Here is a 144,179-nt window from a genome sequence, read left to right on the forward strand (position 1 = left end):
CGTGGAAGGGATGCTGCCAGGAGAGAGCAAGGGAAAGAAAACCCTGGCTTCTCCCTTGCCCTCACCCTCTGCAATATCCCAGCAGTGCTTCCCTTGGACTGAACCCAGTGGAAACCCACCCCTCAGGGCCAGTCCCTGCAACCCAGAGCTGAGAGGCGAAGACGGGATAAGAGCAAGCAAACCCAGGACCAGCACAACCCAGCCGCCATGATCTGGCCTCTGCCTAGCCCTCTGCCTCCCCTCCAGCCTTCTGCTTGGGTTTCAGCCTGGGACTTTGTACTGTACTGGTGCCCTGTGCTTGGGGTGCAGGTTGTCACGTGCTGGTCCCTTCTTGTCATTCAGGTTTCAGCTCACAAGTCACTACCATCAAGAGGCCTCTCTTGACTCCCACGAGATAAATCTGCGCTCCCCTCACAGCTGCCCTGTCACTCCTTATCATATGTCCTTTTTAATTGTCTTTAGAGGTTTTGGCACTATGTGAAATTATTTTGTTCATTTATTTATTCAATGACTATTTGAATACCAATAAATGTCAGGAACTGGGATACAGCCATGAATAAAACACGTAAGAACCCCATCTTCATGGAGTTTACATTCTAGTGGAGGGAGACTGAAAATAAATGAAAGTCAGAAGACAGTACATGCTAAGGAGAAAAATAAGCAGGTAGGGGGATGTGCTGGCAATGGGGTTTGCTGTTTTAACAGGGATGCTCAGAGGAGGCATCACTGATAAGGTTATATTTGGAGAAAGACTGAAGTAGGTGAGGAAGTGAGTCACATAGACATCCAGGATAAGAGCATTCTGGGGACAGGGAATAGCCAGTGCAAAGGCTCTTAGTCTCAGCATGCTGACACCTGAGGGAGTGAGGGGAGGAGTTATAGGAAAGGTGGGGGCTACAGGACAGATTCTATAGGACCATCTGGGCCACTGTGAAGACTTTGGCTTTGGTGGGATTGGAGCAGAGGAGTGACATGATCTGACTTTGTTTAGCAGACTCTACCCGGCTGCTACTATGTTGGAAGAGACCATAGAGTGACAAAGATGGAAGTAGAAACCAGCTAGGAAGCTACTGAAAATAGTCAGGAGAAATGCTGGTGGCTTGTACCAAGGTGGTGATGGTGGAGGTGGTGAAATATGGTCAGATTCTGAATAGATGTTTAAAGCAGAGCCTTTAGGATTTGCTGATTTAGATATGGGTTATACAAGAAAGGGAGGAAACGAGGATGACTGCAGAGTTTTGGCCAGAGCAAATGAGAAAATTGAGTTTATTATAGTGAGAAAGACTGGGAGGGGAGCAGATTTGGGATAGGAAGACCAATAGCTCCTTTGGAACCTTGCAATAACCAATACCACTAATATATCATTCACAATGTGCTGGGCATTGTTCCAAGTAATTTATATCTAATGACTCAGTTAATCCTCTCGGAACTCTATGAATAGGTAGTAATATTCCTATTTTACATATGAGGTAACTGAGGGATTAAAGTTCCCAAGACCACAACGTTTTTAAGTGGCAGAGCCAAGATGTGGAACCAAGCAGTTTGGTTGCCAGGTTCATGCTGTTAGTAGCTGCGGCTGTGAGGTGGACATCCAGTGCAGAAATTGCCTAGGCAGTTGGATGTGTGAGCCTGGGCTTACGGGAGAGCTGGAGACTGGAGTTATTCATTTGGATACACTTAGGAACTGTGTTCATTTCCTAGGACTGCCATACCAAAGTACCACAAACTGGACTGCTTAAAATAGCAGAATTTATTCTCTCACAGTTCTAGAGGCTAGAAGTTCGAAAGCAAGGTGTCAAGCAGGGTCATGCTCCCTCCAAGACTCTGGACAGAACGCTTCCTTGCCTTGTCCTAGTTTCTGGTGGTGGCTGGTGAGCCTTGGGATTCTGCCCCTTGCTTGGCCAAGGATGAAGCTGGGCCTTCTGAGCCATGACCTGTAACCAGCAAAAGAGTGATTAAAGCTACCTTGGCTTACAGCTGCGTCACTGCGATCTCTGCTTCTGTCATCACAGGGCGTTCTCCCTTGTGTGTCTATCTTCACATCTTCTATCTTTTTGTGAGGACACGAGCAATAACAGATGAAGGGATCACCTTACTTAGTATGACCTCATCTTCACTAATTACATTCGCAACAATCCTATTTCCAAATAAGGTCACATTCTGAGGTGCCAGGAGTTAGGACTTCAACATAGCTTTTGGGGGACACCATTCAATCCATAACAGAAATAATTAGGGTATAGATGGCAATTCAAGCATGAATCTAGAGAAGACCACATCACTAGCCCATAAGGAGTGAGTAGAAAGGGGATCAAAGATCCAGCTCGGGGAATGCCATCCTGTAGAATTCAGCCGATGAGGAGAAACCAGCAAAGGGGACTGAAAAGGAGCAGTGAGGTGGGAGGCAATGTGAGGGTGTGTGGGGTCCTGGAAGCCAGGGGAGGAAAGTGTGCAAGGTGGGGGTGATCAGCTGAGTCCAACACAGCTGACAGATCAAGAAAGAGAAAGATGGGGAGATAGCCATTGGATTTGACAACTCAAAAGTCATTTGTGACCTTGACAAGCACCATTTCAATGGAGTAGACAGTATGAAAGCTTGATTGGTGTGTGCTTGAGGGAATGGGAGGACAGGATCTAGGGACAGCAAGTACAGAAAATTCTATTTATGTGTTCATGGTCTGTCTCTCCACTGTAGCATGGAAGAGCCACAAGAGCAAGGACCTTGGAGTCGTCTATTCATTTCGGTATCCCAGCGCCCAGCGCACTGTATGTGTTAAACCACACTTAATATTGTATTAGTCAGTATCTCCCTCAAATATGGGAGCCCACAATTTTCCAGTTTGTTCATATCAGCAAAGAATAGAGAGGAATGATAGAGCTGGGTCAGATTTCTCTGGTTCCTTCCTGCTCTAAAATTCTATGATTGTGTGACTTGTTCTATCAACCACTCTTGTATTAATACAGTAAGGAAATTAACGAGTTGTTTGTTGTTGTTTTGACAAGCAAGTGTTAAATGTAATGGCTGGAATAAATGTTCCATCATAAACTTCACAAACGTTTATTGAGTTTCTACAATGTGTTATGTGCTATGTATATTGTCCCATCGAAGAGATGTAGAAGCAGAGCCTGGGTTGGGGAAGGGTGGTCAGGAGAGGTGATGGAGGGCTTTCACTGGTACCGCTCCCCTGGAGGTCCAGGGTGTGCTGGTTGGTGCTACTGTGCTTGTAGCTGAGGAGGGAAGAGGCCCAGTGTGGCCTGAGTGCAAGGGGTGGCAGAGCTGCAGCTGCAGGAAACACAGAGCAGCATTCACCAAGGCATAAGCAACCCCTATCTGCTTCACCACTAAGCAGCCCCGCGTGGCTGCCCAGGACAGCTGTTCAGGCACTGCGAGGAGGGGAAGATGGGGTCCTCAGGTCCATCCTGCCACAGAGCAAACACTCGTTTCGCCACACCATTCAGGATGCGAGGCTTCTGCTGTGGGGAACAGCGACTTGGGTATTTGCTGCCTGATCTATTTTGGCTCTCATAAAGCCCTGTGAAGCAGGGCAGGGTTAGGTCTTGAGTTCCAAGGCCAAGAGAGGATTCTGAGCATTATCAGACCTGCGGGAGAGGGGCAGAGCCAGGACCAGAACCTGGAGGTCCTTACTCCAAGTGTCTGCCCTAGGAATAAGGGAAAGAGTTTGGATTCTGTAGCCTGTTCCTGGATTAAATAATCTTCACTTGATCACTGCCCTCCCCCACTTCCGTTCTGAAACAAGGTACGTCAGTTTCCTCGTCTGTAAAACGGAGAAAATGTCCCCCTTATGGGGGTCCTTGCAGGATCAAGGACATAATGTGAGTCAAAGAACTTTTAAGATATAAAGCGCTAAACTACCAGGTCAGGCTTCCTCTTGCAATTATAGATTAGGCTCTCCTACGCATCTGACCTGGCCCCTTGTTCCACTTTCCATTCATTTTCTCCGTCCCTCCCCTTTCAGCAAAGAGGAAGTGAGAGAGGAAGGGAGCACGCGCGTCTCACCCCTGGGTTAAGCCTGGCTCTGGGTTATCCGCAGGCTGTGCCGCCCCTTTTGTGCAGAGGTGCCGTCTGCCCAGAACTACATTTCCCAGCAACCCTTTCGCGGCTCCAGCGGCGGCGGGAGCGAGGCGCATGCGTCAAATGCCGCCCCGCCTCATCTGGGGGCTGCCCCCCCGAACCGGTTGCGCCTCGCGGAGCTAAAGGGTCCGGGCGCTGCAGCCACGGTGCTCGTCTCACTGCTCCGCCTGGGCTTAGCGGGCTTAGGTGTGCCTTAGCTCTGGTCAGTGCCATGATCCGGCAGGAGCTCTCCACATCCTACCAGGAGGTACAAGGCAGTGGGGGGTGGGAACAAAGTTTCCTGCGAGGCGGAGGAGCGGAGTCCCGGGGGTCGGGCTGGGAGAGTCGCGGGGGGCGTCGGGAAGTGCTGCGTAGGAGCGGGTGATTGCGTCGGGATGGGGTCCCCGAATGCGGAGGAGCGGCGGAGCAGGAAGGAAGCGGGGCGCCCAGCCTCCTCCGGATGCTGCGGTCGCTTGGCCGGGGGATGGGGCGAGGGCCCCGGAGCCGCGACCCATAACCAGCAGGTGAATGATTAAAGCCTCGCCGGACCCAGGGAACAGCGTGGCCAGCGGGCGGGACGCCGCGTGGCCTCCAGGATCCCGGTGTTGTTTGCAACAAGTGGAAGCGCCTGCGTCCTCCTCCCAGCTGTAGCGGATGCGTGTGGAGCCTCCAGCCCTCCCAGCCCCGGGCCTCCTGGCCGCTGCAGCTGTTAATGACAGGGATAATTATCACATCTTGTTTTGGTGGCCGCCTGTCTTTGAAAATGTGCTTTCACGGACATAGCTGCTTCTGGCCCCACTCCATCGTTCTCTCCAGTCTCACCTCCTCCCACGACTTTATCACTTAACAGTTCTTTGTCTCTTTCTTGTCTGGCCTGAGTTACAGGCTGAGGTTCCAGCGTTTCTCGCAAACCAGCTCTTCCTCCTGACTCTTACTGCAACCTGTGAACTGCTCTCCTCCTTCTCCTCAGGCCCCGAAGCTCGGTCGTCCCTGGTCATCTTCCTAGCTTGTGCCTCCACTGTGCCCCCCTCACTTGCCGAGTGCGGGCAGTTCCACATTCTCCGTCTGGTGTGTGTCCCGGTGGCTGCTCTGACCACCTGAGTGTGAAGCTGTTACCATCTCTCCCTTTGGTCTCTCCCCACACTATGCAGATTCCTTCTGAGGCCCTGCAGATTCCTTCTGAGGCCCTGCCTTGATCCCAGAGCATTCCTTCCCCACCCCGTCCATACATCCGATGTTGCCCTTGGTTTACCCAGAACAGTCCACACTTCTCAGCAAGCTCGGTGACCTGTAACCCGCAGAAATGGCCACACTTAGAAGCTCGCTGTTAAGCAGTGTACTCTGGCTTTCCGGCCTCTATGCCTGTGCTCACACAATTTCTTCTTTACCCCCCTCAAGCTCCATTGGTTAATATCCCCCCACTCAAAGGAGGAATCTCCAATTCCACATGCTCCATGGAGACGGACTTCCCAGACCAATGTAGCCTTCGGCCTGTCCTCATGTGAACTTGCTGCTGTCTTGATCAATATTGATCAACACTGACATACGTGTCCCTCTTTGTCAGGGACACTGTGTGGAGTATACAGAGCAGGTGGCTTAGCCCCACAGTAGGAAGTGAAGCTGAGTTGAAGTCAGATGAGATTTACCTAACGCTTACTATTTGTTAGTGTAGGATCTGGGTTAGAACCTGACTTTGGGACTTTTGACATTTCTCCTACTGTCTCCCCTACTCCGTCTGTTTCCTTCATCCAAAAGGAGCCTGAGGGATTTTAACCAGTGCTGTGGATTCTGTGGCCCCTAGATTCTGTGCCCTAGACAATGGGGGAATCCTGGGGAATGAGTTGTGTCTTTCCCTGACTCTGAAAGTTGTCAGATTTATAGGGAGGAGAGTATAGCAGGTGAATACTGGGACTTTGAAGTAAAAAAGCCCATGTTCCTATTCCGGCTCTGCCTCTGGCCATTTGTGTGATTTTTGTCAAGTCCTTTATTTAACTTCTTTGAGCCTCAGTTTCTTCATCTGCAAAATGAAAGTGATGATAGCCCCTTCCTCCTGTGGTTGTGAGGATTGGATGAGTTAGTGTGTGCAAAGTGCATAGCTCAGTGCCTGGCAGGTGAAGGATAACTCTTGTTAACAGGGATTGTGCAGCTCCTACTTGTAGGGAGCTTTGGGGTCCCTGGTTTACAGGACCATGTCCCTCACTATGCACGTGTAGCCTGCAGTATGTCCCCCTAGCAGGTCTCCTAAAACGTTTATTAAAATATAGGCAGTTATCCTGCTTGCAGGGCCAACGCCAAAGGTGGAGTCAGTTGCTAATTGGGGGCACCCATGGGGTGCAAGGCCTTGACAGTAATCCTCCCCTTTCTTCAGTGGCCCATCTGGAAGTCCCTGCCTTGCCTTCTTCAGAAGAGGGAGCCTGTTCAGAGAGTGGCCTGCATCTTTCCTTTCCAGATCATTCTGAAAGTGGGCCTAGGTTAGAGGGCGGTTTCTTTGCTGAATGGAGACTGGCTTCAGGGGCTGGGGCAGGCCATGAAGCGGGCTCTTCACAGCTGCAGGAAGTCAGAAGGGGAACTGGGTGAAGAGAGTTGTCACCTGGGTTAGGCTGAACCCGGGTGAGGCTTGGATCAGAGAACTTGGGGCCTTCCTGGGATTAACATCCTCCTTTCCCTTGGGCCAGCGAGAGCTCCGGGGGCCTCCTGATCTGTGCTCCTAGGGGCCTGGCTCTCATGGTGCCTTTTCAGCCTCCCAGCCCTCTCCCACTCATTGGTTTTCTTTTATTTTGGGATTGGAGGGCTTTAAGCTGGGGTGTTTACCTGATGCTAAGGGTGTGAAGAGGGAGCTGTAACAATAATACCATGTTTCCCCGAAAATAAGATTGGGTCTGTGGGGACAGAGCCCCAGAAAGTAGTTTACAGGCTCTCAGCCTCACGTGGAAAGTTGCTTGGCTCGGGTAGTAGATGGTTGTCGGCTGTGGCTAGTTGGCCGTCAGCTGTAGCCAGTTAGCCAATTAGCCGCTAATATAACTGCTGTGGCTACGGAGGAGAGCCGAGGAGCAGAGTGGAGGAGAGTGGGGGAGAGTCGTCGGTCGGTTGGCAGAGAAACGGACAGCAAGTCGCACGTCCGGTGGGCCCAGCCTCCAGTGAGACCATAGCGGTATGACTCCCCTACCTATGGCTCCGTGGGTGTTCCTTTTTGGCCTCACCATATCCTGCGTTCTTGTGTGGGGAGCGGGAGCAGAGACCCCGCAGGCCGCCCCGCACGACAAGTGGCGCAGCGAGCAGGGTCTCCCACACCACAGGGTCTTATATTAAGTTGTGCTCCAAAAGACGCATTAGGGCTTGTGTTCAGGGGATGTCCTGAAAAATCATGCTAGGGCTTATTTTCCAGTTAGGTCTTATTTTTGGGGAAACACGGTAAATGCATCAGAGCTTTGTTTAACTCGAGTCTCCTAGGGATGAATTTTTAATGACAATGTCTTGAGACCTTAGGCATTTACACTGTGGGTCTAAGAAAATATTTGGGAAAATTCTCACTCCCCATTCACCCCAATTCAGTGAAAGCTCCCCCTCTAACTGGGGTGCTGACCTCGCTTACTCTCCTCCTTAGTGCCACAGAGACTTGCTGGTTATTGTTGTAACCTTTTTGCGCCCCTACCCTCCTCAGTGGCATCATTTCCCCCATTTGACAGGTGAGAACACTGATGGGGTGAGGTTGCTGCCAGGCTGCTAATTAGCATCTGTCCCTGAAATGGGCGCCTCTCCCTTTTTTCTGCCGTTTGCAGCCCGAGTCAGTGAACTTTAGTCAGAGTCCGGGAGACCTCTGACGGCAGCTTCTCACTCAGCAGACTCTAAGCTGCATTTCCTTCTCCTTTGGGAAGTGGTTAAGATCATGGGCTTTGGAACTAGGCCAACTTGGATTTGATTCCTGGCTCTATGGCCATGGAAAATGTTGTGTGTGGAATTGTGCCTCCCACCTCCACACAAAGATAGGTTGAAGTCCTAACCCCCAGTCCCTCAGAATGTGACCTTATTTGGAAATAGGGTCATTGCAGGTGTAATTAATTAAGATTAAGTTATACTGGAGTCAGGTGGGCCCAAATCCAGTATGAGTGGTGTCCTTAGAAGAAGAAGACCAAGTGAAGAAAGAGAGATGCCATGTGAAGATGGAGACAGAGAGTGGAGATCAGATGCATCCATACACCAAGGAACATCAAGGTTGCCGCCATTGCCAGAAGCTGGGAGAGAACATTGGGAAAGAGTCTCCCTCACAGCCCTCAGAAGGAACCAGCCCTGCCAGCACCTTGGTTTCAGATTTCTAGCCTCCAGAACTGGGAGGGAATAAATTTTTGTTGTAAGCCACCCAGTCTGTGGTGCTTTGCTATGGCAGCTCTAGGAAAAGAATATATGGGAAGTTACTTGAGTTTTCTGAGCTTCAGTGTAGAATTGGCATAACATACCCTATATCATGTGATTAGTGCGTGTGTGTGTGTGTGTGACAATTACGTGGGAAGCAGCTTCTGCTTTCTTATTCTAGTCTGGAAAGCAGGGCGGATGTAGCTGACCTGTTTGCCCTCTTTGTTTCTCCCTTTAGCTGAGTGAGGAGTTGGACCAGGTCGTTGAGAACTCAGATCAGGCGGACGAGCGGGACAAGGGGGCAGTCAGAGCCCAGGGCTCGGGAGTCTTACCAGGTAAGTGGGTTCAGTGCTGGGGCTGGAAGAGTGGGGAAAATGGTGTGTGTTGTTGCCGCAGCTGGAGGCCAGGTGCCTCGCCAGCTGGGTGGCTGTGGGACAGGAGATGCCTTGTGCCTTAGTGTCAGATCTCAGGCATTGCCCTAGTTTTAAAGCTATACATATTTAACCAGCCTTGGGACAGAAGATGTGTCCAGGCCGGTATTGGCTCTTTTCTGTACTTCAGTTTGAGCCCGTTCCTGGGGCCAGGTCATTGGATACAATAGCAAAGGCTTTGGGTCTCTGCTCTTGCGTTAGTTTTTCCCTAGGAAGCTGGTAGCACTTGGGCTCTAATATCTGGGTCACTTCCCAGAGCCTCTGGAAGGGAATCTAATAGGCTCCACCACCTACCCAGCTGCACTTGGGAGTCATTCTTTTTACCTTCCTTCCCTTCTTCACCTTTTTCTCTGCCCCTCCCTTGTGCTGGCCGCCTTTTGTTTCGGGCCTCATTCCTTCCCACTGTAGGACGGAGTCCTCTGTCTGGGGTTCTCTTCCCTCCATCGCCTAGTTCACGCGTGATCATTCTTCAACTCACTGTTTTCCTCCCCAGCCTTCTCTCACCTCCCGCCTGGATCACTTCCCACCCTCCAACACTGTCACACGTGGCCTGCACACCTCTCCCTTGTAGCTGTTGCTGGTGGAATGGTGTATCTGTGTGTCTGATTAATGTCTGTCTATTCTAGAATGTAAGCTCCATTAGGGTAGAGACCAGTCTGTTTTGCTCACCACCTTAGCCCTGGCCATGCAATAACGATTTGTTGAATGAATGAATGACTGAATGGAGCCCCAGCTAGACTCCAGCTTCTTGAGTGGACTCAGGAAGGTGGGATTCTGCTCCTCTTGATTCCTATATTTGTGGGGAAGGGGAATGGGACAGGAAATTTTGTGATTGTGCCCAGTCCTTAGAGAAGACTTTATAAAAGGAAGGAGGCTAGAAAGACAGCTTACATTTACTGACTGCGTCCTCGGGGCCAGGCTTTGTCATGCCCGTTGCCCCATTTGGAACAACCCTGTGAGGTGGTCGTCCTCATATTTACAGATGAGGCTGAGCCTCCCTGAGGCTCAGGGAGGTTAAGTAAAGTGTGGGAAGATCACGTGGCTGGTAAACAGACTGGATCAAGCTCTGTCTGACCCCAAACTGTCAGTGGTTTTTTAAAACTAAGCATCCTTTTATTAAAGCCCAATGTGTAAAAGTAGTAGCATCCCCCATCGCCCGACTCCAGACACTGCATCTAAGGTCCTAATGTTCCAGGGAGTATAGTTTAAAAACCTTGTGTATTGGTTTCTATGTTCCCATAACAAATCACCACAAACATAGGGGCTTAAAACAACACAAATTTATTATAGTTATGGAGGTCAGAAGTCCGAAGGGTCTCACTGGGCTAAAATTAAGGTGTGGGCAAGCCTGAATCCCTTTCTGGAGGCTCTAGGGGTTATCCGTGTTAGTGCCTTTCTTAGCTTCTATTTTTTTTTTTTTTTTTTTAAAGATTTTATTGGGGAAGGGGAACAGGACTTTATTGGGGAACAGTGTGTACTTCCAGGCCTTTTTTTCCAAGTCAAGTTGTCCTTTCAATCTTAGTTGTGGAGGGTGCCATTCAGTTTCAAGTTGTCCTTTCAGTCTTAGTTGTGGAGGGCACAGCTCAGCTCCAGGTCCAGTTGCAGTTGCTAGTTGCAGGGGCGCAGCCCACCATCCCTTACGGGAATCGAACCGGCAGCCTTGTGGTTGAGAGGACGCGCTCCAACCAACTGAGCCATCCGGGAACTCAGCGGCAGCTCAGCTCAAGGTGCTGTGTTCAATTTTAGTTGCAGGGAGCGCTGCCCACCATCCCTTGTGGGAGTCAAGGAATCGAACTGGCAACCTTGTGGTTGAGAGGACGCACTCCAACCAACTGAGCCATCTGGGAGGCAGCTCAGCTCAAGGTGCCGTGTTTAATCTTAGTTGCCGGGGGCGGAGCCCACCATCCTTTGCAGGACTCGAGGAGTTGAACTGGCAACCTTGTGGTTGAGAGCCCACTGGCCCATGTGGGAATTGAACTGGCAGCCTTCGGCATTAGGAGCATGGAGCTCTAACCGCCTGAGCCACTGGGCCGGCCTCTTTCCCAGCTTCTAGAGGCTGCCCTACTTCTTTGGCTCCTGGCCCTTCTTCCATCTTCACACTGGCAGTTGCTGTGCGAGTCTTTCTCACATCTCATCATTTGGAGACTGACTTCTGCCTCCCTCTTCCATGTTTGAAGAGCCCTGGCGATTACAGTGGGCCCACCCAGATAACCTGAGATAATGTCCCTGTTCTAAGGTCAGGTGATGAGCAACTTGAATCTCAGCTTCTGCCTTCATTTCTCTTTGCCGTGTAACTTGACATATTTAGTTTCCAAGCATGAGCACCTGGCCATCTTTGGTGGGCCATTGTTCTGCCTGTTGTACCTGCGCTACCTGCCTCCTTGCCCCCAATTAGAAGAGGATAGATGGAGGCAGCAGGAAGAGGAAGGGCAGACTTGGAAAGAGGACATTTCCTTTTATAGCTAAATACACAAATGACTGATAAGCACACAGAAAGATGCTCAACAATGTTAATCATCAGGGAAATGCAAATGTAAACCACGATGAGATACTACTTCACACCTCCTAAGGTGGCTACACTCAATAAAGACCGACCATAACAAGTTTTGGTGAGGATGTCAAGAAATTAGAACCCACGTGTAATGCTGGTGGGAATGTAAAATGGTGCAGCTGCTATGGAAAGAGTCTGGCAGGTCCTCAAAAGGGTAAATATAGATGTACTATGACCCAGCAGTTTCAATCCTAGAGAAATGAAAACTTACGTCCACTCAAAAACTTGTATGTTCATAGCAGCATTATTCATAATAGCCAAATGATAGAAACTATCCAGATGTCCATGAACTGATGAATGGATAAATAAAATGGTATATTAATATAGTGGAATATTACTTGGTGGTAAAAAAGGAATGAAGAATTGATACATGCTACAATATGGATAAATCTAGAAAATATGAAAGAAGTCAGAAACAAAAGGCCACGTTATATGATTCTATTTTTATGTGAAATGTCCAGAATAGACAAATCCATAGAGATAGAAAGTAGATTATTGGTGGCAGGGAGTAGGGGGAAGGAATAGTGACTGCAGATGTGTGTGGAATTTCTTTTTGGGTCATGAAAATGTTCTCCAGTTAGATGAGAGTGGTAATGGTTGCACACCTTGTGAATATACTAAAAGCTACTAAATATATTCACTTTAAAAGGGTAAATGTTATGGTATGTAAATTATATCTCAAAAAACCAAATCACTGGGCGGCTGGTTAGCTCAGTTGGTTGAAGTGCGGTGCTCTTAACAACAAGGTTGCCAGTTCAATCCCCGCCTGGGCCACTGAGCTGTGCCCTCCACAACTAGATTGAAACTACTACTTGGCTTGGAGCTGATGGGTCCTGGAAAAACACACTTAAAAAAAAATCACTGAAAAAGAAAAACAGAGACAAAGAATTCATTCCTTCTTTACATTCAGAATGCATGTTGGCTTAGAGCACTCTTCACCGTAGGGTTTTGCAGGGTTCATAATAGACAGCCAGTTCCCCTTCCTCTGAACCGAGGACGCAGGATGTTTTCAGAAAGTGAGTTGCTTGTCACAGATCCTCTTAATGGCTTGATTTACATGCTGAGGCAAGTGTGCGTTTTTGAAGCACTTCTGTTGTAAATTTTACAAAATGCGTAAATTACCTTTCCCAAGAAAATCTTATGCATCATTCTTGTCTTTCTACTAGTACCTCGAGTTTGTCTTCATATAAAGGATATGTACTTTTAAAATACATTCATCCAGCTTGCCATAAAAAAAGCCAGTGTTTGGTGTTTCTGACTGCAGAGTGCATGGAACATTTTGTCAAATATCCCGCACCTTTTTTTTTTTTTTTTTAAAGGGTGAAACATAATAGTGTCTAGTTTCAGAATTCGAGTGACACAGCACATGTGAGTGATAAATAGCTTTACAGTTTTTATTTACATGCCAATTTGTGGATCTAGAAAAGGCCTATAATGGAGTTCAGCGTGGTTTTGTGAGTGACACAGAGGAGGAGACTCTTGGCCACGGTTCCCATGAGAGTAATTTGTCCAAGTACCTCTGCCAAACAAATCCAAGTGATGCAATTGTCTTATGACCGTTTTGTGTCTAAGATTCTTAGAATTCTTCAAGAACATGTAGGGAGAGATCTATCTCTTTCCCTAATCAAAGGTACGTACCATGATGGTAGAGCATTTCAAATCATGTTTATCTGCCTTATGATACAGTGGACGCTGCCCACACATGCCGGTCATTGTTCACCTTCAGTATATGGTTCAGCTTGGATGTAATATGCAGTTTGCCTTAAAAATGCCCAGACTTCTGTTTGTTAGGAAGGTACATTCCTTCAATCAGATTTTCTTTTATCGTCCTTACTGACTAGAATCCTAGGTAGTAACGTCTGTCATGTAGGGAAAGCATTGACTAGGAGTCAAGACTCCAGGATGCGTTCTGATTGTGCCAGTCACTGCATCACTGAATGAGGAACGGGGTTGGACCAGCTCTTAAAAATTCTGTTCAGATGTCATGCGCCCAGTCAGTCATTTCAGAGTTCCTTCAGTTTTGCCTTGGGATCTGTTCCAACTCCATTAGAATGTAGCAACCTGGTACCTGTTGCCACTGCAGTTACGAGCAGCTGATGACCATGAATGTGCCATGTTTGGAAGTGAAACTGTGGTCCCACATGGACCATGGAAGCTGGGAGTGCCTTCCAAGCAAAACAGCAGTGGTTCGGTCCCTGTGCTCAGACTACCATACTTTGGGACCTGTGGCCCTGCCACTCAGCTACCTGTGACTGGTCAGGGATTCCCTGAGCTAAGGGAAGCCATCTGTGGACTGGGCATGAAGGAGGACAGTGTCTTGTGATGTGTCTAATGAGCCTTCCTGTACAGGACACTTTCTGGAAGAAGGTCTGAATGCAAAGCTCATGGAAAGGCACTTAGTAAAGTGGAGCAGGGTCGTGAGAGAAACGGAGGGAAGGCAGAGACCACAGCCACGAGAAAGCAGAAACCGACACAGTCCCCGATAACAATGAGAAGCAGCCAGAAGTAGAGTCAGACAAAAGAAGGTGAAAAAGAATTGTTTTCATTCCGTTTGGAGAGCTGCTATGTACCCTGCTGGCTCAGCTCTCAGATGCCCCGGGGGGTTCCTTAGGGCTTCCTGCTTCCTCACTTGTCTTGGTAGCTGTGCAGTAAACATCCGTGGCCTACAGTAACCTGGTCCGAAAGGCCTCAAGGAGCCTCACAGACACTTGAAGAATTTACACTCCTGTGTAAAGTCAAAACTTTCTCAAGTATTTTGCCAGAAATAACAAGGCACACCACTTGGTTTATAGTTTTGCATGCTTGAAATGTACTTGTCTTCTCTGACAAATGGAGGGTAGCTAGTTAGCCTTGCAAGACTGAGTTCATCTATTATTTGGATTATTCATTTAACAGTCGGAAACACTACATGCCTGCTCTGTGAAGGACACTGTTCTGCCCCACCTCCATTTTACCTTCAGCATATATTTTTTTCTAATTCATTAAATTAAGAGATTGGAGTGCATGGTCTTCATTTGTGATATCTTCATCGAGGTCTTCATTTTTGTGTGGTGTAGAGGGTACATTCTATTTCTTCAGTAATAGTCACTGAGCAGGCATTCTGTAGTGGAATGCATTTGGCAACATTCTATCATATGCTTCTCTCAGACACCGTATAAAATGGAAATGATTATTTCCTTTTTACATGAAGAAAGGGAGACTTGGGAGCACATGGTCTGGGTCACAGAGTAGTTAGCAGAGCTGGAGCCCAAATCTCTCTGACTCTAAAGCTCGTGCTCTTAACCACTGGGCTAGATAATCTGGTCTTTCAGTTCAGAACATAAATGAGTCATGAACACCCCATTATTTCTTCCTCAGTTGCTCCTGGTGCTTTTGGCGCTGTGCCGTGTGAGCTCTTACGCAAAGTTGTTGCTGCTCTCTGCCTTCTCCTCACACTCCCCATTCTTTCCTCTGAGCAAAGGACGCCTCACATTTTACATCCTGACATCCTTCTGAATTGTAGCGGGTGGAGCACAGACCATCAGCCCTCTCGCCGTATCTCCCTGACGCACCTACATAGCACAGAGCTTCGCACGTAGAGTTGGTGCTGGATGCACGTTTGTAGAAGAAGAGGATGAATGACTTCCTTATCTCTACCAGCCTAGGACACTTTGATAGTTCTGTGCTGGGCCTGCTTATGTGCTTTCAAATACAATAAAACGAAACATTTTGCAAATACTCATAACTTTGTTTTTAAAGTCCATTTAAAAAAGAAGTTTTTTGGGGTAACATTTGTTAATAACATCCTATAAGTTTCAGGTGTACAACTTCGTAGTATGACATCTGCATATTCTATTGTGTGTCTGCCTCCTGAAATCTAGTCTCCTTCTGTCACCATGTATTTGACCCCCTTTATCTTCTTGGTCTTCCCCTCACTCCCCTGCCCCTCTGGTAACCACCATATTGTTGTCTGTGTCTATGAGTTTCTGTTTTTGTTTGTTTTATGTTTCCTTTCTGTTTTATATCCCATGTATGACTGAAATCATAAGGTTCTTGTCCTTTTCCTTCTGACCTTTTTCACTTAGCATAATACTCTTAAGATCCATCCATGTTGTTGCAAATGGCAATATTTCATCTTCCGTATGGCTGAGTAGTATTACATTGTATATTTGTGCCATATCTTCTTTATCCAATCATCCATGGAAGGACACTTAAGCTGTTTCCATGTTTTGGCTGTTGTAATAGTGCTGCAGTGAGCCAAGGGCGGCGGGTGGGAGGGGCGGTGGTGGTGGTGGTGGTGGTGGTGGTGGTGGTGGTGCGTATATCTTTTCAAATTAGTGTTTTTCATTTCTTCAGTTAAATACTTAGAAGGGGAATTGCTGAGTTATATGGTAGTTTTATTTTTAACTTTTTGAGGAATTTTCATACTCTTCTCCGTAGTGGCTGCCCCAATTTGCTATCCCCCCAACACTTGTTTGTTGATTTATTGATGATAGCCATTCTAACAGGTGTGAGGTGGTATCTCATTGTGGTTTTAATTTGCACTTTTCTGATGTTGAGTATCTTTTCATGTGTTTGTTGGCCATTTGTATGTCCTCTTTGGAGAAATATCTATTTAGGTCCTCTGCCCATTTTTAAATTGGATTGTTTGTCTTTTTGATGTTAAGCTCTGTGAATTCCTTATATGTTTTGGATATTAACCCCTTATCGGATATATCATTGGCAATTATCTTCTTCCATTCAGTAGGTCGTCTTTTCATTTTGGTGATAGTTTCCTGTGCTGTGCAAAACCTTTTTATTTTGATGTAATCCCATTTGTTTATTTTCCCTTTTGTTTCCGTGGCCCAAGGAGACATATCCAAAAGAATACTACTAAGAGCAGTGTCAAAGAGTTTACTGCCTATGTTTTCTTCTAGGAGTTTTATTGTTTTGGGTCTTACATTTAAATCTTTAATCCATTTTGAGTTTACTCTTGTATACGGTATAAGAAAGTGGTCTCATTTCATTTTTTTTGCACGTATCGGTCCAATTTTGCCAATACCACTCGCAGAAGGACTATTTACTCCATTGGATAGTCTTATCTCCTTTGTCATAGATTAATTGACCATATTGGTGTGGATTTATTTCTGGGCTGTCTATTCTGTTCCGTTCATCTATGTGTCTGTTTTTATGCCAGTACCATGCTGTTTTGATTATTGTAGCCTTGTAGTATAGTTTGATATCTGGTAGTATGATACCTCCAACTTTGTTCTTCTTTCTCAAGAGTGCTTTGGCTACTTGGGGTCTTTTGTGGTTCCAGAAAAATTTTAGGATTATGTTGTTCTAGTTCTGTGAAAAATGCCATTGGTATTTTGATAGGGATTGCATTGAATCTGTAGATAGCTTTGGGTAGTATGGACTTTCTTTAAATTTAATTTTATTAAAAAGCTTTTTTTAAAATTGGGGAATATTGGGGAACCGTGTGTTTTTCCAGGACCCATCAGCTCAAAGTCAGGTCGTTGTTTTCAATCTATTTGTGGAGGGTGCAGCTCACTGGCCCATGTGGGAATTGAACCGGCGACCTTGGTGTTATGAGCATTGCTTTCTAACCAACTGAGCCAACTGGCCACCCTCGTATGAACATTTTAATGATGTTAATTCCTCCTATCCATGAGCATGGCATATGCTTCCATTGGTTCCTATCTTCAATTTCTTCAGTGTCTTAAAATTTTCAGAGTACAGATCTTTTACTTTGGTTAAATTTATTCCTAGGTATTTTGGGTTTTCTTTTTGATGCAATTGTAAATGGGATTGTTTTCTTGATTTCTCTATCTGATAGTTCATTATTGGTGTATAAAAATGCAACTGATTTCTGAATATTAGTTTTTGTATCCTACTTTACTGAATTCATTTGTCAATTCTAGTTGATTTTTGGTGGACTTTTTAGGGTTCTCTCTCAATAGTATCATGTCATCTACAAATAATGAAGTTTTACTTCTTCCTTTCCATTTTGGATGCCTTTTATTTTTCTTGTCTTGTGGATGTGGCTGGGACTTCCAATACTATGTTGAATAAAAGTGGTGAAAGTGGACATCCTTGTCTTGTTCCTGATCTTAAAGGAAAAGCTTTCAGCTTTTGACTGTTGAGTATGATGTTAGCTTTCGGTTTTTCATGTATTGCCTTTATTAAGTTGAGATATGTTCCCTGTGTCTGCACTTTGCTGAGAGTTTTTATTATAAATAGATTTTGGATTTTGACAAATGTTTTTTCTGCATCTACTGATATCATATGACTCATATTCTTCTTTTTGTTTATGTGGTGTATCATGTTAATTGATTTGAAGGTAATGAACCAACCTTGTATTACAGGAATAAATCCCTCTTAATCATTTGATCTTTTAAAATTTATTGCTGAATTCAATTTGCTAATATATTGTTGAAGATTTTTGTATCTATGTTCAACAGGGATATTGGCCTATAATTTTCTGTTTTTCTAGTGTCTTTGTTTGGTGTTGGTACCAGGGTAACGGTGGCTTCATAAAATGAATTTGGGAGGTTTCCCTCTTTACTTTCTTTGGAGTAGTTTGAGAAGGATAGGTGTTCATTCTTATTTGAATGTTTGGTAAAATTCACCTGTGAAGCCATATGGTCCAGAACTTTTGTTTGTTGGTAGTTTTTTGATTACTAATGTGATTTCGTTAGCAGTTATTGGTCTGTTCAGTTTTTCTATTTCTTCCTGATTCAGTCATGGAAGATGTTTCTAAGAATTTATCCATTTCTTTTAGGTTGTCCAGTTTGTTGGCATATAATTGTTTGTAGTCTCTTACGATCTTTTGTATTTCTTTGGTGTCATTTGTCACTTTTCTTTCTGATTTTATTTATTTGGGTCCTCTCTTGTTTTTTCTTGAGGAGTCTGGCTAAAGGTTTATCAATTTAATTTTTCAAAGAACCAGCTCTTGGTTTCATTGATCTTTTCCATTTTTTTTAAGACTCTTATTTTTTATTTCTGAGCTTTATTATTTCCTTCTGCTCTGTTCTTTTCCTAATTTCTTTAGGTGTAAGGTTAGATTGTTTGAGATTTTTCTTGTTTCTTGAGGTATGCCTGTATTGCTTTGATTTTCCGTCTTAGAACTGCTTTGACTGTGGCCCATATATTTTGAGTCATTGTGGTTTTTTGTGTTTTTTTTTTTTTTTTCATTTTCATTTGTCTCAAGGTATGTTTTGATTCTTCCTTGATCTTGTTGTTAACCCAGTCACTGTTTCAGAGCATGTTTTTTAGCTTCCAGGTGTTTGTGTGTATTTCAGTTTTCTTCTATCTATAATTGATTTCTAGTTTCATGCCATTGTGATCAGATAAGATGATTGATATGATTTCAGTCTTCTTTAATTTGAGACTTTTTTTTTTTGGCCTAACGTGTGGTCTATTCTGTAAAATGTTCATGTGCATTTGAAAAGAATGTATATTCTGGTACTGTTGGGTGAAATGCACTAAAACTATCAAATCCATCTGGTCTACTGTGTTATTTAAGGCCACTGTTTACTTGTTGATTTTCTGTCAGGACGATCTATCCATTGATGACAAGGGGTGTTAAGGTCTCCTACTGTGACTGTGTTATTGTCAGTATCTCTCTTTATGTCCATCAATATTTGCTTTATATATTAAAGTGCTCCTATGTTGGGTGCATAAATGTTTATAAGGGTTATATACTCTTATTGGATTGGTCTCGTTATCATTATGAAAAATGCCCTTTGTCTCTTGTTATAGTCCTTGTTTTAAAGTCTGTTTTGTGTGATATAAGTATTGCTACCCCAGCTTGTTTTTTTGTTTTTTTTTCATTTCTGTTTGCACAAAATATATTTTCCATCCCTTTAGTTTCAGTCTGTGTGTCTTTCGATCTCTTGTAGGCAGCATATGTACGAGTCTTGTTTTTTTGTGTTTCTTTTTTTGTCTATTCAGCCACTCTGTCTTTTGATTGGAGCATTTAGCACATTTACACTTAAAGTAATTATTGATTGATATGTAATTACTGATTGGTATGCAGTTATTGCAAGTTAATTGTTTTCTGATTGTTTTGTAGTTTTCTGTTCCTTATTCTGTTGCTTTGTTCATTTGTAATTTGATGACTTTCTACAGCTTTGTGTTTGGATTTCTTTTTCTCTATTTCTTGTATATCTGTTGTAGGCTTTTGGTTTAATGTGCTTCTTATATACCAAGCTATGTTTATAGCAATCTATTTTAAGATGATGGTTACTTAAGTTTGGACATATTCTAAAATCAGTACAATTTTTTACTCACCCCTCCATGTTTGTTTTTGTCATTATTTCTTACTTTTGTTTGTGTTTATACCTTATTGTTGTAATTACATATGATGTTCCTACTTTCGTCTTTTAACCTTTGTACTAGCTTTATAGTTGGTGATCCATTGCTTTTACTAAGTGTTTGCCTTTGTCAATGAGAATTTTTTTTCTTATAGTTTCTTATTCATGTTCTTGATCTTTTCTTCTTAAACAAGTCGTTTCAACATTTCTTGTAATACTGGTTTAGGGTTGATGAACTCCTTTAGCTTTTTCTTGTCTGGGAAACTCTATCTTTCCTTTGATTCTAAATGATAGCCTTACTGGGTAGAGTAATCTTGGTTGTAGGTCTTTATCTTTCATCACTTTGAATATTTTGTGCCATTCCCTCTGGCCTGCAGAGTTTCTGTTGAGAAATCAGCTGATAGTTTTAAGGGAGCTCCCTTGTATGTGACTGTTTTTCTCTTGTTACTTTTAAGATCCTCTCTTTGTCTTTAATTTTTGGCATTTTATGATGTTCTTCATGTGGATCCTCTTTAGGTTTATCTTGTTTGGGACTCTCTGTATTTCCTGGACTTGTTTGTCAGTTCCCTTCACCATGTCAGGGAAGCTTTCAGTCATTATTTCTTCAAACAGGTTTTCAAGTCCTTGCTCTCGCTCTTCTCCTTCTGGTGCCCCTATGATACAAATGTTGGTGGCTTGATGTCCCAGAGGTCCCTTAAATTATCCTCATTTTTAAAAATTCTTTTTTCTTTTTGCTGTTCTGTTGGGTGTTTTCCGCTACCTTCTCTTCCAAATCGATGATTTGATCCTCAGCTTCATCTAACCTGTTGATACCCTCTAATGTATTCTTCATTTCAGTTATTGTATTTTCATTTCTGACTGGTTCTGTTTTGTGTTTTCTCTTTGTTGAAGTTCTTACTGTGTTCATCTGATCTAACCCTTACATTCATTGAGCATCCTTATAAATAGTGTTTTGAACACTGTGTCTGGTAGATTGCTTGTGTCTATTTTGTTTAGTTCTTTTTCTGGAGTTCTTTCATTTGGGGCATGTTTGTCTCCTCATTTTGTCTGCTTGTACTGGGCCTGGGCCACTTAGCAAGAGCTATAAAGCATGCTGAGGCCAGCTGCTGCTTGTTTGGGGTTTGTGGACCTTTGAGAAGTTTTGAGAAAGTCCACAGTGCAAGCTCAGGCAGTCCCCTGGTGTATGGAAGAGCTGCTGGAAAAGGCTTGGGCTGGGTGCGTGATTTGGGTGGGACAGGGTTTCTGGGAATCATCAGGGTGGCGCGATCAGTGTTAGCTAGAATAATGGAGAGCACAAATCTGGCGTCCTCTCGGCTGTGTGGGGGGACGACTCAACAAAGGATCAATGGAGGCTGCCAGCAGTACTATCCCTGGAGAGATCTGCCCTGACCCCTGCCCCTCCAGCCCTCGCCCTGAAGCTCGTCAACTTGGTTTCTCCCCTGCACTGGAGCACAGATTGTGTGAGGTTCTGAGCAAGTGAGTCTGTGCATGGCCCCCTAAGAGGTGTGCCTAGGTCTCCAGCAGCCTTCTGTCTCACTCAGACACAACCCCGTAACACAAGTTATGGGGACTCCTCTTCTTGGCACTGGTGCTCCGGACTGTGGACCTGGTGTGGGGCTGGGCCCCTCCCTCCTCAGGAGGACCGCTGCAGCTGAGATATCCCTCCTGTTTCTTAATCACCACACTGTGGGTGTGGGATCTGCCTGGCCCTCCTACCGGTCTCAATGTGGCTTCTTTTTCCTTAGTTATAGGACTTCGTTCATCTAGTCTTCAAGTGGTTCTCAATGATAGTTTTCTGTAATTTAGTTGTAATTTTGATGTGGTCGTGGGAGAAGATGAGCACAGTGTTTACCTACATCACCATCTAGACCGGAAGTTCTCCTGCTTGTTACCTTTTTTATCTTTAAATCTATTTTGTCTAAGTACGCATGCACCAGATTTTCTCTGGATTCCATTTGCTGAAGTATCGTCTTCTACCCCTTTGCTTTGAGCCTATGTTTGTCTTTGGAGCTGAGCTGAGCTCTCCTGCAGGCAGCATATAATGTTGGGTCTTAATTTTTAATCTATCCAGCTACTCTGCCTTTTAATTGGTGAGTTCAGCTCATTTATATCCAGGGTGATTATTGATATGTGAGAACTTACTGCAGCCATTTTATCTTTTGTTCTCTGGTTGCTCTGTACCTCCGTTGTTTCTTTTCCCTTGCAATTTTGTCTGCTATTTTAGTTTGGGTGTTTTCTATGATTATTTTTCTCTGTTTCCTCTTTTTTTTTTTTTTTTTTAATGTTTGTGTTTTAGCTCTGGGTTTTTATTTTGTGGTTACCATTAGGTTTGTGTTTATGTCTCATGCATACAATAGTCTTTTTTTTTCTGATTGCCCTTATCTTCATTCACCTGTACCCATTCAGTCCTTTTCCTCCTTCCCTTTTATGGTTTTATCATCACAAATTATCCCTTTTTATGTTGTACATTCATTACCAAATTGCTGTTATAGTTATTTTTAATGCCCTTTTCACCCTTTAATCTTTGTTATAAGTGTTTATTAGCCTATTCTGAAGTAGATTCGCAGTTTCTTGCTTCTGTCGATTATTTTACTCAAAATTTTGTGCACTTTTGACTCTTTGTTTCCAGTAGAACGCCTTTAAACACTACTTGTAATGCAGATCTTGTGGTGGCAAATTCTCTCAGGTTTTGTTTGTCTGGGAAAGCCTTTATTTCTCCTGCATGTCTATAGGATAACTGCTGCATATATTATCCTTGGTTGATGGTTCATCTCTTTCAATATTTTGAATAGTTCCTTCCACTTTCTCCTGTCTTGTAACATTTCTACTGTGAAATCTGGTGATAATCGAATGGGGTTTCTTTTGTAGGTTACAGTCTTTTTTACTGGCTGCCTTGAGAATTCTTTGTCATTGATTTTTGACAGTTTGAATAAAATATGTTTTGGAGAAGGTCTTTTTTGCATTGAGTTAATTAGATTATTATTTTTAGCTTCCTGTGTTCTACAGTCCAGTTCTTTTCATAGGCTTTGGAAGTTCTCATCGATTATTTCTCTGAGTAGACTCTCTGTTCCCTTCTCCTTCTCTTCTTCTGATTTACCTTAGGTTGCTCTTTCTAATGTAGTTAGATAGTTCTCATAGAGTTTTCTTCATTTTTTTAATCTCTTAGTTCTCTTCCTCCTCCTGGGTCACTTTTAGGTTTCTGTCTTTGAGTTCACCAATTCTCTTTCATCTGGACTGCTCCATTTCCAGTATTGTCCGATGCATTCCTCATCTCATTTATTGAGTTCTTAAGCACTAGAATTTCTGTCTGGTTCTTTATTATATTTTCAGTCTCTTTGGTAAAGTACTCCTTTTGTTCATTAATTTTATTTTTGAGTTACTTGAACTGCCTTTCTGAGTTTTCTTGTATATTGTTGGGTTTCTTTATAGCTACAATCTTGAATTCTCTGTCATTTATATGGGTCGTCATGACTTTTGAGTTTGGTTTCTGGACTCTTCATTTTGTTTCTGTGCTCCCAAGTTACCTTGGTTGTTCATGGTATTTGCTGGCTTGTTTCTCTGTCTGCATATTTGAGGTAGTGATTTCTTTTCTTGTGTAGATACTGTTTTGCATTCGACAATTCAGCAGGTTGATAGGATGCTTTCTTTTGTTTCCCAGTAGTTGGTGCTATAGCACATGTTTTTGTTTGTTTTTTTATCTGCACTATTTGTGATTCTGGGAACATGGTGAAGTGGTGTCGTTTCAGTTAAGGAAAGTGCTATGTGCCCATTGGGATGGTGGGCGTCTTCTCTGTGACCAGCTTGCCTCATTTATGGGACACCACCACTGTATTGGGGGAATGTTGTGGGTGGTGGAGAAATGGTGTGGTGAGCTCCTACCGCTACCTCCTTCCTCTGTGTTTTTGGCTTTACTGGGCTCTGCCAGGGCCTATGGGGTAGTGGAGGCAGGTTTGAACATCTTACAGCTCTGCTTCCCTGCCAGTAATGGCTGTCAACGCTGCTATTTTGTTTAAAGCTTCCCAGCCACCTCTACCCAATTCTGCTGCAATGTGGAGGGGGGGAAGGGAGATACCTTCTCTGGGAGGGAAACCACTTCTGCCCCTCTATGCTGTAGGCTGTTGTTAGGGTTGCAGCCTGACCCCCATCCCCCACCCCCTGCTACCACGCTTTCTGGAGCCGTGGTGGGTGCCGACCTGCATTCTGCAGCACCATCCCTGTCCTTGCCCCTTCCTTCTCCCGTTGGTTCTTGTTCTGCTGTGCCCACCTTCAGACATCCCCATATGTGGATCTTTCAGGTGTGTTTGTGTGTCAAGCAGAGGATCCTTTGTTGAGTTGTAATTGTCCAACTTGTAAATTCAATGGGAGAAACTGGAGTCTTCTTACTCTGCCATGATGCTGACATCACTAAAGTCCATTTTTTATAGAGAACATATAGCTGGGTCTGTTTTTAATCCAGGCTGACAGTCTCTGCCTTTTAATTGGAGTGTTTGGTCCATTTACATTTAATGTAGTTATTGATGTGGTTGGATTGCGTTCTACCATTTTACTGTTTTCTGTTTATCTTGTGTGTTTTTTTGTTTCTCTGTTCTCCTTTCCTGCAAGTTATAAACCTTGTAGTATTGTTGTATGTTTTTGATGTAGACATTCTTAAATTTAAAAAGTACATATAAATAGCTTTTTATATTTAACCACCTATTTAACATGTCCAGTGATCTTTATTTCTTTCTATACATTTGAGAGTTACCATCTCGTGTCATTTCCCTTTACCTTTCAGTTTTCTTTAGAATGCATTGTAGTGCGGGTCTGTTAGTGATGAATTCTCTCAGCTTTTGTTTTTGAATCTATTTTTATTTCACCTTCATTTTTGAAAGTTAGTTTTGCTAGAATTCTTAAATTCTGTGTAGACAGAATTCTTTTTCTTTCAGCACCTTAAAGATGTTTTGTTTTCTTTTGGCCTCCATTATTTCTGATCAGAAGTTACCTATAATTAGATATAATATCCTATATGTAATGTGTCTTTTTTTCCCTGGCTGCTTTCAAGATTTTTCTCTTATCCTTTCATTGGCAGCTTGATTATGATTTGCCTAGGAGTGGTTTTTTTATTTTTATTTATTTATCCTGCTTGGCATGTATTGAGCTTCTTGGATCTGCAAATTGATGTTTTCTCCTCCAGTTTTGGAAAGTTTGGGCCATTATTTTTAAAAATATTTTTGTGACCCGTTTTCTTTCTTCAGTTACATGTTATTAGACTGCTAGATATTGTCCCATGGTTTTCTGTGCTCTGTTCATTTTTTTTTCCAGTCTTTTTTTTTCAGATTAAATAATTTGTATTCATTTAACTTCAACTATACTGACTTTTTTCCTGCTATCTTTTGCTGTTAGGACTATACAGTGAATTTTTCATTTCATTCAATTTATTTTTCAGCTTTAGAATTTCCATTTGGTTTGTTTTTATAGTTTCCATTTCCCTTCTGTTTATTCTTCATCTATATATTTTCCTTCCAGTCCTTAAAGTGCTGTAAAGTTCCTGTCTGCTGATTGTAGCGTCTGGGTCATCTTGGCATTGGTTTCTATAGACTACATTTTTTTCTTTAGCATGGGTCGTATTTTCTTCTTCTTTCCCTGTCTAGTGATTTTTGACTGAACACGAGACATTATAAATGAAATACTATAGAGGTTCTGGATTCTGTTATGGTCCTCTGCAGAAATTTTGTCTTAGCAGGTAATTAACGTGGCAAGACTCAAATTCCCAACTCTCATGTTCCCTGCATAGCAGAAGCTGAAGCCTCCACTTAGTTCTTTGCGTCCACCTGCCGCTTTTTTGCTGCCCGCCCTGGGTCTCCAGCCAAGAATTTGAATATATTCTATTTGCAGATTTGGGGGTTCACCCCCTTTGTCTCCCTCCCTTTCAGGGTTTCCTCCTAACTTTCTGACTGTTCTACCAGCTCTGAACTCTACCCACTGTTACCCTGAATGATGCCTTATCAAGATTGGTGAATGTCTTCAGGCAGAAAACTACAAATTTACAAGTCTCACCAGACACAGTCGTTTTCTTTCAAGAATAGACAGTCTTTCAGTTTCTGCTTGATTTTGACCATTCTCTAGTATCTTCAAATGATAATTTTGTCCAAATTTTATCATTGTTATCTGTAGAAAGCTGGTGTCACCAAGCTACTCCTTCACCTCTGGAAGCCAGAAGCCAAGCACCTGTCATTTTAGCTTCCGTTCAAACTCCCCTTCATCTTCATCCTTGTGAGCAGTTTCTGTGGAGGAAATGGAGAGCCAGTTTCAGCTGTAGAGATGGCACTGTGGTGGTGTCTCAGTCAGCTTGGGCTGCCATAACAAAGGACCACAGACTGGGTGACTTAAACAACAGAACCTTTTTCTCAGTTCTGGAGTCTGGAAGTCCAAGATCAAGGTGTTGGCAAGTTTGATTTTCCCTGAGGCTCCTCTCCTTGCCTTGCAGATGGCTACCTTCTCTATGTGTCCTCGTGTGGCCTTTTTTCTGTGTGCATGCATTCCTGGTATCTCTTCCTCTTCTAATAAGGACTCTAGTACTATTGGAATAGGGTCTCACCTATACGAACTCATTTAACTTTAATTACATCCTTAAACACTCTGTCTCCAAATACAGTCACATTGGGGGTAAGGGCTTTAACACATGAATTTTGGGGAATGGGGACAATTCAGTTCATAAGAGAATAATTGAGACTTGGGATGGTTTGAGAGCGGGCAGGAGAGGCAGAGCTGCGTTGTAGGGATGGCATCAGGACATATTTAATCAGTCGTTTAGTCATTCACCATCTAAGTGCAGAATGCCTATTCTATTCCAGGCACAGCATGAAAGGCTGGGGGTTCAGTATGGACAAGACTAGTCCTGGTTCCCACCCTCATGGAGCTCATAGCTTCGGGGGATCAAAAGACATGTAGACAGTGACATTGCAGCGTGATGCTAGGGGATGGATAGGTGCCCTGGGAGCCCTGAGGAAGGGGTGCCCACATAAAGTTTTGGGGTGAGGGAGGCTTCCTTGAGGAAATGCCTCTCTGTACTGATGAGTTAGGAGCCAGCTGTGGAAGAAAAGTGTTCAGACTAGGCATAGGGAATGTGAATGTGAGGGGCTGCAGGGTGGAGGGCAGGACCAGAAGGTCGTTTAGCACAGCTGCAGCTGGGGACCTGGGAAGGAGAGTGGTTAGGGGTAAGGCCAGGCTGGGACCAGCTCCGTTGTTCGATTGTAACTGTCTATCTCTCTAGAGAGGAGACACCGTAAAGACAATGGCCGCGTCTCCTTCAGCTTGGGGTCCCCTTCCTGGCAGAGTAGGTGCACAGTGAATGTTGATAGGAGCTGTGTGTTACGATTTGTGCTTGGGGGCTGAGGTGGGACGTCAGATGTGGGTGAGCTTGCCTCCCTGGTAAAGCAGGTAAGGGGCCTGGAGGCTGCCGACCTCCCGCAGCCACACCTGCCCCTGCTCTCTGGGTCATGTGTGTTGTCCTTCAGTCCTAGACAGCGAGTCCGCCTCCAGCAGCATCCGCTTCAGCAAGGCCTGCCTGAAGAACGTCTTCTCGGTCCTGCTTATTTTCATCTACCTGCTGCTCATGGCCGTCGCCGTCTTCCTGGTCTACCAAACCATCATGGACTTTCGTGAGAAACTCAAGCACCCCGTCATGTCGGTGTCTTACAAGGAGGTGGATCGCTATGATGCCCCAGGTAGAGCCTGTCCAGACGGGCATCAGGACCCAGGTCTGGGGCATCACTGCAAATACTGCCTGAGCTGCCCCTGCACTCCCAGCCCCGTGCCAGGCACCGTGGGCAGGGGGAGCAGTGTGAGCATGTTCTGGGTGTGGGGTGCACACCAGAGAGCGGCCATGGGCACCCAGTAAACTGTGTCCTGTGCTGAGAGAGAGGGGGACAGCCTGGAGTGGTCACTGCAGAGCTGGGTGGGCGAGGAGCGCTTTGCACAGAGGGAAGCTGTGCGGTGGGCTTTTTCTGGGAGGAGGCTCAGCGGGAGCAGAGGTGAGTGTTGGGCGGCTGAGGGTTTCTCTGGAGAGGCTGAGTCGAGCCTGGCGGGAGCAGAGGCCGGTGAGGAGAAGTGGGAGGCAGGGCCGTCCAGAGGAGGGAGCGGCCCTGCCTGGAGAGGGGGCTCGCAGGCCACATCCTCCATCCTTCTCCTGTCCCAGTGGGGAGTTATCTCTGCTCCAGCGCTGGCGTGGGCTGTCTGTCCCTGGGCTCCGTGCGCGTGGGTACGGATGGGAGGTGTGAGCTCAGTGGGCTCTGCCTGCAGGGTGCTCCTGAGTGACCCGCCGTGGCCTGCTCACAGGGCAGAGCCAGTCCTAGGTTCCCTCTGCCTGGGGCTTCTTGAAAGTGTCCTGGTCACGGCTCCTTGGCCTGTCTTGTGTTTGTCCCTGAGTGTGTGTGTCTGCCTTGGTCTCTTTATCCCTGGGTCTTACTGTTTCTGGTTTCTCGGTCTCTGAGCTCTGCCTGGGTCTGCTGTGCTGTTCCCAGTGTTTTCGGGAACAGTGACCGTCAGTAGAGCCGTGAAGAGGAGCCTCGGCCGGGGTGAGGGGGGAACTGTTGGGAGGCCACCTGCACACCTGGAGCTCCAGGCAGAGCGGGAGACGAGACACGAAATGAGATCTGGGAGTCCCACAGCTCGGGGCCTCCCGGGGAACCTGCAGGTGGGTGCCAGGCTGGGGCACTGGCTCTGTCATGGAGGCCCCCAGAGTGTGCGCTCAGGTTCTGCTGCAGGCCGGGGAGGGGCTTGTGAGGAGAGGAGGGCTGTTCCCCCCATTAGAGTAGGGCTTTCTGAGGGCAAAGGTGTGCCCCCCCCACCCTCCGTAACCCTTTTCTTCCTCTTCTGCAGTCACCCAAGGGGTTCCAAACTTAGGTTGTTGGTGGGTGTGACAAAATGTATGTGACATGATTTTAGGGGTGTGCTCTGACACTCACTTCCTGTTTGTGCCCCCCAGGTATTGCCCTGTACCCCGGTCAGGCCCAGTTGCTCAGCTGTAAGCACCATTACGAAGTCATCCCCCCACTGAGGAGCCCTGGCCAGCCCGGAGACTTGAATTGCACCACCCAGAGGATCAACTACACGGACCCTTTCTCCAATCAGACCCTGGTAACTCATCTCTGGGTCTGGGCAGCGTGCTGTGCCAGCCCTGCACCCAGGGCCTGTCTGTTCCTGCCAGCCGGCCTCTCCTGCACCCAAACACGAGGCTGTCCTAAGGGGAGTCGTGGCCATGGCTGGCTCTTCTGCACTCAGGGAGGGCAGGGAGGCCTTCAGCCCCTCAGGGCGACCCTCAGGGATGGCCTACAGTGCGGTAAGGTCCTGTCCTTCATAGAAGGAAGAAGGGCTCAGGGTCGGGCCAGTGTGACGTAGAAAAGGGGGTCCCATACCTGACTACTCGAAGGAACTGCCAGGGTACTTTTTGAAAATGCAGATTTTCCCAGGTTCCATGTGGGGCTGACTGAATGGTCATTCCAGGGGATGGGGCCTGAGAATCCACATTTTGAAATAAATCTGCCCGTGTACAGAAGGAGTGCTGGTCTGGGGCCCGGCCCTGGCCCTGCTGTCACACGCAGCGACCCAGCTCAGCTGGGGCGGAGCAGCGCCTGCACCGGCTATGAGGCAGCGAAGGAACTTTGTAGTTTTTTGCTTCTTCCCTTTTGCATCCCATATCCTTGTTTCAGAAAGGAGTAAACAGGGCTGAACAAAGTTTTCCAGGTCGGAGAGGAAGGAAAGGCTTTCTAGGCAGCCGAACTCGGCACCCAGCCTTAAACGGATGAAATATAGCGTGTTGTGTTTGTGTCTCTGAGCAGTTACAGTAGTTGCGTGTTTCTGGAGGGTCGGGTGCCCCCAGAAGAGCCGCAGGAGGTGACGTTGAGGACAGAAGTACTAGCCAGATGAGAAAAATGCCCCATTGTGCTACAGAGTGGGACCTAGGAGTGGGTCTTAGCATGAATTTTGTAAATATTCTAGGCTTCCTCCTGAAATCCTGCTGAAATGATTCCCACTCCTGCAAAGAAGAGAATAAAATTAAATAGCGGACGTGCAAACCAGGAAAGGCTGTCATCAGTTGAGCAGAAATTTCAAGGAACTAGTGTGAAATATAAATTGCAAATTGGGTCAGATTGATGGAGCAGACAAATCAGAGAAAACCCGTCCCCTAAAACAGAAGCCGGCGAGGAGTGCCGTGCAGAAGTGAAAGCTTTGTTTTCCACTCCCAGCTCCAGATCAGCATGTTCAAAGAGCATGGCTGGCCATAGGGCAGCTGCCAGGATGATAATTAGGGGACGCCTGTTGGCTGGGCCTCCGTGCCCTTTGTCCTCCGACAGCAGGCAGAGCTGTTGGGGTCGGTGTTTGCTCCTGGGCATGAGGCCCTGGGGCCATTCTCTGCATAAGCTAAGGGGAGGTTACTGCTTGGGCATTGGGGCAGCAGAGAAAGGAAGTATAACTTGAGACTGGACCTCCACAGAGGAAGGGGGAGAGAACTACTGGGAAGGGATCCCTTCCACAGATAGAAATAGGCGGAGTGTGCGGCCACTAGTGTTCCCTGCCCACGGCCACGGAGTCCTTACAGGGTGAGTTGTTAGGGAACCACTTGGGAAGCAACCCACGCCCCAGACCCATCCTGGTCAACCTAATCCTTCATCCGGAAATAAGACTCAGAATTAAGGGTCACTAGACATTTACGTGAAACCAACAACATGAAAGGACCAGGAGGAGCAGAATGGACTCCAGAATAGGGAAACGGAAGCTAATTTAAATGAAAAGGAAAATGATTTTTAAAAATTTTAGTGAAGAGCTAGCTGTACAGTAGAAACACATTCCCAGCTCTCTGTTCCCTGTGTATCCCGTGTGGGCTCCCGTGGCACAGCGGGACCCGGTGTGTGCTTCCGTGGCACAGCCAGCGCGGGGCCCCTCGGCTCCCCGATGGAGGAGGACGCTTACTAGGGGTCCTTGTGTTTATTCCCAAACCCGTGTATGCCAGCTGTACTTGTTATTTTAGCTCTGTAATTTAACTACATATTGTAAAAACCCATGGAATCAGGGCACCAAAGAGGAGTTGTGTCCGTGAAACGAAGTTGAATGCAGTTCCTGCCTCCAGCTCTGGGTGACAGTTAGCCTTCTCCAATTCTAAATGTGGCTCTTAGCTAAGAGGGATCTGGTACTCCCTATGTCCCGGGTCCCCACCCCAAAGCAGCCTGTGGCTGGGGTGGAGGGCTGAGGAGAACAGAGAAGCGCAGGACTCCCGCAGGGAGAAGGAGAAATGAGAGGCACAGCCACGGCTTGGGCCGTGCGCTGCCTGAGACGTCCTGCCGCAGCTTGGAGGGAACACCTGGTTAGAGACTTGTGTGTCCTCGCTGGCGCCTGGCCTCGTCCACGGGGAGGGTCTGCCCTGGGCCTCTCTGGTCATATCTGGAGTGGACATAAGAAACATGCCCGCCCTGGGTCAGAGCTTTGGGCACCCACTTGCCGCTGCAGCAGTGGGGGAGCGGCTTTGGGCTGGACAGGCTTGGACCTGGCAGTTGGCTCATCCTTCGCCTACCCCACCTTTTCGTTTGCAGTGAGATGTCTTCAGAAATGTGTAGGCTGCCCGTTGTTTGTGTCCTGTCGAGGCCATGTGAAAGTGACCCAGCCAAGGGTCTCATCTGGTCCTACTTTGTCAGTTTTCAGATTCTCATTTATTCCCTCCCTCCCTGCCTCCCTTTAGTCTAGTTAATGTTTACCAAATGCTTTGCTCTGGCCCAATTAGGGCCACCACCTTCTTAGTCTGCAGGACCTGTGTTTGTTTCCTCACCACCTGCCACATTTCCAGTGTCCGTATGTTAAGTGGATGCCTCATTTTTCCGTTGTTGTTACCACGGCACTTCAGTTCCAGGAAACAATTGTGTAATGGTCAGAGAGTAGGCCAAGCTACTGTGCAAAAACACACCCCTAACAAATACGGTGGTGAGACCAGACAGACTTCTGTCCTTTCTCTGGGGACGGTCTGGGCGTGCTGCCTCGTAGGGTGGTCAACGATGGCTTCTGTCTGTCACTCCGCTGTCCCCTGGGCGGTGTCCTGGTCCTCGTGGCCAGCACATATGTACGCGACCGCTCCCAGGCGGTGAGAGGTGGAGGGCAAGTGGCTCCCTGCACGGACTTGCCACCGAGTTGCATGAGTCACTGCATATTCCAGGAACTTCATCACAAGGTCTTGTCTGAGGCCGAAGTGAGGGTCCAGCAGGGCCACTGTCTTCTGCTGAAACCCGGGATTGTGGAAGCGGTTCTGGTTGTGCAGGAGGAAGTGGGCAAAGGAGACTGGGGGCTGTTGGCATTTTTTGCTGCCACTTACTGTGGCACAGAAAGGTGGAGAAGAAGCAAGACAGAGATCCTTTGGGAAAATGCCGCAGTAACCAGAAGTGGAGTGGAATATTAACACGTCAGTCAAAAAGGCATTTCAAGTGCAAAGGGTTAAAAGGGATGTTTAAGATGGATGAGAGGTTCGGCTCTACTTCTCTCCACTAAGATATAACAGTCGGAGAGCTTTATGTGCAGAACAGCATACCAGTTGTGTATTTTAGGCAAAACCTGTTAGAAATGAAAAATACCATCCCCTTAGGGTGTGGCGAACACCTCGCAAACTCCCAGATCAGACAGGAAGTAGTAAGGGTCACAGTTGAACAGCACAGTAAGTGTAGAGTGAGTGTGTGTGTGTGTGTCACACTTGGTGCCTGACGGAGGACTCTTTTCAGATAGTGGTAAAGCATTTGTAAAAGTTAATGATGTAAAGATATTTTTTCCCAAATTATCAATCCAGTATCATCAAAATCCCAGTTGACTTTTCCATGAAACTTCAGCTAGTTTTAAAGTACATTTAGAAGCGCACATGTATAAAAGTAAAACCCCCCACCCAGGTTTGAGGCTGGGAGGAGTGACGTGGAGGGGACCTGCCCAGTCAATGTCAGAATGGGATAAACCCACAGCGCTCAAACTTGCATCCATAGTGTGGGGAGTGGGAGTTAGAGCCCTGTTTCATACCATACACAAAACAGAGCCAAATTAAAAAGGTTAGGAAAAGGTTAGAAAGGTTAGAAAAAGCTGCTATAAAGAAATGTAGAATACTCATATAATTTTGGTTTTCCCTAGCAGGCAAAACCGAGAAGCCATAAAAAAAAGAAAAGACAGATTTCACTACACCAAATTAAGAGCTTCATAAAACAAATGCCATTAGAAACAGTTAATGGGAAAGTGACTGACTGTAAGACACTGTTTGTACATATAACAGACATAAGTTAATATCCTTTCTCAATAAAAGAGCTTCTGTAGTGCCCAGCCAATGAAAGAGGGGACAGGGGACAGGTTGTACTCAGCTCGGTCCGGGTGGGGGCAGGTGGGCTCCGGTTCCCGAGCAGGAGGGTGTGGTTCGGGGTCCCCTGGCCCCGGGTGGGCAGGACTGCGGGCTTTCCATCGGCGCCTCCAGGCCCACCCCGAAGTGTCTGTGTGCCCCAGGGTCAGGAGCGCCCGCACAGCCCTCCCACGGCTGAGATGTGGCCTTTGTGTCTCCGCAGAAATCCGCCCTGATCGTGCGGGGGCCCCGGGAAGTGAAGAAGCGGGAGCTGGTCTTCCTGCAGTTCCGTCTGAACGAGAGCAGTGAGGACTTCAGCGCCATCGATTACCTCCTCTTCTCCTCTTTCCAGGAGTTCCTGCACAGGTGGCCGTTCACACTTCCCGGCGGGCTTGGAGACACACTTTATTCCAGCCTTGCACATCGCTAGGCGGGGGCCTGGGGTGGAGGCAGGGAGGCCGACAGCCCCGCGAGGGCCCCTCAGAGCTGCTGAAGTCCAGAGCTCCCGAGGAGCCGGGGGCACGTCCACTGCCAGGCGCAGGGGGGCAAGGCCCGGGTGGAGGGAGGCGCCATCCTCCCATTGGGGGCTTCAGGGAGCAGGCTGCTACTTTGAGGGGGTGGCCACTCCCCTCCATTTGGAAGCCAAGAAGCAGAGCTTGGAGGGGCGGCACGGGGTGGGCAGCCGCCTGCTGGTGCCGGCAAAGAAGCGGCTAAAGTGGGGCGGGAGCTTGAGTCTGGCGCAGGGTGAATCCTGCTGTCGGGCCTGATGAGCTCGGACCTTTCCTCCCTGTCCTCTCAGCCCAGACAGGGTGGGCTTCATGCAGGCCTGTGAGAGCGCGTATTCCAGCTGGAAGTTCTCCGGGGGCTTCCGCACCTGGGTCAAGATGTCCCTGGTGGAGACGAAGGAGGAAGACGGGCGGGAAGCAGTGGAGTTCCGGCAGGAGGTAGGCTGAGCGCGTCTGCCCAGCGCGGCTGGCGACTCAACCCTTGAGTCGGGGGTGGCCTTGCGCCGAGTCTCAAGGGTGATAGACCTTCGCCAGGATGAGAAGGGCTCATGCCAGGAGTTCACTGTGCTTCTGTAGGCAGTGCACGTGCCAGCCCTCCCTCCCTGGCCCGGCCTGTCCTCGCGGAGCACACGGTTGGGGCAGGGACCCCTGTGCTGTGTGAGTGGGCGCTTGCCCAGCTGCGCGGAGCGCCGGCGCCCGTGTTCTCAGCCCTGCGCGTGCCCCCGGCTCTCTGAGAGGCTGGCGGCTGCATGGAAGATGGATTATTTGCAGGGAGGAGAGACCAGATAGAGTGGGTGTGATCCACTGGGACACAGAAGTACAATACTGGCTTGCTTTTTGTGTTTTTAAAAATCTCATCCTTTTTCCATTTTGGAATGTTTTAGAATGAATGTAACATTAGAACAGTGGTAGTAATGTTACATCACTTCTAAAGTTATAAATACGTTGGGTGCCTCCTCAGAATATTTTACTAATGGGAAGTGTGATCCAAAAGCTTTCAGCTCTTTGGCCTGGAGCTAGGACAGGCCAGGAGTCTCTAGCTGTGATCCTGGTGAGAGAGGGAATGGACCTTGGAAACAGGCGTGGCAGGGAGGTTGGAGGCATGGCACAGCTGGTCACCTCAGCAGGGCTGCTTGTCAGGCACCACGGAAAGCAAGGCCGCACCCCTGCCTTGCAGCTCACATTGCAGCACTGCCTCTGCCTCCTGCCCGAATCCACACTCAGAGCCAGGCCACCTTGTGTGTCAGTGGCTGGGAGCCTGCAGAGGCAGCGAGCAGGTGGGTCTGTGCTGTGACCCTCTGCCTCTCCTTGGAGCTGTTCCATTTGGGGCGGACTCCACAGAGTGGCTTCAGGAAAGGGCTGGGTTGGAGTAGGAAGACCCACTCCAACCGATGGGGCCATCACTGGCCAGAAGCCATGTGTGTGTCTAGGTCTGTCGCTTCCCAGCCCCGGCTCCTAGCACTCCCCGGATCGCAGGGCTTTGGGGAGGGCGTAGAGACACTTGTCTTCAAGAGGACAGGCTTTTTTCCTGCCTTAGGAGGTGACAGCCCCAACAATAGGTCCCTAAAATATTTCTATTTTGTAAGATAACTGTCATCTCCTGAATTTTTACTTCCCAGTTTTCTCCAAGAACACTAAGCTGTTTCTTGCCCTGGCCCTAGAGCACCTGAGAAAGGTGCTACCCTGGCCCACCCTGGCTCTCCTGTTGGTCCTAACTGATCTGAAGCCACAGGGGCCAAAACCCCAGTGAACCTACACATTTTAGAATGTTTCATGTGCTTTTTATTATAGTCTCCGTTGCAAGTCTTGGCAGGGACACGAACTCATGAACAATATTTTACATGTTTTCATATTGTGTTTTAAAGTTGAAGATACTTTCATATATATTATTGCTTCACGTGCCCCTCACCACGCCTCAGTGAGGTGTAGGCATTTTGTTCCCATTTTATGCGTGGCAAAGCGGAGGCTCAGTTCACACGATGGACCCTACACTCCGGGCTAGGCCTGGCCTCTGGAAACTGTCTGCTCTCTGTGACACATGCAGCCCCTTTAGCACTTGGAAACAGGCCTTCCCGGGCATGCCTTCTACCTGTTTACAGGGACCGCTCAGCCAGGGGATCCCTGAAGCTGCACTTTGTCCCTATAGACACGGAGGGTTGAAATACTCAGCTCTTAAGATCAAGTATTTTGAAATTTGTTTTTTTTATGGCTTTTAATTGTGAGACTTACAGTACTTGAAATATGGTTTACTCGGTGACAATCCAAAACACCTACGTGCATACCAGATCCTATATCTGTTTCCCCAGAGAACTGTGGACAGCCAGGGGAGGCCTGGGCTCTGGTCCCACTTTCAGGGTGTCGTGTATGAGAGTCTGGGCTCTCCCTCTCCAAGAGGCAGAGAGGAGAGCCAAGGGCTGAGCTTCCCCCCCTGCACGCTCCTTCCCGTGGCCCCGGCCAGGTGACACTTTCTCTCCTCTGTTCCTAGACGAGTGTGGTTAACTACATTGACCAGAGGCCAGCTGCTGAAAAAAGGGCTCAGTTGTTTTTTGTGGTCTTTGAATGGAAAGATCCTTTTATCCAGAAAGTCCAAGATGTGAGTATTATTGAACATGTGAGCGCAAACTCCCAGCGCAAGGCATTTGGGCTCATCCTTGCAGGCTGAGCACAAATCAGTTTGTCACTTGTGTGAAATTCACGTCCTGTATCACTTGTGTTTAACTGATCTGGTCTTCGTCACCAGACTGTGGCCCTGTGAAGGTGGGGACTGTGTCTTGTGTTCTCCATCATTTATTTGATGTCTCCCGAGTACTTAGTACAGAGCTGCTGCTTCATAATATTGATTGAACTGAGCAGAAAGTACTAAGCTAATATCTAGGTCACTGCTGTTGGAAGCCGTTCTTTTTTAATGTTTCTGGGATAAGAACTTACGATTGTGGGAAGTCAGAGCAGAACAGTGCACATAAAACATTAACAGTATCAATTAATGCCAGGTTCTCAGACTCACAGTCTGGAAGGGGAGGAATAATGAGACAGCTTTGCTAAAGCAGCATTCATGAGACACCGTCCACCACGGCCAGTCCCAGATCTGACACCGATTGGCATGTAGGTCATCACAAAATGTCCTGACGTGGTCATGGCTTGGGGGAAGACATTTCATAGCTGAGACTTAAATAGGAGAGTCTTTGTGACTCGAAACTGGGACTTAACAGTGTTTACCATGATGGGGAACTCAGGAAATTGGCGATAGGATGTTGGCCTTGAAGAGTTTAACGTTTAATGAGGCAGCCCTCTGTGGCTGTCATGTGACTAACTCCAGACAGTAAGTAACTGCCAAGGAGACGGTGGGATAACTAGCTCTGCGAAAGTGGCGAGTGTTTTGCCTAGTGGGCAGAGAAAGCTCTGAGGAGCCCTGTAGGTAGGAGGAAAGCATTGCGGGCAGGGAGTCAGAGGGCAGAGCTTGGAGGCAGGCGCCCATGAGAGAGTGTGGAGGAACCGTCATTGGGGGGGGGTGGGAGGAGAAGTCTGAAGCACTGTGACATGGGAAGAAAACAAGGAACTGCCCTTCTGGATTGGGTATAACGTGGAGGAAAATGATCTCTAAGCGAGGTCACTTAGGGATCAGGCCAAAAGTTTGTCAAGTTCAGTACTGAATATCTTATTTGTTCACAGCTTTTTTAAAAAAACAAGTTTTCCTTTCAGAATCACTTTATTGTAGGGAGGGCTTTGTATTTTTCTCCTCAGACTGAACTATGGACATTAAAGTACGAATGAAATATATTGAGTTAGGACAATATTAGAATGCAGGTGTTTTTCTTGTCACCTCAGTGACATTAGTATGACCTAAGAATCAAAACTGAAGCCAACCAATAAAACTTGCATTTGTTTCTGTTTTGCAGATAATCACAGCCAATCCTTGGAACACAATCGCTCTTCTCTGTGGGGCCTTCTTGGCATTATTTAAAGCAGCCGAGTTTGCCAAACTGAGTGTGAAATGGATGATCAAAATTAGGAAGCGGTACCTTAAAAAAAGAGGTCATGCAACGAACCACATAAGCTGAAGTCGCCTTGCGGCGTTCGCAGAACTGCCCGTGTTAATGGAAGTTCTTATCACTTCCGCTTTGATAAACTGAGCTCCCAGTCATCTGTACTCACCCGAAGCAACGGGCCTGCTGGGAGGAACAGCCTACTGCAGCAGATCAATGGATAACCTGAAAGTTATTTAAGTACTTAAGTTATTGAACACTTTTTGAATATGACATACGCATAGGGTTTGTGGAAGAGGGAGTTAGATATGTATCTGGTTTTCTGAAGGTTTGTAGAAGCTGCCTTTCTTCTTCTTTGGTTTGGTGTGTAGTTCAGCTCTAACAGGATAATTAAGGCTCCGCTGTTTACCTTAGGTTTTTTTCCCCCTGAGGTTTTTAAAGTGGACGGAAGAGGGTGTGAGTATCCAGATGTGTGGGTCATGCTTTGGAAACTGCTTGTGCACCAAAAAAGGTAAAAACCCTTATGTTTCTGGCATCACCTGTCCAGCCTGACAAGCTCTCTCATTTGTTAAATGTTAAATGAGACTTTTTAAGCTACTAGAAATAAGTAATTAGATTTCCTGTGGACTGACTAGCCACCTACCTGTCTGGTTAGAGTATTTGCTGATGCAGGTATGTGAGTTTAGTGATTAACATGCAAAAGCACTAGTACGTATGTACATAATAGGTGCCTACTCATTGTATTGTGATGATTTCATTAACAGGTCAATAAATTTAGGTTAATACAAAGGATAATCAGTGTGCCAATATAAATGTCTGCTAAATCAATAGGTACAGGTACACTTTCGTTAGTGACCTCCAGGTAAAAGCCAGCATGAGCCTGGACTCCAAGATGGTTGGATTTGGACCCCTGAGGTAAGCCCTGACTGCATCCAGGGAAGGGCAGGGTGGGCGTGGCAGTTGATGGCGGATGGTCAGGAAAAGTGACAGATCAAGCCCCATGAATGAGCTGTGTTAACAGAACCACCCATCCAAGAAAGGGGCACTCGCAGTATGACCCTCCAGCTTTCAGCCTTGCCTCTGACAGATGAGTGTCATCTGGGTATTTTTTACACGGTAGCCATAGGCTGATTTAAGGTTAGGAAATTGTTTCCAGAGTTTTAAATTATTTATATGCCCTTTGCATCCAAAGAGGACTTGGTAGCATTTCCTGAATTTTGTAACCTGCCTTTAGGTAATTGAAAGAGAAAAAATCAAATGTATGAGTGGGCCTTTTTAAATCTAACTTAGCAGCAAGGAAACTTGTGTAAAGGAATATTCCCAGCTACTTTTCTGTGAGAGGAGCAGCAAATTCAAACTTTAGCTTACGTTAGGTCTCATCTCAATACAGTCTTGCTGTAAGGCACCTGAAAGGCAAGCATAGAAACTTATAATAACAGTACTGAAAATGGGTGTGCATTTGAGATCTCTAAGGCTGACACACCACTTTAAATATTTAAATTATCTAATAAAATTTGCTCCAATGAACATCCTAAAACCGCATTTTCTGTATTGTGGGAAGTTGAGAGACCTCCTAGTTATGCTTTAGAGTAAGTAGGTAATTAGGAAGTGAGCATTTTTAGATCAGAGGGGAAATAAAACCTAACAACTATTAGCTGCAGTCTGCCAAATGTTCTCTGGCCGCTCTTCAGTAAAAGACATATATGCCTAAACCGTCCACAAAACCGACTTCAGACCTAACTTTCCCTTTCTGAAAAGCAGGGGCTTGCGTGCGTTCTGTTGATCAGCTTCCTCCCTGTCCCCCCCTCCCTCCCACCCCGCTGCTATCAGCAGTGCCCGCTGGCCTTGGGTTGGTGTGGAGGGTCAGGGAAGAACAGCTTGATCTGGATGGCTGAGGTCAGGGGACTACTTGAGAGAACACTGTAAAATACGGGCCATGTGCTGAGGTCCTGGGGCTGCAGTAAACAAGGAGTTGCTTTTATAGTGACCTAGGACGTGTGCAGAACCCATGTTAGAGGTTTTCATGGGTGTGAAAGGGCCAATACAGGCATTAGTAGTTGAAAACTTTGTCTGACTTTGCTACAATCTCCCTGCCCCCCCCCCCGAAAAAAAACTGCTTTTATTGTAGATTTTGAGATTTATCTTCCTGAGTCTTAATTAAAACTAACATTTAAAGTGAGTTAAACCCATCCTCTGAACATGAAGGAGGCTCGGTTCACACGATGGACCCTACACTCCGGGCTAGGCCATCCTTTATCATTATAAAATGCCATCCTAGAACTTTATGCAAATATTTTGTAAAACAGATATACTTCGGTAAATGGCTGGAGCCCTCAATTTTTTAGTTAGACTGTATCCTTCAACTTGCCTTCAAGTTTTCTGTTTATGTGTGTATATATATGTATCTGTGTATGTGTATAAAGCGGGGCAGCTTCTTCTGGATGCCTAAACTTAGAGCTGAAACGAGCAGAGATGACATAAGGCAAAATACAAACATAGACTTTATTAAATGCTGCTCAATCCCCCAGTGAAGATCTTCTATTACAAAACAGTTCTCCACACAACTGCAAGTTAAGAGCTTGGAATGGTACTCTGATAACAAAAGATGTGAGAAATACTTGACCAAGTAAAAACATACAAGACTTCTCTATAGTCAATTTTCTCAGAACTCTACAGAGGAAGCCGACTGCATTTCCTTTAAATAAAGCCAGGCAGTGACTGAGCACCCTGCGTCACCACAGTGCTGGCTCGCGGGGCTCAAAGGCTCGAAGCCTCCATCCCAGGGTCAGGAGGGACAGGAGGGAGGGCAGGGTGTGCGCCTGGAAGGGCTGCTTCCCGAGGAAGCGGAGGAATGGCTGAGGCAGGCTGAGTGGTCACCAGCGCTGCCTCCACTCTGGGGACTTGCAGGGGAAGGGGGACAGTCATGAAAATTTGGTTTACTTTCCCAGCTTTTATTTATATTTTGTGCTTTAAAAAGCCTGGAGATTTAAGTTTTTGCTCAAATTCCAGAGTAGTAATACCTCTAATGAAAGAAGGCTTAGGGTAGGTGATTCCCTCCATCCTATTTCTGGGAGAGACAGGAAAGGGAAAGGATTATACCTTAGTTTTATTTCAGGAAATACTCTCTTTCCTAGGATGTAACTAAGGTCTGCAGCAATGTGAAAAGCACATTATAAAAGGGAAAAATATACAGAGCAGACTATATCTATGTGCAACACAATCAAAAAAAAGAATTCAAGTCATAATTCTTAACCACTCCCATAATTATATCACTCATATTATAGATGATAAAGTTCATTCATTTCTGTGAAACTTCAGAAGTGACACAATAAATCAATGATTAGACAAAGGTTACAATATACTGTGGCCATGGAATAGCACAGGGCTATGTTTAGTCCATATATTTTTTCATTTATAGTTGCCAGAAAAAAATTGGCCTTTTAATTATACTGATGAGGTTTCACAATTTTTACATATTTCAAAAAAGTGTACAAAACTGCCTATCCAACAGAGGTGGCAGACTTTTCTTTATTCATCACTTGTATTGCTTAGAATACTGTGCATGTTGTAAGCACTGTTCTGCTTTTCTAGAGCTTTCTTTAGCTTTAGCTCCTCTAATTTTTTCCATAATTCTTCACGCTCCAATTCCTTCTTTTTCTCTCTGTAGATAAAACAAAATGTTTTGAATCAGAAATTTTTCAGAGCCTAAAGAACGCATTGTTCACCCATATTTCATTTAAGTCTCTCTACTAAAGTGAGGCCAGTTATCTGGAGCACCTAATTACTCCTCGTCACCCTCTCCTAAGTCTAATTACTACCTCAGTGCCTCTCCTGGACCAATCAGAAATTACTGCTTTCCCTCTTCTACATGGTATCACTAACACCACCATGACCACTAGATCCTTGGTGCTTTTTATGGTTGACAAAGTATTTTTTAATTTAAAAAATTTTCTTTTCAATTACCATTGACCTACAATATATTAGTTTCAGGTGTACAACATAGTGATTGCACATTTATGTAACTTATAAAGTGATCACCCCGTAAGTCTAGCACCTATCTGGCACCATACATAATTACTACAATATTACTGAATATATTCCTCATGCTGTCCTTTACATCCCTGTGACTGTTTTTATAACTGGCAATTTGCATTTCTTAATCCCTCCCCCTTTTTTAGTCCCCCAACCCCTCTCCCATCTGGCAATCATCAGTTGGTTTCTGTTTTGTTTGTTTTTTAGATTCCACATATAAGAAAAATCGTATGGTGTTTGTCTTTTTCTGACTTATTTCACTTAGCATAATACCCTCTAGGTCCATCCATACTGTCGCAAAAGGTAAGATTCCCTTCTTTCTTATGGCTGAGTAATATTCCATTGTATATATGTACCACTACTTTATCCATTCATCTATTGATGGACACTAGGTTGCTTCCATGTCTTGGCTATTGTACATAATGCTACAATGAACATAGGGGTGCATAGTATCTTTTTAAATTAACGTTTGGGATTTCTTCAGATATCCAGAAGTGGAATTGCCAGGTCATATGGTATTCTAGTTTTAATTTTTTGAGGAACCTCCATACAGTTTTCCAGTGTGCCTGCACCAATTTGCAATCCAACAAGTGCACAAGGGTTCCCTTTTCTCCACATCCTCGCCAACACTCATTGTTTGTTGATTTATTGATGATAGCCATTCTGACAGGTATGAGGTGGTACCTCATTGTGGCTTTAATTTGTATTTCCCTGATGATCAGTGATGTTGAGTATCTTTTCATGTGTTTGTTGGCCGTCTGTTATGTCCTCTTTGGAGAAACGTCTATTCAGGTCCTCTGCCCATTTTTTAATTGGATTTTTTTGGTGTTAAGTTGTATGAGTTCCTTATGTATTTTGAAAATTAACCCTTATTAGATGTATCACTGGCAAATATCCCATTCAGTAGGCTGTCTTTTTGTTTTGGTGATGGTTTCCTTTGCTGTGCAAAAACTTTTTAGTTTGACGTGATCCCACTTGCTTATTTTTCCTTTTGTTTTCCTGGCCCAAGGAGACAAATATCAAAAAAAAAATACTACTAACTGCAATATCAAAGAGTTTACTCCCTGTTTTCTTCTAGGAGTTTTATGGTTTTGGGTCTTACATTTAAATCTTTAATCAATTTTGAGTTTACTCTTGTATATGGTATAAGAAAGTGGTCTAGTTTCATTTTTTTGCACGTTATCTGTCCAGTTTTTGCCAATCACTTATAGAAGAGACTGTGTTTACCCCACTGTATATTCTTACCTCCTTTGTCATAGAGTAACTGACCATATACATGTGGGTTTATTTCTGGGCTGTCTATTCTGTTCCACTAATTTACATTTTTAAGCAAGTACCATGCTGTTTTGATTACTATAGCCTTTGAAATATAGTTTGATATCAGTTAGCATAATACCTCCAACTTTGTTGTTCTTTCTCAAGAGTGCTTTGGCTATTTGGGGTCTTATGTGGTTCCATACAAATTTTAGGATTATGTGTTCTAGTTCCGTGAAAAATGCCATTGGTATTTTGATAGGGATTGCATTGAATCTGTAGCTAGCGTTGGGTAGAAAGGACATTTTCATGATGTTAATTCTTCCTATCCATGAGCATGGCATATGTTTCCATTTATCTGTACCTTCAATTTCTTCAGCATCTTATAATTTTCAGAGTCCACATCTTTTACATTGGTTAAATTTATTCCTAGATATTTTTTTGATGCAATTGTAAATGGGATTGTTTTCTTGATTTCTTTGATAGTTCACTATTTGTGTATAAAAATGCAACCAATTTCTGAATAATAATTTTTGTATCCTACTTTACTGAATTCATTTATCAGTTCTAATAGTTTTTTGGTGGAATCTTTAAGGTTCTCTATATAGTATCTTGTCATCTGCAAACAATGAGAGTTTTTCTTCCTTTCCAATTTGGATGCCTTTTATTTTTTCTTTTACTTGTCTGGCTAGTACTTAAATACTATTTTGGCTAAAAGTGGTGAAAAGTGGACATCTCTTGTTTCGGATCTTAAAGGCTTTAGCTTTTCACCAGAGTATGAGGTTAGCTGTGGGTTTGTCATATATAGTCTTTATTATGTTGAGATATGTTCCCTGTATCTGCACTTTGCTGAGAATTTTTATCATAAATGAATGTTGGATTTTGTCAACATTCTTTTTCTGCATCTGTCAATAAGATTTTTATCGTTCATTTTGTTTATATGGTGTATACCATGTTAACCGATTTCTAGATATTGAACCAGCCTTGCATCCCAGGAATAAATCCCACTTGATCATGGTATATGATCTTTTAAATTTATTTCTGAATTTTGTTTGCTAATATTTTGTTGAGGATTTTTTGTATTTAGGTTCATGAGGGATATTGGCTTATAATATTTTTTAATTTTTTTTGTAATGTCTTTGTCTGGTGGTGTTATCAGGATAATGGTGGCTTCATAAAATGAATTTGGGAGCCTTCCCACTTCTTTTTTTTGGAGTACTTTGAAAAATATAGGTGTTAATTTTTATTTGAATGTTTGGTTAAAATTCACCTGTGTAGCCATCTGGTCCAGAACTTTTGTTTGTTGTAAGTTTTTTGATTACTGATATGATTTTGTTAGTACTTATTGGTCTGTTCAGTTTTTTTACTTCTTCCTTTTTTTACTTCTTGGAAGTTGTTTCTAAGAATTTATCTATTTCTTCCAGGTTGTCCAATTTGTTGGCATATAATTGTTTGTAGTATTCTCTTATGAGCCTGTGTATTTCTGGGGTGTCAGTTGTCACTTTTCTTTCATTTGTAATTTTACTTATTTGGGCCTTCTCTCTTTTCTTGATGAGTCTGGCTAAAGGTTTATTATAAATTTTATTTAATTTTTCAAAGAACCAGCTCTTGGTTTCATTGATCTTTTCTTTAAAGACTTAGTTTGTTTTATTTCTGCTCTGATCTTTATTATTTCCTTCTCACTTTTCCAGTTCCTTTTGTTGTAAGGTTAGATTGTTTGAGATTTTTCTTGTTTTTTGAGTTAGGCCTGTATTGCTGTCAATTTCCATCTTAGAACTGTTTTGGCTGTGTCCCATAGATGCTGGGTCATTGTGTTTTCACTTTCATTTGACTCAAGGTATCTTTTGGTTTCCTCCCTGATCTCAGTGTCAACCCCGTCATTGTGTAGTAGCATGTTTTTAGCCTTTGTGTGTTTGTATGTTTTTTAGTTTTCTTCTGGTATTTTTTGATTTGTGGTTTCATGCCATTGTGGTATGATTTCAATTTCTAACTTATTGAGACTTAGTTTTTGGCCTAACATGTGGTCTATCCTTGAAAATGTTTCATGTACACTTGAAGAATGTATGTTCTGGTGCCTCTGGGTGAAATGCTCTAAAAATATCAATTAAATCTGTCATTTAAGGCCACAGTTTCCTTGTTGATTTGCTGTCTGATGTACCCATTGATGTCGACGGGGCGTTAAAATCCCAACCAGGACGGCATTACTGTCGTTATCTCCCTTTATGTCCATCAACATGCGCTTTATACACAGAGGGAGCTAAAAAACGTACACACATGTTAAGAAAGGAAGAACTATTAAGATTGTAATATTCAATATATACCAATAACAAAAGATGAATACACGTCACTTTTGACTTCTGCAATTACAAGAGGTGCTCAAAGTGGTTACCATCAGTGTAATTATAATAGTTTTTTCCTTTCTTAAAATGTGGATACATTTTTTGGCACCCTCTGTATTTAGCTGCTCCTACATTGGGTGTGTAGATGTTTAAAAGAGTTGTGTCCTCTTTTTGGATTGATTCCTTTATCATTATAAAATGCCATTCTTTGTCTCATTACAGACCTTGTTTTAATATCTAGTTTGTCAAAGTATTGCTACCCCCGTTTTCTTTTTGTTTCTATTTGCATGAAATATCTTTTCCATCACTTTACTTTCAGTCTGTGTGTGTTTTGATCTGAAATGGGTCTCCTATAAAGCAGCATTTTGCAGTCTTTTTTCTATCCATTCAGCTACCCTATGTTTTTTGGAGCATTTAGTTCATTTACATTTAATGATTGATAGGTATGCTTAGTTATTTCCATTTTATTGTTTTCTAATTGTTTTTATAGTTCTTCTCTGTTCCTTATTCTCTTGCTCGCTTCTCTTTGTATGTTGATGACTTTCTATAGTGTTGTTTGGATTCCTTTCTCTTTATTTCTTATGTATCTCTTGTAGATTTTTGGTTTGTGGTTACCATGTGCTTCTTATATACCAAGCTACGTTTATAGCAGTGTATTTTACGTTGATGGTCACTGAAGTTCAAACATACTCTAAAATCACTACAATTTTTACTCACCCTCTCCACGTTTATCATTTTTTTACTTCTTTTCTGTGGATATTTGTTGTTGTAATTACATATGCTCTTTTAACCGTTGTACTAACTTTATATTTGGTTGATCCACTGCTTTTACTGTTTGCCTTTGTCAGGGAAAAATTTTTCTTTTCTATATTTTCTTACTCATATTTTTGATATTTTTAAGTCCCTTTAACAGTTCCTGTAATACTGCTTTAGTGTTGATGAATTGCTTTAGCTTTTTCTTGTCTGGGAAACTATCTTTCCATTGATTCTAAATGATAGCCTTGCTGGGTAATATTGGTTGTACATCTTTGCCTCATCACTTTGAATATTTTGTGCCATTACTTTCTGGCATGAAGTTTCGGTTGAGAAATTAGCTGCCAGTCTTAGGGGAGCACCCTTGTACATAACTAACTGCATTTCTTTTGCTACTTTAAAGATTCTTTGTCTTTAACCTGGTATTTGGTGTTTTAATCATGATGTGCCTTCGTTTGGTCCCTGGGTTCATCTTGTTCGGGATTCTCTGAGCTTCCTGGACTTGTATGTCTATTTCCTTTGCCAGGTTAAGGAAGTTTCCCATCATTCTTTTCTTCATGTAGGTTTTCAATTCCTTGTTCTCGCTCTTCTCCCACTGGTACCCCTATGACACGAACGTAATGTTATGTTGGTACACTTGATGATGTCCCAGAGGTCCATTCAACTATCCTTATTTTTTCGATTCTTTTTGCTGTTCAGATTGGGTGTTTTCTGCTACTTTGCTTCCAGATTGCTTATTTGATCCTCTGCTTCATCTAATCTGTTGTTGATTCCCTCTAATATATTCTTTATTTCAGTTATAGTCTTCATTTCTGACTGATTTTAATTTTCATTTTTTTCCCCTCTTTGTTGAAATCCTCAGTGAATTCATCTATTCTTTCCTAAGTTTACTGAGCATCCTTATTACCAGTGTTTCGAACTCTGCATCTGGTAGCTTGCTTGCCTCCTTTCATTTGAGACAGGTTTCTTTGTGTCCTCATTTTGGTTGACTCCTGTGTGTCTCTCTGTGTTAGGTAGGTCTGCTATGTCTTGGCACGGTGACCTTATATAGTAGTTGTCCTGTAGGGCACAGTCTCCCTGGTCACCTGAGATGGGTGCCCCTTGTGTGGGTTGTGTGTCCTCCTGTTGTAGTTGAGCTTTGACTGCTGTTGGCAAGTCAGTGAGTGGGTTTTAATCCTCAGGCTGGCTGGTTGGCCATGACTACAGCAGATAAGCTGTAGTGTGGGGGCTGACCCCACAGACTAGGAGTCACTTTCACATGGCTCAGGTCCAGCTGAGTCCATCCTTTGGATGTGTCTTGTGGAGCTGGCTGGATGGTGCTCTAGTGTGGTCTGAAGCGGGCCACTAGGTGTGTTGGTTCTGGAGCCTCTTTGGAGGGGCTCTGGTACAGGCTAATGTTGGCTGCTATTTGGAGCTACAAAGTGATCTGTTGTTGATTGCTGCTTGTGCTGGGCTTGGAGGCACTTGGAAAAGGCTATGCTGGGAACTGAGGCTGGATACTAGTAGTGCCGGGTTTGGGACTCTTTGACAGGAGTTACAATACAAGTTAAGACTGGTTGTTCATTGTGCCAGGCTTGGCATCATTTAGCAAGAGCAGAACAGCACACTGAGGTCAGCCACTGCTTGTTAGGAGTTTGTTTACCTTTGAGAAATTTTAGGAAAATTCTAAGCACAAGCCAAGGCACGCAGCTTGTGTGAAAAGCTGTTGGCGGTAAGTCCCATGGGCTGGAATTAGTCAGGTGAGTAGAACAATGTCGCACCGGCCAGTGCTTCCCCCCTCAGACAGAGTGAGCTGCCTTGCCCTGAAGCTAGTCAATTCACTTCCACCTTGTGTGTCCCTGGTGCTCTGCACACTAGAGCCCAGAGTGCGTGAGTTGGTGAGTGAGCGAGTCCATGTGCAGGCCCATCAAGAGGATCTCCTGGGACTCCAGCAGCCCGCTGCTTCTCACAGCCGGATGCTATGGGGGCTCCTCTTCCTGGCGTGGGGCTGGGACCTGCCCATTGTGTGTCTGCACCCCTCCTCCTACCAGTCTTCTTGTGGCTTCTTTATAGCCTTAGTTATAGGACTTCTGTTTAGTTGGTCGTCAGGTGGTTCTTGATGGTTCTGTAATTTTGATGTGGTCGTGAGTGGTGAGCAGTGTTGCCCTACCTACTCCACCATCTTGACCAGAGTCTTGATAAAGTACTTCTATGTTCACTTTCTCACATACACCTCTTGTAGTTGCTAGAATAGTCACAATTTCTCTTTTACAGCTGGAAGGACTGGCCATGAGTTCAGTCTGGAGCCATTCCGGGTGGAATCCAAATACTTTGGTACCCTATTTCTAGCCACTAACCAGTCTGTACCTTACTATGTCTTGCCTCTTACATGTCAAATGAAAACTTCTGAGTTTGGGGTTTTTTGGTTTTTTTTAAGAGATGATTCAAACTTTAAATATTTTATATATTGTTTCAACTGCTTCATTTCAATTTTAAGGAAAACATTTCTGAATACGTTAGACTAAACTATTCTATATAGCTATAAGAATATGTAAAAAAACCATGGGCTTATAATTCTGCAATTACACACGATTTAAGGGGATTAAGGTGCTGAGTTATACAGACAGTAAGATATACTGATTATTCTTAGTCATGTAAAGCATACATTTTTTTTCAAATACAAGTTTCATATGACCCTAATCATCTTTTCTTTCCATTTGTTCTCGGGTTCAAACTACATACCTAATTTACATTCCTGCCTGGAAAGTACTATTTAAAAGAAATAATGCATTGAGTTAGTTATTGGTGGACTCAAATGGCCTTAAAGAATTATCCTTTCTCTACTTGCCACAAGAAAACCATTAGAAGGAACTTTTTCAAAATATATAGGCTTTTCCAAACAGAATAGGTAATGTACTTATTAGAAGTAAATGGTAGCTGTTATCCTCAAATGACGTGTGGGCTCAGGTACAGCAGTTACTGCCCACTTTAAGTTTGAAATAGATGAGAAGTGATTTTTAGATTATTTACAAAATAGAAGTAATCACTAAGTCAAGTTTCTAAATGCTGATGTGTGCTGTCATTTATTCTCTAAAGTATATATTGCAAGGAACGAAATATTAACAGTATTGAGCCAGAGGCATATCATTATGTGAGTTCCCTCTTCCCAAAAGGAAACTATGCTAACTTTAAAAATACCACCTTGTTAAAATGTGCAGCTTAGAAACAAACTTGTGCAAGGAACATCTGTGAGCAAGTAAAACTCACTGTGGAAGCCCATGTGGACAAAAAATGATTTTCGTACAAAATCAAATTGTATAAAATAGTATTTAAAATTTAGCGTAAATTGTATTTTACAATGCAGATGCTACCAGAATGATGAAGTCTAAGGCTCAGAATGAGATCAGCAGAGAGGACTTATGATCCATAGGAAAATCATTATAGAGACTTTCGAATCGTAGTGCTTAATGTAACCAACTTCTTAAACATTTTAACTTAGAGAAGATGCCTTATTATACTGACTCACATTCAACCTATAAATTTTAGATAACTTTGTAATTAAAAATATCAAATACCTTTGTCTTTCAGCTTTGTATGAGCTAGTAAGGTCATCGAAAAGCTTGCCATTCATTTCCATTAGGGTTTTCAGTACATTGTAGACCAGTGCTATAATGGTCCTAAAACGAAAATAAGCCAGTGCTGGGTTACTGATGCTACTAACAGACAGGAAATGTAACACTATCATCTAAAATGGGTTAAATGTTGGCTGATTCACTTAATCCATTTTAGAGATGATAAACTGAAATGCAAGAAGTTTAGTAATTTGCTCCAGGTCACACAGCCAGTGGTGGTAGAGTTGGTCTGATCCAAAATTCATGTCCTTCCCATGCTCAGATTTAACTCATTAAAAACGTTACCGTCACATCTGCTCTAGAATCTCAAACACCGAGTAACAGCAGCAATAAAAGAAAATGAAAAAGATCCAACTACCGTAACTTGTAAGCAGAAAAGTAGAAAGCAGGATTAGTATGTCGCAGAAGTTAGAATATATGCAATCTAAATATCACTGATAGAACCTTAAGCACTTCAGCTTCTCCCTGGCATAGTACTATCTGTAAAGGTGAGACTGTTACTGGCAGCAGGTCAACCCAACTTGGCATTTACAGTCGTTTGTGCATCCTCCACAGATGTTGGGTCGGTCTCCCCAACAGGGTCTGACCACTCACTGGTGCAGAACGTCACACCAGATAGTCTTACCTTCAGAGGGATTTATAATTTTAAATTGAAATTAAGAACATACAGACAAATTTATAACTTTACAAAGTGCAGAATAGAATAAAACTGTGATGTTAGCCTTGGAATAAGTTCCAAATATGTATAGGTTTCACGTATGAGTTAGGAGATCAAATGACAAAAAGGTTAAAAGAGCAAATGACAAAAAGGTTAAAAAAACAAACAAAAACCACAAGGAAAACACAACACAAAAGACACTTACGGATTCCAGTGTTCTTTGGAGATTTTGTATAAACTACCAAACATAATTGGCAGAATTTTATCAATATTCTCCTCAATCAAACTAAGAATATATTCATTATTCCAGAAGTACAATGCCCTTTCTGCAACCTAAAAAAGACATTTATAAATATGAAAACTAAAAGAGAAAAGAAATAATAATATAAAATAAAAATGGCTTCACTGAAAACATCATACCTGAAAATGAGAACTGGATACACACTTGGATATCTGCTTAAAAAGGGGCTCTTCAATTTTTTTGAACTGAGTTGGTTCAATGACATCTAAGATTTCTTCAATTTCTCCTAAAAACATCACCTAGGTTAAAAAAATTTTCTTTTAAGAAACATGAAAATTATATGATGTTAATATAGAAAAAAATGAGAAGGTTAATCTACAAATTACACATTGGACAAAAATGGTCTTGATAGCCATTCTACCAAATCTCTCTAATCCCCATAGAACAGCTCCTGCTCGGTAGCAGGGACAATAGAATCATGGTTTATAGCTGAGATTCAGAGTTCTAATAAAATGCACTATTTTTGTTGAACAAAACCCACCTCTTTCTGACTGCATGTTTTTGGCCAAAATTTTAGCAATCCTCTGATTACCTGCAAAAAAGAAAAGTTTAGCATGAATTAAGCAATGAAGCTGGTTAATCCCAGGAAATTTTTAATTGTTGTTATACCAATATTCATTATGAAGTAGATCCGTGTTATTTAATACCTAAGTACATCCCCAGACTTTCTGATCAGCTTTAAAGTGCCTTTGTACCAGATACTGTTGTAGATGCTAGGACACATTGAACAGAATGGATGGGGTCCCTGATTTTCACGAAACAGGGAGACCGATGTAAGTGATCAATTACACAAATAAATAAAATAATTTCAGTAGTAGTAAGTGCTACTACTAAGAAAATAAAGGAAAATATTATAATGACTGGTAAGGTGAGGGAGGTAGGTTATTTTATGGAGAAACTAAGGGACAGATAATTCCTGTTATTTAAACCATTATGAAGCACCAAAAAAAAAAAAAAAAAAAAAAGCCAGAAAGCCTCCCCATTTCAAAGCTAGCACAATTTTGATAACATTACAACAAAACAAGGAACCATGAATTTAAGTGAACATAGTTGTAAAAATTTGTATTAAACTGAATGTAACAGTATATTAACAGAACAATACTACCTGCCTAATTTTAACTTATTCCAGAAATTCCAGGATGGTTCAACTCATAGGTTGAGAGGGGGGGAAAACTGTATCTCAAAAGATTTTTAAGTTATTTGATATTTTGACTGACTTAGTAAGCTAGAACTAAAACGTATCAGAAACCACCAGCAATCATATAATGGTTTCTTAGAAATAGGCTGTAAAACTATCTGGGCCTGGTGCTTTTGTGGAAATAGATCTCTGACAGACTTTTAGGTTATTTTATAGTTATTGGTCTCATCCAATAACACTCTCCCCAATTTTATTTTGAATGAAGAACACTCATTCAAAATTAAATTGGGGAGAATACTGTTCTCCCCAATCCAGTAAGATGAAAAGGATTTGATGGATAATTTTGGAAAGGAATATCACAATTATACTTATTTGTCTAAATATACAGTAATTATACATTTTTATAATTTTAAAATAACACATACCATAAGAACACTTAAATATTAGTGAATAGGAAAAATTATTAAAATGAGTGGGAAAATTCAATATATGGTCCGATAAAATACATAAAAATCAATGCTTTTATAAAACTATCAATAATAATCAGATGAAAATAAGAAAAAGAATGCCTTTCATAACAAGAACTAATGTACATAAAACAAAATTTGCAAGAAATGTTTAAGATTTATATGAAGAAAATGGTAAAACTTTCGTGAATATCATGAAATACTACAAATAGGTGAGATTCAATATTGTACAGATACTATTTCTTCTATGCTTTATAAATTTAATAATTTTAACGAAATGTCAATTATTTTCTGAAATTAGAAACGTTTATCTTAAAATCCATAAATGTAAGCAGATAGCCAAATTTTTTTTGAGTGGGGAGGAGAATTAATGGAATGGAACTTATACTACTGATATCAGCAATTAAAACAAGATGGTATTACCATGGAAACTGACAGAAAAGATATATGAAATAGGAATATCTAGACAGAATCATGTATATATGAGGTTTAATGTATGACAAAGGTGACATTTCAGTTCCATGGGAAACAGATGAATTAGTCAATTTAAGTGGTGGTAGTTGGACTGGTGGCTCACCATTTAGAAAGAATGTAGCTCCTTTGGTAGGCAGACTCCTAAAATAATCTCCCATGATCTTTAGTTCCTGAATTTACACTCTTGTGTAATCCCTCCCTTAAGTGTGAGCGGGCTTAGTGACTTGGTTCTAACCAATAGAATGTGGTTAAAGGGACAGAATGTCACTTCCAGAGTAGGTTACAAAAGACGATGACTTTCATCTTACTAGTAGAGTCTAAAGCCTTCTTGTCTTGTAAGCATTGATAAAGCAGGCTGCTGTGTTGGAGAGGCCCACATGACAAGGAACTGAGGGTGGCCTCTGGCCAACAGCCAGCTAGGAACTGAGGCCCTCAGTCCAACAGCACTTGAGGAACTGAATTCTACCACAGCCACGTGAGCTTAGAAGTAGTTCCTTCCTCATCTGAACCGTTAGGTGAGACCTCAGCCCTGGACAACACCTCGATTGCAGCCTTGTAGGAAACCCTAAAGCAGAGGACATAGCCAAATCATGCTGGGCTTCCTGATTCACAGAAACTTTGAGATAATAGATATTGGTTGTTTTAAGCCACTAAATTTTGTGATAATTTGTTATTCAGGAATAGAAAACTAATATAGTTCCTTACCCTTGTCACACACAAATTTTGATTTCAAATAGTGTGCGTCGAATGGTAGCCCTTAAGAGGTATGTCTATATCCTAACCTCTAGAATCTATGAACATGACTTATTTGGAAAGTGGATCTTTACAGATAAAATTAAGCATGTCAAGATGATATCATCCTGGGTTATCAGGGTGGGACCTAAATCCAACGACAAGTGTCCTTATAAGAGACACACAGGAGACAGAAGAGGAGGCAGCAATGTGAGATTGGAGCGATGCAGCCACAAGCCAAGAACACCTGGAGACACCAGAAACTGGAAGAGGCAAGGAACGGAATCTCCCCTAGAGCATCTGGAGGGAGTGCAGCCCTGCTGACACCTTGATTTTGGACTTCTGGCCTTCAGAACTGTGAGAGAATAAATTTCTGTTACTTAAGCCACCAGGTTTGTGGTAATTGGTCATGGCAGCCCTAGGAAACAATTATAGATGGAATAAAATTTTTACAGGTAAAAACACTAAATCCATAAAACAACCAGAATATGATCTAGAATAGTTTTATAATCTCAAGGTAGATGTTTCTTAGCATGACAGCAAGGCCAGAAGCTATAATGACAAATAGATTCTACTACATAAATTTTTTTTTAATTCTTTAAGGCAGAAATTAAAAATTATATATTAAAAATTAAAATTAAAATTCCAAATGGATAAAAAAATTTGTAAAATAGGAAAAGGATTAAAAGGCAAAGGACACAGAAATATAAATAATCAATAACCACATAAAAGGGTGGCTCAATCCCTGTAATAAAAAAAAGCCAATTAAAATATTTCATACCCATTATGGAGTAGCAAAAATTTTTCAACTTAATATTCTGCATTGGCTTGGGTGAGGGAAAACAGGCACCTTTATACTCTGGATTAGAATATTGTTCAAACTTTTTGGAAGGCAACGTGGAATATGTTTAAATTTCCATGCACTCTTTGGCCCAGCAACATGATTTTAATTATTTGGTTTAAAAAAATTTGTATGCAGTAACTTTTTTTTTTTGGTGTACAGTTCTGAGGGGTTTTATACACACAAATTTTTTTGTAACCAATACCACAAACAGGACACAGGACAATTCAAACACCCTAAAACATCCCTTCACCAGCAATGTTTGTTAACAATGAAAGTTCAATAATTAAAGTGCCCATTAATGGAGGATTGATTAAATATGTTAGGGTAATCCACATAATGGAATCGGATGCTACCAATGAAAAAATGAAGCAGACTTATATGGAAAAATATCCACACTATATTGAGAGGAAAAAAACACCTGGTCAGCACTGTCTCACCATTTACTTAACCTACACATAAATGTACATATAGAAAAAGTTTTTAGAAATATATTCACCAATTTATATGGTTATTTCTAGGGGACAAGATTTCAAGAAACTTCCTTCACGTTGTGCTTTATGATTTGTATTGTGTGAACCAAATTAACACATTACTTTCATAAATAAAAGTAGCAATAAAGTAACATTTTAGAAAATAATTTCAATACAAGATGTAGGTACATAAAAATGTAATAAACTAGCCAAAGCTCTGACTTATTTAAAATTTGTAGGAAGCTTTCATATGAATGCCAGGTTTCTAGGAAATGAGTATTAAGGCTCAGACCCAAGTAACATGGCCATAATTTTGGTGCTGGAATGGCCTGTGGTAAAAACTACAAGGTCTTTTTCATCTACAGATCTTTATGAATTGAAAAATAGTTTTCTTTGTCACTTGGACATTAACCTTACTATCTCCTCATCCTTCTCCTAATTCCATTAACCTAACTCCCCTAAGCCCGGTGTCTGGCCATCATCCCTCTCCCTAGTCTTCTCTTTAAAAAAAAAATCACTCATCTTCCCTATCTGATAACCCCATATTAATTTAACATATTTAAATTATATCTGTTTACTACTGACCAAGCATGAACCATGACTCCCTATGTTATAGGTTTTCTTTGTCTCAACTCCAGTGAAAGTTATGGATTCCTATTAAGTTTAATCCACTTTAGAGATTTATGTGGTTACATGTAAATATTGTGCTGATAATTCTGATTGGTCTTTAAAAACTGTATTTACCTGTTTCCAGAATGAACTGCAAGTCTAAAAAGTCTAAAAACTCAAACTATCAGGGAGTGGAAAAAACGTATTTTATTCCTTTACACAAAGGTCAAATTACAGGGAGAATACTTAGTACATAAGTTTTCCAAGTGCCCTTAGGTGTGTCCTCAGAATGTTTATAATATAAAGAAAACTTATAGTTTAAATCCTTCAAACTCTTTGCTATTCTTCAAGAAGTCTTAAGTTTACATATTTAGATTTAGGATACCTAGAAAGCACTCTCAAAATACTTAGTTCACCAAGGTTAAAGTTTTGTTTTCAATGCTTTCATACTTTTCTATTTCTCCCTACCTTTTGTTTTTCTTGAATCTTCAATTTTCATTAATATTTTTATTTTCTCCTGAATCTTCTTATGATAGTCAAAGAGTAAACAGAGTTCAAATACTGAATTGCTATTCTGATTCATAAAGGAAACAACCTTTATTCCAAGATTAAATTACCAAAGGCAAGGAGATGTTTTCAATCCCTGTCATGCGGTTTATCATGCATAAGAGGGAAAATCCTATTTTTAAAGACAAAACTCAATGGAATAATTTTGAGACTTCCACAGTATGCTTTAATTTTAAAAGGTGAATGAAGATTGAAAGATTATCAGTGAAGATAATATGTATTATTATTTCACTGCAGCATTTGATCCTGTCACCACACATCTCAACTACTATATGTTAGTATTAATCTATATTTAAGTTATTCGAGACACATAACTCATGAGAACTTACCCTCCCCCAATCCTGTTCTTTGAATGCAGATTCACCTCACATTTCTTCTAAATCAGGGGTGTCCAAACTGCGGCCCACAATCCATTTTTTATTGGCCCGCAGCAAATTCCAAAAATATATTTAGTTTACTTAAATAAACCAGGTGAGGCAATACGTACTTCACCTCGAGTGAGTGGTCCGGCTGTTTGTGTATTTTATCGCATATGGCCCTTAGTGAAAAACGTTGAAAAAGTTTGGACACCCTTGCTCTAAATGATTAAAGTACATTAGTACTAATGTTTGGTAATTCTATAGTGATACATAACAGTATAAACAAAAGTACAATGAAATACTACAATGTAGACCAAAAGCATAAAAATAAATAGAACACTTACTGGTTCTGTTAGTGTTGTATCTTTCTCCAGGAACTGTACAACACAGTAGGCTAGCTAAAATGCAAGGGACAGTTTATAAATATCAGTGAGTGAAATGACATTTAGTGATGCAGGATTTTTATGTTTAACAAGAATGACTACCTCATTTTGATAAATTTTACTCTAGTTTAATCTCAATATACATAAAATATACTCACAATTGTGTGACTTTTTAACCTTGAAAGTAACTTATAGTTCAAAAAAGATGTTCTTTTTCCAGTAGTAACTTCTGTATATAAAGTTAACTGAAATAGGACTAGAGCTAACATTTTACTTTTTCAGCATGTTTCTACATTTTTGCCTTGCTGATATGTATTATTCTCTAAACATTAATAGAGACTTAACATGCTTCTCTAATTAGGTTATCACAGCTAAATGGAACATCCTACAGATTTGTGGGACTGAACATGACGTAGTTAATTAGGTCAAGGCTTGGACTATAAAAGAACTTGATATTATCTTTCCTATATCTACAGTTAATATGCATTGAGCTCATTTAATAACATTAAATATAATACTTTTACATTATAATAAAAATTTGCTTTGGGCAACTTACAAAGTAAATTCCATAATTATACTTAAAATTGCCACCTCAGTATTTCTCAGTTTCTCTGCCTTTATATCAGTCTTTGAAACAATCATTTGAAAATTTTCTGAAACTTACCTGAGCATGAAACAAAGCTAATCCTTTTGCAGTATGCATAGGAATAAGAACCTTCATTAGAAATTGTTTATGTTCTGCTTTCAGTGGCAATGCAAAGCCATTGATAATACTGGAGGGAAAAAAAGGCAGGGGGAAGGGTTAAGTAGTTACTATTATACTTTTAAAATAAAGTTATTATATCCACGAGTACACACGGAACATGCTCTGCTTCAATTATGGTGGTGAGTTACTTACTCATCTTCAAACTACTTTAGACAGGTTATTACTATAAAGTCTTTCCTCTAAGTTATTCAATGATCCCCAAAGAAAACTAAGACTGCCAGTTAATTTCCCGGTAAGCAATTTCTATATTCGTCTTTCCATAAAAGCCTATATTTCTATATTTGTTTTTCTATGAAAGCTTATCACTTTATTTATGCATTGTTGCTTTTATTTTTCCTCCCCAAAGCCACAGGAGAGTAAATCACAATACTGTTAAGAATTGTCAATATTTTCTGAAGAGAATGGGTAGTTTCTCTTACTTTATTGAAGGATCTGAAATTAAGAAGTAGTTCTCTTTGTAATCATTCTCTAAATATTAATAGAGGAGACTGAAATCATTTTCTAATATGAATAGAGGGGTCTAAACTTCTCTCAAGTTAATATTGCTATGTGGTGAATAAGGAAGGCAAAATGTTTATGTAAACTAAAATCAAAGGCTGTAGATTCTTCTCTAACGAACAGATGGATTAAGAATGGTCTATGAAGCTCTGAACAAGAATTCTTGTAACTTCATCAAAGATTCACTATAGCTTATTTCATTTCTTCCCAATCAGATTCTATAAATTTGTGAGGCAGCCTGCCAAGATCAGGCATAAAACATGCTACAGCTTCAAAAGCAGTAAGCCTATTCTGAAACAGAAGTCTTAGAATGGCAGTACTTTAATATGCTACCCCCCTAAAAAGCTGTAAGAATTCAGTTGAGAAATGATGTTTTGTGTCCTATTTTAAACTTTAAAATATGAAATAATTTCTCCAACCATAGCTAAGATTTTAATACATAAAACAAAGTTACTTAATTTATTTTCTTTTAATGAGAATAATTTAATCTTTTTTCAATTTTTAAATTATTTTTTTCAGTTATTGTTGACATTCAGTATTATTTATATTAGTTTCAGGTGTACAGCATAGTGGTTCGACATTTATATAATTTAGTATCCACCTGGCACTATACATAGTTATTGCAACATTATTGATTATATTCTCTATGCTGTACTTTATATCCCCATGACTATTTTGGAACTACCAATTTGTATTTCTTAATCCCTTCACCTTTTTCACCCAACTCCCAAACCTCCTTCCCCTATAGCAACCATCAGTTTGTTCTCTGTGTCTGTCTATGAATGTTTGTGTTTTATTTGTTCATTTGTTCTTTAGATTCCACATATCTAAGTGAAATCACATAGTATTTGTCTTTCTCTGTCTGTCTTATTTCACTTAGCATAACACCCTCTTATCTAGGTCCATCCATGTTGTTGCAAATGGTTAAGATTTCATTCTTTTTCTTGCCAAGCAAAGTTACTTAATTCTTAAAAAGAACAAAAAAACTGACCTACCTTCCTAATATTTCAAGGAGCTCAGCAACACCATTGAAATGTTCTGTTTCATATATAAACCTGAATTTAAAATAGATACAATGAAAAATTAAACATCAGAAAACTAAACTGGGCAGGAAGGTAAAGAAATCAACACAAAGAACAACTATAAGAATAGCATAAGCATGCTGTAAGAATTCTTTGTAAACTATTTTACCCCAAATCAGTTACTTCTTAGTAATCTTATAAAAGGTCTATTTCCTTCTATACCAGATGCTTCAGAATGTTTCCTATTTAAACATACACTTTTGCTAAAATGTGCTATATGTTAAGATAACAGAATTTCACCTGGAATATTTTATTTTACCTAAAAATTTATGAGCAAGATGGGTTTTGTCAAGGGAATACTTTTCAAAATAGGAAACAACTATTCATAGGAAAATCCAAGAGAAAAGGATCCATATGCAATAAAGCCACTTTTATTCAGAATTTCTTTAAATCTAAACTATACAGGCGGCCTAATTTTCCAAGATTAGGATCACCAAGCAGGGAGTCAAACTCAAAAGACTACAGGACAGGGAAGTTTTCAGAGGCTGAGGTGGATTTAGGAGAGGATGACAGAACCTGAGGAAGATGCTCTCTCTAGAGGAGGCAGGGGCTATTACTCATCTCTAATTGTTACAATGTGGAAATGCTAGCCTAATTTTCTCAGATCTTCAATGAAAACAAACAAACGAAACTTGAAGTGTGGGTATTAAAATGAAACCTAATTTGAAGCAACTACTTAATAAACTATCATTTATAAAATAGTCAAAAATAGGCCCCCTATAAATTTAAGTAGCTTTGTCAGAAAATCAAATGAAAGTACTTCCAAGTATTTATACAGAAATGTTTCAAACAAAAAGCTCAAAGAAATAGATAACTAGACAAATTCTCCTTTTCACAAGTCTTAAACATGAATAACATTGGTAGTATTACCTATTAAAAACTCTTCATTACCATTATCTACTTAGATGAAAGAAAAGTAGACTACAAATGTCTAAAACGTCAGATGCAATTAAATGATGTCTACAAAATAGGCTAAAAACGACTAGTTAAATTTATAGATGTCAGATATTAAAAATTAAAGGAACTGGAATAAAAAGAAAATATGAAAGGAAAGAAAGTGCTATATGTGAATATATGACCAATTTACCTGAGGAAAATGTTGTTAATTTGTTTTCTGATGAATGCTCTTAATCCAAGAAATTTCCCATAAATTCGATGCAGAACAGTCTTCAGAAAGTCACGTTCTCTGGGATCTTCACTATCAAAAAGCTCCAGGAGCTTTAAAAAAAATCTGAGAAATTACTTTTTAAAAATAATTGAGCTAAAACTTCACTTTAATATTGATTTTAAGATAACCCATGAAATCTCTAAAAAAAATTTTTAATTCTGCCTTAGATTGATTTTATTATTGCTAAATTGTGAAGCTAAAGAAAAGCTTAGGGATATTCCTTTACTTATTTCAAAAAATGACAATAAATAATATAAACACTTCAAAAAGTTGTTTTTTTTTGCCTTGCCACTCATTTTAAAATTCTGTCCTACTCTTGACTACTAAACATGGCCCATAACTCTAGAATATTGAAATTTGAGAGATTTTTTAATGCTTTCTGATAGTCAAAATTAAATGTAAAACCTTAAACTTGTAGATTGCAAGTTACTAAATAAATGAAGTTTAAAACAATACATGTGCAAATGCGTATTTCCAATTTACTAGAAAGATTTATACAAACCAAGGCTGCTTTTTTGTGATTTTACAATAAAAAATTCAGTCACCATGCCAACGGCTCAAAAATTAATATTTAGGGCCGGCCCGGTGGCTCAGGTGGTTAGAGCTCCATGCTCCTAACTCCGAAGGCTGCCAGTTCAATTCCCACATGGGCCAGTGGGCTCTCAACTACAAGGTGGCGAGTTCAATTCCTCGAGCCCTGCAAGGGATGGTGGGCTCTGCCCCCTGCAACTAAGATTGAACATGGCATCTTGAGCTGAGCTGCCTTCCAGATGGCTCAGTTGGTTGGAGCGCGGGCTCTCAACCACAAGGTTGCCTGTTTGATTCCTCGACTTCCCCAGGGGATGGTGGGCTGTGCCCCCTGCAACTAGCAACGGCAACTGGACCTGGAGCTGAGCTGTGCCCTCCACAACTAAGACTGAAAGGACAACAACTTGACTTGGAAAAAAGTCCTGGAAGTACACACTGTTCCCCAATAAAGTCCTGTTCCCCTTCCCCAATAAAATCTTTAAAAAAAAAAAAATTAATATTTAGTTAACAGGATAAACTACTGGCAGATACATGCTAATAAGGTGGAAATCATTCTTGAAGTAACACTGAAATAAAAGATGAGACCACAGATTTTGATTTAAAGTCAGCTTAGCAAATGGAGAAAAAATTTTCAACCAGTTCAAATTGGCCAAATTAGCCTTTTCCTCTACCTCTACAGAACTCTTCAGCAAAGGCAGGATAAAGAGATCTTTGAAAAATTTAAAGTCAAAACCTCAAATTTCTATTTTAAAATGGTAAAGAAACTGAGGATTACTGTAGGATTACTGTATTTTAAAACAAAACATTGGAGTTTCTTAGGAAGAATAAAATATCTCAATAGAATATAATTCCAGATGAAGTCATCTAGGAATTTTATGTTCTGTACTTTGGTACTGATAATTACAGTCAAGAGGGCAAGCTCTGAACCTCATCCAAAGTTCTTTTTCCATTCTGTCTTGAATTACATGTAATTGTTTACATGTGTATCTCTTCTACTAGAGTGGATATTTTTTGAGACTAGTGATGACTTCAGTCATATTTATGTCCCCCTAAACAAGTGTCTTGCTTTTAGTTTGCGTTCTCTGTGAGGTTATGAAAGTACTGTGTGAAGCTGCAGTAAAATCGTCCATGGAACATGAGAATCTGCCGAATAAATTCAGTTCAAATTATTCTAGTTAAAAATGACTAAACTACTCACTTAAGACACTCATATCCATCCACGTGTCTGACGTTAGGTTTACTTGGAAGACAGGCTTTCAAGTTAATAAAAGGGGCCCTTAATTAAGGTCATCCTCTCTAATTCAAGAACAAATAAAATTTAATACAAGTTGATCCTCAGGGAAAAAATTTAGAGAATAGTTATTAGCTAAGTATCAAATCTATTTAAAGAAATCTATTCTGAAATATTGTAACCTAAATAAAATACTCTATTTAGATATATAATATTAACATAATGAAACAAAACTAGTACTCAGGAAACTATTTCTTATTCTGTCTCTGATACTTTTATCTAACTGCTTTTAAGGGTAATACCTGTAAGCCTGTCTCTTCAACAATAAAATTAGAAGAGTTGAAACCAATTATTCTTTTTTTTCTAAGAGAAGGTCAGAGAGTAGTTTAAATCCTGATTGTGCCATGTACTAGCTGTGTGATTTTGGACATAGTCTAGCTCTTTACATAAGGACAGTGCCTGGCACATAAAAAGCACTCAATAATTCTTAGCTTCCTTCTTTCTTCTGAAATCCTTTGATTTTGAATATTACCTGAAACTATACAGTTGTTTTCTTCTCTTGGAAAAAATGAATGTCCAAATTTATACCTTACATTTTTCTCTTGTATTTCTAAGCCTTAAAACTTACCAGCTAATCAAATAATTTCAACATAGAAAAGTTGAGAATTCCTATACATACTATTAAAACAATACACTAAAAATACCTCAGAGAAGTGATCCGTGAAAGCAGTCATACAGACTGCTAAAAAAAGTTATTGGACCTTGGCTTCTCAGCTAACTCAGGAATTTAGAGTAGAAGGTGGAAAAGGGCCCCATCCTACCAATTTGCTTCTTGTTTCCCCTCAAATCCATCAGCTGAAACACCTCAAGCTTCAGACCGAGAAAGCACTAGAATTGTTCCCCCCAACCTATTATCCTAAATACAATTTAATGGGCATTACTAGAGTTCCTTAATATACTGTATTCCTTCTGTAGCACACAAGAACTATAGAAGGAAATATATATTCATTTGCAATTATCAAAATAGCATAGTTCCATTTAATCTGCTTTTTACTTGTGATTGAAATGTACATTTTACTAACACTTAATATTCCTTCATTGTTTATGAAGAGCTACTTGTTCTTGAGAATGTTCTTCGTTTATCAACACATTCACAGGAACCAGTGAGAATACTTTATGAGGTCAAGGATAGTTACAAACGACCAATAATGAACTCCAAATATGTGGAACTCATGTCTGCAGAATCTTTCTTTATAGGGGACACAGTATATATGACAGAGTAGGGAAGGTCCTTGTACTAATTTTAATCCTGGCCCTCAGCACTGGGTTCATCACTACCTGTTCACCTACCTTCTACCTTTCTTTAAAATGCAAATAACTAGAAGAGAGCATCAAATTCCTAATGAGACCTTACATACTGATAAGCATCTCAAAAGAGAAAATGGACCTAGAAAGATTTGATCTACTTCACAATTCAGTCCATGGCAAGCCAATTCCAGATATTTAAAATGAGGCTTTTAAAGTTAGTTAAAAAGATTTTGAAAATAAAAATGAACACATTCTGAGAAATTAATTTTGAGTATATAGGTTCCAAAAATAACAGCTAATGACCAATTTATAAAAAGAAGGAAGGTATCACATATGTTTAACTCTATTTCCTTTTCTTAAAGAGCTCCTTTTATCTGTGGTGTAGATTCCTAGGGTGGGAAGGAAAGGGGAAGGGAATTGATACTTGATAACAGGAAAGGAGCCTAAAGCCTAAACTCCTAACAATGATTCCATTGCCATTTTTTCCCTCTGTCATTTCAGTCACAATGCTTAAAACAATGCTTGATCAAATTCAAGATCAAAGGCTTAAAATTTTAAAAAAGTTTACCCAAAGATTGAAAGTCATACCAAATTTTCTCAGATATTGCAGAAAGGCTTGCTTTTCTGGTCCTTATAAAATAACCGAGAAGCCAGGACTGGATTGGATAATTTGATTGACTTCATGAGAATCTCACCCTTGATTAAAAATACTCTTGTATTCTCAAAGCTACTTCACATTTATCCTAATTGTCTGGCAAGAATACTAAGTGCTGTTAAATTGAAACAAACCATTTAAATTTGAAAGACTATTTTAATCACAAGTTAAGAAATCAGTGCTAAGATAAATATTAAGAAAAGTTAAGGGGCCGGCCCAATGGCTCAGGCAATTGGAGCTCCGTGCTCCTAACGCCAAAGGCTGCCAGTTCGATTCCCACACGGGCCAGTGGGTTCTCAACCACAAGGTTGCGGGTTCGACTCCTGGACTCCCGCAAGGGATGGTGGGCTGCGCCCCCTGCAACTAACAATGGCAACTGGACCTGGAGCTGAGCTGCGCCCTCCACAACTACAATTGAAAGGACAACAGCTTGACTGGGAAAAAATCCTGGAAGTACACACTGTTCCCCAATAAAGTCCTGTTCCCCTGCCCCAATAAAATCTTAAAAAAAAAAAAAAAAAGTAAGACCTAAGAATTCCTTACCTGTTGTACAAATTTCTGATCAATGTATCGCTTTGCAATACTAGGCTGGAAATCAGGGCTCTCCAAAAATCTTAAGAAGAATTCATACACCAACTATGAAAGAAAATAAAATGAAAGCTAAGATGATGCTTATAAAATGTTACCCTAAATTATCATGTCATACCAAAAACAACTCCCTTACCAACTTAGGGAGATTTCACATCTAATTTATAAAATGTGATGAGTTGGTAACAGTGTTTTTAAAAAGCTAAATACATATTTACAATTTGGTCTCTTACAATTTGGTAAATTTGGGGATTGATTTATTGCATTGAATTGTTGAAAATGTTAAATTACAAGAACTAGAAAATAAAGACAGTGTCTATAAAATATATAATTAAGATGACTATTTTGTAGTCCATATTCACTGGGAACATGCTCTCTCTCCAGCAGACTACCAAACTACCTCAATTTAATGGCCAGAGTTTGTTAAATACAAGGCCAGAAACCTCCAGACAAGCGTAAGCTGAATTGCAAGGGGCAGTGTATCAATAACAATAAAAATAGAAAAACTTCAAATCTTTATATAAAATTACAGTTGGGAAATAAAAATTAAATCAAAACCAGCATACCTTATCCACACTTGGGAAATAATGAACCGAATTATGTAAGTACAGGGCTCAGGAAGGAATGTCTGTGCACCACCGCAAATACACTAGAAGCCACAGCAGGCCTTCTATTTAAAAAGTGCCAAGCATCTTAAAAGTATTAACAAATGTTCACTTGCTACCACAAATCAGAATTAAAAGTAATAATCCAATTCAGTATCTCTCCATTACACCTACATTTATCTTTCAAGGAGAAAAGCAAATACACACAAGTTTTTTTGGCTTGTTTTGTAACAGCTATGAAAGGCAGGAGGATAGCCCAAAATGTGCCTTAATTTATTAGCTATTAAACAACATATCAATCTGGCACCCTAAAAATAAAAAAGGAGCATTAGATCCCAAAGTAAAAATAGTCATTCAGTAAACACTGAGGGGGCCAGTTAGGCCACATATAGAAGAGACAAAGGAAAAAAGACTGCTAAGCTAAATTTACAGACCTCACAACACACACAAAAAAGCATTACCAGATCTGGGTGCTATCATTCACCACAAAGTAACACATTTTTACTACTATGCATTCAATAATATTCTAAAGCAAACAATTTTGGGATCTGAGTAAATATTCAGAGGAGGCATCTTTGCCCAACTATGCAAAAGGAGTGATGCCTATCTGGTCTAATTATTATCTAACTTTTAATATTAAGTATGAATTAAGGATATAACGGGCCGGCCCAGTGGCTCAGGTGGTTAGAGGGCCGATCTCCTAATGCCAAAGGCCGCTGGCTCAATTCCCATGTGAGCCAGTGGGCTGCGCCCTCTACAGCTAAGATTGTGAACAACAGCTCTCCCTCGAGCTGAGCTGCCATGAGCAGCCGGAGGTTGGCGTGAGCTGCCGTGGGCTACTGTGTTCCGCCACGAGTGGCCGGCAGCCAGCTGCTGTGAGCAGCCGATGAGCAGCTGTGAACGGCAGATCCACGACTGGCGACCGACTGCCTCAGTTGGGGAAGCGCAAGGCTCATAACACCAGCATGGGCCAGGGAGCTGTGTCCTACACAACTAGACTGAGAAACAACCGCTTGAACCAGAGTGGGGGGGGGGGGTAGAAAAAAAGGGGGAGGGGGAAAGAATAGAAGCTGATATTAATTTTTATTTATAAATAATTTTCTAATCAACTATATAATTTGCTTTGGGGTACACACATGTAAAAAGATACAGAAATTATCAGAGTGCTCTGAAGCGTTTACGCACAGTCTCATGGACTGCCATACAGTTTCACTGGCACAACTTGCCCAGTCAGTGCCTGTTTTCATGTCCCAAACGGGGATACTGTCACACTGTGGTAAATAAAAAATGTATGTACTTGGTCTTCATCCCTGGTTATTGGCACAGAGCTCTTAAAACCCCTGGAATTTCAAGCATGGTAAGGGGTGAGAGGAGCATCTTTTGTTATTCATAGTAAGCCCCTTTCAACAATACCTAAGCTTATGCTAATGAAGTGACTCCAGGAGGATGAAAACTGGTTATCATAGGGACCAACCATGTGATTAGAGGGTTGGAACTTTTAGCCTCAGGCCCCCATCCTCCGCTGAAGGCAGAGGAGCTGGAGATTGAGCTCAGTCACAAAGAAAAAGAATGGAAAAGGTATATATCATGCAAATAAACGGATAAACAAAATGGTATAGTCATACAATGGAATCTTATTCAGCCATTAAAAGGAATGAAGTACTGATACATGCTACAATATTGATAAACCTTGAAAATATTATGCTAAGTGAAAGAACCCAGACATAAAAGGCTATATATTATTATATGATTCCATTTATATTAAGTACCCAGAACAGGTAAATCCATAGAGAAAGTAGACTGGTAGTTGTCAGGAGCTGTGGGGATGGGAGAATAGGAAGTGACTGCTAAGGGGGTTTCCATTTGGGTGATGAAAACAGTTCTGGAACTAGACAGTGGTGCGGGTTGCACAGCACTGTAAATGTACTTAATGCCACTCAACAGTACACTTTAAAATGGTTTAAATGGTAAATGTTAAGTGTATTTTATCACAATAAAAAAAGTGAAAAATTATTTTGGGAAAAGAAAATAATATAAACTTATTAAAAGTCAAATACTTTAAATAGACACAGAATAAAAAAGAAAACTAAATATAACCACCCCCCCCAAAAAAAAACCCCAAAAAAACCACTCGGCTCTAAATGAGAACCATGATTTCAGCACAATATCATAAATGTAAAAACTGTCGATACGTAATTATGTTCCATACTTGTATGTGAGGCCACGAGGCCTCAAGCGTGGGTTCATCCTCTTCTGGATCAAAATCGGGATTATCACTTGGAGGAAGAGTACGGAAGATGTTAGCACTGATCTGTAATGAAAAATAAATTTAGATTTATGTTCTCCGTTGTGTAATTGAGTTCAACAACGCAAAATGAAGTATTTTAAAGATAACTTTACTTAAGAAAAAAGTTAAGTTGTGGCTATAAGCTTAGTTCAAAACTTATAAACCTCTTCAAGACATGAAGAAGGCAAGCATTTGGTTTTTTCTCTTTTCTCTATCCCATAACGCTGACTTCTTCAGATGCAAAGCTACTGAAAATTACAGATTACCTCTGGATTCCTCTTCCTTAAATTACAAGTTGTTCTTTACAAGTTTTGCTTTAAAAAAAGGGGAGGGGAGCAGAGGGAGTTTGGGGAGGAAAAGCATACACAGTTCCTAACTCTACCTATCCCTAATTTGATTCATCTTTCCATAGTTCCCCCCATATTCTAACCCCAGCCATTTACTTACCTTACAACCCAAAACAGTTTGGTAAAATATTTCCATTCTTATACATACATACCACACTAAGAAAGGGGAGGGACGGGTAGTACTACTATTACAGACATAGTTTATAATACCCCATGATGATTTAATTTACTGTATTTCATCTACTCGGAGCCTTTTTTTTTTTTTTAATTAGTCTCTGTAAGGAGGATGTGCTTTGAGACTCTTCGTTTTAGATTCAATGACATACAGTATTTATAATTTCATGTTTCACAGTCTCAGTACCAACGTAAATTACATATCCTTTATCTCTAGCAAAGGATAGATTATGGTCCCAACTCACAATTCTTTTACGAATGATGAACAGACTGACAGACCAAATGGTTTAGTAAACATTTAAGGCCATACTATTGAAGGGTTGGTCATTTGAGAGAAACTATTTGAGGAATGGAGGATGAAACAAGGGGTATTTGGTGGTACAAGTAAATTTCCAACTGTTCTTACGAAGTGGCATCTATGGTAGGCCAAATAACTGCTAACAGTCAATTACTATAACCATAAGACTAGAAAATAATAATGTAGAACTCAAAGCCAGTACAGGAGGGCAGAATCAATAGCTTGATAGATATCAATTTCACAAAGAGGGGCAAAAAGTCATAGACAGAACTATATAAAAGTAAATATATCCCACAAGAGGGCATAATTTGCGCCTTTGAGATCATATTAATGTTGGAAGTAAAACAAAAAGTTAATCTTGTAGCCACCAATAAAATTAACTGTATATAACAAATATACTGAAGAGCTTCAAAGAACTAAATGGGTGAGTTGACTTCACTCTTATCTATAAATTGAGTATCCAGAAGTTTAAAAAAAAAAAAAAAAGACGAAATACACACCTTTTTACTTGGGAAAAGAAACTAAATCCCAGAATTTATTAGCATATAGCAAATTACAGAATAATTTGACTCAATAATTTGAGTACTTTCAATATTTAAGTAAACAACTTTATAAAATATCTTTCCCGGGACTTTCAAAATTCCTGTATACAAGCCATTTGAAATCGTAAAGTGGATGGATATATGCTTTTTCTCCCTGAATATTTCTAAATGATAAACACAAAACAAGGAATCTATCAATATTCAATATTTATATTCTGAAACTGTCACTTTTTAGTACCTATAGGAGTTTAAGAAGCCAATTTCAGTTTCATTAATGTTCTCTCTATACCTAATCTTTAAAAATATTTTAAGGCTTTTATTTTCATTTTTCAAAAAACCCATCAACATTTTCAAAGTCCTTTTAATAGGTCTTCTAATACAATGTTATGGGGAAAAAAATCAACTAGTACATTAGGACGAAATTTCACTTTCCTACACATTTTTCTCTTCCCCCAGAACATATATTTGGCATGGGGAAGGAAATGAAGGCAACTACAGGTTATACTTGCTATACCCTTCTATACCCTGGTAACATTTAGGCTTAAATTATGTACTCAGTGACTCTCAAATTATTCTAATTTAATTTTTTGTATTTTGCTAGTATGCACCAACATACAAAAAATCACAAATCCTGAACAGATTTCTACTGTCTGATGGAGAATTAGGTTGAATTATTAAACAGTATCCTAAATAATCTTACTTCAATAAAGTTGGCGGTAATTTATTTTACACATCAGGTACTTCAAACATTAATTTATATTATTTAACTTCTTAAAGGTCCTGAGTTTTGATTAAAATTCAAGTGTTACAGAGTCTACAAATATGAAGATTAAAATGTCCTAAATAAGTGCCTCCCTTACCAACCACTGAAATGTGGAAAGCCCCATAGTTTTTCATTGGTCTTCTCTTCCCCTTTAGATGTTCTCTCTCAGTGAGTATTCAAACCCATGGCATTAATTATCTATCAATCTGTATAATCTTGAGCCTACATGTTCTCCTAAACTCAAGATCTGCACTATCCAATATGGCAGCCACCAGCCACTGTGGCTACTGAATTTCCAAACTATTATAAGCAATGACAGCATCACTGGACTGAATGAATAAGCTTTCAAATGCACTATTTTAAAAAACATTCTTTTGAGTACATTAATTATTGCATTTATTAAAACCAGTCTTGTTAATTCATAATTATACCTCAGATCTTACTTGAATTTATATAAATCTGAGGAACGTAAGTTTGGAGGCTTACCATTTTTACTATATCAGAATACGCTGATTCAACAATTACACCACGATTAGTTGAAACATACTCAACCAGTTCATTCAGTGTTGCTCTTTTAATTTCTTTGCTCTTCAAGTCTGAAACAGAGTCCATGAAATCAAACAGTACACAACACTGCTGCAATTTCTGACAGAAAAGCTCTTGTTGTTCATTTGAAGTGGCATCTATAAATAAAAACAAAGAAAAACTTAGAAATAACCTACTCAGAAGTGACCTTATATGCTTATTAATTTTGTAGAAGCTATTCGCATGCATAAAACTTCTCAAAAATCTAGTGAGAAATTTACCTGTCTAATCCCATCATCCATGCCAGAAACTGGGACTTACACTGGACGCTCCCTCCTCTCTCACTACCCACAATCTGTTTCTTTAACTCGTCTGGAGTCTATCCTTTTCTGATCATTCCCACTGTCATTTTAATGACTCTCGTCATCTCTTATCTAGACTATAGCAATGACATCCTAACTGCCCCTCTTGCCTGGTGCCATAACCACTACAACTCCTAATTTATCCTCTAAACTACCTTAAAAGCTTACATTTTGCTAAAATGAGAATCAATCTGATCATACTCAGTAATTTTCAATGATACTCCAAAAATTATAGAACGAAGCTCAGACTCCTCAGGATTGTATATAAAATGCAGCTGCCTACTGTCAAGAGGCATCTCTTGACACTTTCCAGCAGGCACCTTCACTCTGGTTAATATACTCCTTGCAATTTCCTGAAGATTTCACATTGTTTCCTCTGCCTGAAATGCCCTTTTCCCACATTTATTAAATTTCAGCATAAGATATTCCCCTCTGAGAAGCTTTCTCTACGGCACTGAAGTGACATTGGTTGATTAATCAATCTACTTTTACCCAAACGTATCTTAGGTGCGTATCTCTATTTTAGTATTTATTGTGCTATATGGCAATTATATTTTACATGGGTAACACTCCTAGAAAATGAAACCCCTAAAGATAGGAAACGTGTTCTCTCTCTCTCTCTCTCTCCCCTCTCTCCCCTTCCCACCTCCCATCCCAATCCTGCATCTAGCACAGCATCTAGAACATAATAAGCATTCACTAAATGTTTAGTTTTTACCTTCTACTTATTACAAAAATGTGGGCACATTATAGTGATTTGATTCTAACAAACATATTGAATCCTTTTGTTTCCAACATTCAAAAAATAAAATTGCATTTCTGAACTTTCAAATCTATAAACAAGGACCTTCAATTAGATCATTTAAGTTTGTTGAACTATTGAGATTAAATTTTTAAAAATCATGCATTTCAGTACTGATATTTAGCTTATAATTTACAAAAGTATTCCTCCAATAAAAACTAATACCTACTTTATATAAAGACAGAGGCAGAAATCTTCATAAAAATGATAACCTAACCAAGGATGCCTATGCTTTTTCAATTCTCGGGGGCAGGAAGCTAGTGAAATTACTTTGAAATTATATTCAAGCTGTCCTTAAAATGCTGATTTAAATTAGGTACGGCTAAAAGGCAGCAGGTCAGATATCCTAAAAACACATTTTGATTGGTCACTTTTCCTCAATAATTTGAAAGTTTTTACAATAAAACAAATGTGGATATATTAATATTGTAAATAACGACAAAATTCACATGAATTTTGAAGTAAAAATGTAAAGATTCTAAAAAAATTTGAATTTGCTGCAGCCCATCTGTGGCTGTGCCAATAGAAATGTCTCCTATGGTATCACCACACGTACAAAGAACATGCATAACACTTTCTGATCCAGAATCAATGATGGCTCTCTGCTTCATGAAGGCCGAGGTCTACAATCCTAAAATGGCATCAGAGTCCACGTAATATTAATAGAGTACATGGCATTTTTGATGGTCATTTCGAAAATATTTTTGATTTAGTACCATCTTTAACGAAACTGTTCTGAAATGGGAACATTTTTAGGTATCCTTAACAACAACAACAATAAAACATTACATTTCCGGTGATTTTTAATGCCAAGTAATATGTTAAACAGTTACGTTTACCCCAGAGCTAAAGCTCATTCTATTGGGGGTGAGAATAAAGCACCATCTGGTATACACACTGCGTAGAACCCTACCAGTCATATATTCACTATCCTTGTTCATCCCCAAATGATCATGAGTCATTCTAAGCAGAATCTGCTCGTTCTCTGAGAAGTCAGTTGTATCCTGAATGGTCTTTTTCTTAAATCCTCTAAGGCTTTTCCCCTCTTAAAGTTAAAACAGTGATATGCATTCAATTTCAATTAATAAATGATGTCCACTTAATACTGGTATTTAGTCAATTTCAATTAATGTCTGCTTAATATTGATACTTAGTTTTAAAAACTAGAAGATGGATACCTTCTCCAGAACTATATCCCAGCATTACCTAATGTTTGGGTGGGGTAGGTCACATCTGGATCTTCTAAAACATTAGAAATATTAAGAAAGCACTTAACATTTCAACTCCTCTGGTGCTGAATTAAAATAGAAGTTTCCAATCCTCAATTATTTTTAGGTATCAGGGAATAGAAAAATCTTTTTCTACCTAACCCTTCCTGTAAGTGCATGTTCTATTGAGCAGTCTTGCTGTGCGATGTAATAAATTATAATACTACTGCTAACATTAGTGCTTCCTTCATGCCAAATACAATTCTAAATGTTTCATTTGTGTTCATTTAACTTTCAAAACAATCCTTTGAGGTTAGTTCTGCAAGTTAGAGATGATTTACTGCATTCAAGAGATTAAAGCAGGATGGGAAAGCAAGATTCAAAACAAAATGATAATGCTATCAGGCAATAAACAAATGTAAAAGGTACTGCCATTTACCATATATGCGGACTATTCTCTACATAATCTGGAAGTAAAAAGAATTTGAGAGTGCTTACAAGATTAAATCTAAACAGAACAATTAAAAATAAAATCATAATTAAAAGCAAAGTGGTAAGATATTAAAAGGTATTTGACTACTATATTTTAAGCACTTTCATTGTGCTGTTTCTTGGCAGCTAAGGTCAAACAATTGTGGAAGAATAGACCAGACTGTAAAAGGTTAAATGAGCGAAGAGAGGAAGCTAAGCTACTGTGATCTATCATTGGTTGGCTTACTTCTAGGTTCAAGAAATGCAACATTTTTATAAAGGCCGTTCTAGTAAGAAAAGACGGCGATGATGGTTTTCATCATGAAAAGGTTATGAAACATTTTGTTTGCACTTGTGTTAGTATGTCCCAACACTTAGGCACCTTTCTGAAACATCAGTTACACTGAATTTTCTCATTTGAAAAAAAGAAAAACAGTGACAGTATCTATACTGGCCACTTTATACTTCAGTTTCTCCACTTACAAGAATGCTTGCAAATGAAGTCTGTTATGCTCAGTGTTTCAGCGTGGCAATGTCTCACGTTTAGGCAGTAATGTCACATATTATTGTTTTCACTCGCTATTTTTACTGGGCTAAAGCTGATTATCCACTTGCCATTTTTAATGTGGATAATGTCCATTCTGATTGCTATGGTGATAATTTCTTACACTGAGATTCTCCCTGTAATATGAGCTGATATTTTCTATCAGAATTTCACTTAGAGGTTTAAAAATAAAACTCCTTCTGGAAACACACAAGTTCAAAGGAAAAATTCAGAACACCTTATAGTATTACATCCTACAGTAACTGGTATGGTGGACAGTGTAACTGTTTTGCATTATGCCCAAGTACAACACAGCACTTGTTTGCTCCGTCACCTAGAAATTAATTACCATGAGAGACCCAAAATTTTTGAAGCAGTTTAACCCAGGTCTTCTTGAAATAACATGTTTCTATTTCAACTGGGTATTAATTTCTTCCAAAATGTGTAAATGTATTCAGGAGCAAATAAAGAATGCATATTTAAATCCTAGCGACTGCCATTTAAATGAAGAGGAAAATCCATTCCTACACATAAACCTTTTAGTATATTTTGACCTCCCTAAGTATTTACCTGGGAGCAATTCAGACCACTATTATAGTATTACTATAATGTATCATATTCAACAATTTTACATGCCTTAAGTCTTTATGCTGCCTCAAGGAAACCTGATTACAACTTAAAAATATTATAAAGTAATCTGAAATACCAATTTATATTCATCTCTTAACATCAGAGCTAAGGACTTACTAAAAGTGCTCTTCTAAAAATACTATTAAATTTCCAATATTAACAGCATGAAAAATTACGAAAGATACAAGAAAACTGTAAAATCAAGGCATTACTTAAAAAACAGATGTGCCTTGCCTTGCAAAATACACAGTTTAAATATGACTGGAAGATGAGTTTTTTAAACCTATCTTCCTGTCTTCCATGCTATTATGACTGACATTTGATCCCACTAAAAAATCCTCCCCAGTGTAGAAATCCCTGCAGGGTCTTAGGCAGGAGGAGAACCAAGACAACTCTAGAGAAGGAAGGCATTTCATCTTTGAAGAATTATTACTTTTGAACTCACAAAAGCCCTGCTAGGTCATCCCCACTTATCTCTAGACTCCAGTTTGTTTTTTCAATACCCAACTTGAAGATGTATCTGACTTTCACTTTAAGAAATACTGCTCTGGAGAACTGTTTCTCAAAGTGCACCATTGCTGGGTATACATCGTTTTAGTGGGTCACAACCAGAATTTTAAAAAATATATAAAGCAATGTGTTGCACGTAACAGTATTAGTTCATAAAACTGTATACGAGTACGGAGTTGTAAAGTAAAATGTGTTTCTTACTACAGTTCGCAGTCAAAGAAAGTTTGAAAGCCATTGCTCCACAATATGTACAGTACTTTAAGATCCCACACTACATAGCATGCCCAAGATCACAAAGCAAATCTGCAAAGAAACTGAGATTTAAATCACCTAGAATGCAAGAATAAGTACAAGACTACTGTCTTTGAAATATCAACTGTTCCTTTAATAGCTATATTCTAAATCCTTACCCACAGATTCACAATGCGTATTAGTTAAAAACGTCAAATTTGTTTATCTCCTCCTTTTCACTCTAAAATAAGAGTAAACAAACAAACAAAATATAAACCCACAGTAACAAAGAGAATAGAAGAATGGGCCTTTTGGCAACAGACTTCAACAAATTTCTGGAAAACTCAAAACCCATGAAGAAGTGGTTAAGTGATAAAACCAAAACAGAGCAAGTCACATCTAGAATAAACAGAGGGGGAATTACAGACAAGGTTCCTACAGAACTCCAGATGAGAAAAGCCACAAAACAGAGGATGGGATTAAGACATGAGCGAAAATAGGGGATTATATAAATCTAAGCACTAAACAGTCTTCTACCCCACTCCAAAAGACAGTCAAGCATTCATGCTCCAGGCAAAAAAAAAAAGAAAAAAAGCAAGAAAAAAAGAAGGTTCTTACCTGAAGAAACTGAACAGTCCCTGATTCATACATTCTAGCTTTTACCTAGTTCCCTGCCCAATTACTTGAAGCAAAAGTAGTCAATAAACCCCATCTAACTTCTAACATGGTTTTTTTGTTCACTCATACATATTAATAGGAAATGAAGGTTCACCAGACATTCAAGGAAAGCCTGTAACAAGAAAGAAAACTAAACAAACAGAAAAAAAACATTTCAAACAAAGGGATAATTTAGCATAACACTGTAAAATTTCAGATGCCCAAGAGAAAAGACTAAAAGCTTTCAGATTTAAAAAAAAAAAAAAGTCACTCATGAAAGAACCAGAGGCAGGTATCTATCAGATTTCTTATCAGCAAGATTGATGCCAGAAGATAATGGGGCTGTGCTATGAGAATTCTAATGCCAATCTAGAACTCTGTAACTAGCCAACAACTATCAATAAAGCATTAAGTGTTCAATAAGGGCATTTTCAGACATGTAAATACAGTACTTGGAAAACTTAGCACCCTCACAACCTTACTTAGGAAATTATCTGAAGAGATAATGCAGCAAAAAAGGGGAAAAGAGAAAGGAATGCAATCCAGGAATAGGGAAATCTAGTCAGAAAAGCAATAAAGGCCTAGACAGTACCAAAGCCCCCAGGAGAGTGGTCTCTAGAGGAGGAGGAGCAGGGTATCTTATATGGAGATCTGGAGGGAAAAAACTGAGTATGTTAAAGGTACAAGAAAAGAAAGAGAGACCCAATTAGAACCTCCAGGAAATATTAAACAAAACAGAAAAACAACTATATAAGGAATTCTAATAATATTATGTAGCCTATAGTCACAAAATATAAATCTTGTTCGCTGACTTTCAACTTCTAGAATTTATAACTTACAGGAAACTTAATTTTGGCTATAGAAAATGTTACTAACCTTAAAAATGTAACATAGATGACTAAAGTTTAGGGTGAAAGGAGGAAGGAGAAAGTGGAGGGCACTACTTTTTCAACTTCATTTCCCATTAATCCCCCTTTTTACGTACCATGTTCCCTTTATACTGATACTTAAAGTTCCCTGAATGGTCTGTTTGCACAAGTGCTGGTTGGACCGTACTCTCCCATTATTCTTCTTCATTTTCCTCAGAAGTAAAGACAATGCCCCCATCCAAACACTTACCAATGAGAAAAAACAGGCCAAAGTCTACCAAGACCGTTAAACACCACTATATCTCGTTATGATAGAGAATCAGGACATGTTCGCCTAATACTATTAAATATACACAAAACTTCCCTTGTTCTCAATCCATACTGATCAAGTGTAGTCGTTTTAAAATTTGTCCACAAATTATTTGACATTCCTGTCTTCCAAAGGTACAGTTTATTCTCCTCCTGTGAATGTGCGCTGGACTTAGTGACTTGCTTCTAGGGAACAGAGTATTGCGGAAGCGATGCTATGTCACTTCCAAGTCTAGGTCATAACAGTGAGGCTCCGTGACTTCCAAGGCTGATTCTTCCTGAAAAGATCCAGGGTCACAGAGCCCTCAAGGGTCACAGAATAACAGAATAAACTATTTGAGAAAAATACCTGTGTAATTGAGTACACACAGCCTGATTGATTATACTGATTCATTTGCTATTAGCAAACTTTGTAAGATTTTTTTTAAGTAAATTAGAATCTTTAGGAAAATACTGTAAGGAAGTTTTACATTGTACTCTCTGGTGTCAGCTTATGAAACCTATTTAGGAAGATTGTATCATTAAATTATTAAATCTTTCAGGTGGCCAGTTAGCTCAGTTGGTTAGAGCGCGGTGCTCTTAACAACAAGGTTGTCGTTTCGATCCCGCATGGGCAACTGTGAGCTGTGCCCTCCACAACCAGATTGAAAAAACAAAACAAAAACTACTTGACTTGGAGCTGATGGGTCTTGGAAAAACACACTTAAATAAATAAAAGTTAAAAACAAGCAAACAAGCAAAAAGAAATTTTTAAGTGTCCCAAGACGCATGATGTTCATGATGAATTTTCAACGACTGAGTCTATTCCTCTGCCTCATATACTCAGATACCTGGTTTCTTTTTGTCATACACAATACAAATATAAATTAACCAAACTCGTCACACAGTTGTACATGCTAATTTACTAATTTAGGATGAGAAATTATTCCCCTACGTACTATATTAGAATATCCTAATTATGTGTTCTGAAAGCAGACCTACAAGAGAAGGCAAATCAGAATCTGAATGATGTTTGCTGTATTAATTTTCTATTGCTTAGTAAAAAATTATTCCAAATTTAGTGGCTTAAAACAACAGTAATTATTATCCATCACAGTTTCTTTGGGTCAGATTCAAACAGGGCACAGCAGGAACAACTTATCTCTTCTCCATGATGTCTAAGGCCTCGGCTAGAAAGCGAGGGGATGGAATCTAGTGACGGCTAAATCACTCATGCGTCTGACAGTTGATTCTAGCTTCTGGCTAAAGGACTAGCTGGGGCTAGTGCCAGAACCCCTACATGCGACCTCTCCATGCGGCCTGAGCTTCCTTATAACGTGGTGACTAAGTCCCAGGGGCAAGTAATTTGAGAGTTCTAACAAAAGACAAGCATGACTTTTATGAAGAAAATTATAAAACTTTTATAAAATATATGAAAGATATAAACAACACAGATATACCGTATTCATGGATGAGAAGACTCAATGTCTTCCCCAATGAATCTATATAGGAAATGCAATTTGAACTACAACATGGTGTTTCAATCAAGCAACAGGGTGTTTCGTTGGAACTTGAACAGCTGCTCTTAAAATTCATCTGGAAAAATAAAGAGCCAAGAATATCCAAGATGATTTTTAAGATGATGAGGAAGGGAAGAGTCATCTTACCACAGATGGTAATTAACGCTACATGGTGTTGTGAAGGTATAGACAAAAAGACCAGTGGGGGGAAAAAACAGGCACCTACAAATATGCTAGTGTACATATACAGAATGACATCATATGATAGAGTTGGTATTTAAAAAAAAAAAGTCAGTAGGGCATTTTAAAAATTCAATAAATTATGTTAGGACTACTGGCTATTCATATGAAAAAAATTAGATCCCTCCCTCACACCATTTATGAAAATTAATTCTAAGATAACTAAAACACTAAACGTGAATAGGAAAATTGTAACACATTTAGAGTTTTATAATCAATTCTGGATTGGTGTCCAGAATGTACAAAAGAACATCTACAAATCAATAAGAAAAAGGCAAATAAATCTACAGAAGAAAAGGGCACATGAAACATAAATGACCAATAAGCATATGAAAAAGAAATTCAACCACACTGGTAAGCAGAAAAATGTAAATATGTATAAACTGTATATATGAATTTATGTATAAAATGCCATACATCATGCCATACCCACTGGATAAGGATGACACAAAGTGTGGGCAAGAATTCTGCTAGCCCTCCCACTGTAAACTACCAAAAACTAGACAAAATATATGAAATAACTGTTTTCAGATGTTGGAAAACAGGCAATATGGGACTCTGATCCCCGAGAGAAAGGAAGCAGAGTGAGCCCCAAATCACACTAGCTTTCTGTTAGCACTTTCCAGATTGCAGCACAGGGAGAAGCCTCAAAATAGCAAGCAGCCTTACTGAGCTAAATAGAGTAGAGATCAGGGCTACTGAGGTGCCTGAAATTTACATGAGGAAGTACTAGAGAGAACTATACAGAGAAGGAATTTTCTATTTTTCTATTTACAATGAAGCGATGATATAACTTTTCTCTTTTATTCTATTTTCATAGCAAATTATTTTTGAATGTAAAACCAGACTTGGATTTCTGGCACAAGTACCACAAAACCATGATGTATCGTCCTATTTATAAGATGCTAAATTCTATTTGCTTATATTTTGTATAAGATTTTTGCATCTGTGTTCATAAGGGATATTGGTCTCTAATTGTTTTTTTCTTGTAATGTCCTTGTCAGGGTTTTTCATTAAGATTCAATTAAATAGATAAGGTTTACTCAGATTTTTGTTCCTTCTTGTGTCAGTTTCAGAAAGCTGTTTAAGAGATTTTCTCAGTTCCTCTAAGTTTTCAAATTGATTGGCATGATTATACACCTAAAAGCTATGAATTCCTAGATAAGACTGAAGTACTTATTATTACTACAAAAGGAGCTAAAATTTTAGTCCACAGGGAGATCAGCTTCTAGAAAGACAAGGTAAGGAGCTCCACAGATCTGCTCCTCTGTAAAACTGATGAAAATTATTTTTTTATATTTTTAAGTTTTTATTGGGGAATACTGGGGAATAGTGTATTTTTCTAGGACCCATCAGCTCCAAGTCAAGTCGTTGTTTTCAATCTAGCTGTGGAGGGCGCAACTCACTGGCCAATGTGGGAATCGAACCGGTGACCTTGGTGTTATGAGCACTGCACTCTAACCACTGAGCAAACCGGCCGCCCGAAAATTTTTAAAACAATAATTTAAAGCCTTTGGAAATGGTCCTAAGGCAAATAGGAAATGAGGAACCATCCAAGAATATGTGGACCAAAAAAACGGGGTTCTATGGAAAGTAACCTCAGAGTGATCTGATCATAAATTCCTAAATGGCCAGGTCATGGTGGGTAATCACGCCCCAGGCACCTAACTTTTTAGTGGAAGGTTTATCTTTGCCTTAAGCAAGCCCTGTCCATTATCTCTGTGCATCTAGGTTAACACACCTTTGAAATAACCACTTTCAAGAGATTGTTAACTATCCTGTGATCCAATCCTTGCCTTCTCCCACCTCCGTGCAATCTTCTTTATGTCCCCCCTTACTTTCAAATGCATAAAAGAAGCTGGCAGCAAAACAGTTGCTCTTGGGAGCATTTGAGATCTTACTTCCTGGCATATGTCATCAGTTTGGCTCAAATAAACTCTTCCAAAAATTCTCTACAGGTTTGGATGTTTCTTACGTCAACATGTCCATAAAAAACACAGATTCCATATACATTAACAAAATTAAAAACTCACTAGAAGAACTCACAGTAGTTGTGAACTGGCAGAATTAGGGAACTTTGGAGACAGACTGATACAGATTATGAAATCTGAAGAACAGAGAGGAAAAAAAGATGAAGAAAAATGAACAGGGCTTCAGAGATTGGTGGGACACCATAAACTATTATACCAAATACACGCGATGGGAGTACCATAAGGAGAAGACAGAAAGGAGCAGAAAAAATATTTGAAGAAATAATGACTAAAAACTTCCGAAATGTATTGAATAAGCCTAACCTACATATCCAGGAAGCTCAACAAACTCCAAGACGGAAAAATGCAATGAGATACAAACAGCCACATCATAGTGAAAATGCTGAAGGTCAAATTACAAGAGAAAAATCTTGAAAGCAGCAAGAGAAAAGTAACAAGTCACTTACAAATGATAAGATTAACAGTTGCCCTCTCAGCATAAACAATAAAGTCCAGAAAACAGAATAACATATTCAAACTGCTCAAAGAAAAAAAACTACCAACCAAAAGTCCTTTATCCAGCAACGCTACCTTTCAAAAATGAAGGTAAAGACAAAAATGAAGATAAACAAAAACTGAGAGAATTTATTGCAAGCCAGCCTGCCTTATAAGAAACACTAAAGGAATTCCTTCAGGCTGAAAGCAAGTGACCTCAGAGCATAATTCAAATCCACACACAAAGAAACCAAGAGCACCAGTAAAAGTAATTATATAATTCTAAAAGACAGTATAAGGGCATTATTTTTCTTTCTTCTCTCAAGTGATTAAAAAAAAATTGTATAAAGTAATATTTATATAAGTAGTGTTGGGTCATTACCATATAGAAATGTAACATATTTGTAATATACTTGCCAATAACAACACAGAGGAGGTGGGTGGGAGCAAAGCTGTACTGGGGTAAGGAAGTAACTAACTACTGGTGGTTGAGTAATAATTATAACAATGTATTGTTGAGTTTGTAACATTAATAAATGTAACTGTGTAACAATACCACAAAAAAAGGGGAAAAGGAAATAGAGGAATATAGGAGTAATGTTTCTGTATCGCTCTAGAACTAAGCTAGTATAAATCTGAGGTTGTTCTAGTAAGTTAATAAGTATATGGTAAGCCCAAGAACAACCATGAAAAACAAACACAAAAAGATGTAAAAAACAAACAAACATTAAACCAACTTAATGTTGCATTAGAAAATATTCACTTAATAGTAAAGAAAGCAGTAAAGGAAGGATACAGAACAAAAAAAGACATGAGACACATAGAAAACAAAAAGTAAAATGGCAGACATAAATTCAACTATATCAACAAAAATATAAATATGAATGGATTAAACAATCCAATTGAAAGGCAGTGATTGTCAGACTGGATAAAAAAAAATGACCTAACTAATGCTATCTCCAAAAGATAAAGTTTACATTCAAAGTTACAAATAGAATGAAAGTAAAAGGCTGTAAAGTGATATATCATGGTAACAATCACAAGAAAACTGATGTCACTATATTAATATCAGATAAACAGATTTTAAAGCAAAAATATTATTAGAGATAAAGGAGGTCATTTTATAACAATAAAAGGATAGATTCATCAGGAAGATGTAACAATTATAAAGATATGTGCACTTACTAACACAGTCCAAAATACATGAAGCAAAAACTAACAGAAATGAAGACAGAAATAGACAATTCAACAATAATAGTTGGAGATGGCAATGTATCACTTTCAGTAATGGATAGAACTAGGCAACAGAAGACTTAACACTAGGAACCGACTAGACTTAACAGACTTCTACAGAACACTAAAATTGATATTTACTGTAGAACACTCCATCCAACGACAACAGAACATATATTCTCAAGTGCATATGGAACATTCTCCAGGACAGAGCATATGCCAGCTCATAAAACAAACCTCAAAAAATTTAAAAACACAGAAATAATGCAAAGTATGTTCTCGAATTATAAATCAATAACAATAAATTTGGGAAACTCATAAAAATGTGGGAATTAACTAACACACTCCTAAATAACTAATGGATCAGAGAAATCAAAAGGAAAATCAGAAAATACTTTGAGACAAATGAAGAAACAACATACCAAAACATAAGGGATGTAACTAAGGCAGTATTTAGAGGGAAATTTATAGTTGTAAATGTCCATAGAAGAAAATATTAAAGATCTCAAATCAACCTAACCCTTGCAAGTTCAAGTGAATCAGAATAGCCAAAATAATCTTCAAAAAGAAATACAAAGTAAGAAGACTCAATCTTTCCCATTTCAAAATGTACTGCAGTAATCAAGACAGGGTGGTACTGATAACAGACATATAGATCAACGGGGAGTCCAGAAATAAAACTATGTGCCAAGTGATTTTCAACAAGGGTACCAAGACCATTTAATCAGGAAAGCAAAGTCTTTTCAATAAATGGTGCTGGGACAATTGAATAGCCACACGCAAAAGAATGAATTTGAACCCTACATCACATCCCATACAAAAATTAACTCAAAATGTGTCTAAGACCCTAAATGTAAGGTCTAAACTACAAAATTCTTAAGAAGATATAAATCTTCATGACCTCAGATTTGGGAAAGGATTCTTAGATATTGCACCAAAAGCATGAGCTACAAAAAAAAAGAAAAGAAAATTTGGACTTTTTACCAAAATTAAAAACAGTTTAGCCTCACAGGACATCATTAAGAAAGTGAAAAGACAAAAGAACTTACATTAAGGATATATAGAATTCTTACAAATCAATGATAAAAAAGACAAAACAATTAAAAAATGGACAAAGGATCTGAAGAGCCATTTCTCCAAGAAAGATAAACAAATGGCCAATATGCACAGTAAAAGATGCTTGACATCGTTAGTCATTAAAGAAATACAAATCATAACCATAAAAAGATGCCACTTCATATTCATTAGGATGGCTATAATAAAAACGTCAGAATAATTAGTACTGATGATGATGTGAAGAGATCAGAACCCTCATAAACTGGTGGTGGGAATGTAAAATCAATGATGTGACCACGGTGGAAAACAGTATGGCAGTTCCTCAAGCGATTAAATACAGGATTACCATACAACCCAGCAATTCCACTCCTAGGTATATACACCCAAGAGAAATGAAAACATACGTACACAAACATTTACAGCAACATTATTCATAATAACCAAAAGGTGAAAACCTAAATGTCCATCCACTGATGAATGGACAAATCAAATGTGGTGCTGATTCCTCAGCCACACAAGGAATGAAGTACTGACACATGCTACAACATGGATAAACCTTGAAAACATTATACTAAGTGCAAAGAAGCCAGTCAAAGAAGACCCTATAAAATGTCCAGAATAGGGAAATTTTTGGAGACAGAAAGTAGATTAGGGCAGAGGATGGATAGGATGGGGGGGAGGGGGGGGGTAATAGTAACAGGGAACGGTGGTGTTTTTGAGATGATGAAAATGTTCTAAAATTGTAGTGGTGGTTGTACATAATCTGTGAATATACTAAAAGTCACTGAACTGTATACTTTAAATGGGTGAATTGTCTGGTATGTGAAGTATAAGCTCAATAAAGCTGTTAAAAAAATACAGTCCAGTCCTGGTCTCTAAAATACTTTCATATGAAACAATGAAGACATTACTGAAAGACAACACTAGTTTAAAGATCAACTGTGGTTTAAAGATCAAATGCCACTAACCAATAACCATATAAACTTCATTCCACTACAAATGTGTACACAACAAATGCCTGCAATACCCGATTTGTCTTTATGCTGCCTATGCTGATTTATAATACTGAAGGAGATTGATAGAAATTTTCATGCAACAAGTAAATAAAAACCCTAAAACCACCACATAAAATGAGAAAGAGGTAATAATAATATTTTATCGATACAGCTATGTAGGGTTGGTTTGAAGAATTCACTGAATAAAAATAAATTCAGTAGGGCAAGTAATTTGGAGTTTTCCCTTGTAATGTAGTTTTGCTGGTACTGTCTCAAGTGCATTTTACCAGAAAATCTAGTCTGTGTTCATTTCTCTCAAGACTTCAAATACCAAGTAGAACACTGACATTTTAATGTATTCATTCACATAAAGCCTTTCTCTTCTTTCCCATTTTCATAAGTCAATGTAATACACTAAATTTAGGGATAACCAAATTATTTCAAGTTGTAAAAGCCTCTATTTTACATCTAAGAACCATGTGAAGTACCAGGTATCATAATTTGTAATAGAAATATAAGTTTTATAGGCATCACTTTCCTTAAAGGAAAAAGGCATCATATTCCCCATTGCTCTGCTCACATATTTGAAATCTGAAGTAGGATCTCATATAGGATTCATGCTACAAATTATAGAACAAGCACCGTATCATAGCAACCCAGCAATCCCACTACAGTGACATGCTGAGGATGCAATCCAAGATTCTAATTTAAGAAACTGGCACAGAATATAGGACATGTAGCTTTTTCTGGCAGTACCCCTAGAACATTAATAACTAAGAGTCTAAAATCAGCTTTCATTTGAAACTTCAGAGGATCAGCTATTATAAAGTAACAATGGAAACATTTATTAACAAATGATTCACAGCACTGTAACTAAATACGATTGAGTTCAGAATCTATGATTTTATTAAAATTGAAAATGGTGGGGAAAACTGTAGATGTTACATTTTAGGAAATTTGAATACATGCACCCTACATGTCTAATATACAAATGTATATTGTTTTAAGAAAACCCCTAGAATACTATTTAAAACTTTCAAGAGCCTAGTATTTCCATGCTTCACTCAATTACTATTCCCATGTGAATAGTTCCATAACTATCGCATTACAGAAGGATTAAAATATACTATTCAAATTTTTATTTCAAATGAATTAACTGTGTTATATTTTGTTTTTAGAAGCATCTTTCTCACTTAAGACTTTTGGGGAACAAGAAGTATTAAACAGCTCTTTGTAGGTGGAATGCAGGGCTCCCACTATTTTCAGTATTGATGGCTGTGACCAGGCCCCATCTCGCAGCTACTCCTACCTGTAACGCCTGAGAAACAAACACCTGTTACCATGTTAAGAAAAAGGATTACCTATATTTAACAACATTTGTTAAGTCTCTAGAACAGGGTCTAAGGACCACTTCCCTTTACCACCGGACCACAGATGGGACTCCAAGAACCCTGAAATTATATGCAAAATATTGTATACGATATTTTCTGAGAATATGATGCATTCCTTTAATTGGATTTTCTGAGATCCATGTATAACCTCCCTAAAATGAAATATCAGTACTCCTAGAAATTATTTCCTTTTAATATAAGGAATATTTATAATCCTTTTAATATAAGGAATATTTATAATCAAAGTTTAAAACTTGATCCAGTATTTCCAGAAATAAAAACCTTATTCAGAAATAATTCTAAGTTGATTTTTATTCTTTCAGAAATATGTTATTTATAAATTCTATTAAAGTGAAAACAATGGGTTTATAAAACAGCATACATTATATGATCCTACTGACGGGAAGACACAGGAAGACGCTCAAAATTTTAAGAGAAGTTTCCTCTGGCTTGAGATTTTATTTTTCTGTCTTTGTAAGATTCTTTTTTGACTTGTTTTTAACAGTGAGTTTATAAGTTTTTACAATAATAAAGCCATTATAAAAGAAATACGGTAGTTAAGAATATGACATTTTTCATTGCAAAGTCTTTAAATGAGTTTATTTTAGAAAACCATGAAAACTGAGACTCACTCATGACTCACTGCAAGTATTGTATCCTAAAATAGTAATTTCTATTCCGCAGGAGAAGCTCCTTTTCTAAAGCTAAAAAAAAAACCCAAAAAACAAAACAAAACCCCAGTTCTCAAAATATGTTATGTGTAAGGTCATCCAGGTGGTCCAAATTAAAGGCAGAATATCAAAATATAAGAAACACCAAAATCAGTACCTTGGTAGCTGGTAGATGGTAAAGGCTGGGTTATATTTACTTTTCCTACATGAATGACTGAAACTTCCTATGAAAGAAATATGACTGAAAATTAAATGCACCTTAGCTTAAAAGCATTTCAGTGTTACATTTTCTACCTTATTTCTACTTTGGATTCAAATTTAAGGTGGTTCATTCGCTGGAAGCATAACTGTATGAAGAAAACTAAAAACTACTTTAAGGACATGACATATTGTATAATTTCAGTTCTTCTGAAGGTTTTAGCAAGAGAATAAAATCAGTAAAGTGATACAGGGAATTAGCCCAATTGACTTTTATACCCAAGTCTCAGTTATCTTGCCCCAATTTATTTTTCTCCCTTGAATTGGGAAATAATGATCAGAAAAACAACGCAATGCCAACACGGCCACAGTTAAAAACTAAAAGTTTTCAAAACTATGTCTTACATAGTTTATATAGAGGGGGACTGAAATATACCCATTATTTCCTACAGAGAGGCAAAAATAAGTAGAGTCTAATCAGTTCTTGATATTCCACAATAACCGCCATTACAGATTATAAACGAAGTAGCTACTATAAATTATAAATCCAGCTCTGACACAAAAGTGCCAAGTGATTAGAAATTCACTACATCTTGTTAGTACTCATTCATAAAATAAATGTTCTTTAATAAAATTTTTACATTACTTAAAAAAGGGAGGAACAATGATAAAAGAGAGACCCCAGAGAAGACGAATGAAGCATGTTTATATCAGAGGAATTGATGAAATAAAGATTCCCTGCTTTAAAGGTTCTTAGAAAAACCTACTAGTCTCTTTGCCCAGGACCTAAAAGAAATCAGTATCTTGGCAAGGCTTTCAATTACAAATGTTCTCCTTTGCACTGTTAGGAAAAAGGGTGCTAATTTTGCTTTACTGCAGGCAGTACACATCTGCAATTTAATTTATAGAGGAAGAATCAACAACCAATTCAGAAGATATTGAGTTATAAATGACTTGCACAAAAAATATTGCACAAAAATAAAACCTGTTTTGGTTTCCTCATCAACAAAATGCTAACTTTGGGGCTTATATGTAAGCATTACTCAGTTATAAATCATAAAATTGTGAATTACTGCATGACACAAAATGGTGTTTTTCTTTCCATCAATTTATTAATGGCTTTTGCTTCATTATTTCAATCAATAAACATTAAAACTAAGTACTGACTAAATGCTATGGAGAAGATATAAATCTCAGGTCTTGGAGCACGTAACTTTTAGTCTAAAGGCAGCAAAACAGCCAATTAAGTAACTCTCACCTTACTAATGCACTTGTCCAAATGTATTTTGTCCCTCACACATGTATCATCTGGTGTACACACACACATTCCACTGAATAGGGAAGACATAACCCCAATTTGGCCAGAAGACTAAGTGACCACCATCCCAAATCATGGACATTTTCTAATAAACTAACTTGAAAATCTTCTAATGTTTAGAAGTCACAGAAATTACCAAATGGGCACTCTGTGACTCACACATCCAAAAGACTATTTGATATTTATACCTGGGTTTCCAAAAGAAAACTCAAATTTAAAATTTCCAAAGTACAACTCTAGATTTTCCCTCTGTATGTGGTTCCTTCTCTAATTTTTCCCCCTCTTAGTGGTGGTACACCTATCTGCGCAGTGATCCAAGCTAAAAGCATCTGGGTCTGACATCATCCTGGATTCCTACCTTCCCTTCTCCAGCTCCCCCCAAACAATTCATTAACAAGTCCTAGCTAAGACGTATCTCAAATTGGTCTCTTTCTCTCCATCTCTACTGCTACTATCCTAGCCCGAGCCACATCATGTCTCAGCTTGCCTATTAAAATAACCTAACTGGGCCTCCTAAAAATCGTATGTTACAATCCATTCTCCACATAGCAGCTAGAGTGATATACTTTTTAATTGTCAAGTTTCCCAAAAGAGATGTCCATACTTACTGACTTGTCTGTCACAATTTCCATTCACACCTCACCTTACAGAAATTTCAAGTTTATCAATCCTCTAAAATGTCCCTCAAGTCACCAGTGTTGCCTGAAGACTACTGAAGCTATTGAAACTTTTCAGTTCTTATTCATTTGATTGGCAACAGCTCTTTTCACGGTTACTGGCCCCTCTCCCCCACCCATTTTTAAAAACATTCTCTTCCCTTAACTGCCTAGTCTCTCTCTCCTGTCTTCCTTTGCCACCACCCAAGCTGTCTCTCTTGCCTCATGGTTACTCCTTTTCCTTTGATCATCATCTAAATATTATTCCTTTCCCTGACCTCTTCGAATTCTATACATTTTCAGTTTACCTGTCACTTTCTCCAGGAAGCTTTCCCTGATCTCGCCTCACATACCAAAACTTGGCTGGGTCCCTAACATGCTGCCCTAGCCTCTTACTGCTTATTCTTATCACAACCCTTAAGACACTAAACTGCCTGCTTACATGTCTATACTCGTATTCCCCACCAAACTAGAAGCTCTTAAAGACGTTTAATCTGCAAAGAAAAAGCATTCATCATCCCTTTACTAAGTAAAGTTTCAATCTCTATAATGGTTCACATAAATTGTATGCACTATGGACACCAAATAGAAGAAAGTGCTTCTGTACTAGATTTTGAAAGGAAAGTATGTATCTAGTTTTACAGCAGGCAAACAAAATCTTTTTCCTCTGGCCAATTAGAAAAAAGGTAGTGCAATTTTTTTTTTTAAAAAAAGCAGATACATATTTCTATAGAAGTTATATCTTACTTTACTTATGACTTCAACAGGTGTTTGTCTTTAGAAAAGTCTGTCTGAAAAATTATGTTTAAAAAACACCCAGTCTCGCTGTATCAAAATTCAGAGTTAACAAAAACTGCCTCATCTTTTTCACTTTATCAATTTAGAGGCGTGGGATTAACGCATGCAAATAATCATCAACTTCTGGTAACAGCTATCATTCTAGAATCATATTTACCAATGAGTGTGAAACATAGGCAAAACCAATTAAACAGAGAAAATACATAATTTTGAAGCTATATGTAAGATTTGGTATTACTAAACTACAAATTCTAAGCCCAGTCGTTAAAAAAAAATCCTTGTTTCAGACATTTGACATATTTTTAGCTATTATCTACAGTAATTTGTTCATTAAGCAAAATCTGAGAGTATCTAAGAGCTTAAAATCCCCTGTACTTTCCTCCCTACCTTAATGAAAACTTAACTGATGAAATGGCAAGATAACTATTTATTTTCATTCCCACTGGAGGCTAAACTAGAATGACTTCTGCGGTCCCATTCAGCACTGGAAGGCTCAGCAGATGCAACACGACAGTAAGGTTACTCTCGTTGAAGGTGCAGTTAGCATCCCCATTCCAGCAGGAGGAGTGTGTTCCCAAGAAATCCCTTCCCTTCAGGATTGAAGGTAGAAATAGGTTCTCCGAATTTTATCATGTGAGAGCCTATCATATTCAGCAAACTATCCCCCGCCCCCCGCCAAATCATAATTTTTCTTTAGGAAATCTGATCAAAATTGCAGGATTTCTAAAATTCATTATTACTCACTCCAAAAGTCCACATTAACAAATTCCTCAGGGAAGAGTTCAAAAACATACACACAAAATGTAGGTTTGAAACTGCTTATTAGTCAATATCCTGCTCAGACAAGTAGAGTTCATTTTGCATAAATCTAGCCTGTCATGTAAAACTCTTCCAGCAAAGCACTTAGGTTCCTTGTTACATAATAATGCACTAAAACTATATATTTAAAATGTGCTCTTTACATCTCCTTCAAGGACATCCTTATAAAAACTGCACCTCAAATTTAGAAATTAATGCAAACTAATTATGTCAGTTTATTCAATGTTTATATACACATGTCCACATCTGGGAGTCAACCCAGTACTATTACTTTTCCACACAAGCCTCACAGAATACCTTCCCTAGCAAGCAATCTATCAATAATGTTACTTTTCACTTACACCAATATTTGCAAAGCACAAAATACAAGAGCAAACAATTCTTTATTTTAAACCTAGATTTACTATTTACTATTATTATCATAGTATTAAAATCCCAGTATTTAAAATGTTGAACCAGATTTAGGAAGAAATATATTAGAACAACAAACAAAACAGAACAAAACCAATGTGCTGGTAGATAGCATCAAACATCACTGAAAAGAAGCATGATCAATAACTGGGCAAGTGGGGGCCGGGGCATAAAGGGAGGAGAGCCAGAGACAACCAACAGGTAATTTCTTCATCAAAATAATGATTCTATCTACATGACCACATTTATCATGCACAGGATACAGTGTTTGGTACCACAAAGGGCTGTGAAAACACAGATGAGTTCTGCTTTCACAAAAACGTTACCGTCTTATTCTGGAGTGAGAACACATCACTACATGACAACTGAACACTGACTCAAAACAACAAATCAACAAAGACAAGTATTATTCAAACTGGTCAGCAGGAAGGCCAAAGACAAAACAGGGATATGGAATCTAAGGGGCCCGAGGTCCTTGTAGCCCTTCCTTAGATGAAGAGCTGTCGTCTAGATTAAGACGACAGCAGTGAAAACGCTCTGGAGAAAAACATTTCTTGATGCTAAATAAATATAAGGCATGACCAACACCACAGTTAAGTTCAAGAATAGTTCATTTGTTTAATACTTAATATTCAACATATACAGTAACAATACTAGTTCTGAATCTTCAAGAAGCAGAACAATGCTTTGGGCGTATAGCAAATACCAGTTCTACCCTCCCAGGTGGTTGGCATCATGTTACCCTGAATGACAGGATTAAAACTAGGCAAACCTCTATCCTGTTCTCTTACTTGACAGCTCAGTACAGCTCCAAAAACTACAGAAAAAAAAAGGAAAACCACCTAGTATTAAATGATAACAGATAACAGGTGTTTTAATCAGGATAACTACAGCAAAATCCCACAGAATCATCTCATACTAAAACTCCAGAATTGTGCACAGCACTATCCCTTTTTAGGAAAGCAGCTGATTAGCCACAGGGGGCAGCAAAGTTAAGAGAGTGAAAAGTAAATAGCAGGAGGTAAAGTGAGGGCAGGAAATGTTAATAGGCTGGGTAATGAGCCATGAGTATCAGAGAGAAAGGACAAAGTCTCAATTAATGAATTAAGTCAACAGAAAGATAATGCTAAACTAGTGAGTGAGTCTCAATCCTGCCTGCACAGCAGAATCACCTCCGGAGCTTTTAAAAATACAAATGCCTGGATCCTACCTCAGACCAATTAATTTGGAATCTCTTGAGGGTGGGACCCAGGCATTGATATTTTTTAAAGCTCTCCAAGTGTACAGCCAGGGCTGAGAACCAGAGTGCTAAACACATACAAATAAAAGTCAGCTAGTCTCTATACCCAGCTTTTTACAATTTATAAAGTTAAATTTAGAAAATAAAGCACAAAAATCTATTTCCCAGATATAATACTTGTGTTGGTAAACCTGTGTTTGTCATCCAAAGAGGGACAATAACTCATTAAGGACTAATTCATCTTTGTGATTTTACCAAGGGAAAATGGTATTCCTGTAAGTAAAAATGATTAAACTGAAGTTCAAAGGGGTTAAATAACTAGCCCAAAGGTCAACAATGATGCAGGAAGACAATTCAAATCCACTATTTAAGGGTGGTGTTCTAGCTCAATGATCACACTATTTTACTAAATACATTTTACTGGACTATCACTTTATTCAATTGTACACTTCCTAAAATAATCCAAAATTCAATTAAGAATCAGAGGAGGTAATAAAATTGGGAGGAAAAGAAATTTGACCCTAAATAGGAATTCTGAAGATGCTAAATTAGACAAACAGAAACGTTTTTCCTTCTTGTGAAGCAATGGGCACTATATTTATCAATGGCTCTGAGAAGTATATCCTGAAAAAGTTTTAAGAAATTAAAAAATAAGACTTCCAGAAGAAATGAAATTACTTCCAGAAAATAGTCCTAAAATGACTAAAATGTTGTAAACAAACATTTTTCTTAACATATTCAGATGAATTTCAACTCTCAAATACGAAAAGGGATTTTGGATTGAGATGGAATGATACTAACTTTGAGAAGATCTATAAACCTTAAAAGTTGAGTGAGTAGTGTTTTCCGCCGACAAAAAAGTTAAACTAGTTATGAAACTTCAGATCATGTCAATGTTCTTGTTCCAGTTACCCTAAAAGACCACACACCTCAAGAGAAAAAAAATGTTTTTCCCCTAATGGTAAGCAAGGCACTTCAAATCAGCACCACTGTTACTGACCTCCATATTTCCAGGGGGACCCAGTTTCTAAAAATATACCAACAAAGAATCTGAGTGATACTTGGGAAGTTCTTCACCTCATCTGAAGCAGACTTCAATCTCAAAACCAGTTTCATTGTTCTTTGTTGTTTACTGCCTGTCTCTTATGAGAAATGCACAACTATACCATTCTACTGGTTAAGTCAATTTCTTTGCTTGGTAAAAACTTCTAACTATAGCTTTCCATGTTTTAAAGAGTATGACTCCACCCTGTTTCCACTTCCACTGAAAAATGTTACAGCTTCACTTCAGGTAAATCATATCTGAACACTGATTTTAAATGAAATCATTCTTTAAGTACCCTAGGAAAGTTTACTATTTATGTGAATCCTTCATTTTAAAAAAATATTTTAATCTGGATTTTCAAATATCAAAGAGAATCGAAGCTAATATTCTTTGACTGCCTATTTTTAGGCACTTTAATTACATTATTTCACTTAATCCCCACAATCCTGGAGAGATAGAAGGTTTTATCCCCATTTGACAGATAAGGAAAACAACTCAAAAAGATTAAAAACTGCCCTAACCCCAATGACCTAACTCTATCATACTGCTTCAAATTTTCATTAAGTAACTTAACAACAAAAATACTGAAATCATTTGAGCTGGGTACCAGTATCAGCTGCAACACCATTCAGACAAATAATCACAGGCCTGAATCTAAGCTGTTTAAGCCTCAACTTTCTCATCTATAAAATGGGAGTAATACGGCCTTGCACAAAGTTGCTGGGATGACCCAATGAAACATGTTTGTAAAAATACACTGAGCTGTGGATTGTCCCACAACAGTAGGTGTGAAACTTTAGTAGGTGTGAAAAAGGGATATCAAGGATTAGGAGTTACACACCTCTGGACTGTGTTTCACTTGTTATGAGCAATACTAATTTTATAATTAAGAATGAAGTGTAAAATAATCTGTAAATGCTACATATTATATAAATGTAAGGCATCTACTACTTTACCAAACCAATCCTTCAAAGACTTAAAATAGGTTAAACAGACCGAAAAACTACCTATTGTAAATAACAGACTTTTTAAGTTAAAAGATTCCTAACTGTTAGAAGAAAAGTTTAAGGTAGAAAAATTAAGTCCTATGCTAACATAAGTTTAAATACAGAAAAAGAATTATTGATAAGATGCTCCTATTTTGTTTTCTAGTACCTTGTTTTCAGAGGCGCTTACAGAATTTAACGTAACAAAAAAGTTAAAAAGTGTTTTTAAAAAATGTCAGCTATACAATATAACACAGTTTAATTTTCAGGACACACATAGTAACAGTTTCTCATTTAAAAACATCCTTTTAACAAAACTTCTTATTAAATACCTTCTATAACAGAGAATTTACTCTGAACGTTTTCACCATTAAAATCCTGCAACCCACTTACTAAACGATTTTGCACAAAATAAACTTATAGATGAAAAAGTTGCATTATTTTGTTAATTCTTACCCACAGTATGCTTTGAGGAAAACAGTGGGCAAGTTTCCAATTTAGATCCATGTGGACAAAGTGTAACATAAGCAGGTTGGTATAAACACTTGAAAGATCTTGGATGCCCACAGAAATCTGAATCACTCCACAGTAGGATTGTATTTCAGAGCAGGAAGAAAAATTCTCTTTCATACACATCCACTCTTTTTTGTTAAGGCCACAAATGGAAAAAACTACTACTGACAGAAAAAGCACACAACGCTGTGGTATCAAGTATACTGCCAAAGTACCAAGCGAAGCAATTGAATTTTTGGAAAAAAATCACTTTTCAAGCATTTTGGAATCTGAAGTAAAAGTCATTTTTCCTATTAGTGGGTAATCCAAGTAAGGGTCTTATTTTCCTCAATTAAGTTTGCATAAATTTATCTTGAATATATAACTTTCCTTATAAAGAAAATTACATTTTCATGCAAAATATATATAATTAATCTAAATTTCCATTTTTCCCCCCTCTACTAGTGACCAAAATACTATAAATAAAACATAGTAGTGACCAAAATGCTGTTATATAAATAAAACATTCAATGGCACCTTCAACTTGCTGCACTATATACCATATAACTTAGATGATTACTGACACTGCATATTTTTGCCAGGCTTTTAAAAACAAATGTATTAAAGCTGCATCTCTTGGCTTGAACCAACCATGTTTAATATTCAATTATTTGTATTAAATAAAAGTAAATATTATACTAATGACAATACTAAGGAATCACAATACCTCACTAAAAAGCAAATTAAATAAACATGAAACGCTAGCACCAAACCTTCAAACTTTAAAAATAATTCAACAATTTAATGAAAAAAAACAAAAAACTGTGATGTTGTAATTAAAAGTTAAAATCCATATAGCAAGTCAATGTTCTAATAGGTAAGCTGATATTGTTTTTTGGCTATGACATCACTCAAGAATTAAAATCTTGGCAATGCCTACCATTGTGGTTTACCATTGACTACAATATGTAAGTTTTAACAATTTTTGTATGCTAAAAAGCAAATGATAAATGCAGTAACACTGGCTACACACAGCTTAACTAAAACCGTCTTTAAAAAGCCAGTTTCATTCTGGCCTGGGATGTTCTTGATTTAGAAGCACCCCAAGAGGCAGGGCCATGTAGGGTCTGAATGGGGTTCCAGAGCTATTGTAGGTCAACTGTGATTTGATCTGGGGTGTTCTTTAAACTCCTAGCCAAACTAAGGCTGAATTCATAGGCCCAAAGACAAATCAGAATGAAACTGGTTTTGAAGAGGATGAAATGGATTGAAAATCTGCTGAACATTCATCTATTTTAATATAAACTAATTTCCTGGCCTTGCAAAACAGACGATCTAAATTTCTTATTAGATTTCTTTCGTCAAAAAAAAAAAATTGTTTTAAATGTCTAGGAGCATTATCATCTTGTTCCATGATGACTTCGATCTCACAAAAAACGAAGACATTAAAATAAAACTAAAAGTAGTCATTCACAAAGAATAAACCAGACCACCAGGAAACAATTTTTTTCAATCCTCTAAACTTAGTGGGAAAAGTGAGTGAGCCAAAAGGAGGGCCAAGTTCTCCTGGCCAGGCATTAGGCACGGATACCCATTGGAATTACTGTACAAACCTACAAATCCCCTGGAATCACTGCTTGGCAAACTAAGTTCCCATTCCACTGCAAACCAACACGATCTACTCCTTTATACGTCGCCAAATTTACCGTGTATATCTTCTCGGACAATAAAGTATTTTAAGTCTTTCCAGTCTTCCGGGCCAAAGGATAACATTTAAACCTAACGACCCAGTTAATAAGACACTACACCGATCAGGTTTTTAGGTTTTTTTCTTTATAAAGAAATCTAAAGGCCAGGTAACTCCTAAGCGTTGTTTGCATTAGGAGTCCTGGTCTGTGTGACTCTTTGAAACAATCAATGGGAGGGAGTTGAGACGGTGAGTGCAGGCGCTCACTATGGAAAAAGTAAAGGACTAGTGAAGAGTGTCCGAAAGGAGGAGGTGCGTCTCCGGATAGTGAAGGTCGGAAGGAAACACAGGTTGTTAAATAAAGCAAGATGGGAAAGACTAGCCTGAGAGAAGAGGGAAGAACTGTAGCTCGCGGGACGCACGCGAGTTCCAATCGCGAGGGCAGGTGAGTGAGCGCGCAGGTGGGGAGTCGTTGGCCTCCACGCAGATGGGAAGAGTTAAGGGGAATCAGGAAGAAGTAACAAAAGTAGCAAGACTCTTAACCGCAAACCTGTTGGAATCTAGGGGGGATGGGGCGCCCAGGCGTCGTGGGGAACACGACGCGCACTACCAGCCCCAGCTGGGCTGAAGGAGCCCCACCAGGAAACGGCTGTGCGGGCGCGGGCCGAGCCCCGGAGCTCCCCGCCCCGGCTGCGCCCTCGGAGGTTACCTTTGAGCTGGGGCAAGGGGTGCAGCTCCGCCTGGCTGCCCTGGCTGCGGAACTGCGACGAGCCCTGGGAGCGCTTCTGCCTCAGCGCCTTGCGCACCGATTTCCGGGTGAAGCCGTCCACTTTCTCCGAGGCCGAGATGGCGGCGCTGGTAGTCCCCGCCGGCGGCGACGACGACGACATCTCCGCAGCCCTGGCGCTTGGCAGCTCCGGCTGCTGCTTGCACGGAACGGGCGGCGGCAGGAGGAGGATGCGGGGGAGAGGCGCGGAGCGCTCGCGCCCCTCCGCCCCGTCCCCCCGGCCACACCACCCTTCTGCTCCCGGGCGCCGCCGAGCTTCTCCTCGCTGCCCGCCAACGCCTCACGGTCGCATCTCAGTACCGGAGGTTCCTGGTCCCCGCTGCGCGGCGGGCTCCCGGAGGCAAGGGCGGGGGCGGAGGGGGGTGAAGAAGTTGTTGACTCCGGGCGCCAAGGGCGGTGGAAGGGAGCCTGAAGTTTAGACAACTGAGGCGAGGGCGCCGGGGCGCGGACGTCGAGCGCGCCTCTCGTTCCTTCAGCCCAGGTTGCCAGCCAGCCGGCCGGCCAGCACCTCAGTGGCCGCTACCAGCGCAGCCCGCCCTGCATGGAGCCTCCTCCAGAGGCGCTGCCATCGCGGGTCCCCTCCGAGCCGCTGCCACCGCCACGGTGCCCGCTCTTCCCTGTCAGCGCCAGCCCCTCATTTCCCAGGGCGGTGACCCGCCGCCCCGGCTCTGGGCACGCACACACACACGCGCGCTCCTCACAGTGCGGAGCCGTCCTGGCCCCCTCCCCCACGCGCCCTTCCGCCGCCCACGGAGAACCCCCAGCGAGCGTCCGCTACAACTTGAGAAGGTGGTGGAGACGCGCAAGGGGTGGGGGGAGTGTGTGTGCGTGCGCGCGCGCCGGGGCGTGCGACCCGGGGGAGGAGCCTTGGGTGGGGGTGGGGAGGGAGGAGATTGACAACTTCCGCGAGGTCCCGCCAGCCTCTAGGGTGCTCGGGAGGGAGTAGGAGGTGGGCAGGCATCCCAGCTCCCTCAGCCAATCACAGGGCTAAGCGGCGGGAACGCGGTGGGGCGTGGCCTCCTGGAAGACGTCTCAAACTGGGAGGTTAGGGAGAGGAATGGGGCGTGGTTATGGACGGACTTAGGTCACAGCCAATCGCAAGTGAAAATGGCGAGCCCCGTGCCGCTTGCGTCACAACAGCGCAATGAATTTTCTTGGTAGGGGAAGTGCCCCTCTACCAGTGAGCACTTTGTCACGCCTGCGCGACAGCTTCAGGCAATAATTGCTCTTGTGACAGCCTATGAGAAGACCAGAAAACTAGAGGGGTTAGTTTAGAAAGCAAGATAGAATGCCCTTCCCTCTCCTCTCTGCTGGCCAATGAGGAACTGAAGCGACTGGTGGAGAGCTTGCGGCCTGGGGCGGGAGAGAGCGCCAGGTGTTACGTCACTGAAAAGGGGCGAGCAAGTGTAGGGTGGGGAACGCACAGGCGGCAATGTGATTGACGAACGAAAGAGCCTCGGGGAAGGCGAGAAAGCGGCTCGTTCAATCGGAGCGAGGTGCTGGACTCCTGCGCAGGCCTAGGAGCCTCGCTGCCCCTGATCCTGATTGGTAGTCGCCGAGTAAATGTGTAGTTCTGGCACCGCAATTCCCGAGAACTCTTCTCGCGCCAGGTTTGGGCAATTCTAACATCTACTTCAAAGATTTCTCCAAATCTACACCCTCCAAGAAGAGGTTTCTCATTTCAATTTAATGTCCCATTAATTTTTATCCCTTCTTCAGCCAAAGGCCTTCAACTACTTCAACAGAACGAGTACAGATTTGTTCATCAGTGATTTGGGGATTGGGGGGGTTGCCATTTACTCTTATTGGGATCTCTTGGAGATTCCGTCTATGTTTTAATCTTATTGAGGACAAAGACTGGACATCTAGTCTTTTGTGCGGTGGTTTCCGTAGAAGGATGCTTAGTAAAAATATTTGAGCTGATGCGTTATATGAGAAGTAACACAAAAGGGAACCAAATATTCTCTCTATCCTATTATAAGGCCCACACGACCCAAAGTACAGAAAGTACTAAACAAAATTCAGAAATTGATTTGTCATTTACATAAAAATGGTTAAACACTTGGAGAGTAGGATATAAAAATTCTTAAGCTTAATTTAAGCCTAGAAAAATTAAATAAGTGAGCTGAACAGTTTTGTCTCCCTTTATCTTGGCAGTTTTACGCTGATAGACGCAAATCTCCATTCCTATCTGGAGAGCTCCAAACTTTTTCCTTTCGACATCATTGAAATAGCTGCCATATATTTAAGCAAAACTACCTGATGCATATGTCAGAAAATTCCAACTTTGGGTAGGAGGTTGGATTCTAGATCTCGAAGCAAACTTAGTCCCTTAAAATAGTTCCTTCCTCAGATTCACTGAGTGATGAAATTGTACACACTCCTCCCAGTCAAGGAGGTTGGAACCTCAGCAGCATCTCTGACACCTTTCTCTTTCTCATTCTGTCAAGTTCCGGACCATGTTGAATTTACCTTCACAAATGTGCAGACCAGGACTTCCTCATAATTTGCACAACCGACCACGAAACATAGTTTGTTCAGGGCTTGCAACCTCGGGGCCAGATCAGTCTTTCAAAGTGCCACTTTTCGTCTTTCCAAAGAAGACATAGAGATGGCCAACAGGCACATTAAGAGATGGTCAACATCACTGGTTATTAGGGAAATGGAAATCAAAACCGCAATGAGATATCACCTCATACCGGTTAGAATGGCTATCATCAAAAAGATAAGAAACAAGTGCTAGAGAGGATGCAAAGAAAAGGGAACCCTTGTGCACTGCTGGTGGGAATGTAAATTAGTACAGTCACTATGGAAAACAGTATATTATTCCTCAAAAAATTTAAGAATGGAACTACCATGTGATACAGCTATTCCACTTCGGGTTATTCATCTGAAGAATATGAAAACACTAATTTGAAAAAATACATGCACACCTACATTCATTGCAGCTTTACAATAGCCAAGATACGGAGACAACCTATGTCCATGTCCATTGAGGGTTGAATGGATACAGAAGATACACACACACACACACACACACACACACACACACACACACTCCAAATGGGACACTACTCAGCTATAAAAAGGTGAAATCCTGCCATTTGTGACAACACGGATAGACCTTGAGGGTATTATGCCAAGTGAAATAAGTCAGGCAGAAAAAGACAAATATGGATGATTTCACTCATGTGTGGAATATAAAAACAAAACAAACCAAAAAATAAAAAGACAAACTCAGAGGCAGAAAACAGATTGGTGGTTACCAGAGGGTAAGCAGGGTTAAAGTAAGAGTGAAATGGTAAAGGGGAATGGATGGAAACTAGACTTTACGGTTATCATTGAATCACTTTTCCTTAGCTGTGAGGTCTTTTGCCCCATCTCAGTGAGTTGTAATCATAAATGCCTGATAACCCCTGGCATATCCAATCCTCTTGTCCTTGCAGAGTGGGTCTAAAAAGCCTGATGTTGGCAAACTCTCCACACTTAATTCAACCCTGCAAGCATTTTTTTCAAGTGCCTTCTCTGTGCCAGGCAATATGCCAGACACTAGGAATGAAAATGTAAATAAAGCATGGACTTTAAAATTTAGTGAGGAAGGACAATATAAACAAAGGATCAAAGACTGTATCATAAGTGTGCCTTATGGTGTGTGCAAACAGTGGAAAGAAGATCAAATTTGGTTTGAATGAAAGAGGCAGAAAAAATTTAACAGAAAAAGTAATGCTTGAAGTGAGTCTTGAAACAAAACAAAGTTTTCATATGGATAAAACCAGAAGAAAAAAAATACTTCTCATTCAAGAAATTAGTTTACCCACATTTCTTCATCCCTGAAAAATATTTCCATATCTCAGTCAATTAATTTATTTCACACAATATGTTACCAAAAGTTTTTTCCATTGCAATAGAAGAATATATTACACTATACCTTGTGTCAGAATTTGACCTGGAGGTGGATGGACAAAGGAAAAATGGACATTAAATTCAATATATGACTCCCTTCTGGGTATATTCTGAGGAGCAGTGATTGCAAAACTACCATATGGGTCCTTAATGTTCCTTTCATATGCAGATTTTATATAAATCTACAAGTGATGTTTCTCTTTCATCCTCCTGGAGGAAGCATCTAATAGGTTTTGAGGCAGTCCCTGTCTTAAAATACAAAGCTGCTGCATGACAGCAATGTGTTCTCTCTCTCTCTCTCTCTCTCTCTCTCTCTCTCTCTCTCTCTCTCTCTCGATCACATTTATTGGAGGGTTGGAGAAAAATAAAAATGACATTTAGCTTAAGAATTTGTAAGTCATCTGCAAATCAACTCATTTCGGAGTGGAGGAATCGTTGGTCATTTGTTAGTATCAAAATTTACGCAGGTTTTTTTCAATGTCTTGTACATTTAAAGAGGCAATCATACAAAGTCTCCTATTTTCCATACAGGATAAATTCTTTGTTTCAGCCAACTCTCAATGGAGGGGCAACTAGTACAACATCATCTCCCTGGACAAAGAGCATAGAAATATTCCGTTTTGTTGATTTATATCTCTCTTCATATGTTTCTTCATCAATTTATATAGTAGTCACAGTTTTTCCCACATCTCCCAGTATCATATTTAATTGCTGATCATAAGCATATAATCTACCTGGAAGCTCTCTGTCATTTCTCATTTTCACATAAATTCGCTCATCCAGGCTGAGGCTGATGAGATCCAGGGGCTCTTGTATGGTGTCGGTAGTTTGTTGCTGGTCCATATTGTCCGCCACATTTCAATGTGTTCTCTCTCATTGGCTTGCTATTTTAGCTCAAGCTTGTAGAAAATAATTAATTTGAGAATCCAATAAATCAACCTTATGTCTTCAGTGTCCAGTGTGGTCTCTATGGCTTGAAAAAGCAGTATTAGTGGTACTATAGGACTTTGAGGAATTATTGAACTGGAAATTTTCCAGTGTTTTCAGAGCCTAGCCTTTACCTTCAATACCAAAGAATATAGCTTTTTAAAAAATGTGTGTGTCTGTGGGTGTATATAAGTATAATCATCACCACCATAAGTTTAACTCCTACTATGTTTTAGGCGCCATTCATATAAAGAATCTGGCAGAAAGAGATCAAATGAAATCTTCTCTTAAAGTGTCTCTCAAGTGACACTCCTTTCGATTCCCCTGGGAGCTTGATTCTGGTAACTCTTGTCATGTTCTGGAGCTATTTATTTATTTATTTATTTATTTATTTATTTATTTATTTATTTATATTCTAGCCTCCCTGGGGTCCTCTATTCTTCTCTTGCAAAAGTTAGTGGATATTCAAACTCTATTTATTCATTCCATACAAAGGCATTCACAAAAAATGAAATTGAATAGATTGTACTGTCAAGACCATACCATTTGCTTAGCACTTTACAAATTTTGTGTATGGTGGAACTACGAAGTCCTGACACCTAGAAGGAAAATGTGGTTATCACAAGATTTAATGGTGCTTGATGTTTCTTATTCATTCATTCAAAAAATATTCATTAACCTCCTACAGTGTGCCTGGTCTATTCTAGTTGCTTGGAAAAGAGACGTGAATGAGACAAAGTGTGCCTGCACGGAGATCACCGTCAGTGAGGAAAGCTTACAACAATTAAAGTTCAACTATGCAAACAAAAGAGGGAACATGCAACAGAGAAAACCCTGTTGCACACACACATATCCACAGATATTTAGGTAAACACTAAGGTGACCAACTTGTCCTGGTTTGCTAGGAACTTTCTCAGTTCTAGCCCTGAAAGTCTCCTGTCCCTATAGCTCCCTACATCCTGCGTACAGAACAAGTGATCACCCTACGAATCAAAGAAGCAACAGCATCTATTTATTTGGCCTATTATTAGCAAGGCTGATGGCTAAATGTTATGGCCTCAACCCTAAGGAGCATGTGCTCTAGGGGAAGAGATGAGGTACGCGCCCAGGAAATGACAACTTCTCATTCAGGATAATATTTGGTGAGAGCTAAGAAAATAAATTCTGAGGAGTTCACAGTTGGTGTTTGTGCTGAGGTGGAGGACACGAGATTTACGCGGCACCTGGAGGATGGGGCATAATTACATAAGTACAGAAAAGGAGAAGAGGTGAGGGAGAGCACCAGCCCACTGTTTACTGCACGTCTCTCACACTCAGTGTCCAGCTGGTTATGTCGGCCACCTCCTCCCCCTGCCTCTGCCTCAGGGCTTGATATCACCATCCACCTGTTAGCGAAGGGAGGAATGGGGTGAAGGTGTACAGCAGGTGTGAAGGGAGAATACAGGCATGTACAGGGAGGTTCGAAGATGTGTTGACTAGAGAAGCTGCTTTCTGGAGGAGTGGTGGGGGAGAAAGCTGGAAAAGGTACATTCATGCACTCATTCAACATAAGTTCAGTGCTTATGATTGGCTATTTTCTGGCTGGGTTCTGGGGGTAGAAAGGACACAAAACACAAGTTTTTCCCTCAGAGAGCCTGGAAAGTGAAGAAAACAAACACCGCACAAACCACCATGGAGAGTGTAATAAATACTGACAGAGGTAAGCACAGAGGAGGGGTACAGCATCTATGGGGTGGGGAACAAGAAATGCTTTCAAGAAGAGGCTCCAGATTTGATAACTGAAGAGCTATAAGGAGTTAGTCAGGAAAAGAAATGAAGGGAAACTCATTACAAGAAGTGGGAATAGACTATGTAAGGTACAGGGAGCCCCGAGAAAAGGAGATAGGTACATCAGGAAGCTGAAGAGAGTATGGCCTGAGCCTTCTGCAGCGGGCACATGAGGGCAGGGCAGATCACAAAGGGCTTTGTATGCAGTTATTGCACTTTATTCTCAAGTCCATGAGGAGACACTGAAGGGTTTTAAATAAGAGAGTGTCATGATCAAATTTGCGTTCTAGAAAAATTACATTGTTGGCAGCGTGGAGGATGAGCTAATTACAGAGGCCCAGGCCAGAGACAGGAAGACCAGTGGGCCAGAAGAGAAATAATGAGAGCCTGAAGCGGCTTCTGAGGTGGAATGGAGAGGTGAGACTTGGGAGATAATTATAAATAAAGAAAAGGACATGGTGATTTATTGGGGGGGCTGGGGTGTGGCAGGTAAGGGACAGGGAGGAGGAAAGGATGACTCACAGGAATCTGGGTTAAGTGACTGGTGGACAGCAATGCCATTTAGTGAGACAGAGAGGAGGAATGTCATAGACATAATAAGCTGGACACAGAATTTGAGAGATGTGCAATAAGCAGTTGGATAGTGCAGTCTGGAAGGAAAGAAATCCGGGCTGAAGATAGAGAGTTGAGAGTCATTGGTATACAGGTAGTAGCTGGAGCCCCAAGAACACGCTTGTTATCCTGAGCAGAGTAGAATAAGAAGAGGGTGAGAGAAATCCCTGGGGTACCTGTATTTGAGAAAGCTGCAGAGAAAGAAGATGGTGTCAGATTATGGCATGTCAACAAATTTGGACTTTGTCCCGAGGTCAATGAGGAGAATGAAGAATGTTTGAATGGAAGATGGCATCTTGAAAGCAGTGCTTTAAGAACAGTGGGTGGGGGAAGTGGAAGCCAAAGAGATTGCTTGGAGGTGAGAACAGGTGTCCCGGTGATAAGGACCGGACTGAGTGCTGCTAAGCAGTGTGTCATTATCATCTGGGGGGCTTTTCAAAGCTCTACTGAGTTTTGAAAAATTCTCAAGTGACAATCCTATACCCTCCCCTGCCCTCACTCCCCCCATTCTTTGATGACCACTGGCTTAAACTAAAAATGGTCTTGGGAATAGATGTGAGAAATATTACAAAAGAAACACTAGAGAGATTTGATTAAAGGAAGGTGGCAAGTCACAGGGAAGAATTACAAGTCAGGGCAAGGGTCTGATCTGGGTGACCAAACGAGCAGGGGGGCGGGGGAGGCTTTAATAAAAAGTCCGAAAGCTGAGTCAGTTTTCTCTTGTGGGAGGGGGAAGAAAGGTGTGTCAGGGGAAGGAAAGAAAAGGGAAGCAAAGATAAATTTGAGATTAGACAAGTTTTTTTATACAGTTTAATACAGTTTTTTAATATCATTGAGGCTGTAGAGCTGGAGCTTTATTTTTAAAAAGAAGCGATGACATACTGTATATGAATTTGGCGAAAGATGGAGATTAGACTGGGCTGACCGTCTGGAGTAGGCCAGAGCAAAGAAGGAAATTACACAAACACAAGCCTCTTTTTCTTCTTTAAGGAAAAAAAATGCATGACAGAAATGAATGGGCAAAAGGTGTGTAACCTGTTATGTGCCTCAGTAGTCTCCAGTGCCAAACAGTCGGTGGGAGTGCACAGGAGAGGACCAGGGCCCAGGCGGCCTCCTGTATCCGCTGTGGCAGTGGGCCAAGGATCAGGAGCAAGGCAGCCTTCACTCTTCCCAAATAGGGCTTAGTGAGCTCTGTGGACACACACACCACACACAAACACTCACTCACTCACTCACCCGTGTCCTTAATCCTAACCACCTTCCACACAAAACTATGACAAACTCTCTTCATGATGCTTTTATAGGGAAAACAAAAATCTATCTACCAACTGAGTATCTCCTCCCAGTTTCAGGCCAGGCCTATGTAAGGCTTCCAGATTTCCCAGCATTTTGATCAGCTAAGGCCTTTTCTAGCTCTCAGTAGCTAAGCTCCACTGCCTGACACTAAACTAAAGTGATCATATTTCCCAGCCTACTTAGGGTCAAGGATCTGGGATAGGACTGGAGAATGACCATAAAACCTTGTGTGAGATGCAATTCCAGTCCTTGCACATGTTGGACTCTGTATTTCAAAATGAATTATTTGAGTATTAGTATTTGTAAGAGAAAGTACTAACTCGATTCATTGATTGCAAACGGATTCCTTCTGTGTGCTAGGAGGTGCTAGGGAAACAAAGGTGAGCAGGACACAGCTTTTGCTTTCTTGGAGTTTACAGTTTCACGGGAGAAGAAGAGTCAAGCACACAGAGAAGCACGGCAGAAGTCAAGGTAAGAGATGTACACACAAAATGCCATTACAATTAAAGGAGGAAAAATAATGTTCTGATGGCGAAATGAAGAAGAGGTGTCAGGAATGAGCTGGACATTTAAAATTAATCTTGAAGAATGCATAAAATTTCAATGGGTAGATACGCAGAGGAAAGGTGGATAACATTCTGGTGGGGGACAGCATGAGCAAGATTGCTGAGATGGAAATATGTGTGGCACATTTGGAGAACAGAAACTAGTGTAGTTTGGTTGGGGTATAGGAGAGTAGCAGGAGATAAAGCTGGAACACGGGTCGGGGGCCTGCGACAGGGGACTGAATGCCAGGGTGAGGAATTTGTACTTAATTTTTGTACTTCATTCCTTAGGCAGTGGGAAGCTATTGAAGACTTTGGAGCAGGGCAGTGGTGATTAGACCTGCGTGTAAGATGTTTAATCCCCCAGCTGTTAACTCAGAGAAATAAATAGGGGAGAGGCTACAGGCAGAGCGGAATTTCAGACATGTTGGTTTTAACATATCTGTGGGTTCTCTAAATGAAGATTCTCATTAACACTTGGAATAGCGGGGATCTGTATTCGGGAGAAAGGTGTGGCTAAGGTCTTCGTAGCCTGAGTTACTTCACCTACAAACCAGGATTGTTTTGGGAATTAGAGCTAATGCTTGGAAACCCATTTGTCACAGGGCCTGTCTCATAATCGGCATGTGGGACAGATGTGGTAATGGTAGATGTCATGGTGGCAGCATAAGTAGAAGCTGTACGGCTCGTTCTTCCTTGTTACCCTTTTCATTGTTCCCAGAATTCTGTCATGAGTTCAGGAAATAAAACCGATGGCAAACTCTTGCTTCAGCCATACTTGCTCCTCTCCCAAGATGACCAAGACTATATATATTGGGTCAAGCAGTTGTACTGGCTCCTTTGTCTCTTAAGACAACCGCTCTACTAGGAGACCTCTTAGCCCCCGGTAAATAGAGTTCTGTTTAGTGTCTCTTTGTTTTGTCTGCTGTGTCCAGACATAGCAACTCAGAAAAGATACAACTCTGAATGAATAAATGAATGAATGAATGAATGAAGCTTAAAAACATGTAAAATACTATTTATTATTTAGGGATCTATAGACAGTATATATGTAGTTATGTATACCCGAGTACACAACATACATGCATATAAAACTTTATACATACATATTCCTAAACAATAAATAGCATAACTACAATGATATAGATAGCTTGTATATCTATATTTCATGGGTACTAAAAACACCAAATTCAGAGATCTTGTTACTTCCTAGAAAGAGGGTAGAAAGGGAACTATAATTAAGAGGGACACACCGAGGTCTTCACCTTTATCTGTAATACTTTATGTACCCGTGTTAGCTAAATGTTGGTTTGGTGGGCGTTTATTATATTATTCTCTACACAATTTGCATGTAGTACATAATATATTTATATACACATGTATGTTAACTTTTGGAGTGAAGAATGTAGGGTCTCTGTGTTTTACAAATGGTGAGGCTGAGCTGAAAGTACTTACAAAGGGCACTTACACAGGGGAAACCCAGATATGGAGAGAATGTCCTGCAACTTGCATTTGATCCAGCCAGCAGACAATGCCCACACTCATGCACCAGAGTAGGGAGGCCCAAAAAGGAGCTGGATAATGGTAGAGAAAGATCCCCAAACACCACCCTGGAGGATGCCCACCCACAGGAAAAGTGACACTGAAGTAACACCAGCAGAGAAAAATCTAGAGGAACAGATGGGTTCCTCAAACAAAAACAAAGAAATTGCAATCCTTTACATTCCTAGGGAGAAAGGAAGTAATACAGCCTGTCAGTGAGAGCAGGGAAGAAAGAAAGAGCAGACAGTTTGATTTATCCAGAAAAAAATATCTTTTTTGACTTTAGCAAGAACTATTTTAGCAATGCAAGAAGCAATTGTGATGAAGAAACTTCTACTTCCAGATATGAAAATGAACTGGAACTGGACTTGCCCTCTCACCGGCAAACAAGAAAATTGGGCAAAATGTATGAAACATTTGTTTTCATTGTACAACATGCAGGGCAGGATTGTGGCCCCTGGGAGAAGAGAAAGAAATGAAGTGATCCCTCCAATATTCCTGGCTTTCTGCCTAGAGGCACCAGCCAGACCACAAGAGGACCCAAGTAGATACGACAATCTTGCTGAAATGAGGACCAAAAGATCAGAGTTTGTGGAGGCTGAGGTAGCTGGAATTTTTGAGGCTGAGTACTAGGGAAGAGATAGGCATGTAGAGAAAGAGCTCCAGAAATCTTGAGTCCCTTGAGTCTTCGGCTGAATACTAAGCTGCGTAGGATGCAACTGCATGAGATTCAGCAAAGAGAACTCCTAGGTTGCTATACAAGGGCCTGAGCTGGGACACATTCAAGTTCAACCGGGTAGAATGGAAAGAGCTTGTTGAACCCTTGTCACATTCAGAAGAGACCCCAGAGGAATTGTGCCTCTGTCGTAGGGCTAAACTAGCCCTGAAATTAGAATTACATGTCTAACAAACATTTTAAAAACAATTTTTAGCAGGATCTGGGCATATAACCTTGGTAGCCATAAAATGACTTGGATTCTTGCACAAAAAAGAAAATCATTTTAAGTTGGAGAGATAATAAAATAAATTATTATTTCAGTTATAAAAATTTTGTTGGAAAAGTAAATGAAAAAAAACTACAAAAGATATTTTACAAAAAATAAAAGTTATTCAATTAAGCCACTAAATAATTGTCCACTGAATAAAAAAATCTTTCTATGTCAAAGTTCAATGGATTCAACTTTTGAAAAATTGCGAGGGCTTTCTTCACCTTTAGAGGAATCATGCCCAATTAATACTTGGACGGCGTTTTGTCTCAAAAGACTTTCAAACTTACGAAAAAAAGTCTTATTTCACAGCCTGAAAACTGAACTCATTGGTGTAGACATTGCTGAGTCTTTTCCATCTGTCAAAGAAAAACTTCAGCTAGATATGAAAACACAGTTTCCATCACAATGAAGTGTTCTCCAACTTCAACTTCTCCATGTTCAGTCAAAAGTCTGGATTTATTGAAATGTTAAAGCAAGAAACTGATCTTTCTTCTATTGCTTCATTCCTCTTATGTCATACATGTTGGCGATATTTGTGTTCACTTTTCTGAACAGTGTCATGGACATAATTGTTAAAATTGTTCCATATATGTGCAAATGCTATGAATCAGCAGCTTGTGGAACTGTAGAAAGAAATAGAAGAAAATCAGTGTAATGATCTTGTTCTTTTCCAATGCTCATTGGTTGAGTAGTGGAAGACCTTTACAAACATTATTGTAGTGTGAACTCTAATTCAAGATTTCCTTGAAATGAAAGGAATACCTGCCAAATATTCAATAATCAAGGACAAAAGGACAGCAGTGTGATTTATGTTTTCTCACTGATAATCACACTACATATGAATGAGCTAAATCTGAAGTTCCAAGGAAGGAAAAATATATTTGTGATCTAGCTAGAAGGTATAAGAATTTCTGTTGAAATTGAAATTTTTCATAATAACAATTTAACACATTTTTAACATGAATTAATATACAGATAATTTTCACTGAAAGCAAGAGCATTTTATGTAAATTAGTTGCAAAAACTAAAAGAAAACTATGAATAAAACTATTAATATTAATGAATTTATAGTTGCTTTTAAATTTATGCAACACTCCTTTGAATTCAATGTGAATAATTCTGAGGTGAATACAAGAGTTAGTGAATTACTTAAACAATTTTGAAACTGATCGGATTTGCTTCAAAGTCAGGTCATTTCTTCTAACACAAAGGAACCAAGTTCGACAACATGGATGCAAATATTAAAAGAATGATTTTTGAAACTCAACTCAGTTATTGGTAAAGTTTTAAGTGTGTTTGGAATAACTTGGGCATGTGAATCTACTTTTTAAACTATCAAGTGTCTGAAATATAAATGCAGATTAAATATTTCTGAAGCAAATTTAGCATTTGAATTGAGAAGTACTCTAAGTTTAAAAACACACTAGATTTAGAAGATTTCATATAAAAATGTGAAACATGTAATTAATAATTTTTATATTGATTAGATGTTGATAATATTTTGGAGATATTTGGTTAAATAAATGTATTGTTAAAATTAATTTCACCTGTTTATTTTTTTCTAATATGACTACTAAACATTTCAACTTACCATGTTTCCCCGAAAATAAGACCTAGCTGGACCAAGACCAGGTCTTAACTTATATTAACTTTTGTTCCAAAAGACGCATTAGAGCTGATGGTCCGGCTAGGTCTTATTTTCAGGGAAACACGGTATGTATGTGACTCATGATTGTGTTGTGCATTATATTTCTTTTTTTCCCAGTTTTATTGAACTATAATTGATATATATATATAATAGCACTGTATCATATTTTTTATAAGCAGGTCTGCTCTAAAGTAGAGGCTTTAGAGGCTGGGCTCTGAAACCAGATAGCCTGAATTCAAATCTAGTCTCTGACACTTTTTAGTTGTGTGCCTTAGGCAAATTGTTTACCGTCCCCATGCTTCCGTTTTTCCCATCTAAAAGTGGGGATAACAATAGTTTTTACCTTATATGGTTGTTATGAGAATATTTAAATAGTGTCTGGCACATAGTAATTACCATGTGTAATAGTTACTGGTATTGTTATTATTATTATTATTATTATTATTATTATTATTATTAACCAAGTGACCTTGAAAAGTTCCTTAACCATAAATTTACTCATTTGTAAAATTGTGATAACAGCATCTACCTCACGAGGTTTCTTCTTGAATTACATGAGATAAGATACGCACAATTGCTTGACAGGAGGTAGGTGCCCGCCACATGCTTGCTGAATCTTCTAGATCTTAGCTGGTATTCAGAAGTATGTTATCTGTCTCAGCTCACCAATCTTAAATTCAATAGTGCGTGAAGGAAGTTGTAAACCAGAAAGTGCTCTTTAGTTGTTAAACGTTATTTTTGTTCATCTCCACCATGAAACTCCTGCGAGCATTTGTTCTCTACACCTGCCTTACTTGGCACCTCCCAGTTCCAGTTCTCCTCTCTAACCATCTAGACTGAAGGCCCACTTTTCCATGAGGCCCTCAGGGTGGACTCCAGCCCCAGTATCTTCTCTACATTCCTGAAGCATTTTCTATCCATTGGGTATATTTGACCTTTAGTCATATGCTACATTATATTGTGTAAAGTAATCATGTGTATGTCTCCCTGGTCAGGTTAGGGCGAACGTTTTATAACTTGTGAACTTTGCAACAGCACACTATAATTGCTCAAAAAAAAAAATATCTGGACAAGTAGGAACATTTGGGAAAATTAGGGGAGATCCAAGTGTCTTTTATAAAGAATAATGAATGTCACTGAAGAGATAAAGCTTTAAGCAAAAGTTTGAGATAAGCGTGAAAAGGCAGAACGGAGCTGATGAGGGAAGTAAGAAGGGCAGAGGTGGTGGTTGCAGACAGAGCAAAGGTCAGGGAGTAAAGTGGACGCCCACCCTGCAGGACAGTCCTAGAACTCAAAGCAAATCTCCTTTCACCATAGTCCCTCCAACAGCTATTTCTAGCCACATCCAATTTTAGAAAGCCACCCAAGGTCTCATCCCAATCAGTTCTCTTGCCAATCTCAGACAGCTTATCCGCAGAGCTTCTTTCTCTAGTCCTGGGAGCCTTCCCCACACCAAGATAGGTTTTTAAGATGTTTGGAAACCCTTCCCTCTGCAGTAGTCTTTACTGACCACGTAAAGGTGAACGAGGTCAGGTGCCCTCCTCTCCTGCCTTCTGCGCTCACAGATCCCCCTATGAGAAGACAACTTACTACCCAGCTCATTGTAGAATCCAAACATAGTGCCTGCTCCATAACAGACGCTCCATAACCACTGAATGGACTAATGTCACTTGGTTAATTCTTGTTTTGGCCACAGTGGAGGTAAAACAGGCTAATGTGCATCGAAAGAAGCTTTTGTTCAATCATGACTCATGGGCTTAACTCTCAACACAAGGTTCAAGTCTGTTTTGCATTTTTGTGGTTCCAAAGTGATGGTGAATTGGCAAGGAGAAAGGGAGTCAGGAGAGGTATGATTCAGGCCTTATAACTGACTTCAGTGTGAGTTTGGATACAAACCCACTTGGGTTTGCAAAATACAGAAGTGTCTTCCTGCTTCAAAATTCTATTCTACAGTTAGACTGTTGTCATTAGGCATGATGCACCAATGACAATCATGACTGGAAGGGGATTGACCCTCTCCATCGGTCACTAATCACTGGACGTGGGGCAGTAGGACACCTCAAGTCTGGTTACCTTGGCCACCAGGCTCAAGCACATAGGACTAGCAGAGACCAGCATACGTGGAGAGAGACTGAGCTACCTTGGTCACTTGCTCGCCATCTCTTTTAACTCACCGAGGTACAGCCAGTCTCTTTCTCTCTTTCTTTCCAACTTTATTCCCAGCCCGCAAGCCAAAATCTGATTACATAATTAAGCACTCAGTTAAGTGTTCTCTAATGCTGATTTTTAATGAAGTTGGCCAATGCTGCTTCCTGTTTTGAAAGAAGGCAAACCCATTTAAAAAGCTAGTCCATGCACCCAATACCCACAGCGTTTTAGAAATCAAATGGGCATTTAAACTATTTTAGAGGGAAAATAATCAGATATAAATAGGTTAAAGTTCTCACAACAGAGAGGGTAGCTGTTGAAAATGGTAAACTTGGTACCAGGATATGATTGTAATACCAAAACTAGTACTGGTCTATTTGTCTATCTATCTATCTATCTATCTATCTATCTATCTATCTATCTATCTATCTATCTATCTATCTATCTATCTATCTATCTATCTATCGTATCTATCTATCTATCTATCTATCTATCTATCTATCTATCTATCTATCTATCTATCTATCTATCTGCCTACCTACCTACCAACCTACCCACCCTACCTATTCTCAGATTGTTCTGGGCTAATATCCAAAAGGTCACAAATATGATGACTTCTTTTTCCTGAGATTTTGGAATGGCACCTAAGAGGTATCTATAAGACTTTAGAAGGCATCTTCCTAGAAAATCACTTCTCAGGTTCCCGGGTACCTTTGGAGAATACCTTGGGATGAATTGTAGAAATTCAGGGTCTTTAAGCTCTGCACCAGGCCTCTTCATGTTACTAGTGGAAGTAGAATCAGGCTGTCCTTCCCAACCTTCTGGTGTGTGCACTGAATCATACAACTGGAAAAGGGAAAGAGAAATGTTGAGGGACTCAGGGTGTTGGGAGAAATTATGGGCATTCAGGAGAGGTGTTGTAGTCATTTTCCATAAAGCTATTCTATCTTCTTACCCTACATCCATGACTACCGACACTGAAGGATTAAACTCTAACACTATCATTTCCTTACTTAAAATCTTTCATTCTAAGGATGCTTGCCATCACATCCTTGGTTTGACATTCAAATTTGGTCCTGCCTGTATCTTCAAATTCATGTCTCAGCACTCTGTGTCATACCTAAATACTTGTAATCCCCCATGTGCATTCTCCTTTCAGTGTCTTTGCCCATGCTGAACTCTCTCAGGATGCCCTATCTCACCTTCTTCATATTCCATTTCCTATTTGCTATTTAAGACAATTCAGGTGCCCCATGCTGGATACTCCTTTCAACTTGGTCTCCCTTCTCTGTTATCTCTGGGCACCCAAGCAGATCTCCACCATACTCTTTATATTAGGACGTTGTGATCTCCTCTTTGCTTTACTGTCACCCTGACTAGATTAGGCCATAAGCTCTTTGAAGGTAAGACTATATATGAACCATCGCTGTATTTCTAGTGTCTTGCACAATCACTTATAGGAGTTCAACGAATATTGATAAACTAATTAGTTAGGTATGGATTGGGGGTAGAACCATCCCAACCAACTGGCATTGGCATGTTGCTATAGAATACAGCTGGTTTTGTCTCCAGTTCTCTCCTGGGCAAAAGCCTTAAGTCTCTCAGACACTCTGACCTGGGCCCTGCATCCACACACAGACTCACATTATTCTCTCCATCTCGACTTGGACTCTTCAACTCTAAGCTCCATGTGCTCCCTGTTTTGGAAATCTGTTCCCTGTTTAAACCCACTTGGTTCTTTTCTCTGCCATTTTTTCTGGGTCTGTTCTTATCTCTGCCCTCCTCATCATTATGTGTGCCACATTTTTTGGGTGCATATTTCTGTGTCTATTTTTGCATGCATGGGTGTGTTCCCTTGTCTCCTCCACTCAGGTCAAAGTTCCACAGATGGCCGTGGCTCTCCAACACACTCACTGTGTGCACAGTGGACGTTGCCTCCTACGCTGGTCCAAAGTCTGTTTGGACAATTCCCAATCCCTATAGTCTGCAGCCATCACTGCCAATTTGTATAACTCTTCCTGTAGTTATTCATTTCCACTGTATACTGAGCCCTGTACTGGATCTGTGCTGTTACTGAATACTAAGAGATTTCACTTCTGTCTCAAGGATTTCTGATGAGGAGGTGGTGTGTCATGACCTCAACAAATTCAAAACAATTAAACAAAATGTGACAGCTCAACCGGGTTGGAACATCTCTACAATTTCCCACTGTACTTTCTCAGGGAGAAGGAGTATATTTTAGAGCTTGACCTTTCAGGGATTGGGATTTACTAAAACACTAAGTCTCTGTCGCAAATAGAAAACTGTCTTCACATAAGGTTGTAACTCTTGAGCATCCGTGAGTAGGGTATATGCTTTTATGATTTATTTATTAATTTTTTTTGAAAACTCGAAGGTTGTGTTAAACCACTTTCGTTTGCGTTCAGTGGTCTGTACTTGAGAAGCGCTGGCCAAAGTCAGAAGTACTGTCTGTGAGCACAGGAGAGATGGAAGGGAATTGGTCCACAAAGGAATCCGATTTGTGACCTTGGCCCTATTACCACTCACCCAAGTAGGATGTGGGCCTGGAGGCCTGGCAAAGCTGGAGCTTGGTGACTGCAAACTTGAGAAAAGCAGGCTATCTTGCAGATGACCAGTTACTTGTCCCCATGGCTTCTGGAGCAGTCTGATCCCAGACCACCTTCCTCCCCAAAATAGCTGGCTGTTTGAAATGATCTTCCCTACTTCAGCAGGTGGGAATAAGTCGAGCTGAATGCCTTGAAAGCTGTGTGTCATGATGGTTAAGCCCAGGGGATTGAGAAGTAGGCATATCTGAGTCTCTATCCCAGCACTGCCACTTGGTTGCTCTCTGGTCTTGGGGAGGTTGCTTAACTTCTCTAAACCTTATTTCTTCATATTTAAAGGGGGGATGGTGACAGCACCGACTTCATGTGTTTTCCGGGGGGTTAAATGAGAAAAGGCATGTGAGGTGCTTAGCACTGTGCTTGGCATGTAGTGAGGTACGCATTCCACGGCAGCTCTTCTTCATATAGTAATAACATGAAGAATAGTAATAACAGGACATTATATATAAAATGATTATAGCAATACAGGGCCCGAGTCAGCTGTGCTCTCAGGTCACATCCTCAGTCACTCCTGCCTGCCTTCTCCCAAGGTGACCCAGTATGGCAGTGCCAGTTCTGTCCAGGGCTGCTGAGTGAGGTAAGAATCTCCGCCAGGATCAGGCTGCCTGGGCATGACCCCTGAGCTGGCAGCTGTGGAAGCAGGAGAACAGGGTGCAGGCAAAGATGAGGCTTTAGTGGGCGGGCTAGGGCTCTCGAGAGGAAGTAGGTTTGTGGTGGGCTGAGGGTGGGGTAAGGAAGAAGGGATGGGCAGAATTTGAGAGGTTTTTAACAGGAAGGAAGGCAGTTGAGAAAAAATAATCTACCTTGTGTCTTATTGGCTTCTTGATGTCATTTTCTGGAAATGAAGAATCAGAAAGAGAAACCAATGCAAGGCTTCTGGGGTGTCACAAAATATCAGGCCTTTCTCTCTTTGATTTCTTTCTTTCTTTTTTTTTTTTTTTTTTTTGGAGCTGGAGGGGATCTCTCCACTGTCCCATCTGCAGCTCCAGAAAAGAAAAAGGGGCTATGTTTTACACATGGTCAGACTATCAGACCAAGATCTAATGTGTCTTTTTCACCCTAAATGTCTTGTTGCACAACTTGGTGTTATTTCCACAGACAGCTGAAGTAATTCTGCTCTTGAAATCCTGCCCTGGGTGACTTTTTTTTTCTTGTTTGCTCACCCAGTAATTAAATAGTCATGACAGAACAGTACCCCAGTTCTTGGCGCATGGACCTAGAAGGTCATCAGCAGCTAACACGACATCTCTAGAAAGAACACGCTGTATCCTGAATACTTGGGACTGCAGTAAGAGAACCGGTCCCTGCCCTCAGGGAGCGCCCAATGTCCCTCTTCAGCCATCAGCTTTCCGACTGTAGCTCAGTGCAGATTGAATGACCCACCAAGCCCAGCCCCATGAAACCCTGGGAAGGTTCTCTTACCACAAACAGGAAGCAAAAGTCATAGCAGACCAGGATTTCAAAAGTAAGGTTTCTTCAGCACCTTGGAAACACCCACTGCCTCCCCACCCTCCCCATGGTTTCACCTCTTATCTCTGCTCAACTGCTTACTTTTACGGATTGTTTTGGATTTTAGTCTCCAAACTTTAATCAGGCTTTATTTGGGGGAGTGGAGGCAGAAGTAAAGGATTTAACCAATTTATTTGACTCTGGGTCTCCTCACCTTCCCATGAAATAGCCTATTGTTTGGAATAGGCTGAACTACCAGTTTGGTTGTTCTGCACTCACCTCAAATTTTGCACAGTTGAAATCAAGCCTTCATCCTCATCAACATCAGCTCAGTTTCCTCATTTCTATTAAACAGCACCACCATTTACCCAGTTGTATCAGTTAGTCCTTCACTCACACCTGCTGGCTTCATAGCCACCAACAGATGTGGCTGATTCTGGGTTCATCGGAAATGTCACGCTACTGGCCCCTCATCACTGTCACTCCTATACAACTCAAGCCTTTATCACGTCCTCATGCTTAGACCTCGGTAACAGCCCCCCCACCAGACCTCCCCAAATCATTCCATGCTGCCCAGCATGTCACAATTAATCCGCCCAGAGCAGATTTCATCACTCCCTTTTCTGCCCAGAAGCCTCATCATTGCCTATAGTGCAAAGTCCAGCCAGTCACCCAGCCTGGCGTTCGCCACATTTTTCTGCACTTTGGCTGCTGCCAACTTCTGTAGGCCATGTCCCCCCTCCCCAAAGACAACCACGGGTCGCTCCTGCCGGGCTGCTTCTAATACTGCACTGAGCTCCGTAAATGGGAGACGTCAACCCCCCGGGAAGGGAGAGGGGGAGGGGAGGAGGACGTTCTGTCTCCACAAATCGTTCCAGTCCTTTCCACTACCTCTGAAGTGCCCCACCATCTGTGTCTAGACCACTCATTTAAAAATGAACAGCAAGACCGAAAACCTTTATGATGAAAATTTCCAAACTTACATATAAAACCCTCATGACCCCACTTGCCAGCTTTAGCAGTCATAAGTTTTACAATTTATTTCATCTGTCCTCTACCTTGGGGGGGGGGGGGCTAGGGAGGGGTGAGGGGTGGTGAGCCATTTTAAAGCACATTCTAGGCATTATGTCCATTTATTCTCAAATACCTCAGCATGCATCACAAAAAAGGACATTTTCTTATATAGCCACAATGCCATGATCACACCTAATAAAATTGCTAATCATTCCTTTCTATCATCTATTTCTCAGCCTATATTAAAGTTGCCCAGCTCTTTGAGGAAGACGCCTGCAGCAGTCAGGAACCCACGGCGCAGCCATGCCTTTTAAAGATACCGGAAAGACACGCGTGGAACCAGAGGTGGCAGATTCACTGAATTAGAATTATGCTACAGCCGCAACGTAAAATCCTTGGAGAAGGTGTGTGCTGACTGGATCAGAGGTGCAAAGAAAAAAACAAATCTCAAAGTGAAAGGGCCAGTTTGGATGCCTACCAAGACTCTGAGAATCACTACAAGAAAAACTCCCTGAAGGGAAGGTTCTAAGACTTGGGACCGTTTCTTTTTTTGTTTGTTTATTTGTTTTGTTTTTCAGAGGAGGATCACAAGCGACTGAGTGACTTGCACAGTCCTTCTGAGATTGTTAAACAGATTATTTCCGTCAGTATTGAGCCAGGAGTCGAGGTTGGCGTCATCAGTGCAGATGCTTAAGGCAACTTTTAAAAAAATAATAATCAGTTGTTTAAAAAACAAATGTTTCCCAAATTGTCTTTAAAAAATCGTGTTTAGAGTTGGGCATGTTATACTCAGGATCCAAACAAGGTCACCCTTACTCATCATGCTTGGTTATGTCTGTGAGTTCTCTCTTGACTTCTTTTAAACTAGAATAGTCCTTCCTCCGCTCCCCCCACCCACCCCATGCCATTGACTAAATAAATAAACCAGGTTAACTGTCCTGTAGAATGCCCCACATTCTGGATTTGGTTTGATTATGTCCTTGTGGTATCATTTATAGACCACTCATTTCAACGCTTATACCTTGCCTTTCCCTGTCTTTGACCTAGGTAGCTTTTGTGTATGTATGTGCAAGCTCCCAAAGAGAAAATGTGTGTGTGTGTGTGTGTGTGTGTGTGTGTGTGAGTCTTCAGCATTATGAAGAGTTTCACATACCAGATCCACAATATATACTTGCTGACGAGCATTTTTAAGCTCTACTGTCTGCAGAATTGTGTCCCAGGGAAAGAGCCCAGACCTCTCTCCTGAGCTCCAGGCTCCTTCCTCAGGTGAAGCCCCTGGACAGTGAGGGTTGAGAACCTGCTTTAGTACCAGGTATACCTACTTGCCCTGCTCCCTGTCCCCCTCTACTCCAAGCCTTCCTCCTGAATGCTGCCTTGCTGTCCTTGTAAAACACCACCGTGATCAAACACCCCCAGTAGCTAGCTCCCCTGTGTCTATACAGCGAAGGCCAAACTCCTCAGAGGAGCAGCTGAACCCTTCAGTTTGCGTTCTCAATCGTTACCTCTACCTGCAGCCACACCGCACACTTGAGATTTCCAGTACCTTTGCCATGCTATTTGCTCAGCCTGAAGTCCCCTTCCCCCTTTTTTCCTCCCCCACCTTAACTCTCCAGCAAATAGCTGATCTTTTTTCCTTTTTTTGAGATTCAGTTAAAATGTCACCTCTCCAACGTCCCCAGGTGGCATTCATGGCTTCCCCTTCGTTCTCTTTGAAATTTGCCTCATTACTCTGAGTTGCAATGATTTATTCACACATTTTTCTCCCTCAAAAGACTTTGAGTCTCAAGAAGATCTGTGTCTTGTACATATTTTTACCCTCATGACCCAGCCCATGTCAGGCAGTCAGTAAGTGTTGAATGAATACATGAATGAATGAACAAACTCCAAGACTCTTGCCAGCTTTTTCTGTCTGCTGCTCCTGGGCCCGGTGGTCAAGAGCAGAGTCCCTGGGTCAGATGAGTTCAAATCTAGGTTCTGTTCCCTTACTAGCGGTGTGGCCACTCACCAGAGGCTAACCTTATTCACCCTCTCTATGGCTTAGTCTCCTCATCTGTAAAGTGGGGATATCGAGAGTACCTACCTTATAGAATGGCCAGGAGGATTAAATGGGTTCAGTCCATGTCAAGGGACCAGCATGGTGCTTGACAAATAGCAAGCACTTGGCAACTGTCTATTATTATTATTATTAGTTTAGAAAACAGCCTTCCAGTATATTGTTTGATACCACGTATGGAAAATTACGTGTGTGTGTGTTTATGTGTGTGTGTGTGTGTGTGTGTGTGAGTGTGTGTGTGTGTGTGTGTGTGTGTGTGACTGTAGAAAGAGGGAGAGAGACAGAGAGGTACAGAGAAACAGAGAGAGAGATACATGGAAGAATGTTCACTAAGGTGATGTTGAGTGTTTTTTTTTACTTTTATTTTTCTTTATTATTAGACTGTTTTATAATAAATATTAATTTTTATGTACACTGAGCCATTTCAACTCCCAAAATGTACACACCCACACATATAACAAACACTCCAACCCATAATATGCATCTACAAACCCCACAAGCACACACATACTCCCTCAGGACGCAGAAACTCTGTGTCCAGATGTGACCCAGCCTCAGGGATCTTGAGAACGTGCCTGCACAGAGAGTAAATAGAGCTCAGGCCATCTCTGGCTCTCAGCCAGCAGAAAGGGGCAGGCAGTCAGCCAGCTCTGGAACCAGGAAGTGACATTCCTATTCATCCAAGCCTTCAAGTAAACACCCGATCGGGGTGTCTGGAGACAGACCCCCTTATGAAATGCACGCCCGGCTGCACGAGTCTGTTTCTGGGGGTGGAGGTCAGAAGCAGGGCTGCAGCCGGTAGCACAATACACAGAGGGCTGTTGGGAAGTGACTACCTTCCTGACCGTGGTTTTCAGAGTAGAAGGGAACCCACTAACTGCTGTCAGAAAATGATTTATTTTTATTCTCATGAGTTTAGGAAATGCAGGCGGAGCTGGATGGAGGGAGCTAAATTCTACATTTTAATTGGCAGTTTCTTTTTTTTTTTTTTCCCACTGAAAAAGAAAACTTGTAGTGGCTTTTGAACTGGCTTTGGCACTCGGACCTCAACTTCTGCTGGAGTTTAATATCAAGTATATTATGATAATCAGCCTGCTGCGTGTGGGAGTGTATTGTGACCCTAAAAAAGCAGGTGTCACCTGATACCCAGAAATCATACCTGCTTTCCCACTGAAGGGAGCAAATGGTGCCAAGTATCAGGACAGAAATGAGGAAAACCTCTGGGCCTGTGAACCATCCCTGACCTTTAGAGGAGAATCTGGGGAGAAGCAGCACTTAGAACAGCGCTCTGTCTAGTGTTGAAGACTCACACACGGTGGGTCCCGGTGCCAGGCCCTAGTTCTACGTTCACTTTAGAGTCTGCGTGGAGAGGGTCAAGGAGCACCCATGGGTGCCCAGCTTCGGGCAGGAAAAGAGAGAGAATCTCTAATTCCCCCAAAGACCCTCTACCCCCAGAAAATTTACATTGTGGTTAGGGACATGAGATGGGGACTCATGAAACAATTAGAAAAAAGTCTCCAACTCCTATCTTGGGCAGGGGAGATCCTAAGTATAGAAGAACTTTCCAGAAATATGTAACTGACCAGGGCCACCACGTACAGCCACAGAGGTTGTACCACATGCAGCCTACACAACCAGACCTCCTTCAACACTTACGTAACACTAATAATCCCAACTTCCATTGGCCAAATGAGGAAGGAACGTAACATTCACAGCGAAAATTTTACTGACTTGCAGCACAAGTTCCCAGTTTGTTCTCTTTCCTTTGTTGAGATGTAATTTACATGTTATAAAATGTACCATTCCAAAGGGCACATGTCAGTGGTTTTTAGTATATGTACAAGGTTTGGCACCACTATCGAGTTCCAGAACATTGTCACCACTGAAAAAGAAACCCTGTACCTATTTAATAGTCACTCCCCACTCTCCTCTCCCCCCAGCTCCTGTCAACCGCTGATCTGTTTTCTGTCTCTATGGATTTACCTGTTCGGGACAATTCATGTAAATGGAATCATACCATAGATGGCCTTTGTGCCGGGCTTCTTTTACTTAGCATGTTTTCAAGGTTCATCCATGTTGTAGCATGCATCACTACTTCATTCCTTTTCTCGGTTCTCTCTGGGCATCCTAGATGGTGGTCTCCCTTCATTCAGGCACAAGTGTGCTCATGGACCTCTGCTCCCCAGAAGCCACTTGGGAGAAGTGCCTCACTGCTGCCGCCTCTGCCTGCTTTGAGGATGTTGTTCTATGGCCTCAGTCCCATTTCTAGTGTTCTTCGAACTGAAAACCCTTAAGGTGTCAAATCATACTCAGTTCCCTTCAGTCCTTCCCTCCCCACACGGGAGCTGTCTCCCGTGCAGACTTGGGGACACAGTCTTCCTCCCTACCTGAGTGCTGCCCTGGTCCCCTGGGCCTTCAGCTTGTAACTATGTCCCTCTGTGGTACCGGGAGGAGGTCCCGGTCTTCTGCTTCTCCATTTCTCTCATTCACTCTGACCCCAGAGACCAGGGTAGGAAGGAGCCCAAGACAAAACAAGCATATCCTAAGACAAGAATTGGTGTGAAAGTGATTTCTGAGAATGTGTTGCCAGAAAAAAACACAGTAGGAGTGTGGGAAAGTAGCATGGGAAAAGCTTAGAAGCCAAAAACGGCAAGTGAAATCCTACAGAGGGTAACTGCAGCTGAGCCCACAGGTGAGCGACAGTGCAGGTCAGGCCTCGGAGTGTGGCATTTGTCTCTGCACCTGTCAGTCATTGGCTGGGGGCTGCTCCCTAGGTGTGTACAGTCCAGGCCCTTCAGCTCTCAGGTACCCCAAGTAGAAGACGTCCTGGTGGCCGGAGAGCAGCCCTTTGACATAGTGATAACATGGTGGCTATTAGAAAGTACACAGACTCTGTAACACACTCTTTTTCGAGGTCTCCTTTTACTGAAATCAGAACCTAGCACATTATCATGTAGCACAGTGAGAGACTCAGTAAATATTTGTCGATAGATACATGACTGATTGATCAATTGACGGATTAATAGACAGACGTCAGTGGAGTCCTAAAAGTAATTTTCTTTACAACCATGAAACACTTGAAAAGATGGAGTACGTTATACACAACTGGCTAACCCTTTCCCACTTACTGTATGTACTTTGGCATGTGCAAAGGAAAATGAAGGCAGTGCCTGCTAGATTGTTGCTGTGAAGGAAGGAAACAGACATTCAGGGAAATAGACTTCATGAAGTTCCAGGTGACAAAGGTCATTGTCAACAAAGTAGCTTACATTTGATAAGCCAGGGATTCAGGCTAATGTACTTCTCACCCTGGATGCTAGAAAACTCCTTCTCTGGCATCTGGAATGGGCCTCACTTTCTTCTTTTTCTATGTGTATAGAAGCCAAGGGAAAAGAGGACAGCTCTCTGACTGACTTGGACACGTTACTGAAGCTCCACGTTTTTCCGCTTCCTCAACTGCTTTGCCCATGTCCCAAGGTTGCTATAAAGATTAAATCAATCGTTGCAAAAGGACTTTGAGAAACATAATGTACCCACAAATATAATGAATTATTTTTATAAGTGGATTTTTGTTTTGTTTTGTTTTGTTTTGTTTAGGAATCTTGGGCAAGTGAAAAGTTTCAAAGAGTGAGGCCGAGAAGGTTCCTCTGAGCCCGCAGTGAGGTCTGAGTCTCAGTGGGAATTTACCCTGACCCCAGACCTGGCGTGTGACAACACATTCATTAACCTGCCACCCGAAGCCTTTTTAGATCTTCTGGGTCTAATAAAGGTCCATGAGGGGCCCCAACAGAAGTAAGAGGTGAGGAGAGAAGGCAAAAGGGGAATATAAGAAAGAGTACAGGGGAAAACGGAGGAAGTGGATGAGAGAGGGTGGGTGGGTAGGTAATAGAGAAAAAAGTCAGGGGTAAAGGAGAGTGAAGCAACAGTGATGACTATGCTGGAGGGTGACGGGTGCCATTAGCAGCTGCTCCTGTGGAGCCCACAACAAGCACCAGTTCTATAGTGGAGGCCACATTTGCCACAAACTTGCCACAGCCTTGCTCTCAACCCTTTAGCTCCCTTTCCAAATTATTTGAGGGGAAAAAAAGTCTGGGAGGGTCTCCAAGGCAATCTAACCTTGACCCCCATGGGTCTCTTGCAAGCCTTGGGCAGAAGGTGGCCTGGAGAGCCAGGAAGCAGAGGCCCTGATCCGGCCAGCAAACAGAGGGCCCTCAGTGAGCGTGCCAGCCTGTAAATTGTCCTTTTGTTTTGCAGGCTTTACCGAACACAGTTTTATTTCATGTGACTGTGCTATTTCAGGAGGAGTAAATATTGCCGGCGGTCTGTTTAAAAAGGCCAATGACCTGATATGTTTTGGTTTTTTTCCCTTTTCTTTTCCATTTGAATTATCTCCAAGAGACAGACCTGCCCAAGCAACGTGCAGTTTTAATTTGTTGGCTTTTTGTTCTAACTTTCCCTTTTTGTCTCGTGATATGCTGGACTGGCAAACAAAAGGGAAAAAAGATATGGGGATAAAGACACAAAGAGCTGACCTAGGCCCAAGGAAAGAGGGGGAAATGTCCAGGGTGCAACCCGGAAGAGGGCAGGGAGCCCTCGGTTCTCTACTGCCTTCACTGCTTCCGGAGCTGGTGTTTGACCTATAATTATAGCCTCTTTCCTCTGATTTCCTCTGTGAAAATAGCAACACTCAAACCAAGCACAGAGGAGAAAAAAAAGCACTGCATAAAGGATTAGGGATTTATAAATACAGTTAAAATTACATGATTGTTACCTCTGTGGTTTAGTTTTCTGAAGAGTGGCCTGGGAAAAGGGGAGTGCAATTCTTGAACCATGTCTCAGGTCCTAAAATATCCAGGTGTGCCCCTCTGCCGGCCCAGTCAAGGAGAGATTCACAACAAGATTTTCCCCACTGGATGTCAATCATCGTAAAAAAGAATGTCCCCGGCCAGGCACATCCTACTCTCAGTATTTTTATTTTGACTTCTTAAGGATTCTCTTGTTCAGTCTCTTCTCCTCAAACTCATCATCTCTAAGGAGGGGGTAGATGATATCCTTGTCTCGGCAAATACTCCTAGTCTTCTGGGACTTGCTTTTCCTCCTAGACAAACAACGTGTGCGTGTTGGGATTGTCATGTTCTTATGTGACACAGCACCCTGGCCCTCCCATGTGATTTAACTTGGGACAAGTAAGAGACCATCTGGAAAGTTCCTCCCTGATGATGGAGACTGTCAGATAGAAATATGGTAACAGAAAGTGGAGTAGGCCTGCTGCAGTGAAAGAGAATGAAGTAATCATGAGTGAGAGACTGAGAGGAGAGGCAGAGACAAAGGCATGGCTGAAGTCCTTGGTGCTTGTGTTTCCTGAGGCCTAACCCCATATATCCCTGACCTTTGCTTTGTTTGGATACTCAACCTTTCCTTGAATTCTATGAGTTAATACATTTTTTCTTTTGCCTAAACTGGTTCAAGTGGGGTTTCCCATGTGTGCAACCAAACACCTTGACTCCTACCACTGTGCTAAAGCCAAGAATTCCTAGGGAAGTTGACAAAGCAATATTATCAGTGCAGTGTCTCGAAACTGGTTTCACAAAGGGTCGAGAGCAATGTTTATAATACGCTGACTTTGAATTACTGTCATTACTCTACTTTCCAGAAAGATAAATGTTGGGAAGAAGAGTAAAAATATCCCAAACAGCATTTATGACCCAACTACTGAAGAAGAGGAAGGAATCTGGGGAACAGATTCGTGGCCTGGCCTCTGCCTTCATGTGGAATCACATATGAGTTCTCTAGATAAGAGATTTCCAGAAGAGAGTACAAGAATTATCTTCCGATCCCCCATGACAAGGTCTTAATTCTCACTATCGAAGCTGCAGGAAGTTAAATCCAGTTTTCCATGTTTGCCTGTCAGTAGAGCTGAAGGATAGTGACTGACTGTCATCCACTTAATAGCCTTTCCTATGCTTAGAGTTGTCACATCCACCCTAAATGATTCCAGTCCCCTGTGTGTCAATGCAGCCAATGTAATGACCTGACAAGACAGTGTAGAATATGCTGTGGACTGGGAGTCCCAGGACCTGGCTTCCAGCTGAGCTTTTGCTACCAAGCGCTTGTAAGACTAGCTAAGCCTGAGTCCAGTCTCCCCATCCGCTGAATAAGGAATTGGGCTAGATGATCTCTAAAATCCCTTCCAGCTTTCACATGCTATTACTCAAAGGTAACTTACTGGCCCAGAATCATTCTCCGCAATGAAAACTATTTGCTTTCCACCAAAAGCATGAGAGACAAAGAGGAAAGAGAACAAGAAATTCAGACATTTTTCCCCCCTCGTATTTAAGGTGAGATGATTCTTCTCATAAAATTAAGGTTATTTCTAACATACTGTTAGCTTGTTAGGATAACAGTTTTGTTACATAAGAAATAGATGTTTACTATAGAAAATATAAATAAGCAAAAAGGAAAGAACTTAAGTAATCTGTAATCTTTCCTATCAAAGATAGACTCTATTAATATTTTGTGTGTATAAACTAAATTTTTTCTATACATGTATATATAGAAATATTATATATATTTAGCAAATATATGATATATAATATATATATTTAGGAAAATATATAATATATATATATTTAGGAAAATAGGGTCAGAATATCCATTTTGTCTTTCAAAAAATTGACCTTGACACTTAGCAACATACTGAAAACATCTTTCTATGTTAATAAATATACTTGTATAGTGCTGATTTTACTAGTATCTAGTAATCAGTTGTTTGGGTATATCTTGATTTACTTAACCAATCCTGTATGGCTGGATAGCTGGATAGTTTTATTTTTCATTATTATAAACAATCTTATAAATATACGTTATACAAACATATATGTTTATATATACAGAGAGTGCCAAAAAATGAATACACATTTTTCCCCCCTTTCCTGCCTCCTCCACCACACTCCGGTTCAAGATGTTGTTTCTCAGTCTAGTTGTGTAGGACACAGCTCCCTGACCCATGCTGCTATTATGAGCCTTGCACTACCCCCCCCGGGCTGAGGCAGTCCATGGGCACTCACAGCAACTCTCACCGGCTGCCGGCTGCACCTGGCAGCACATGGTAGACCAGGGCAGCACACAGTAGCCCACAGCAGCACTCAGCAGCCTATGGCAGCTCATGGCGTTCCAACCACCTGAGCCACTGGGCTGGCCCCCATTTTTTTTCTTTATTTCCCCAGTGCCCAACCCAGTGATCTAATTATACATTATTATCGATTGCACATATGTTAATTTTTAATTGTTTGAAAGAGCTTGGGGTGGCCAGTTAGCTCAGTTGGTTAGAACGCGGCGCTCTTAACAACAAGGTTGCCTATTGGATGCCCCCTGCATGGGCCACTGTGAGCTGCGCCCTCCACAACTGGATTGAAACAACTACTTGACTTGGAGCTGATGGGTCCTGGAAAAACACACTTAAAAAAAGAAAAAGAAAGAAAGAAAGCTGACAAAAGGACAAAGACAAAGCTGAAATTTTGGATACATAGACAAGTTGGCATAGAATGCTTTAGAGCTGAGTCAAAGTAAATAAACCATCTAACAGACAGGTGAGCTGGAAGTACTTTTAACTCTCTAAGCCTCAGTTTCTTAATATGAAAAACAGGGATAATAAATATTGCTGCAGTCCTGTTTCCAGGATTAATTGAGATAATGTATATAAAGGGCTTAGCACAGTCACTAATAAGTAGTAAGTGTTGAACATATAATAAGTGTTATTTAGTTTGCATGACTGAGGATTTTGCTGAAAACCATAATGATTGCAAAAATTTTTTAAATGTCAAAATCTCATGCTGAAATTTAATGGTTTAAGTTTTTTTAAAAGAGTCAATAGCAGAAGGTTAAAGAATGTTAGACCTAAATTTGATATTTTCTATGTCTGTGTTTTGTTAGATATTCAAATTCATGGCACATGACAGAACATATTATAGAAGTTGCTGCTTTTCCTGCAGCTATGGTATCATTTAGATAGATATATCTTCCCACTGCTGAAGGTAGAATTGACCCTGGCTGAAGTCAGTTTAGCACATTAATGTCATCATGTCATTGGTCCCCAAAGGAGAATTTCATGTTTTAACCTCAGATAGCTCTATCAGTTTATAAAAAATATCAAAGGATTGAGAGAAAACATGAACAAGAAAGTGTGTTGCATAATAAAGACCTAATTCCTGCAACTCTCTCAATTAGTTCAGTTTCTTTAATCAATTTTCCCACAAGATTGTGCTTACTATAGCAGGGATTAGAGTTTCCAGGTGGGAATTCCTTGCCCGTTCTCAGGAATTTTTTTTGCTTTCCCATTCCCGAATCCCAAGAAAAGTTGGTTGGGAAATCGGGAAAATCGGCTCCTTGAACCCAGGTAGTTGGTAGTATCGGCTGTCACATTGTGGAAATGTTTCATCACGGAGAACAGAAAACAGTTTATATCTTGCGATTTGGGAACGGGAAAGTGAAAAAAATTCCTGAGAATGGGCGGGAAATCCTGCCTGGAAACCCTAGCAGTGATTCACTCTGCCAGAGGATTAGCAAAGACCATCAGATTATTCCTGAGATGTTTCTTGATTGTTGTTAAAACCTGAAAATGCGGTTTCAAAAAATAAAGTTCCATATCCTAAATTATTCCAAGAATGTTTTAAGATAGTGATTACAATGTATTATTTTTCTTCTCAAATCTATACAAAGAAATACCATTGTAATTTAAACATCTAATTACAGACAAATGGACCCCATTATATTTTGTCTTTTATACCCATTTTCATGTGCTCTATTCTTTCTCTACAGCTTCTTATTAATTAAAATTTGGGGCTGTGTGGATTAAAGATTTCATTAATATGTGTAATTCAGAGAATGTTAAAGACTGGAAAGGTTATCCATTTTCATTAATATCTATAAATGAATTAAAAATAGAATAAGTTGGCTAGTCTAACGTACTAAATTGTATGTGTGTTTGTGTGTCCTCGATCAGATAGCAGGAATCTAGAAATACCACTGTCAGTGGAGCTTGGAAAAAAATCTTTGTCGTGGGTCTATATGATGAATGCACATTTTAAGAAAGGAAAACTGTATTAAAATTGTAATACTCAATATATACTACTAGCAAAAGATGAACACAAGTCACGTTTGACTTTTGCAATTACAAGAGGTGCTCCGAGTGGTTACCATCAGCGTCCAGACACTTCTGATTACAGCAAACTACTGCTTGAGCAACGCGGACCAAAGTGTCCACTTGTATACATTTTTTTGGCACCCCTGGTATATTACCTTTTTTTTTTTTTTAGAGTTCTGAGTGAGCAGCCAGGAGCACTTCAGTATGATTAGGGATGCAGAAGAGCCACCCCCCTTCCTGGTGGGGTCATGTGTTAGTTGAGTTCTTTCAGGTCGCAGGGAGCTATTCAATTCCTCTGTACTGCATGACTGCCCACCATCCTTGTCATAACTGGATTGGCATCCTCTCTTCCCCAAAGGCAGCCATCTGGAGGCTGGTCAAAAGCCTAAGAGGGGCTTGGCAGGAGACCTCTGACCTGAGAGGGATTCCTTTCCTGGCTTGTGACTGAACAAGCTGAGCAGATTCTTGCTTAGGGTGTGGAATGCATATAAGGGTCAGGCAGGGTGATGCACCCATGGGGTAAACCCCTGAACTGAAGGAACCTGTGGGTTCCTCATAACCTGAGAGAGGAAGGAATCCCTGCCTGTGTGATTCCCAGGGCTCACTCTCCCTGGCTCCTTGTCGTTTAACAAGGAGAGTGAAGGTGGGGTCTCTGGAGCTGGAGAGCCTGGCTTTCCATCCTGGCTCTATAGCTTCTTCTGTGTGTGGTGTTGTTAGTCCCTTAGCTTCTCTGTTCCTGAGTTTCCCCGTGTGAAAATAAGGACAACAAGGCCTACTACAAAAGGTTACTGTGGAAAACAAAATAAAATAATAGATATAAAGGCCTTTAGAAGAGTGCCTGATATACAATGGATGTTATTACTATGCTCTTCTAGTAGGGTTTGCTCTACCTAGAATCTCAGGAATTTAAAGAGTCTTACAGGTCGCTGATATCTGCAAGGACAAGCTGATGACTTCAGATATCCTTCTATTATTAGTTTACTCTTTAAGCACTTCTGTTTCTTCCACCAGATTCGTGACCTCTCTGAAGGCCTGGGCTACCTCAGTTTCCATTGTGCCTTCCACAGTGCCTTGTGCAGGCTGAGTGCCCAATACATGATTGACTCTGTGCACTGGAGAGAGAGTTTTCCGTGCAGCCCCTCCACAGCCAGTTTGGAGCGGCACAGTGCTCAGCTGGGCCAGCAGCCCAGCTCCCCTGCCCCCACCGCAGCCTTCCTGAAGCGGTTCTCCCTGGATGGCAGCGCCCCAACAGCCCTCGCCAGCAAGTGGAAGCTGAGCGCTGTGCGCAGAATGAATTCTTGGGACTAGAAGTTATTGTATTCTACTTTAGATTGCAGGTTTAGAAATAAAACAGCCCCACTGAAGTTAACCCGAAGGCTCCTTTGGCATGTGCCAGAGTTGATCAAATGTCAGAGGCGGGGGACGGGGGGAAGTGGCAATAGTCTGTTTTGGGGACTCCTCTCTTCAGGAAGGCAGCACACCTGCCTGCTTCCTAAGAGGTCCGCCAAGTCACACACTCTGGTTTCCCTATTTGAGGTGTCCTTGAGGCCAGAGCCCTGCACAAATAATGGCGTGAAGGCAGTGAAATTTGTTGATCCTTCTGACCCCTTTGGTCTCCTCTGGCCCCACCTACTGACCTACCTGGACCACCAAACATGAGCCTTAAATTCTGGGTGGCTGAGCAACTCCTGAAGCTCCAGCTTCATATTAGCTGGAGAAAGGAAGAAGTTCTAGAGGACCAGCAGCAAGTTTAGTACTGAAGGTGACAGGGAACAGTGACTAAGTATTTTTTTAACATTTCTCTGTGCCAGATATTAGGCTGGGTATGTTACATAATAATAATAACAACAATAATATGAACAGCGAACACATAGCACATACCACCTGCCAACTATTATTCCAAGCATTTTATACATGTTAACTCATTTAATCATTACCCAAAATCAACGAAGTAGGTAACATTATTATCTCCATTGTATAGATGAGGAAACTGAGGCACAGAAGTAACTTGCTTAAGGTCCCACAGCTACAAAATGGCACATGGACCTAATCCCTACTCAAAACTTCTCAGTTAACATTTATGTACGATCATGCATGCATATGCATATTTCATTCTCACAGTAACCCTATAAGAGCTTACAGGTTAATGTGGACCCATTTTATGGATAAGAAAACTGAAGCTCAGAGAGGTTAAATATGTTCAAGTCACATCATTAACAAGTGGTAAATTTCAAGGGAGACCTGTCTGGCTCCATGACACCTTAACACAGAGAGAAGACTATGTGAAAGGACAGGAGAAAGCTGAAAGGAAGTCACGGCAAGACCACGAAGATTGGAGAGGTGCAAATCCGGTATGCTGGAGGCAGCACCAGCTACAGCAAAGGAGCCAGACCTCTGATTACCTGTTCCTTTGTTACTTTCAAACCACACCCATTAGCCAGATTAGTGAGCCGATTTAAATCTCAGAGCATGTGCCTTTTAAAAAGGTGAACCCAACAGAGCTGAAAAAATGGCTCTAAATGCAGCCAGATCTCCAAATGGAAAAATCATAAAGCTTTCCTTACCCTCCCTGCTTACTCTTTAAGCCATCTAGTTTTTTTCCTTTTCTCCTCTCTCTGCTGAGTTTTTTTCAGCCCAGCTTTAAACTATCTTCGGCTCAAGATAGTTAAGATTCTAGAATCACAGAACTGAAAGGAACCTTAGAGATGATCTAATGCGTCTTGTCAAGGCTACTTAAAATAAAAGTTAGGCTTATGTTTAAACTTTTTCTCTCCAACTGAGGGCTTGCCTTTGTTAATGGGGCTGAGTGATGGGCTAGTGGCAGAGCTATTTCAGGCACTTGTCTGGAATCATATAATGAAAGCAGATGCTGAAGCTGCCTCTTTAAAGATGACTTTACCCGCCAATATACCGCCACCAATACCACCACCACCAGCCAGGTCCTCATTTGGGAAGGTCAGAGGGTCTACCCGATCTTTTCCAAACCAGAAGGAGCTCTTGGAAGGGTCCCCAGGAATATAAAAATAAATAAGATCTGTTAAGAAACTCACAGACACTTGATAATCCCATAAGATCGTGTTAACAGATAACTATAAGGGGTTTTCTGTGAGTACTCAAACCTGCAGTGCTTGCAGGTGTCCAGAAACTTCACCAAGGAGGAGACCCAGGGAAGGAACTGAGGCCCAAAGAAATTGCAGGCCTGGAAGGCAGGCGACCCGAGTTTTCCAATCTGACTTCCCCCTTTCTAGCTGTGGGACCACACCAGTGACATATCTTGGCATTCCCAGACTTGATTTTTATTGTGCAGCTGATTGGGTGGCTTTTCACACTAAAGAGGAAATGAATGATGACTATAAAATTGAGTTCATAAAATGAATGACTATAAAAGTGAGTCACACTTTACACAGATCCTTCCTCCTCCTTTTCCTCCTCCTCCTCCTCAAGCACTAATTGATTATCCAGTTCCTTTTAGATCAAGTGAGGGAGGTTTGCCAATGGGGTGGAGGCTTATGCTGAGCTCAGTATTTCTGGTTCCATCCCCAATGGGGCTAAGTTCCCTGCTGTGGCATTGCGGAAGCCCTACGCTCCAGGGGGGAGATTTAACTGTGGCACCAACAGGCACACCAGGATACCAATAATCTTAGTCCCACACCACTTGTTTCTCAGCAGAAGCTAACAGCTAATGTTAGTTAAATGGCTGCTAAAGTGTCAGACACTCTGATGAGAGCTATATGTACCTTGTCTAATGAATTAAGTACACTATGTCCCCATTTTACAGATGAGGAAACCGTAAGAGATTAAATCACTTGCCCAAGGTTCCCTCACTGAATTTTGAACTCCGTGAGAGGAAGGGCTGCCTCATTGTTTGTGCCTCCCTCAGAACTAGAATAGCGTTAGACACAGAGACGATATTCCTTGAAAAATTCTTGGAGGGATGAATGATAGGTAATAAATGGTGAAGCGAAGAGAACTATATTCTCCAGAAAGATTTTCCAGGCTAACTAAAAGAGCTGTAATAATCTACAATCTTTTAACCTTCCCTTTCTCCATGTATTTACCACTGATTGAATGTTTCAAATGGGAAGTGTCTTACTACTCTGTGGGTGTACAAAGCTGGTTGCTAATTTTGGAACGCTTGTGAATCCTGGGCCCAGCGTCATGAAAAGGCTGTGAGTCATATTCCCCATACAGTGCACCCTACACACTGGCTGTCAGAATAAACCAGGAGAAGTTACCACCTCATCCCCTTCTCTGGCTGCTTCATTTTACTTTCTTGAAATGACCAAGGATGTTCTGCAGAAGGTGGGGTCAGAGAAACAGTAGGCTTCTGGATACTCTTGCACTCTGCAAACCTGCAAATTGCACAGGTTCTCCTGGAAGCCTCACTTTCCACTGGAAGAGTCTGTCCTTCCCCCCAGGATGTCTGTGTGAACCTGTAAGTGGCCACAGCTTCTCTACTGGAGGGAGTGTCTCTGAGCAGCCCCACCATGCCATTCCAGTCAGGTATGTACTAAAACCCGGAGACCATGAGCCTCTTTAACAAAGGACCCATCTCATTCCTTACTCAGAGAGAAAGGTTTAAAAATACAAGTGCCCTGAGTGGGATAACGTCTGCTATTTAGATTGAGTCCTAAGGAATCCACTAAAATGATTGTACTTGAGGCCACCTCAGAGCCGAGATTCAACCTGGAAAGTCACGTGGCTTTAACCAAAATACTCTGCTGTGGCGCAGAACCCAAGGGACAGCTATTTCACATCTTGTCTTTTACCCCACCTTCCAGGTCCCCCTAAGCCTGGAGGTGCTCATTAAACTGCACTTGCTCTGGAAAAAAAAAAAAAAAAAAAAATGCAAGCACCCCTGAGAGAGGAAACACACTGATTTAAAATCACACAAAGGTGCAAAAAGCTGATGGGAGACCTTTTTGGAGCACAAAGAAAGCAGAGTTCAGGGAGATAAAAACAAAGCTGGAAGTGGCTTGGCACTTGTCACAGATTACTGGTACTTAAAATACAACCTACCGACTCTCATTCACATTGTACATTATTCAGGTTCCTTTGCTTGGCCTCGGTAGATGGCTGAATCCTTGTTTCCAAGTCTCTCAGCTGGGAGAAAAGAGAAAACCCAAACTAGGTCACACGTTACCTGTGAACTACACTGGGATCAAGTTCTGACAAGAGTAGTGATGACGCTAAAGGTTAAATTGAGATTGTCATTCTCCAGATTTTGGCTTTCGTAACTTCTGCCTTCCCCTTTATTACTGAGAACTGAGAGTGGAGAATATCTGGGAAGGTGATGCCATTCCGATTGCATGAGCAGCCACATGAAGGTTCCAAATGCCAGTTCCTCCACCAATGTGCCCCAATCGTTTTATTCTTCCTGACCAAACTGGATAATGCAGGTGTAAGAACAGAGGGAGAAGCAGTGCTTTTAAAAATAGATCTGAGCAGTAGTCTTTAAATAGCCAGGGATTATGATATGAGAGAGGGCTGCATTGGGTCTCCATCTCCTCAGAGAGCAGGATTTGACAAAGTGGCCTCCATGTGGCTTGACTAAAGGGATTTGGTCTTGCTAAGTAAGAACTTCTAAAAGGTAAACGAGCTGCTAAACAAGAGATTTTCCTTCTCTGCAGAAGAATGGATTTTTATTTGACTGAGATGGTCACTACTGAATACGAATCTCCCCTATAGCAAAACTCCTAGGTGAAACGTGTACCTAACAGACCGAGAAACACTGGACTAAATGATCTCTTCAGTTTCCTCCTACTTGAGGATTTGATGGATCACCACCAGTTGAGAAGCAGGGTGGCCCCTCTGCAGATGGGGGACCTGGTTGCTAAGGACGTCTGAGGTGCCCTCGTGTTCCCCTCACAAGCCAGAGCTTTCCAGTTGTCTGTTTACAGGACGTGTTTCTCTACAACCTCAAGGCGACTGCAGCTGCAGTCTCTCGGCACACACCACAATCCCTGTGGCAAATTCCTGGGAGACCACACAGCTTGGGAGTCTGCTGTGTGTTCAGAGGGACTGCAGCTGCAGTCCCCTGGAGGTGTGCCTCCCTCAGACCCCATCAAGGACTCCCAAAGCAAGGAGCCAGGCAGGCAGTGCAGGTCTGTGTGCGGATCCTGGCTCTGCTGTCCATTGTGGGAACTGCCTACATACCTCCCAGTTTGTTCGTCTGCGGCTACAGGTGGGAGGTGGCGCCCAGCATCTCATCTGATGCAGAATCACAAGGCAGCTCGTATTTTTCCCTAGAAAGTCTTGTAAAAATCATTGCATAAATTATTCATAAACACCAACGAGAAAAAAGAACACCAAATCTCATGTGGAGAGTTGAGGGAGTCTCAAGACACGGCCGAGAACCCGCCAACTAGGGGAATCTAGTTCATGGACACATACTCAGGAAGTGTGTCCACCCGGCTGTTGATTTCAATTATTGATCTGGCCCAGCTGAGCTGCTATAACAAAATACTGTATAGACTCAGTGACTTAAACAACAGACATTTATTTTCTCACAGTTTTGGAGGCTGGGAAGGCCAAGATCAAGGTGACAGCATATGGAGTTCTTTTTTTCCTCCTTATAAAAGTGTCACATTTATTTCAACATCTACTTTCATTTCTAAATTAAAGCAGTTGGACAATTTTTGTAATTTAAAATTCATTATCAGAGGTGAGGAAACATTAACAAGCAATTAAATACTGACAGTGAGTAAAATTATTGGACCATGCATTTATAAAAGCCATACTTAATAATGAAAAGTTCCAGTTATACTACTTAATTGAAAGAAATATCCTTTAGCTTTTTTTTCTAATTATAACACATTCTTATTTTGACATAATTTATCTTTTTCATCCAATTACTACTATGCAAAACACATTTTTCCCCAAATGTAAGGCCTTTCTTTACCATTTATGAAATATGACTTACTCTTTAAGAGTTCCTTAAAAGAAATTTGAAATTTTAATTTTCACTGTGAACTTGTTTGACCAAAGAGTATAGGACACCACTCTAACACATGAGTTAAAACAAAGAATGGAATAAAAAGTATCTACATCATTAGCAAATTATAGGATAAAACATTTTAACTACTTCACATTTCTACTTAGCACAAGCTAGAATAAACTGGTTCCAAAGTACTGCAAGGTTGGGCATTTTTACTGCAAGTTTTAAATAATAGTGTTACTCTATTAAACAAGTCATCTCTAAGAAAATGGCAGCATTCATAGGAATAAAAATTGTTGTATCGAGTAGGTGGTATTCTACATTGTCAAGGTAATAACAAGATTCTTTATAAAATTAGATTATTAAAATGCAGAATGTCTATTAAAGGCTAAAATGAGAAAAATGAAGAAAATAAAAGTACTCATTGATTAATAAATATAATTTTGCTTTGAGAAAGCCAGAAATGATTCTATTTTAAGAAATAAGCAATAATGATAAGAGATGTAATATACTGTATTGCTTTTAAGCCAAAACACCCTTTTCACCTCAGGACAATTCTAATTTTCACATTCTTAATTTCCTTTGTACAGAGCAGGACCCCATTTTAAGCCATTATTTAAATAGAGTTCATAATCTAAAGCCTTTTTTTTCTCCACAGGATGTTTACATTTCAGTACATAAACTGCAAAACGGGAAATGACTAAATCAGTTATAAAGAATTTGTAGCATAATAAATGCCAATTTACAATAACTGTCAACAGATTTCTATACCAAAGCCTAAAAGTTGCTACAATAGACAGAACTAACACGATTCTTCCATATGCTAAGACTTTGTGTACTAAATACTGTCATAAAATCCAGAGAAGAAACCTTAGTGACTCCTTCCAAAGCTGCATAATTTTCCAAATGATTTTCCTCTGGTTTCAGAGCCTGTTCGATCTTTCAATCCTACAAGTCGTTTAGCTTTTGCAATATTTTCTTGACGTTTTTCTTTCTTCTTCTGCTCCTTTTTCTCCTGACTCAATCATCTTGGCCAATTTCCAGGATAGTACAGCACTTGCTAGAAACAATGGAGGGCCAAAATAACTGCTGTAAGGACACCATATGGGTCCTTTGCAGCCCATTCCACAACATACTTAGCCTGAGATTTTATATCAAACATCTTTGTAGCAGTCTTAGGAAAGGGGGGCTTATGCTTGAGTTGTGATCTCTAACTTTGTCCTGGGATTATTAGTGAGCCAGTTACAATTTCAGATGACCCTTGGTTGATTGTCCTCTTCTTTAGCTCTACTAGACACTTCTATATACTCTAGGCTGGAAGCAGGAAGGTAGAAGCCCAGCATATTCAGTTCTTGGTGAGGTCTCTTTTCCTGGCTTTTCGATAGCCCCTTCTCCCTGTATCCTCACATGGCCTTCCCTCAGGGTGTGAACATGGAGGGAGGGAGGGAGAAAAGGGAGGGAGGAAGGGGAGGGAAAAAGGGAGAGTAGGGAAGGAGGGAGGGAGGAAGAAGGGGAGGCAGACATCATTCAGTCTCTCTCCTCTTATAAGAGGATTATTCCTATCATTGGGTCTTCACCATCATGACCTCATTTAAACTTAATTACCTCACAAGGCCCCACCTTCAAATACCATCATGTTGGGGATGAGGACTTCAACATATGAATTTTGAAGGGACACAGACATTCAATCCATAACAACTACCAAGGTAATAGACTTCAGAGAGCCTATTTTCTAATCTGTATTTCTTTCCCTTAAATCATATGTTCTTGGCTAATACTAATATTTTTAAGTACACTAAGACTACACTAATTAGAGAAATGGAAAAATTTTAATTATGCATCTTCATAACAACTAGCAGTGCTATAGAAACGCAGTTCATCAGTCTCTAGAATCTCTCCACTTCATTTCTGATGGGCTGTGGTCCAATGGTCAGGTCACAAATGAGCCGCACAGAATATGTATTCATAGTAAGGACAGCGGTTGAGATCAGAGGCTCTAGAATTAGAAGGATCTGTGTTCAAATGTGATTCTGTGGTTTCCTACCTATGACTTCTCCAAACTTTGATCTCCCTGTCTATAAAATGGAGTGAATAATAATATCTTCTATCATGATATATCATTATATAGTCACGTCAAGGTTAAATTAAATAAAACATGAAACACCCTCCCACAGATAGACACTGAATACACAGTGGCTATTACAATTGCTATAGTTGATATGATTGGTCATGATACGTATGTCTTTCTAGCTCATATGTGCTCTTTCTACTCTTAGGCTGAGACTTCCAAGAACCAGGAATTAAGTTTCCCTCAATAGACCTCTTCTTTCCTTCCTGAAATTACAAAAGGTCTCCTGCTTCCTGTATCTCATGGAGCCCATGTATGGCTCTGCCCTGGTTGAGCTATTGTGGTCACTTGCCTGACTACCGGCTGGAAGAACTCCTCCCAAGTTCTGAGCTCCAGGTAAAACTTGCAGCACAAGTTCCGCCTTGCTTGTTGGGAGGCCAGGAATCCTCCACCAATCCAACCCTCATTGCCCCACCCTGGTGAGCACTGATCTGCATCCACACCTCTTGAACCCTGCCCTCTTCCCCTGACATGACTCTTCATTCCTGAGCCTCTATCATCCATTGGCCTTCAAGTGTGATCTTTCCTTCATTTTTGCTTTCATTCTCTGGGGTCAGCCATCTGAGAAAGCACCTTGGAACATATCCAGTATTTCATGGATGGGTCACCTGTACTTTCCCAGAGTAGAAGCAGGCATCATTTCTACCCTGCCCATGTGGTCCTAACCATACCCAGTGACATCAAAATCTGTTGTCATCTATGTGGGAAAACCCACATCTTCAAAGTCCTTCATCTCAAGTCCTTTGTCCAGTGCTCTTCAAGCACATGAATGGCCTAAACTGCCAGGTAAAGGCCCTGCTCTTCCCCCAACCCCACTCCCCAATTAATCACCCAATAATTTCTTCCAGGAAGCATTCTGCCTTCTCTCCCAAGCCAAGTGGGTTAAAGGCCCCTCCACTGAGTTTACCACTATCATTACCCATTGTGTTGGAATGAACTGTGTGTCTGTCTACCTCCCCCTCAAAACCAAGTTCAAGGAGGGCAGGATTCATGTGTTATTTATCTCTGTATTACCAGCATTTAATGCTGTGTCTAATAAGTGCTAAGCATGCAATAAATGTTGAAGAGAGAGAGAGAGAGAGAGAGAGAGAGAGAGAGAGAGAGAGAGAGAGAGAGAAAGAAGGAAGAAGAGGAGGAGGAGGAGGAGAAAGGAAGGAACAATAAGAATAAAATGACAACCATAGGAAGAAAGAAATAATGAAAAAAGGCTGGATCTAATTCTGTAGAAGAATCCCAATGGCCCTGAGCAGTGAAGCTAAAATCCACCTTTCTCTGTATTTAATCTTTCAACTTCTTCCTCCATGATATTATTATAAAAATAGAGTGAGTTTATGTAGACTCATTAAAATCGTTGGCTAAATAATCATGATGGTTCCTGGAGCCCTGGGCAATCAGCAAGCCCTATATAAAGTACTCTCTTCTGACAGCAGGGCGTAAAACCATCATCAAACACAAACATTGAACTTTTTCCTGGTTACAGACACACAGTCCATTCAAAGGTCAAGGTCAGTCACTTCTTGTGTACATGAGCTCTCCACAGCTTACAAACATTTCCATACACATTCAAGAAAAGGGACAGAGGGACCAAAAAGCTCTTAGGAATTCACTGTTGGTCATACTCACCTTATAGGTATCTCTACAAATGGAACAGGGGTCCAGAAAGGTAATCAGCAAAACAAAACAGCCAGATGATCAAGAAAGCATCCACGTGTGTACACATACACACACACTCAACAGTTGAACTTTCCTAATGATGTTTTGCTCGGATTAATAATTAAATGGCCTTGTGTATTTTGAATAGAAGCCAACTGCTCAGCAAGGAGAGGTGACAGAAAGGCATATCAACACAGTCAGCCTGGAATGAAAATTAGCCAGTCCACCATGTAGATAATCTAGAGTTTCTTACATTCATTTCCTACATATTTTTTGCCTTTCTAAAAATTAATTTATTAAAAATTCTTTTTCATAGTTCTGTTTTTTTAAAAAATTTTTAAATAATTTTTTAACTTTTCAGTTACAATTGACATACAGTATTATATTAGTTTCAGGTATGCAGCATAGTGATTAGGCATTTATGTAACTTATAAAGCAATCACCCTGATGAGTCTAGTACCCATCTGACACCATACATAGTTATCACAACATTATTGACTGTATTTCCTATGCTATACTTTACATCCCCATGACTATTTTATAACTGACAGTTTGCACATCGTAATTCCTTCCCCTTTTTTACCCAGTCCTCCAACCCACCTCCCATCTGGCAACCATCAAAATGCTCACTGTATCTACAAGTTTGTTTCTATGTATTGTGTTTGTTCATTTATTATGTTTTTTAGATTCTGCATATAAGTGAAATCATATAGTATTTGTCTTTGTCTGACCTATTTCGCTCAGCATAATACCCTCTAGGTCCATCCATGTTTTTGCATAAAAACTACCTCAATAAAAAATTTGAGGTAACAATGGTTAATAACATAAATTTCAGGTTTAATACATTATAATTCAATATCTGTATAATCTATTGCGTGCTCACCACCAAGTCTAGTTTCCATCCGTTACCATATATTTGACCTCCTTTACCCATTTCACTCTCCCCCCATCCTTTGCCCCTCTGGTAACCACCATTCTGTTTTCTATATCTATGAGCTTGTCTTTGTTTTGTTTTGTTAGATTTTTTGGTTACTTTTTTGTTTTATATTCCACATATGTGTGAAATCATACAACTTTTGTCCTTTTTTTTTTTTTTTTTTGACTTATTTCACTTAGCATAATATTCTCAAGATCCACCCATTTTGTTTCAGATGTTCTCTGCCTTGGTTTAACTCAAAATTTTAGAGATGCATTAGATATGAGGTATGGAGAAAGTTTACCAAATTTGATCTACTCCAGCCAGTTCAGTTGATGTTCTCTTTCCACTAAAAAGAAGTATAGATTGACGCTAGAGCCTCAGCCTAACTTCGTTAGTTGTGTTTGGAGAACAGCTCCTCCTGGCTTTGAGAGCTAATCCACATGTCCTGTCCCTTCAGCCGAGCATGTCCCCTTACAGAGACCATGACCTCTCTCTTAACAAAGACTGTACATTCCCCCACGATTCACTGTGTGGTCAAGAACCTCATCCCTGAAGGTAGAAATCAGGTGGGAGTTACTTTCCAGGGTATTGGGAAAATGAGTGTGGCTGTAGGGAAAGATCATCTACTCTGAACTACTTTTTTTCATACTGTCAAATATGAATCTTGGCTCTGGAGAGGGAATAAATTAAAGTTAGCAGAGGGTCCGAGGGGAGCCCAACTACAGTGCTCAGGTGAGGGATACAGGAAATGGGGAAAAGGAACCTGAGAAGGAAGAGGCCACAGCAGGAAATCCTCCTTCCCAAATCAAAGGAGGGTGGGTGCTTCCCAGAGAATAGCATGTGCCCCCGCAGCCACCTACCAGATGTGGAAGCAGGTACCTGCCATGGCCTGCCTCCTTCCCAATCTCTTTCTCTTTCTTCCTCCCTTCCTTCCCTCCACTTTTATTGGCCATCTGTGTGTCAGGTACTGTGTAGGTGGTGGGACTATAAAGATAATAAAAGAGTCCCTGATCTCATGTTATTAAGTAGTCAAACTGGTAACCAACATGTTCAACAATCCAAACAGTGATATCCTATCACAGGACCAATATCCCAGGCTCAGTGAGCCTCAGTGAAAGCCAACAGATCACGTAGCAGATTTGGGTAACAATGTGGTTCTCAAAATTTCTCCACGTGTTAAAGTATTTAGGAGTCATGTCTATATCTTACTTTGAAATGACTCAAATATATATATATATATATATATATATATATATATATATATATAATTAATGTAAATAATTATACAAGCCAGGTGATGAATTTGAGTGTCAATTGTACTGCTTCAACTTTTCTACACATTTGAAACTTTTCATAATAAAATAAGTTGAAAAAATTCTCTCCACTTATGAGCTGTTACACTGATTGTAGTAGAATGAAGCCATTTGTGTGTCAATTAGCCAGTAAGTAATCATAGCTAAGATTTGTCATGTGCCAGAAAACTCTGAGAGCTAACATGCGTTTTTCTCCTTCAGTCCTCACAGTAACACTGCATGATGGACTTTCCTTTACAGAGAGGGGAAACTGAGACTTGGCCAGGTGAAGTATGGTACTTAACCCACCTCACGCAGCTGATAACTGTCAGGGCCAGCTCCCAACCTGGCTTTGATCTGGTTCTAGACTACCCACTGTAAACTGCTATCCTCTGTGCATGGTTTCCCAGGAAACACCTTGAAATGCAATGTCTGGTTGAAGCAATGGTGACAGAAATCATTGTAAAGGGCAATCTGTCAACCTGTGAGTATAAACAACCATTATAAGAGACTTTCCTGCTTTAATAGGGAAAAGAAAGGTCTCCAGGGGCTGCCAGGGGAGACGAGGACATCAGGGAGGGGGAGGTGTAATGCAGGGTCTCTGGTCCCGCTCCCCACACAAGAACACAAGATATGGTGAGGCCAAAAAGGAACACCCACGGAGCCATAGATAGGGGAGTCATACCGCTATATTCTCGCTGGCGGTTGGGTTGGAGACACGGGAAGTAGGAGCCGCAATCTGCTGTCTGCTTCTCTTCCAACCCACCAACCCCTTAGTGTAGCCATGGCAGTTATATTTGTAGCTAATGGCTAACTGGTTACACTGATGGCCAACTAGTCACAGCTGATGGCCATCTACTACCCGAGCCTGCAACTTTCCATGTGAGGTCGAGAGCCTGGAAACTGCTCTCTGGGACTCTGTCCCCACAGAGGGGAAGGGCCGAGAAAGAGGAAGTGGGGAAGGGAAACTGTTTGGGGGCAAATTGAAGCTGTGAGGCCAGTATTTTTGTCTGGAACAGCAGACAAAATGTTTTCTGTTTAGTAGAAAAGTTGCTATAGTCGACACTGCTCCATATCACTAATGAAGACTGGAAAAAAATTATACCATGGTGTTTGCTTCCCAAAGGGTTTCTTAATCAAGGTCTCATTATGTCTGATGTTCTCATTACTGACCCACCATTCGGGACAGCAATGCAATTTAGGAGCGTGGGACTGGGCTGCATTGAGCCATCCCTACCCTTCTACCCCCTTATGACCTGAGCCAGAGAGAGTGGAGGGCAGGGTGTGCCCAGGCAATTGGCCTCCATAGGTATTTCAACCATGACTTCGACCTGACCTTCCCTCTGCTCCAGTCTTCTGACAAACCAGCCCATGCACATGGCAAAGCCCCAATTCCACAGCCAGCCTGGCAGCCCCACGATGTAATAATACACCAGGGTCAAGTTCTAGTTTGCTCGTGGTGTATGAAATGTAAGAGTTGGAGAAATCATGTAAAAAGTCAGGAGGATGTAAGCATCCTGAGCACCAGTCTCCCAGGAATTGGGCATTAGAACAAAAGTCACTTCCTTCAGTGCCCCTTTCTTACCATCCTGCTTTTCCTGTGAGGACAGAGCTACCTCATAAAACCAGTGGGGTGGTCTGAGTAACTCGGAATTAACCGTTTCACCAGTGGCGCAAAGGTCCACTTGTGCAGAATCTGGGAACTGCCCCTGGGAAGTTTTTTATTTTTATTTTTTAAACAAACAATTGTGCCAGCTGAACTCAGTAGTATTTCTAGAAAATGCACACCATTGTGACAATCACAGATCTCCCCTCTGCCACAGACCAGGGGTAATTCACTCTGAAGCGGCCCTCAGAAGACACAAAGCTGAAGTCAACTTTGATGATTCCTACAAGGCAGAATCCATTTCAATTGAGAGAAAAAGGAAATCATGACTCGAACTTCAGAGAGCTACAGAAATGACGGCTATTTTATAATATCAACATAAAAGGTGCTCTTGGGGGAAGAAACGGAGCGATAGGGAAGTATTTGTTCAAATAAACAGCTTTCATAGAGCATTTCCCCCTCAGGGTCTCTCTAGACCCAAATAGTACTCTTGCCTCAAATCTAGCTCGCACTCCACACAGCTGTGAGCGTCAGATGAGCTGCTGCCATTTCCCTGCTTAAAAGCTTCCATGCCCCCCTACACCCGCCCCTACACCCGCCCCTACACACACACACACACACACACACACACACACACACACACACACACACACAGTCCCCTTCCTGTCTTCTCTCAGCTCTGATACTCTCTTCTCTCAGAGATCTTTCTAAAGGTAACGTGAAGAGACCCCTCTCCCGCTTAAAAGTTGTGGCTGGCTCCCGATCCCTTACGTGATAAAAATGCACACTCTTTATTTGGCACACAAAGCCTTCACGTTCTCTCTCCTGCCCCCTTTCCCCAGACTCCTCGGCTACCACACCTCACACGCATCCTTTGTTCCAGTCACACAGACTTCTCTGAATTTTCACCCTGTTTTCAATATGTGCCATCTGTCCATGCCTTTACACTCGCTGTTCCTCCATCCAAAATGCTATCCACAGGGTAAACGGAGGCTTCAGGACTCAGCTCAAATGTTCCATCCTCAGTGCAGCACATCCAGAAATACTTTCTCTCTCCCTCCCTTCTTCCTTCCCTCCCCCACCGCCTCAGTGACACTACACACACACACACACACACACACACACACACACTTCATGCCTCCCCAGCCACACAACCAGCACACCTATTTAGGGGGCTCTGCTGCATCCTCTGTTCACACACCTGCCCACACAGACTAGGAGCTCTTCCTTCAGGACACAGTCCAGGTAATGCTCATCTCTGCATTCCTAGTGTTTAGCACAGTGCCTGGCACACAGTGGGTCCTTCATAGTGTGGGAGGAATCTAGATCCTTTCAACCAGCGAGGCCAGACACCTGACAGGTAAGATTTCTGTCCCCTCAGAACTCTGTATCTTATATTGTCTGTAAACTGTTACTCTCTCTTCCTGAAAAAAAAAAAAATAAATAAATAATATATATATATATATATATATATATATATATATATAGTGTATTTTCTAGAATTTCAAAAATTAATTCTACTAGAATATAATGTGCTTTAGGGAAGGCACATC

The 144,179-nt window shown here is 40.8% G+C and overlaps 2 protein-coding genes, 1 long non-coding RNA gene and 3 pseudogenes across 6 annotated transcripts; 2 read left to right on the top strand and 4 right to left on the bottom strand.

The window, feature by feature from the left end:
• Nucleotides 1-4,163: 4,163 nt before the first annotated feature.
• PACC1 (proton activated chloride channel 1) lies at nt 4,164-38,291 on the top strand. 4 transcript variants are annotated; one of them, XM_019738050.3, is made up of 8 exons: nt 4,166-4,337; nt 8,658-8,754; nt 27,174-27,383; nt 28,643-28,794; nt 33,231-33,373; nt 33,807-33,951; nt 35,999-36,106; nt 37,410-38,291. In XM_019738050.3, exons 1-8 carry the CDS (start codon nt 4,302-4,304, stop codon nt 37,569-37,571), a joined length of 1,053 nt encoding a protein of 350 aa, XP_019593609.2. In that variant the 5' UTR covers nt 4,166-4,301; the 3' UTR covers nt 37,572-38,291. The 4 variants fall into 4 exon arrangements, with proteins under 4 accessions (XP_074178323.1, XP_019593609.2, XP_074178321.1 ...); XM_074322220.2 differs by having other exon boundaries at nt 4,191-4,593; XM_074322221.2 differs by lacking the exons at nt 4,166-4,337; nt 35,999-36,106 and adding an exon at nt 4,450-4,593.
• A 1,693-nt stretch (nt 38,292-39,984) lies between these two features.
• Nucleotides 39,985-97,260, bottom strand: PPP2R5A (protein phosphatase 2 regulatory subunit B'alpha). The gene is made up of 13 exons (XM_019738049.3): nt 96,355-97,260; nt 69,814-70,010; nt 67,126-67,227; nt 64,267-64,359; nt 59,921-60,051; nt 58,747-58,806; nt 57,152-57,260; nt 56,449-56,502; nt 50,926-50,976; nt 50,564-50,683; nt 50,349-50,476; nt 49,429-49,530; nt 39,985-41,157 (listed from the first exon to the last, which is right to left on the bottom strand). The coding sequence occupies exons 1-13, from the start codon at nt 96,533-96,535 to the stop codon at nt 41,025-41,027; spliced, it is 1,461 nt and encodes a 486-aa protein (XP_019593608.1). The 5' UTR covers nt 96,536-97,260; the 3' UTR covers nt 39,985-41,024.
• Nucleotides 97,261-98,276: 1,016 nt separating this feature from the next.
• Nucleotides 98,277-101,184, bottom strand: LOC109450566 (U6 snRNA-associated Sm-like protein LSm3 pseudogene; annotated as a pseudogene).
• A 16,015-nt stretch (nt 101,185-117,199) lies between these two features.
• On the top strand, nt 117,200-117,824 carry LOC148756626 (small ribosomal subunit protein uS10 pseudogene; annotated as a pseudogene).
• Nucleotides 117,825-133,110: 15,286 nt separating this feature from the next.
• Nucleotides 133,111-138,871, bottom strand: LOC148756627 (uncharacterized). Its single transcript, XR_016022811.1, has 3 exons — nt 138,780-138,871; nt 134,248-134,345; nt 133,111-133,194 (listed from the first exon to the last, which is right to left on the bottom strand). It is a non-coding gene; the product is annotated as an uncharacterized LOC148756627 (long non-coding RNA).
• Nucleotides 134,581-136,416, bottom strand: LOC141569376 (small integral membrane protein 15-like; annotated as a pseudogene).
• Nucleotides 138,872-144,179: the final 5,308 nt, after the last annotated feature.

The sequence above is a fragment of the Rhinolophus sinicus genome, chromosome 11 (genome assembly GCF_057876585.1).
Source record: "Rhinolophus sinicus isolate RSI-liver-muscle chromosome 11, RSI-T2T, whole genome shotgun sequence".
Lineage (NCBI taxonomy): Eukaryota > Metazoa > Chordata > Mammalia > Chiroptera > Rhinolophidae > Rhinolophus > Rhinolophus sinicus.

Coding starts and splice junctions, on each gene's coding strand:
- PACC1 (XM_074322220.2), top strand. CDS start 4,465: ATGGGGTCCCCGAATGCGGAGGAGCGGCGGAGCAGGAAGGAAGCGGGG. Junction 33,952..35,998: donor CAGTGGAGTTCCGGCAGGAG/GTAGGCTGAGCG, acceptor CTCTGTTCCTAG/ACGAGTGTGGTTAACTACAT. Junction 36,107..37,409: donor TTATCCAGAAAGTCCAAGAT/GTGAGTATTATT, acceptor TCTGTTTTGCAG/ATAATCACAGCCAATCCTTG.
- PPP2R5A (XM_019738049.3), bottom strand. CDS start 96,535: ATGTCGTCGTCGTCGCCGCCGGCGGGGACTACCAGCGCCGCCATCTCG. Junction 64,360..67,125: donor CCTCGTGGCCTCACATACAA/GTATGGAACATA, acceptor TTTCTTTCATAG/TTGGTGTATGAATTCTTCTT. Junction 50,977..56,448: donor ATACAACACTAACAGAACCA/GTAAGTGTTCTA, acceptor TCTTTTTTGCAG/GTAATCAGAGGATTGCTAAA.